Source organism: Acinonyx jubatus, chromosome C1 (genome assembly GCF_027475565.1).
Source record: "Acinonyx jubatus isolate Ajub_Pintada_27869175 chromosome C1, VMU_Ajub_asm_v1.0, whole genome shotgun sequence".
Classification (NCBI taxonomy): domain Eukaryota; kingdom Metazoa; phylum Chordata; class Mammalia; order Carnivora; family Felidae; genus Acinonyx; species Acinonyx jubatus.
Genome location: NC_069381.1, coordinates 118,172,423 through 118,316,172, shown reverse-complemented (window position 1 = coordinate 118,316,172; position 143,750 = coordinate 118,172,423). Strand labels below are relative to the sequence as shown.

General features: G+C 46.0%; 2 protein-coding genes and 1 long non-coding RNA gene across 6 annotated transcripts; 1 reads left to right on the top strand and 2 right to left on the bottom strand.

Annotated features, from left to right (window-relative positions):
• The first annotated feature begins 12,582 nt into the window (after nucleotides 1–12,582).
• LOC113598260 (5-hydroxytryptamine receptor 5B) lies at nucleotides 12,583–27,378 on the top strand. The gene is made up of 2 exons (XM_027055938.2): nucleotides 12,583–13,809; nucleotides 26,116–27,378. Exons 1-2 carry the CDS (start codon nucleotides 13,033–13,035, stop codon nucleotides 26,446–26,448), a joined length of 1,110 nt encoding a protein of 369 aa, XP_026911739.1. The 5' UTR covers nucleotides 12,583–13,032; the 3' UTR covers nucleotides 26,449–27,378.
• A 4,379-nt stretch (nucleotides 27,379–31,757) lies between these two features.
• Nucleotides 31,758–128,699, bottom strand: CCDC93 (coiled-coil domain containing 93). 4 transcript variants are annotated; one of them, XM_053214917.1, is made up of 25 exons: nucleotides 128,489–128,699; nucleotides 124,185–124,298; nucleotides 122,373–122,467; nucleotides 114,110–114,221; nucleotides 109,648–109,746; nucleotides 108,801–108,857; nucleotides 98,768–98,868; nucleotides 98,142–98,159; nucleotides 91,209–91,245; nucleotides 88,030–88,122; nucleotides 87,673–87,720; nucleotides 86,712–86,798; nucleotides 71,113–71,229; nucleotides 65,385–65,447; nucleotides 61,812–61,885; nucleotides 60,270–60,351; nucleotides 59,743–59,814; nucleotides 58,160–58,213; nucleotides 56,713–56,775; nucleotides 53,911–54,019; nucleotides 50,127–50,209; nucleotides 47,420–47,457; nucleotides 45,921–46,005; nucleotides 41,568–41,681; nucleotides 31,758–36,828 (listed from the first exon to the last, which is right to left on the bottom strand). In XM_053214917.1, the coding sequence occupies exons 1-25, from the start codon at nucleotides 128,528–128,530 to the stop codon at nucleotides 36,775–36,777; spliced, it is 1,911 nt and encodes a 636-aa protein (XP_053070892.1). In that variant the 5' UTR covers nucleotides 128,531–128,699; the 3' UTR covers nucleotides 31,758–36,774. The 4 variants fall into 4 exon arrangements, with proteins under 4 accessions (XP_053070892.1, XP_053070891.1, XP_053070894.1 ...); XM_053214916.1 differs by having other exon boundaries at nucleotides 87,673–87,723; nucleotides 128,489–128,697; XM_053214919.1 differs by lacking the exon at nucleotides 98,142–98,159 and having other exon boundaries at nucleotides 128,489–128,697.
• An 8,467-nt stretch (nucleotides 128,700–137,166) lies between these two features.
• On the bottom strand, nucleotides 137,167–138,279 carry LOC113595390 (uncharacterized). Its single transcript, XR_003415888.2, has 2 exons — nucleotides 138,061–138,279; nucleotides 137,167–137,455 (listed from the first exon to the last, which is right to left on the bottom strand). It is a non-coding gene; the product is annotated as an uncharacterized LOC113595390 (long non-coding RNA).
• Nucleotides 138,280–143,750: the final 5,471 nt, after the last annotated feature.

Sequence of the window (143,750 nt, the reverse complement as noted above, 5' to 3'; positions counted from 1 at the left end):
TGAGCCGCCCAGGTGCCCCACAAGGACTTTGATCCATTGCTGCAACACTCCCTCCCACCTCGGTCCCAGCTCCCTTCACTCCCCACTTGTACCAGTGGAAGTATCACCCACCTGGCTTCCTTCCTCCAAGTTCGTGCTAATGCTGACCCAGCAGATAAAGTGCTAGCAAAGCAACCCTCCTAAACACACACACCCAGAAGGGGGCAAGCACGGTGGCACATGCCCAGTGCCCTCTCCCAAACTCTCATCATAACGAGAGCTCAGGAGGGGGGAAAGTGTGCCTGCAATGGAACGGTCCAGAGCTCAAGCCCAGCTACACATGTGGTGAAATTTGGGTCACTGTTCTCCTTGACAACCACTCAAAAACAGTGGTTTTTTGCTCAAATAAGTCAAATCAGTGAATTGTCAAGGCAGTGAATTTTTGCTCAAATAAGTCAAATCAGGAGTGATTTTCAACTACTGGCATCGAGTCACCTAGATGCTTCATGTGTCCCTCTTCTCCAATGTGTCTACTTGTTCCTCACCACTTGTGAGTATTGGATGTCTCAGCCTGGCGGCCAAAGTTCTTCCAAATCTAGTCTCTAACTACAGTTGAGCTTATCCAAGCCGTATAGCTCACTCCCTCCCACCCCACAACAAAAGGGTGTCTGCTTTGCCCACCTATAACACCTATTTCAAAAACTAGGGATGTTTCTTCTCAAATCACTTGGGCAATTTCCTCTACCTAAAGCCTCCTGTATTGTTCCTGGCCCCTTTCAAATCCCACCCCTGGGCAAGTCACAGCTCTTTCAACACCTCCTCCTCTGCAGCCCTTGCACCCACCCCATGGTTTTCCTGTGAATGTGTTGTTTGAATGGTAGCTCATGACTCTTTATTAGTCATCGTCTTGTATTGCTACTAATCTATTTCATGTGTATTTCTTTTGTCCATCAAATCATGTCTTCTGTGTCCTACCTCCTCACGGCTGTTGCAGGTGGAGTTCCTTAGGACACAGATGCAGAGGTGATTAGTGTGCAGGAGGTTTATTAGGTGTGACTTAGGGGGAAACATCCCCTTGGGGGTGACTGAAGGTTTGGGCTGAGGAGCAGCTGAGCCTCAATCTCCACCGAATCACGGCTAAGCCCATTGGGAGGTTCGGAAGGTGTGATGCCCCTTCTGAGTCTCAAGTTGGGGAAAGGGGGACAGGACTCTATGGTCTGTGCTAATCATGGCTGAAGGCTGCTCCTGGAAGAGGCTGTGACTTTGGGCAAGAGACTCCCTTCAGTGGAGGCAACTCTAGGAGGAGCTGGGGGGAGAGGACTGTCTGTGGCAGTGCCTGGGGAACGTCCTTCAGTCCTCAGGGGGGACCTGGGTGTCAACTCTGATAGTTTAAAGAGGAAGTGAGGCAAGAAAGGGGAGATTGGAGGGAGAGAGGAAGGGAGAAAGAGTCCACCTTGCTGCCTTGTCAGGTGTCATTTGGAGCAGAAGATGACAAGGTAGCCACTCTCTTAACAGGGGGGCAGGAAGACTGCTGTGCAGAGCAGTGAAGTGTCCTGACCGAAGGGACACTACTGGCCAACGCCGAGCTGGGAATGGCATCCACATCTTCAGGCTCCAGAGATCCCACTTGCTCCTTCACTCAACTGGCAAATCTAGCCTTGGGCTGTGTCATCGGTCAAGAAGCATCTGGAGTTAGCGTGCCTGGATGGCTCCGTCGGTTAAGCATCTGACTCTCGATTTGGGCTCAGGTCATGATCTCACAGTTTGTGAGTTTAAGCCCCACATCAGTCTCCGCGCTCAGCATGGATTCTCTCTCTGCCTCTCTCCGCCCCTCCTCTGCTTGTGCTCTCTAAAAATAAATAAACTAAAAAAAAAAAAAAAAGTATCTGGAGAGGTGTAAGGAAAAGAGGGCGCAAAGCAAAGAAAGGGAATGTTTAGAATCCTCTGCTTTCTCTGTAATCCTGAGAGACTGAAAGAAAAATTTCATGGGAGCAAAATAATCCAGCGTGCAAATGGTGTCTTCAGAGGTACAAAGTTAAGTTTGCCTGAAGTGTAAGAGACCAGATTTTCTATAGAGGCCAGAAAAAAGATTCAGACTTACCGAGATAAAAGAGTGTGGGTCTGAAATGTGTTAGAATCACAAATTATAAACAAGAAAGAAGGTCCATGGAAGAGGCGTGGTACTGACTCTCCAACCACCCACACAGGAAATCAAACTCAAGCAAAGAGAAGATCACAGTGAGAGAGAGGCAGGGGGAGTCTGATTAGAGACGAGCCCCGTCAGTGTGGGTGTGATCAGGTCACTTGAAAGCATTATTCCCCGCTTCCCACTTCTGAGCTCTCTTAGAGGCTGCTCATCACAGCAGGGACATAAGAACCACTGCAGCAAGAATCTGAAGTCGTCTCGGAACCACCCCCCCGAATGAAAGTCTGGGGCTTCCAGAAATCGTAATGCCTCTGCCCCCAAGGATTGTGGGTAGAATTGGGGTTTCCACCCAGGAATGTGAGGCAGAACCGCAAGTGAGGTATTTCTCTTGGCATCTCTACTTAAACCCATGACTTTTTCGAATCCACCCACAAGCAACCAATCCGTACCATATGTCTTTATGGTTCTCCGTGTTCATCCTATAAATCTGTACATTAAACTTACTAAGTGTCATCTTGTCTTGACCTATGTTTCTAATCTATACTTGTAGCAATGAGGCATTTCCTAATTCACCTTTGCAAAGTAAGAGACTTGAAGTTCTTGGGTTCATTTTGTGTTTAGAGCACTCTTGTCTTTTGCTCCGGGGGGAGTTCCAAATTGCAATTATTGGTCATTCTAGAGCTGATAGTTCAGTTACAGGATCTGGGGCTGAATCACCTCGTCCTGGCCACTCAGAGCAGGGTGTGGGATGTAAATCAGTCTTTAAGGGGAAATGGAGGTACTTTCAGACTTCGCTATAGCCCCCCTTCTCAATTTTGCCTTCCTTTGAACTGCTTACCACTCTCTTTGATGCATGCTCTCTTTCCTCACCTTACTCTGCTTCTATCCCCACTTCTGATGAAGCCACTTACCCAACAAGTGGCAAGATGAGCCCGAGGGAGTAAGATTCGGGTGGGAACCGACCAACCAGCCCAGAGACTGCTGAATTGAGCAGAGTCTTCAGCTGCCTGCCTGCCATGGATCCACACTGAGATGAGACCTGTCCGTGCAGGGTCCCTGCACAGGGGGGTTCTTTGTTGTCGCCATGGACTCTGGAGAACTTTCAGCTCTGGACCAACAGTCTTTGCCAGAGGCTTTTGCTTTAGCAAGGAAGGTGGGGTTTTTAAGAAGGTAGGTTGGAATGCATAGAAATGTAAAAACAAAAAACAAACAGCTACCTTTGGTAGTGTAAAAGAAAGCAGCCATGTAAAAAAAAAAAAAAAAAAAAAAAAAAAGAGTCCATCTGCTAATTAAAACTCCAAGAGTAGTAGGAGGAACAATTACTCTAAGGCACTATCTCCCCACATTCCTGCAAACAAATTAGCTCCAACACCCACACAATGGAAAAACAAACACCAATTATGCCTAGATGTTTCCTGGAACATGTTTTCTCTTCCCCATCACCATCCCCATCTGATTATTAACATTACTTTGATAGTGAGCTGGAGAGAAGCCTATTGCTTATCTGGAGAAATTATTTTCGCCCACTTTCATTCAAAAGCAAAAGCCACAGTAGTGGGGAGGCTGGGACCAACACAGAAACCAGGGCAATTTCCTCCTGAGCGTGAGGTGGGAAAGACCACCGTCTGCAACCCCACGGAGAATGCACGTCTCTGGATGGCAGGGGACCAACGACAGTAGTTCATAGCAGAGAAGAGGAATGTGCTTTTTAAAAAGTATTAAATTTCAATGTAAGACCTAAATGAAGAAGTGTGGTTAAGAATAGTTTTATAAAGGCAGATAACACGGTGGCATATGTTAATGTGTAGAGGATATGTCTCCAGATTTATTTCCAACTCTAGATATAATGGGGTACCTGGCTGAGACTAGCCTACATGCTTTTTAAAACCTTGATAAAGGCAAGCAGTGGGTGTGAGGGGGAGAGAGGGCTATTTTAAAGTTTGCAGGCTGCTTTTTGGGTTTTCTGGAGGTGGAGGCTTGAATTTCACCTTTACTGGCAAGCAGCTTTTTTTGAGCGTTTTGGTTACGCCAAGGCAAAGGGGCAATCCTTTCTGGAACCGAGAGGTTCGGGAAGCACAAGGAGGGAAACCGGTTTGCGTGGCCCCATAAAAGAGTGTTTTTCCTCTGTGTGGAATTCTTCTCTGTTGATCATGTTCCCTTCAGGGAGGAAAAATACCTCCAAACGTGGATTTAGACTATACTGTGTTTAAAATGTTTTTGTTTATTTTACTTCTGAGGGGTGTGTGTGCATGCAGAAACATGCTTGTTCAAGAGCTTAACCCACCTGTGATAGGAGCAAAAATGACACTGGGACCTTAGCCGGAAGGATCCAGTGCATCCTTCGTATTTTCTTTTCTTTTCTTGTTTTATGTTTGTTTATTTTTGAGAGGGAGACAGAGAGTGAGTGGGGGAGGGGCAGAGAGAGAGAGGGAGACACAGAATCCGAAGCAGGCTCCAGGTTCTGAGCTGTCAGCACAGAGCCCGACGCGGGGCTCGAGCTCACAAACTGCGAGATCATGACCTGAGCTGAAGTCGGACGCTTAACCTACTGAGCCACCCAGGTGCCCCCATATTTCCATCTTGAAGCTTCCCATCAGACATCACAGCAGATTGAATAACTCTGATTTCAGGCAGTGTACCTTTTCTGGGCTTTTACCTGGTATTTGTCTAGATGAGGGAGGAATGAAGGCAAGGCCTGAGGAGGAACATTTATCCCTGATGGGAGTAGACATTCTGGGACCCCAGAAATGGGCTAAGGGGTGTAAAGACTGCTGGAACTCCAGAGAAGGGAGAAACCCTCAAGGACCCCCACATGGAGGGAGGTGGCTAACCTCGCAATACAGTGATACAGCCATATCCTGCAGCCAGTGGTTTTCTGTGCGATTCCTTGTAAATACAGGTGTCACGTGGGGACCATGCCAGCATTGAGGAGCTTTCTCTGGGAAACCGCAGGAGGGGAACCTAGAAGGACTAAGAATTCCCCAGGTCAAGCAGCTCACCAGAGGGGAGATGCCAGCTAGAGAGAGAGATCTGATCAGCCTAAGTCAGTGGTTCTCACCTGAGGCAACTTTGACCCCCAGGGGACATTTGGCAATGTCTGGAGACATTTTCAGTTGTCACAGCTGAGGGGTTGCTACTGGCATCTAGTGGGTAGAGGTCAGAGACACTGCTAGACATCCTACAACAGGGCCCTCCCCCAGCAGCCTCTCCCACCCCTGCCATACACAACAGTTATCTAACCCGAAATGTCAATAGTGCTTAGGGTGAGAAACTCTGACCTAGGTGGAGGTAGTGAAATGCATTTAGATGCGTTTATGCAGATATAAAAGCTGAATCTCCTTCCTTCTTCCTTCCTCCCCTCCCTCCCTCCTTCCCTCCCTCCCTCCTTTCCTTCCTTCCTTCCTTCCTTTCCTTCCTTCCTTCCTTCCTTCCCTCCCTCCCTCCCTCCTTCCTTCCTTCCTTCCTTCCTTCCTTCCTTCCTTCCCTCCCTCCCTCCTTTCCTTCTTCCCTTCCTTCCTTCTTTCCTTCTCTCCCTCCCTCGTTTCCTTCCTTCCTTCCTTCCTTCCTTCTCTCCCTCCCTCGTTTCCTTCCTTCCTTCCTTCCTTCCTTCCTTCCTTCCTTCCTTCCTTCCTTCTTCCTCCCCTCCCTCCCTCCTTCCCTCCCTCCCTCCTTCCCTCCCTCCCTCCTTTCCTTCCTTCCTTCCTTCCCTCCCTCCCTCCTTTCTTCTTTCCTTCCTTCCTTCCTCTCCCTCCCTCCTTTCTTCTTTCCTTCCTTCCCTCCCTCCCTCCTTTCCTTCTTCCCTTCCTTCTTCCTTCCTTCCCTCCCTCCCTCCTTTCCTTCTTCCCTTCCTTCCTTCCTTCCTTCTCTCCCTCCCTCGTTTCCTTCCTTCCTTCCTTCCTTCATTCCTTCCTTCCTTCCTCCCCTCCCTCCCTCCTTTCCTTTTTTCCTTCCTTCCTTCCTTTCCTCCCTCCCTCCCTCCCCGCTTCCTCCCTTCCTTCCTTCCCTCTTTCCCTCCCTCCCTCCTTTCCTTCCTTCCTTCCTCCCCTCGCTCCCTCCTTTCCTTGTTTCCTTCCTTCCTTCCCTCCTTTCCTCATTTCCTTCTTTCCTTCCTTCCTTCCTTCCTTCCTTCCTTCCTTCCCTCCCTCCCTCATTTCCCTCCTTCCTTCCTTCCTTCCTTCCTTCCTTCGCTCCTTTCCTCACTCCCTCCCTCCTTCCCTTCCTCCATGCAGGTTAAGGAGCCACACCAGGCACTGAGTAATGCCAGGAGGAAGAGCAGGGAGAGGCCCCAGCATATCCTCAAGGACCCAGTCAACTAGTAGAGAGACAGAAATGTTTCTCTCCTTCCTTCTTTCCTTCCTTCCTTCCTGTGTCTCTGTCCCAGGAGTGGCTTCCAGAGGGCTGGTCAGAGCAATGGCACCAGCAGAGTCTGGGGGTGCGGCAGAGGCGGAGATCAGAACAGCTTCTCAAGGGAGGTAACACTTTGGTTTGAGACTTAACGAACAACTAGAAAAAAAGCCCGATACAATGATATTAAAAAATCACCGGGAAGAACACAAGGGCAATAATATCAAAGAATGAATGCTTTTTAATAACAGCAAAACAGAAACAAAATCATGGGAGAGAAATGAAAGTAGTAAAGAGAAATGGAAGGATCCACTGACAAAAGATGACAGAAATGTTTTCCCTATGTTTTCTTTAAAAACAAAAACTGACAAGCCAAAATGGAAGGAACTATCATTTGGGCAACGTTGGGTGCTTCCTGATCAATTCTCTGCTCATGTGTTTGGTATGTCGTTGTTTTTTCTTTAGCCTCTAAGCCTTTGCTCACCCTCTTCCTAATGGGTAGTCCCTCCTCCTCTTCCCCCCACTTCTGTCAGTAAACCTCCTGCCTCTTAATGTCCAGGTCAAAGTCTGCCTCCTTTGGGGCGTCAGGGTGGCTCAGTCGGTTAAGCTTCCGACTTCAGCTCAGGTCATGATCTCGCGGTCCGTGAGTTCGAGCCCCACGTCAGGCTCTGTGTTGATAGCTCTGAGCCTGGAGCCTGCTTTGGATTCTGTGTCTCCCTCTCTCTCTGCCCCTCCCCTGCTCATGCTCTGTCTGTCTCTGTCTCAAAAATAAATAAAACATTAAAAAAAAAAAAAGTCTGCCTCCTTCAAGAGGCCTTTTCTGCTTCTCCTCACCGGAGGTGAGTTCTCTCCCAGCAAGACCAGAAAACTTTGTTTATACTTCTGATCAGCTGCTGGCACGTGTTGCTGTATTCTGGTTATCAGATAGATTTTGTTGTCTGGGGGATGAAAGGGATCCAGGATCAGGACAGCATCTGGCCTGCTTTTGTGACACCATGTCTTTCTCTCAGTAATCAGGGCTGGGCTTCCCTGGACGGGATTACGTCCAGCATGCGGATGGGAGGGTCCAAACACCATCGTCTTCTGTGTCACACACGACTCCAGAGGAATCAAAGAGAGACATTTCTAAATCTATTCATAAACTTTAATAGCAGCGAGAGAGGGCAGGAAAGCAATTTAAGATGACAGAATAAATTAAGGACATTGAGGGAGGCAGGATCGACGTGTCCTCTCCCATAAAAGAAAACTGTTTTCAACAAGACTTGATGGAATAAATGCAAAGAGAGGAATGATAGAGCAAAAGGTATGTGACAACGGCACTGATGAAAATCTGTTCCCCAATTACATTGCAATTGATCAATATTCCTAGGGTCAGTACCTGGATTCCTGTATAAAGTAGTTAAAATGGGGCGAACAGATCTACACAAGGATGTTTAGAAAATATATCACCATGTGGGAGAATGCAGGATGCTTAGCCATTAAGAAAGGCAAATTAAAACAAAATACATGATCATACACCAATTAAACAGTTTTCTTCTAGTGACATAAAAATTGGTTTTGGCGAGGTTGTCAGTCTCTCTCTCGTGTTTCTCCAAAGCTGAGGCGGAGAGAACAATGAATCCATTAAATCTCTCTAAGGTACGATTTGGAAATATGTAAAAAGAACAATCATACTGTTCCTACCTTTTGCCTCAGTTATTAAATTTGGAAGAACAATGTATCAAGGAAAATTCCCCGAGGGGCAAAATGATTTTGCTCCTTGTAATTTAAAAATCAGCAAGCAAAGTGCCTGTGGGGAACTGGTACGTGCAGGGTCCGGGACTTGACCTTACTTGCAAGCAACAAGCTACTGTGTAACTGTTCACAGATGTTGTCAGAAGACAGACACAGTGGGTCAGAGACAAAGGACTTTATTCCTCTGGGCAAAAGCTGCGGCCTGACCTCCGTGTTCATTTGTGCTGGTTCCCCACGCTCCCCAAATCCCACGGGGGTTATAGAAAGAGCCTGTGATGACACCCGGACGGGCAGGCGACTGTGTTACAGGAGAGGAACCCTGGGCTTGGGGGACCCCCTTTGCCCAGGGGGAGAGGCCACCTCATCTGTTACGGCCCCTTGCTGCAAACACAACTCTCTCAAGTGGCCTGGTCAGTGACGCAGGGCCCTGTCCTCGGCGTGTCCTACCGGAACAGGGTGGGGCGCTCAGGGCCCATGGATCACCTGTCCCAACAACGCCTCCTTCATTCGTTCAAGACATCCTTTCAAATGCATCCAATCACCTTCTACGTGCGTGCGCAGAACCACAAGTTAAGATACAGCAGTGAGACGCCGCCCTGCCTTGGAGGAACTTAACATTTTTCTGGGGAAGGCAGGTAACAAAACGCGCCGAAATACACAACGTGATGTCAATTCATGAAGTGTTGTGAGGACAAAGCAGAACAGTGAGCTAGAGAATGCTCTATTTTTTGATTTAGCTTTCCGTAAATTAGATTTATTCACTGCCAAGAAAAGGCCTCTGCTATTAACAACGCAACGTGTGAAGGCACTTAGTTTATTTTTTATATCTTTATTCAAAAGGTAAAATTAGGATATCTAGAATCTCTTTTTTAAATTATAAGGCTCGTTCCTGCCTGAAGTGATATTTTGATTCTTTGTGGCTCATTTCTTTCTCCTTTTGTTTATTTTCTTAATCAGAAAGGGTGTTCCTGTGTGTCGTTAAAGCTTTACATTCCTTAAACATATTTCTTTTTTTTTTAAGTTTCTTTTTTTATTATTATTTTAGAGAGAGAGAGAGAGAGAGAGAGAGAAAAGGTGTGTGAGAGAGGGAGAGAGAGAGAATCCTACGCAGGCTCTGTGCCCAGCTCAGAGCCTGAGGCGGGGCTCGATCTCACAACCTTGGGGTCATGACCCGAGCAGAAATCAACCGACTGAGCCACCCAGGTGCCCCTCAAACATATTTCTTCTCAGGGCTTTGGTGGGTGTGCTGTTCCCGCTCCCTGGGATGCTCTTCCCTTAGGCGAAGTTCATTCACTCACTCCATTCTGGTCTCTGCACCCATGTCACTCTCTGGCCTCCCCTGACCATCAGGTCTACAGTCTGTCCCTCTCTCGAAAGGCGTTCCCTCTGCTTGAAACCAAAGTGAGAAAGTAACTTTGAAATATGTTTGGGGGCACCTTTTCTAACACAGACTTTTTATATAAAACAATATTTAGGGGCGCCTGGGTGGCTCGTTCGGTGGAGCGTCAGATTCCTGATTTCGGCTCAGGTCATGATCTCGCAGTGACGGGATTGAGCCCAGAGTCTGGCTCTGCCCTGGTGCTGAGCGTGGAGGCTGCTTAAGATTCTCTCTCCCTCTGCCCCTGCCCGTCTCGTGCTCATGCGTTCTTTCTCTAAAACAAAAACAGGAATTTCATAAAAGAGTTAAAGGAAAATAATCAGACTGGACCCCAGGCCCGTGTACGGAGGGCAGCCTGGCGTCACGGACACGGGGGCAGGAGGGGCAGGGGGTCAGAAGAGCTGAGTCCCAGCTGGGAGGCAGTAGGTTAAGACCACAGACCTCTCTGTTCTCCAACTGCAGATGGGAATGAGGCCTAAAGGGGTGCGGGCAGGATCAAGTGAAATAAACTATGTGGACGAGTTTTCTTGTTGCAAATATTCAAGGGATCACAACTGTAAAAACACCGATCCACAGCAAAAGATCACAAGAGAAGGGAATGGAAGGTTCAACTCAGAGTGAAACAGTAGCAACAGTGACCCTGTATTGAACCCTGACTCAAGCCAGTGCTACCAGCGTCCTCTAACTGTAGTTCTTTTATTATTAGTAGTAGTAGTATTAGTATTATTATTTTTATTTGAAAAGTTTTTAAAGTTTATTAATCTGGAGAGAAAGGGAGGGAGAGAGAGAGGCAGAGAGAGAGAGAGAGAGAGAGAGAGCGAGAGAGGGACAGAGAGAGGGAGAGAGACTCTCAAGCAGGCTCCTCACTGTCAGTGTGGAGTCCGAACTGGGGACTCAAGAACCCTGAGACTGTGACCTGAGCGGGAACCCGGCTGAGCCACCCAGGCGCCCCTACCTGTAGTTCTTTAATACTCGCCTGACAGGCATAATTCGCCTTGGTTTGGAAATGAGGAAACAGAGCCTAAGTTGCTCAAAGTCTCTCAAGTAATAAACGGCACAGTATAAAAAGTACAGCTACGAAGAGAATATCTAGCAACATGAAGAGCGTTAAGCGAACTCTGCCAAATAAGAAATTGATTTTAGGTTTAATAAAACATGCATGCGGGTAGGTGCAAAGGTAAGAGAATAACAGCAAGTCAAGCATCTGACTGCTGCAATACGGATGCTTTTACATTTTTGATAGTCTTTGCTCTGGTTACACTCTTGTCCAATAGAAGGGGGAGACTATTGTGAAAGTATTTCAAAGGCCCGTCCCCGTTTTCTGCTCATCATGGGCACTGTCCCAAAACCGCCCAGCATCCAGCTTTTTCCATGGCCACATGCAAACCCTGCTCCTTGTCATTTACACCTGCATATCTGTCCCCTTGACCCCAGACTTTCACGCCCCTGCCAGGTCCAACCTTCCGTTCATCTTGTCCAATATCCACACCCCTTCCCTGCGCTTCAGTAAGTGCAAAGCCTTGTCTCTGACCCCAGCATCCTCTGTCTCTGCGGTCACTGAACAGCCCATTTCTGATCATTTTATCGATCACTTGACACTTATGCCTGTATTAAAAAAAATTTTTTTATGTTTATTTTTGAGAGAGAGAGAGAGAGAGAGAGAGAGAGAGAGAGAGAGAATGAGCAGGGAGAGACAGAGACATAGAATCCAAAGCAGGCTCCAGGTTCTGAGCTGTCAACACAGAGCCTGACGTGGGGCTTGAACTCACAAACCACCAGATCATGGCCCAAGCCGAAGTCGGACGCCCAACCGACTGAGCCACCCAGGTGCCCCTGCCTGTAAGTGTTTTTGACTTCCTTGCCTGTTGCTTTTTATGCCCTAGGAGTGTGCTATCAAGTATGAGTGTGTAAGCAAGAACCGCCAGGCAGGGTATGCAGACAGCAGAGAGCATCTACAAAGCGAATGGATGAAGAAGGGAGAGCAGAGGAAAAGGACGTTCTTGGGACGTCCTCCCTGCCGGGTCCGGATCCCCAAAGATTGCCCCAGGTGCCAGGAGCGGACCGCTCAGGGGAAGAAACCCCTTCCACCTGCTACGGTCTCAGGGGACTTTTCCAGAAAGTCTCTCTCTGGGAGCTGACTCAGTGCCGTGCCCACTCTGGCTGTTCTGAGCACCCTGCTTAGCCTGAGGCTGTTCCTCAGGTGTCAAAAAGAAGCCGGTGGGTGACTGTCCCTCTGCCGCGGTGAAAAGAAAAGGGGCCGTTTGGGCTCTGTGTTCCTGTTTTGATTCCCGGGCACAGAAGTAGTGCCGGCACTGGGTTGATTTAATTATTGTTGAACTATTATTCAAAAGCATGAGACTGAAAATGGGGAGCGGGGTGGGGTGGAAGGTTAGGGTGATTTCACCTTTCTAATTGGTGTCTACCTTTGCTCACAGGTCAACAAAAATAACCCCAGCCTTAGCCTGGAAGACATAGAGTATGGTCAGGGGTGTCAGCAACAGCAAAGGGCAGGGAGGGAAGGACAAACAGGGATATGGCGGCAGGGTTGGGGCCGGCGGACAGGTGTTGGTGGGCAGGGTTGGGGTCAGGGGACAGGTTGCAAACGCTCCCCGTTGGGGGCGCCTGCCAAACTGCCTGGAAGTAGCGTCCTTTCTTCCCGGAGTGAACTTCTCAAGGCACCGTGAAGCCCCTGCCGGTCAGAAGTGCTCCGAGTGGAGCCGGCTTTAGGGGCTTGCTGTTGTCTGTACCTCGGTACCTAGTTCGGGTATACGTAGGATCGTCATTGGAGGAAACCAGAACTCCTTCTCGCCAGGAGAGAGGGTGGGCGCCTCTGTCTCTCTGTCTCTCGGATCCCAGGGATCCGAGAAGGTGGTGGCTACGGCATTGCTGCGCGATCATGAACCTTCTCCGGAGACAACCGCAGTTAGGGTTCTCTCCGCCCGGCGGAGGCGTTGGGGGGGCGGTGGGGGTCGGTGGGGCTGCGTGAAGGCCTGGCTGGTGCTGGCGGGTCCTCAGGCCACCCCCACCCGCCCACCCGGTTGCAGCCAGGCTCCTGCCGCGGCCGGCTGCGGGAGGGGGCAACTCTCCAAACCCGCCCCTGCGCGCGGACACTCCGCGGCGCTCCCGGATTCCCAGCCCTGTGACAGCCCGTTGCCCCGGGGACGGCGCAGAGAGGTGGGAGGGACTGGCGCGCCGAGCTGAGCTGGACTCCAGAGGGGTCCCACTCTTTTTTCTTCCACTGGAAAAGAGGTCCACGAGGGCTCCCGGCAGAGGAGCCAAAGCGTGGGCTGCGGCCCAAAGAGGGACAGGGTGGGGCGACCTGGGCCCCGCTCTGTCCTCCCAGGTCACGCGGCGACCCCTTCCACGCCCCCACCCGCCCGGTCCACACCGAGCCCCGGGCCGCGCGCGTGTGTCCCCTGCCGGGAAACCAGGATCCCGCGCGCCGCGCGCCATGGAAGCAGCTAACCTCACGGTGGCCGCCACCGGCGTCTCCCTGCCCCTGGGATCCGAGGCCGGCAGCTTCAGCCCAAGCCCCGGCGGGGTCATCGGGTCGACCCCAGGCGGGGCCGCCCTGCCCGGCCGCGAGCCGCCTTTCTCCGTCTTCACGGTGCTGGTGGTGACGCTGCTGGTGCTGCTGATCGCGGCCACTTTCCTGTGGAACCTGCTGGTTCTGGTCACCATCCTGCGCGTCCGCGCCTTCCATCGTGTGCCTCATAACTTGGTGGCCTCGACGGCCGTGTCGGACGTACTCGTGGCCGCGCTGGTGATGCCCCTGAGCCTGGTGAGCGAGCTGTCGGCCGGGCGACGTTGGCTGCTGGGCCGGAGCCTGTGCCACGTGTGGATCTCCTTCGACGTGCTGTGCTGCACCGCCAGCATCTGGAACGTGGCGGCCATCGCCCTGGACCGCTACTGGACCATCACGCGCCACCTGCAGTACACGCTGCGCACCCGCCGCCGCGCCTCCGCGCTCATGATCGCGCTCACCTGGGCGCTCTCGGCGCTCATCGCCCTGGCGCCGCTGCTCTTTGGCTGGGGCGAGGCGTACGACCCACGGCGCCAGCGCTGTCAGGTGAGCCAGGAACCCTCCTACGCCGTCTTCTCCACGTGCGGTGCCTTCTACCTGCCGCTTGGCGTGGTGCTCTTCGTCTACTGGAAGATCTACAAGGCGGCCAAGTTCCGTTTCGGCCGCCGCCGCGGGGCTGTGCTGCCGCTGCCGGCCACGGTGCAGGTGAGGAGCGAGCGTGCTGCGGCACGGGGGGGCTGGAGGAGGGGGTCGCTGGGTGGGGAGGCAGCTCGGCTACGGGGAGAGTTGGCGGCGGAAGCTTGCACACTTGTGGCGCGCGCCGGAAGGCTGGCGGCAAGGCTGGCCGCCAGCGCACCTGGAGCGCACAGGGAGTTTGCCATCTGCTCTCCCGGAGCGGGTGCGGAGGGGCGCATCGCCTGCCCCAGGCGCGCACCCGCTGGCCACCTGCGGACCTGACGCGCGGGGGAAGGGGTTTCCCCATCCGCACACTGGGGCTGGCGGGGGCGCTCCCACCGCTAATCCACGAAGCTGAGGGGGGCTCACGGGGGCAGCGTGTCGGGGCAGTAGTGAGGGCACACCGATCGGCCGCGCCCTCGGGTGCTTTCCGGGGGAGTGACTGTGTCCGTGTGAATCGTGCAGCCGCCAGCTTCCCGGTCCCGACTAAACAGAGGGGGACTGCGGCGGGCTGGAAATCTGCGTCCCGCAAATGAGCACATTTCTGTATGTTTCGTCCCCACCACACCCTGGTCCGTGCTCTGCAGTCCACACACTAAACCTCCAACTCTATCAGCCAGCTCCCTGCCAAAGAGGGAAATGAGCGTAAAACAGAACCCAAGCGTCGCTTTCCTTTCACTACCCCAACCTCAGTGCTTTCCTCTAGTGACTTCGGAACGACATAGAACCGTGAGTTCAAACCCCAGCTGGGACACTGGGGGCGGTTCCTTAATGTCTGTGGGCCTCTTTCCCATACCTTTAAACAAGTTCATTCCTACTTCATGGTGAGAAAGGATCACATGAGATGAAGAACGTGAGGCGCCAGGCACACGGGGCGGCAGAATAGAGATCAACGACGCCCGGCCAGGCCGTGTGCACTGGGCAGGACCTGGAAATGAATGAGATGCAGGGCTGTGCGTTTGGCAGAACTTCTCTGCTTGTAGTTAAAGTTGGACCTTTCTGCCTTTGGGCCGGGATCTAGTAGAGTCAGCTCCCTCCTCACCCTGCAAGCCCCAGACTTTCCCTGTTAAGGGGTGGGGGGTGGGTCAGGCTCAAAGTCCTGGAGAATAAAAACAGGATTTATTGCCCCTTCCCAAATACAATAGAGTGGTTGCCCTTTGTCCACAGGGATACCTTCCAAGCCCTCCCCCCACCCCGCCCCGCTTGGATACCTTTCAGGCCCCCCATGGATGCCTGAAACCTTGGATAGCACTGAACCATGTATACTGGTCTTTTCCTATACATGCCTAAGATAGATTTTAATTTATAAACTAGGCACAGGGATAGCGACATACCTACATTTTTTTTAACATTTCTCAAAAGAGAGAGTGCATGCACACCCAAGCGAGTGGGGGTGGGGGGGGTGAGGGGGAGAGCAGAGAGAGAGACAGAGAGAGGGAGACACAGAATCCAAAGCAGGCTCCAGGATCTGAGCTGTCAGCACAGAACCCAACACCACGTTCGAACTCACAAACCATGAGATCATGACCTAAGCTGAAGTCGGACACTTAACCCACTGAGCCACCCAGGCACACCTAAAAAATTTTTTAATGTTGATTATCTTTTGAGAGAGAGAGAGAGAGAGAGAGAGAGCGCGCGCGCGCGCACGCGCATGAGCGGGGGAGGGGCAGAGAGAGAGGGAGACACAGAATCTGAAGCAGACTCCAGGCTCTGAGCTGTCAGCAGGGAGCCCGACCTGGGGCTTGAACTCACTGATCCCGAGATCATGACCTGAGCTTAAGTCTGATGCTTAATCGACTAGCCACCCAGGTGCCCCATAATATATATAATAATAAAATAGAACATCATAACATTATAACAATAAAAAGTTGTGTGAATGCCGCCTCTCTCTCCGAATATTTTACTGTACCCATCCTTCCTCTTGTGATGATGTGAGATGGTAAAATGGCTACCAGATGGGGTGAAGTGAAATGATGATGCAGGCATTGTGACATAGTGTTAGGCTACTGTTGACCCGGATAAATCAAGAGGGTCATCTGCTTCCAGACTGTGGTTGATCTCAGATAACTGAAACTTCAGAAAGCTGAAACCATGGATAGTGGAGGGGGCGGGTGGGGGGGGGGAGGGCTACTGCCTATGGCCAAGGAAGGACTGCCGATGGGGGTGGGGCAGAGGAAAGGGACAGTGAGTTTTCTATTGTTAGTTGTGTTTTAATTTTGGAAAGTTAACTCAGATACGTAGGCTACTCAAACATATGTGTTTTAAAAAGCAGGCTTTTTTTTTTCTCCCTCTTCATTAAATGGCAGAGAGATTTTGTAGCATAAAATAGGAATGTCAAGACTATAATTGGAAAGTGTTGGTAGGGGAGAGCTTTATTCAGAATTAATGATGTTCTTTGAAAGGTCCTTTGGAAATGCCTGGGGTGATTATAGCTTTTCTGTCTGATTGCGAGGTAGGGCTGACTTTTAATAGCTACATTAATCCAACGTGCACCTAGAGAAATCATGGTGAAATGGACGCCAGAAAGGCTTGCCAAGCCGGGGTTTGGTGTTTATTTTTGACAGACCCGGTTCCAGCAGGTGATACCGAGAAGAAGTGAGTGAACGGGAGCCTGGCCAATCCGGGGTGGCCTGTGGGTGGGGAAGAGGAGCTCTGGGGGGCAGGGCGAAGTATTGTGATTTTCCACTTGCAGTGGGCCCCCTGCCAACCCAGTTCCCTGCTTTGGGTGCTGCAAGTTCTCTGGTATCAGTCTAGGCCAGGCCTGGGGGTCTTGAGTCCCGTGATGCTGAGATTGTAGATGTGAGGGTGTTGGAGAGCGGCCTGCGTCTTTAGGCTTCAGCCAGCCCTCACGCAAATGCCTGGGAAATGCTGCTGAGCAAGCTTTCTAGTATTAAGACCCCCAAACAGAAATTTAAAATAATATGCCAGGAATACTCTCTCTCTACCTTCCCCACCCCCATCATCTGCCATTTCCTGCACTCCGGCATGTCGGTACTGATTTCTGTGGGTGATAGAGGCACTTAGGAAGGCGGAGGGCCTCTGGTAACAGGGCTGTGTACATCCCTCCTCTTCTTTGGAATTCTGTGGCCCGGTCCCAACATTGAAATATTATCAGAAAGGGCCAAGCCACAGTTCCTGGGCAGTGACTTAATTCTTTGAGGGAAAAAATGCAGTTTTTGACAGTAGAGACAGAAACCAGTGGTTATTAAGTCAGTCCCCTCTTCTGGACACTGTTTTGATGCTTTCTCTTCATCTTCTTATTTAAGCATCACGGCCCAGCCAGGTTGGCCTAAAGTCTCTGTCGGCGGCTTCCAAGGTGGCTGTGAGAGGGGAAGAGATATATGGAAATACAGCAGCTTTACTCGCCTTACCCTCAAGTGGACACGTGTGGGTTCTGTTCTCGGTCCACTGGCTGTGAAATCCAGGGGAGCCTAAGGATATTTGGTGAGAGCTGTCTTTGCCACCAGCCCTCAGCTTCCAGTTGATAAAACTCAGCTGCCACAAAGTTAGGTCATCTAAGACCACAGAGTTATGGAGTGGAGAAGCTGAGGCTGGTCGCAGACCTCAAGTCACCGTTCTTTACTTTGTCATTCCTCTGTGCCCCTCTGGGCACTTAACTGCCGAGCGCTGCCCCACTGCCCACGGCATCTAACCTTCATAGGAATGAGGCAGTCGTATCCCAGTCAAGGTGGGGTATGGGAGCAGCGTCTCAAAACTGCACGGGACTCTGTTCGTTCCAGAACAGCTGAGCATAGAGGCACTGCCGGCTTCTCTCAGGAGGCAGACTTCATTCCTACCCTGACATCCTTTCTTTCCGCTTTCTAGACTGAGCACCGCATACACAGTATATTCTGCTCCCCCACAGAGCAACCCCCATGCGTTGTGATCATTTCCTACTGCCCTGTGCCCTTTCTGTTTAGGAGAAAAAAAGCAGAATCAATGGGGATTATTTATCTGCCTTTCAACATGTGACATCAAAAAGTTTTTCTTTTTTTCAGGGAACCCGGGTGGCTCAGTCGGTTAGGCATCTGACTCTTGATCTCAGCTCAGGTCATGATCTCACAGCTTCTGGGTTTGAGCCTTGCATGGAGCTCTGTGCTGACAGAGTGGAACCTGCTTGAGATTCTCTCTCTCTCTCTCTCTCTCTCTGTCCCTCCTCCACTCTCGCTCTCAAAATAAATAAAATTCTATAAACAAATTCTATAAAAAGAAGTTATTTTCTTTTCAATTGTTTGATTGTTGTATACAAGTTGATACCAGGGTCTAATTATTCATTAGGCAAAGTAGGCACACCACCCGGAGGCACCATACTTTTCGGGGCCCACGGAACTGGTTTACTTTTAATTTCCTTTAAAATTACGGGGACAATGAATATCGCAGCAATGAATATATAATAATGTGTCCAGCCTTGATTATGTTAGTCTTTCTAATAATATAGTCATAAAATATAATTTTTAATACTTCTTAATGGGGGAAGGGCCCACAGAGGCAAAGATGCCTGAGGCTCAGGGATGTGATAACGCCACCCTGGGTGATACCTTTCACTCATTCACTCAGTCAATAAACACGCGGTGGGAGACAGTGCACAGTGGTTCAGAGCATGGGATTTGGAAGCAAGGAGACCTGATTTTCAGTTGTGTGCGACTTATTAGCACTTCAGCTGAGTGACTTAATCTAAGGCTGTATTTCCCCATAGGTAAAAAGGAAATACTGCTGCCTGCCTCATAATATTCTTGTGAAGAGTAAATGAGATAATGGTGTATATGGAGTATTGAAAATGGTAAACCGTCCATGACAGCTGCTGTATTATCTTTGTTATTATTTTTTAAAGTTCCCCCTGTAAGTTATAAACAATGAATTCTTATCTTAGTCCTCTTTACTTCTATTACTCACCATCCTAGGCAGAAGAGTTACTTTTTGCTGGAGTAACATAGCCCAACAAACATGTATTAGGAGTGTAAAACAACAAACATGTAATAACTCACCGTTTCTGTGGGTCAGGCTTGGGAATGGCTTCGACCTTCTGGACCGAAGGGCTCTTGTGGTTGTGGCCAAGATGTCAGACGGGGCAGAAGTCATTCGAAGGCTTGACGGGGGCTGGAGACTCTCCTTCCAAGATGGCTGACTCACATGGCTGTTAGCAGGAGGTGTCCATAAGGCTGCCTGAGTGTTGTCACAACATGGCGGCTGGCTTCCCCTATTCCAAGAAAGCTCAGCAAGGAAGATACTGCAATGCCTTTTATGAGCTAGTCTCAGAAGTTACAGGCAATCACTTCCCATATATTCTATTTACTAGAAGTGAGACGCCAACTCCAGCCCACACTCATCGGAAGGGGAATTAAGCTCTACCTTTGGAGAAGTGTCAGGAAACTTGTGGACAGATTTTAAAACCACCACCATCTGTGTAATTGAGCACCACACAGATGGTGCTCAAAATTACTTGATTGACTATTGCTGACCTATATATCTGGCAGTGCGGTAGCTTCCGAAGGTTCAAGGAATGCGCAAGCAAGACCTCTGTTCTCCAGGGGTTAATATTAGTAGACTACAACCACAGCATTAAAAAGTGAATAAACTCTTATAGGTGTTCTGCTAGAAGTCTGTCCAGAATACAATGGTCCTGAGAGACTGGATAATAAAGGGGAAAGCACTTTGTAAACAGCAAAGGGCGAAATAAATGTGTAGTGTTGAGCTGCGGGGTTTATGACAACTTGGATCTGAGTGTTAGCTAATGTTATATTATAAAATATTTGCCTCTCTAAGCTAATTGTCTATATTAATATAAGCAGGTCTGTGTGCTGTAAGCATACAGTACGTGAACCTTGAGTGACTGAAATCTGCACAGAGCCCCTTTTGTTTTTGTCCTTTGTCCAATGTTTAGTTGTCACCAGACCATCCCAAAGACTAAGCTGCTGGTGGGCTGTTGCTCTTGTCAGAGCTCGGGTCTGGGAAGAGGACATCGCCCTCGTTCTGACTCTGTCTATTAAAAGAACTTGTGGGCTCAAACACATTCCATTCCAGACTGCAAGATTATTTTAACTTTAGGAAAGTACATTTTATGAATCAAATCGTATCAGTGGTAATCAAAACTCTGGTTTATGGTTTGATTCCTTTAAGATGGGTACCTAATAGTCTGTTTTCAGAAATACTTGGAATTGCCAGGGAGCATTTTCTAGACCCCTTTAGAAATGTCCCTGGCCTTCCCCTTTCTATAAACTTCTCCTTTGTTCTCCTTACATCATCACGTTCATTCTATCTCTGCACCTCTACTTCCGTTTCTCTTTTCTCTCTGATTGGATCATTGAGGAAGAGTGCAGGGGGAGAAGGAGAAATGAAGGGGGCATAGGCGAATATGGTGCAGGCATCGTGTGTCTTCACCAATGACCTTGCAATGAGCTGCTTCTTAAATCCGTGTAGTTCCTGGAGAAGGTTGAGCTTCTCAGTGGAACACTGAGATCAGAACTCCATGGTTCTTAACCTTCTGGTAGGTCACAGATGACTTGAAAATTCAAGAAAGATTTGGACTTGCTGCCCAGAAAGGTACGTAGGTGCTTAGTCAGCCATTTCCATAGGGCGCTCCCTGAAGCCCATCTCTGAAGAGTGATACTGAGCTTTGCTCCCAGCTGGCCCTCTTGAGGGATGGAACCCACAGTGCAGTGGGAACTGTGACTCTCTGAAGCAGGGCTGTAGTCATCAGGGTGTGGCCCCCAGGGGGGTGCATCGGAACACTGAGGGTTGACAATACATGTGCAAAAGGCAAAACCTCCCTTCTCTCCATTTCTCCCTCTACCCCTTCCCTCCTCCCCACCCCACCATTCCAGGCCTCTCTGTCCTGGGGTCCCAAGGATTTCAGGGGTGAACTCTTGCCTCAACAGAGGCCCTTCCATTGGCATCCACTCGTAAAGGGAGGATGACTTCAGATCAGATGATATTAGAGCTGAAAACAGAGCTATATTCCTCTTCTCAGCATGAACTCCAGTGGATCCTTAGCCAAACCACAGTGACCAACCTCTCCACAAAAATCCATGTTCTCCAAAAACAAGAATGGTAGCAGTTGTACCTTCTGTTATGGTCACACCCAAGAGCTCAGCAAAACTATACTCCGTTACAAATAGAATTACACTGAAGGAAAAGTTATTTTTTTCAAGCCTAGCATGCTCTGCTTTTATTTATTTATTTTTAACAAGAAAACTTCCTTAATTTCTTTCTTTCTTTCTTTCTTTCTTTCTTTCTTTCTTTCTTTCTTTCTTTCTTCCTTTCTCTCTCTTTCCTTCCTTCCTTCCTTCCTCCTTTCTTTCTTTCTTCCTTCCTTCTTTTCTTTCTTTTTTTTTTCTTTCTCTCTCTCTTTCCTTCTTTCTTTCTTTCTTTCTTTCTTTCTTTCTTTCCTTCCTTCCTTCCTTCTTTTCTTTTCTTTCTTTCTTTTCTCTTTCTTCCTCCCTTCTTTTCTTTTCTTTCTTTCTTCCTTCTTTTTTCTTCCTTCCTTCCTTCCTTCCTTCCTTCCTTCCTTCCTTCTTTTTCTCTCTCCTTCCTTCTTTCTTTCTTTCTTTCTTTCTTTCTTTCTTTCTTTCTTTCTTTCTTTTCTTCTTTTTCTTTCTTTCTTCTTTTTTTCCACCAGAGAAGCAGCTGAGAACATTTGCTGCTCTATGTTGTCAGACAAGCTAGACAGTTTCTGTTCACGTTGAGGGGCTATTTTGGCTAGTCATGTCCTTGACGTACCTTTGGGAAATGCAGTGGGGAGCTTGGTGCGCCCCATGGACCCTGGGGCAGAGAGACTGGAGCCCCAGGCATTCTCGGTCCTTACCTGCCGAGCTCTGGTTAGAAACAGGGGGTTCCACTTACGATCCGGGGTGCCTTCAGCCCGAACCAGGAAACTCTCTATGCCCTCTCTCCTTGCTCAGAGGCCGTAGGCCTTGATTCACCACTGGGATTAGCATGGCCGCCCCGACACCTGCCTCATGGAGACTCTTGTCTAACCCGTGGGGTCACAGCACCAACTGGTGTTTGTTCCACAAGTGATTGGGACAATGCTTCTTTCTGCTTTCCTCTCCTGTTCCTTGTTAGGATGTTGAGTTAACAACATTAGAGGATGAAAAATGTTTGTGGGTTCTTTCTGTGGCAGCTGGAATATTTTTAAAAAATTTTAAAATTTGTTTTTGAGAGACAGAGAGACACAGAGCATGAGCAGGGGAGGGGCAGAGAGAGAGAGAGAGAGAGACAGAATCCAAAGCAGACTCCAGGCTCTGAGCTGTTAGCACTGAGCCTGATGCAGGGCTCGAACCCATGGACTGTGAGATCATGACCTGAGCCAGAGTCGGATGCTTAACCGACTGAGCCAACCAGGAGCCCCAGCAGCTGGAATTTTTAAAAATTTTTTAAAATTTATTTTTGAGAGAGAGGAGGGACAGAGAGAGAGGGAGACACAGAATCCAAAGTAGGCTCCAGGCTCTGAGCTGTCAGCACTGAGCCCAACGCGGGGCTCGAACCCATGGACCATGAGATCACGACCTGAGCCGAAGTCTCAGGATGTGAGTGGGGGATGGGAAGAGAGAGAGGGGACAGAGAATTGGAAGCAGGCTCAGAGCTGTCAGCACAAAGCCCGACTCGGGGCTCAATCCCATGAACTGTGAGATCATGCCCTGAGCTGGTCAGTCACTTAACCGACTGAGCCACCCAGGAGCCCCACTAGAATTTTTTTTTCTTTTTATTAGAGGAGAAGGAAGGAACAAGGGGACAGGAGGCTGACATTTATGAGGTCCTACTATGCACCGTGCCTCATTGTGATCCTCACACTAGGCCTACAGTACAGACAAGATTCTTCACGGTTACAGATGTAGAAGTGGGGGCTCGGATGGTAATCCTGTCTAATCACTAACTTGCTCTGAGCCTCGGTTTCCTCATCCCCTCCTTACTGGTCGCTGTCATTACTGAATAAGACAGTGTGTGGAACCGCCTAGCCACGTACCAGACAACCGTCAAGAGCCGGGAAGGTCTGGCATTTTGCCCTGCTTGCGTGGCCTTGGCCATGGCATTTGACGTGCCCAAACTTCTGTGTATTGAGAGCACCTTTCCTTTTTCAGCAGGACCCACTGACTGTATGCTGTCACCAGCCCGTATTCTTGTCTGCACGTGAGCGGATTTCTAACCAGAGGTCAGAGGCCTCTAAAGCCCAGATGGTCAGTTTTCAGACAGCGGTGTAGAGGGAAGTTGGGGTGAGGAGGCTGAGGAGAGAGAAGACCAAAGAGGAGAGATGGAGAAGCTCAGGGGTGGCCCCAGTGCTGGTGGCCAGAGAAATCACCAGGAAGCCCTTCATGTCCGTTCTGAAAACAGTTCCAGGCATAAATATCCTTAAGATAGGTTCTGTCGGAACCTATTCAGAGCAATCACGTTTACTAAACGCGCGGAACAACATATAGGGATTAAGAGTGTGGTCTCTGGGTCCAGATATTCAAGTCTGACTTCCAGCTCTTGTAAGAAGCAACTGGGTGACCTTGGACAAGGCATGTAACTTCTCAGAGTGTTTTCTCAACTCCAAAATGGAGATAATAATAGTAATGAATACCTCGAAAGTCTGATGTGAGAATGAATTAAAGTTATCCGTCACAAGCTTTTAGCATCGCGTCTTAGAGTAACTTCTCTAGAGTTGCCCTTAGCCCCTTTTGGATATCTCATTTCAAACGAGAAGAGCCAAGCTACCCAGTCCCCTCGCCAACCAGGATCATCCCAGGTTGACTCAGTTTCTTTGAAGCTGTTTCTGGAAAGATTCCAGGGTCTCCCAGCCTCTCGCTCTGTCTCTCTCTGCACAGAGTGCAGCAGGCTCAGGTGGAAAGCTGTGAGCTTACTTCTAGCGAACAGATGCTGAGGCGGGACAGACTCGGGTTCTGCCACGTCGTGCCGCAGTGCTGGAGGCCTGGTATTTTAAACCTCCTTGGTCAGTGAACCTGCCTTTTCTGTTTCTCTTCCCCCAGGAGCCCTTTGAACTGAATTCACCCCATTTCATTCCCTCAACAGCATAACAAGGACTTAGAACTTGCCTTACCCAGAGGAGGGACTCCAGTGCCTGGGAGGCCGGGTAGGTCAGCAGAGAAGTGGCTGGAAAAGTGCCCATTATGGATGGAGCCGGAGCGCCGTGGGAGAGAAACAAACGCATCATCTCTCACTTCCGCTCCTGCTCTGATAACATGATCCCCTCCCTAGCAGACTGTTAAATATTCATGAGGTGGTTTCAGAAAGGCACGTTTTGTGGCTCAGACTTGTCTGGTGACTTGATGGTCCATCAAGAGGCGATCAGCCGATCAGTACCGCCTCTTCTGAAGAGGAGTGGGGACATGGGGCTCATACCTGCCCATGGGGGGCTGGCAAACCTTGGAAAGGCTCATTAGAGGGGTTCTGGCTGGCCGCTCTGGGGGCGCAAGGGGGGAGGGGGAAATGCTGTTTGTTCCCATGCTGCCATCACTTTCCTTGTCATTGTCTCTCTCCAGGCAGCGGGCAGGAAGCCAGGTGGGCGCTGGCAAAGGCAAGGACTCTTTGTCCACGTCTTCGTGATCTCTTTCCAGGCCGGTGTAGTGATTTTCCCACGAAAGGAGCTGGGGGTGGTGGGGGAAGTAGCAGAAGACACTGAATTCGAAGGTGGTTCCCAGGGTGGAGTCCCAGGTTTGCATGGGTCAGGCCCCCCGGGGCGGGGGGGTCCTGCAGCACTTGGCTTTGGCCATCCTAAACCAGTGAGAGCAGACGGCGAATGGGCTGTGGGCCCTGTATTGTGCTCCACGGCCGTGATGCTGTCCCCACAGCTGCTTCCAGCGGTGTCCAAGCTAGATGCAACCCTTGCTCCCAAGCCTCCCGCCCCTGGGTGCCCCCAGTGTCGGTGGGCCATGGCTGGCAGCATCTGGGCAGGAAGGGAAATGCAGATGCGGACCCTCCTGTTGTCATGGTCACTCGTTAACGCAGCAGCTGTTTCCCGGAGCACCTGCCAGGCACGGCGGCTGCTGCCAGGCAGGTGGCACACAGTCCTAGAAGACACAGTCCCCGCCCTTGTTCAGCTTGGACTGGGGCGGGGGCGGGGCAGATGCAATAGCCACAGTCACACAAATTGCTACGGAAGAGGACAATGTGATTGAGTTTACAGGGTCACAAAGGCCACTCTGAGAGGGTTGGTGGCCTCTAAGCTGAGACCCAAGAAGTAAATAGGAGTTAGCCAAAGGATGGGGGTGACAGGGTGGACATTGTGCTGGGGACTCCTTAAAGAGTAGTGAATTATTACCACAAAGGCATTTACAGCTGTCTTTTTTTTTTAAATTTTTTTTTACATTTATTTATTTTTGAGAAACAGAGTGAGACAAAGCGTGAGCGGGGGAGGGGCAGAGAGAGAAGGAGACACAGAATCCGAAGCAGGCTCCAGGCTCTGAGGAAGCGGTCAGCACACGGCCTGATGCGGGGCTTGAACCCACGAACTGCGAGATCATGACCTAAGCCGAAGTCGGACGCTCAACCGACTGAGCCACCCAGGCCCCCCTGTCTTTTTTTTTAATTAAAAACTTTTTATGCTTATTTATTTATTTTTTGAGAGGGACAGAGAGAGACAGAGAGAGAGAGAGAGAGACACCAAGCTGGGGAGGGGCAGAGAGAGAGGGAGAGAAAAATCCCAAGCAGGAGCCCTGCTGTCAGTGCAGAGCCTGACGCGGGGCTGGAACCCACGAACTGTGAGATCATGACCTGAGCCGAAACCAAGAGTCGGACACTCACCCGACTGAGCCACCCAGGTGCCCCCAAAGCTAGGCAGTACAGAAGTACCCCCAAATCCGAATTGAATCCATTTAGCACATAGTTGTACAATTTCTTGCAGTGTTGAGGTTTATAGGCTGCCTCTCCAGCTGCGAACTTCGTGCCTGGCCTGGGTCAGGGCTGTTCTATTTGGGGTCCTAGTCCCCGACCCAGCCCACTCCATGAGCATTGAATGGCACACCCAGCACATTCCCAGTTCACCTCCATGATGTCCTTACCGGGGAGAGGACTTTCGTCACCCAGCTTCACACATGGCCCGTGGGGCTGGGACTCCAGCCAGAGTCTGACACAAGCCTCCAGCTCTTAACTGCCTCCCTCTCTTTTTATATCATATTGACATTGTGGGGACCGCCACTCTCACTCCCGGAAGAACCTTCGGGGCTTAGTTTAACCTACAGTCTCAGGAACCTTTTCACAGAACGTTTGTGACGGATTATGGATAAATGGGTCTTGAATGAGGCTGCGGGGGAGGTGTTGGCCGCATGGGAGCCACCCCACGTTGCTTTAGCATCCAGTGTTGGGTTTTCGGTGTTAACGGCACATTTCCTTTGTCCCAAGGTGAAGGAGGCCCCTCACGAGGCTGAGATGGTGTTCACGGCGCGTCGCCCAGTGGTGGCCTTTCAGATGAGCGGGGACTCGTGGCGGGAGCAGAAGGAGAAGCGGGCGGCCGTGATGGTGGGCATTCTCATTGGCGTGTTTGTGCTGTGCTGGATCCCCTTCTTCCTGGCGGAGCTCATCAGCCCCCTCTGTGCCTGCAGCCTGCCCCCCATCTGGAAAAGCATATTCTTGTGGCTCGGCTACTCCAATTCCTTCTTCAACCCCCTGATCTACACGGCATTTAACAAGAACTACAACAACGCCTTCAAGAGTCTCTTCAGCAGGCAGAGATGAACGCGGGGCCTGGAGAGACGTGCAGGTGGGGGGCTGTGGGCAGGTGGGCAGGGCCCCCGCCTCCCCCCCCACCACCCCAGTCATCTGGAAGCCTCTCCCCCCAGGCGGGGTGTTGACGTGTGAAAGCCGCACCGCTGGGCCTGGACCGGAGGAGCAGCAGCGCCAAGGGCTCTGCAGAAAGCGTCTGGCAAGCCTGTGGTGTGCCCTTTCCGGATGGGTGACAGACACTGCCAGTCGATCGCGGCAGTCTGTCCACTGAGCGGACCTCTGCCCCGGGATCCTTTTCAGACAGCGCTCCTGGCAGTGACTGCTGACCGGTGAAACTGACAGGGGAGTCCAAGCCGGCTTGCCTTTCCTTCGCATAAAACCCTATTTCTCCGGCGGGGCCGGTGGGGGGGGGGGGGGTCCCGCAGCACGGAGCCCAGGGGCCTGTTTGGGGGTCCACTCAGGAGACTGTCTCGTTTGTGAAACAGCCCTTCTCCCACCCTCTATCCACCCGATTCAACTTCTCTTCCCCACCCTCCAAGGTGGTGTATCCCAGTCTGGGAGACGGGAATCATCTGAACTTCGGTTTTTTTAAAAGAAGTGTCCCGTGCAGCCATATCCACTGACGGAGACTTTCAGAGAAGAGGGCTGGCAATTTATGTTATTGACTTCTCCAGATGATTTTCTTTTTCATCAGTGAGGGACACTGCTGGGTGCTTAGATTGTTCTTTGGACCAATTAAACAGGCATTTCAGGGGTGGGGGGGAGCATGGTGAATTGCAGGCACGAGTGCTTTTTAAATCTCCCCAAGTGATCTCACCGTGTCGCCAGTGTTGAGGACCCCGGTGGGGCCCTTTCTCTGCTTCTGTACAAGGGAGAGCAGCTGTGACAAATGTTCCCACCTTCTTCAGCATATGGATTTGTATGTGTAATAAAAATACTTTTGAAGCATTTATTTCTAGGCTCAGAATCATTCGTATGTATGATTGATCATACACACACACACACACACACACACTCACACATGCCTTTGAAAGAGGGACACCTACTGTAGAACTAAGTAAGATACAACAGCCCCCCAACTTCCATGGTGGATCTTGGCCTTCCTGAAAATACCAAATGCGGCCCAGGAATGGAGAGGTCCGAGGGCCTGGATGAGGGGGATTCCTGGACCAAGTCATGCTGGCCACAGTCCGTCTGATTTTGGAGAAGTGCTGGCTGCCTACCGATTATGCTTTTCAATGTACACAAAACAGACCCCTCCGCCATTGGCTCACTGGATGTCTGAGGTATGTAGATATTCTTTGGGATTTGGTACTTTGGGGTTGATCAGAGTATACAGGTCCACAGAGCCTTTTCCAAAATCGTTGGGTCCAGATAGGCTTTGGAGTTTAGAATTTTTTTTTTAAGTGTTAGAAAGGCAATATGGTGTGTGTTGCATAAATTAGATAACACCCCCAGCTGGGGTGGGGGCAGCAGTCTACTCAAACTGTGCAGTGAAATATATGAATATTTACACTGTGAGAAAAGGCTAAAAATAGCTCACACCGAGATCAGATCCTGTCATCGAATGAGTCAGAAACAACCTGTTCACCGAACTCAGTGTTTTTACGATAGAGGGCCCGTAAGACCTCAGACGATCCACAGTCCCAGCTTGCTGCATGTCAGCCCCGTTCAGGCGAGAGCTTCCAAAGGGGGTCTGGGAAGAGACTGTGGTCCCACTACTTCTTTGCCGCTGGAGAGTGGCCCATCACGCAGGTGCTACGCATGTCCCTACGACAGCCTTTTTGGAGTCATTTTGGAATGTTATTTTCATTGGAAGATGCTTCAAGAAATAGTCTTTTTAAATTTTTTAGAAGTTTATTTACTTATATTGAGAGAGAGACAGAGAGAGCGAGAAGGGGAGGGGCAGAGAGGGGGACAGAGAGAATCCCATGCAGGCTCCGTGCTGTCAGTGCGGACCCTGACGTGGGGCTTGAACTCACAAACCATGAGATCATGACCTGAGCGGAAATCAAGAGTCAGATGCTTAACTGACTGAGCCACCCCGGCGCCCCTCAAGAACTAGTCTTATGAAACCTGTTAATGCATTTCACATAAAAATGTAGTCATCTGCTCCATTCTTTGTGAAGGCCTTTTTTTTTTTTTTAATGATAATGAGGACTTTTCCTTGACTGTTTGCATTTTTCCCTTGATCAGGAAGAAGAACAGATCCAAATTTCTGGCCTAACTTTGGAATCTGTGTAGGAACTGGCAACCTACACAAACTAGACTTGTGTCTAATGTTTCTAGCCAGTCTGTAATTCCAGTGTTTACTTAGGGCTTCCCTATCCTGGTGTTTTCTGTTCTATTTGTATTTTCCTCTCATATTCTGTGCATTTCCTCAAAGCCACCTCAAATCCTCCGTGAACCAAGGCAGGGAAGAAAAGACTAGGCACATTGTTGTGTTTTACAAGGCTGGAGCTCAAGCTTGGGGCTACTGGGGATTTCCCCCTCTTGGCTGAATCACACTAGGCGGCATTAAAGAGCTTCTTCCCTGTCTCTCTCTTCATAAAACACACAATCGGGAATAATTTTAAGAGTACCACCTATTGGGCATCTGCCATGTGTTGCTGTTGTAGTAGGTTTCATATATAAATGCTCATTTAATCCTACATGTATCCTTCAAGGTAGGTATTGTTCTCATTTAACCACGTTCCGAGAGGGGAAGTAGCCCACATCTGGTCACACAGGAACACCTGGCAGAACTGGTGTGTGGACCCCGGGCTGCCTGCATCCAAGCACGGGGCAGTGAAGGGAAGCCAACAGAAGTCTGCCTGGACTCCATGTTTCCATGTTGGCTCCCATTTTGCAGCATGAGACCTGCACGCGCTTTAGTGGGTCTGCCTGCACCGTTCTAGTTGGATTCTAGGCAGGAGCCTTAGAGGAAGGATCTAGGGAGGGTTGTGGGAGGGGGGGTGCGGGAGCGGGGGACTTGTGGAATGTTTTGTTTACTCTTACGCCTGGGTGGGATGCTTTATGATTGTGTTCCATTGGCCTGGGCTTTGACTTAACGTAGGGTCATGATGGGAGCATCCCAGGCAGAAGGAATGATGTACGTTGAGCCCTTTGGAAACGGAGGTTGTTTCCTTGCTAATTTGGTGGCAACTTCTGTTGGACCTTTCAGACTTGAATCTTCTCTTCAGTTAGTGAGGCCTTCCCTGACCACTCACTGTAGTTACAAAATGCATAGATTTCTGAAACAGATCAGTTGATGACTGACTTCATGTAAGGATGCACTTGTAATTCCTTTTAAGAAGAGTATTAGAAATAAGTCTATTGGCAAAGTATCCGATTTAAAATGAACATTCCAGGAACTTCTTTAATAAGCATGTTTCTCTTCTGCTTCAAATCTGCCTGAGGAACACGACTAAGACAGGGGTAGGGGGGGTGTAGGAGGAATTAGTCTCTTCCCTGTCGGGATTCATTTCCTGATTAAGGTATCATACGGTGTCTTCACGTCAGAATCTGGTTTCACAAAGTTCTAGGCTTGTAGGAAGGCTGTGGCTAAACCAATCGTTTTATTTTATAATGTAGTCATATGTAATGGATAAAGTATGCTACTTTTCTCCCCTTTAACACGGCTGCTCCTACCCCAAGGCCTTTCCCCTCACGACTCCCTCTTCCTGGCATGTCCCTCACACGGGTGTCCATGCGGCTCCCTCCCTCCCTGGTCGTGCATTTGTTCGTTGATGTTTATCTAATGCTGAGAACACTGATACCCAAAAGAAGAGACAAACAACCGAGAAAGTTTTTTCCGGACGGGACGTTTTGATCATAAAAACAATAGCGATTCAAACTTCTGAAACCCAACAGCCCACAAATCTAGAAAATGCGAGACATGGTTTCTTCCCCGAATCAAGCCGAGACCACGTAAACCTTATCTTCCAAAGGTGCCAATATTCACGCAGAGCAGCGTAGCTGCCCATAGCGTTTAAGCCATAGAACCCACACCTGGCTTACACATGACAAAAATAAAACAGAAGCATACAAAATAACGTGCGGTTTATAGAATTAAAACAAAATTAGGGTGGCTAAGAGTCAGATGGAACAGGCAGTGAGGGACAGGAGGCATTTTGAAAGCAGGTGCTCTGGTGACATTTATGGTGAGCCTGGATGGCACCAGGACGCTGATGCTGGGCCGGCCCTGACAAGGTGTGGTGTCTCCAGTAGCCGGCAGATTAACTGGCACCCTGGGGAAGTTTCCAGAAAGAAAAGCCAGTAAAGAATGTAAGGGTGGTCCTTAACTCCTCGCAACACTGCAACCATCATGGCCGAGCCAGGCACTCCTGAGCCTTCGGCCGCAGTCAGCATGCTGAGGCAGTAATGCCGTACGGCCTACCCGGTTTGCCCTCCTTGCGCGGCTCCCCCACGGGAGGGTAGTGAAGGCACGTTCTTTCGTCTGCTCTGTCCACTGCTGCATTCCCAGGGCCTGACCCAGTCGAAGTTCAACTATTTGTTGGTTGAATGGGAGTTATTTTTCTCATGGAACCCAAAGTATGGGGGTGTGGGGTCCCCAGGTTGGTTCAGAGGCCTGCCGTGCCTTCAGGAAGTCCGGCTTGTTCCATCTGCCAAGCTCAGTCCGTGGGGGTTCTCTCTCCTCACGGTCTCAAGATGGCCCAGGTTGCTCCAGACACCTCGTCCTTCCCCGACAATGTGCAAGAACGCGAGCTCTCCGAATGCATCTGACCACCAAGCAGGAAGCTCCCCTCCTTAAGCATGATGGGGCCAAAATGGGCTTAGATGCCCATCGCCAACAAATTCTTGGCCAACAGAAACAGTCTATTTGAGAATGGCCATCATGACTCCTCCCCTGGGGCTGGACACAATCAGTTCTGCCAGAGAGAGGGGTGAGGAAAAGCCCACCCACAGCAGGTCTCCATGGGGGGCAGGCACGGCTCCCTTGGGCCATGACTCATGGGTGCTATCTCCATCTTTCGCACCCCAAGAGCCAGAGGAATGGGGCTGTGCCGTGACCCTCATGAGAGAGAAGCAATCCTCCAGCCACCCTGGCCTGTTCCCAGGGTACAGCCACTTCATGGTCCCATTTCCCTGTTCGTGTCCCCTCCCCATCACCCAACGCACACACACACCTGGAGTAGAACCATCTCCCTAGAGCTGTCCTACCTAGAAGGTAGCTCCCTTCTTGCTTCCCTATTTCCCCCAAGACCCAAGAACATGAGAGATTAATTACTTTGGGCTAGGGCTTTAAATTCCTAAGGAGAGCAGATTTACCCAACAAGAATCTTCTGTCATGTTGCTATTTTGTAGAAAATGAAATCAAATTAAAATTTAAAAACTTTATTTTTTTGAATAGATAATACATGTACATGGTACAAAATTCCAAAGGTACAAAAGGTATACAGTGAAAAGTCATTCCCACCCCTCTCCCCAGAGGCAAGCAAGGCTGACAGGTTCGCGTGCACCCTCCCAGAGATATTCGAGGCATATGCGAGCAGGTGTGCATGATATATGTGTGCGCGCGCACACACGCATATACACCCATCAACACACATTTTTCTCCATCCTCTTCCTCCTTCCAAAAACAAACACTAGCACACCAAGTGCCCCTTTTCCCCCACTTGACCAGGCACCTTAGGGATCATCCCATGGCAGTACATACAGAGCGACTCTGTTCTTATAAACCGAACACCCCACTGTGTGGATTCACCATACTTTATTTAACCATTGCCCTATGTTGGTGGCAGTTTCCAACTTTTTGCTATTCCAAACAATGCTGCGGTGAAAATCCTTGTACGTAGGAAACACTCCTAGAAGCAGCATCGCTGGCTCAAAGAGTGTGTGCGTTGGCACTTGCCATAGATACCGTCAGCTGCCCTCCACGAACGCTGTGCGGCTGCTACTTCTGCCAACATGGCATCCCAGCGCTGTGCCCCACTTGTTGGCTTCATGCGGTTGAGTCATTTCCACCAGTCAAGTTACCTTTAGGTTCATGACATACCGTGAGCCAAGCCTACTCGTGATCTGATCTCTCAAATTACTATGTTCCCTCTATTTCCCTCCCACCGTATGGGGGGAGAAAACATGTGAAAGGCAATTCCTCTGAAAGGTTTGAAACCCTGACACCCCTGTCATCCCCAGCTTCGAGGCTAGACTATGACAAACACACTCTGAGAGATCCTCTCAAGGTGCTGAATCAAATGGTCTCCCTGTACTCAAACTAAGCGTAAATCAGATGAAGTTTCCGTCTGAACGCTGCTAATACAGGGATGCAAAGTCACAATTTAGAGAAGCTCTTTTATCTGACCAGGATTTCCTGCCCATTCGCCCAAGCCAGGTTCTGGGGAGACTCCAAGGTCCCTGCTTTCACTGCTTTTCCACTCTGGGCGGAAGGCAACAGACTTGGCAAAGGACTGAGAGATCAAACAGTGCCACCACGACAGATGGCAGGGGAGAGGGCAGAACATGGTTAGGGCTGCAGGCCGACAATGAGCGGGTCTGCGGAGGATGGGGCCGTCAGGGAAAGCCACTGCCCGCGATCTTGGGTGGACGGCGGTCCAGGCAGAGGCAACAGCAAGGACAAGAGCCACGGGCAGGTTGTGAGCTTTGCGCCTTTGAGTAACTGATGTAAGGCTGATGTGGAAAACCCAGAGTATTCCCCACATTGTCAAACGAGCCACAGATCGGCTACTAGATCCCCCCAATGCTTTTACACATTTCTCATGAGAAGACTGGGGACCGTGACAACATGATTTTGTACACAGTGTTTTTGGCCTGCCGCCATGTGCTTTAGAAGAAATGCTCTGGACTTGGGGAAAAGGACTAAGACAAGGCCTGGGGGGCTCTGAAGACGCTTCACATAGGGCACCCCCCGACTTGTGCCCAGCCACACGGACAGAAGACGGGCACCTCACCCTGCTGGGGTTCTTCACTGTACTGCTGTGCCTTGAAGCCAACACCGGCCACAAGTAAATCATAAAGTGCTTCCTTAATGTTCTTCCTCAAAGCATATTCAAGCCAACTCTGCCTCTCAGGCCCAGTCAAAGTAACCCTTAAAGCTTACTGCTAGAACATCTACTTCCCTTGTGCACTGATTGTCAGTCACCTGCACAGAGGGCAGGACAAGGCCATGCCCAGGTGATGGGAATTGAGGCGGCACAGGTTTACAGGCCACTGCTTGCTGCCCAAAGTGCCTTTTCCAGCAGGTCTGCTTTGGTCCCTGCAGATGTGGTCGGGGCCATCAATATTCAGCCTGAGGTCCTGGGGACGGTGCTTGGTGAGGTAGTAGAGGGCTGCCTGAGGCCTTCCCTATCTTCTGCTCCTGGTTTCGGGAGGTCCCAGGAGCTACGCCGTTGGTCAGAGAGCGCTTCCTCGGCCTGAGAGGGGCCTGCTCTCGGTACCAGCCCCTCTGCCTTCCGGGCCTGCTGCCAGACTCCGGAGACAGTGGCAGGACCTGGGTACCTGCAGGATATGGGCAACGGACCAGGACCTAGTTACAAATGTACACCTGAGGCTCTATCAAGGACTTAGGCCGAACTTAGAATTTGCCCTCTCTGTTCAAAACGGAAACAGACCCTCCTGTGGAGTCTGGGCAGCATTCTCTAACATTCGGCACCTCCCTCTAAGTGTAATTAGTTGACCCCTGAGACCAAATCCGGGCCAGGGACAAGAGATATGATGCCTTGTGGTCCTCCAGTCTGGACTGCTCAGCAGCTCTGCTTGGGGTTTAAACCAAGGCAGCCCCATGCATTCCGTGTGATACATGTGGGAGAGGGCAGCCCCTGACCCAGAGGCTGGCGGAGAAGGTCGGGGCACCCGGGGGCCAGCCCCGGGAAGGCTGCCAGGTTAGCAAGCTCACTGCTCTGGCCGAACAGGGACAACTCAATGCTTCCTGGGGAAACCTCATTCCTCATTTCATAAAAGTAACTTAAGGATGTGTCCGTGCTGCTGCTTTTTTTTTTTTTTTAAATTCCAGAACAGTCTGTGGGCTTAGCTGAATACGCGGCCATACTCTGCACATAAGATGTCCTGGGAGGAACTCCCCTGAGTCGCTTCTGAAATGAAGGGGGCCTCGGGCATCACTTGAACCTGTAAGGCCTGGCTGTAAGGCACGCTTAAGTGTCCTAATTACTCACAAAGACAATTAGCACTTTGTGGGTCATCTGTGGCAAACATGGAGTTCTCGAGACTGGCTCCTGTGGTCTAACTCCAGAAGCATCCAAGGAATAGGAACTAACCTGTATTAGGTCTTGTAGAATTAAAAGGGGAAAACAGATCTTCTGATACCCCCCTATACCAAAACACAATCAAATGAAACTTTTTGGAAACATAGCCCAATACACACCCTCGCTTTTAAAAAGCATTATTAGTTGCTTTGGATTAGTCATGCCATACGTTCCCCAACAGCAGAGAGGCGGGCGAACGAACCCCAGAATACCACCCACTCCTCCTCCCATCACCTTTGCACACATCATCTCATAACTGCTCCTGCGTTGTCAGGGATGGGTCTACGAGCTTCTCGACAAGAAAACACGCATGTTTCCCTGAACCTAAAACAATGTGCAGTCAAACTGCCATCTCCCTCCCCTGTCCTCAGAGAGCCACCTGCTTTCTGGCTGTGTCACTTGCTTCAGCTTCACGGGGCCCTTGCAAAAATCAATCTGCAGATGACCATGGCCGAGGGAGCAGCCGGAGGGAGACAGACACGGCCTGGGAAGAGCACACTTGGCACAGGGCAGCTTCAGATCACACAGTGTTGCTCCAGTCTCATCACACAGGCCTCGCTGCCCTGGCGCAGACACCAACAGGTGTTGTTCACCCAGCGCGAGAGCGTTCAGGCTGTCCACATCACATCTGCTTAATGCATACATGAGGGAACTAAAACATGGTGTTCCTGAGGCTGCCCCGAATGCCCTACCTGCCTGACACGTGTAAGCTTTTCTGTTTCATGGTCCAAACCTGCTGATGAGTACGGGTGCAAGGTTTATGCGGAATGAAGCAAACCTCACACGGGGGTTAACGGAACATGACTGAGCTGCCAGACCCCGGGCAGCCAGGGCAGGCGGAGCTCCGTGTCTGGTTTGGACTGCTCGTTTTCAGAGGGTCCAGTCCACCACTCTGCCTTCCTTCAAGGGCCCCCAAAAGCTGATCCCAGCCTGCCTTTCCTGCAGAGACGGGCCTATCCACTCCTTTCCCAACAAACACACTTGTACTCCCCCTGCGCCCTCTCGTGTTTTTAACTATAGTTGTACTTTATCCAAATTGACCTTCCCACCTGTCTCTGCCTATTAACATGCAACTCTCCGTTCAGACCCAGCCCACGTCCTGCCTCCTCCACGAAGCCTCCCGGATCTCTGCACACCTCACTGCTCTGCCTCATCCAGCGCCCTCTGGTTTCTCTCCATGGCCAGTCGCTCTGGGATCTATCACATGCTGCCCTGGACTTCGGTGAATGGTGTGTCTGTGTCTCACCTCTGTGCTCCGCCCATGATCTGCCCAGATGTGGTGCACACGGAATGTGCTCTTAATGAGGGGGGTGCACAAGACCAGCCACATCTGGCCGTGACTCAAGAGAGAAACAGGGTCTGAAGGTGTCATACTTATTTAGGTGTCCTCAGTGTGAGGCCCCTGTTTGCAATTTTTGGTGAAGTAAACTTGAGTACTGTGTAAGAACAGAAGCAGCGGCGGCCACTGAGCTCTCGTTCTTGTTGCTACACCATTACGACCGCTGGCTGGCATCTGGGGGAGGGGGGCAGGAACAAAAGGCACACAGGTAAGTGAAGGGCCTACAAGACCACCACTCACATGGGCTGGTCGTTCAGCTAAAAGCCTTTGTTTACTAAAAAAAAAAAAATCTCAGCCGACCAAGCTCTGGGGTCCAGCGGGCTATGTTTGCTCCCCAGGCTCCTTGCTGGGGCCGGAGCTGCAGGGCCTGTGTTTTACACGTCTGTTTCCCTCAGGGTTTACTTCTCACTGCTTGCTCAATTAACATTTGCTGAACAAACGAATTCCTTTTTATTCAGAGAGTCCATACAGATACAGGTACCTTCATATGTGCAATGTTACTGGAGAAACAAAGTTGAACCGACACAGAACAAATACTGCCCACATTTCTTCATAGGACGACGGGCATTATCCAAGCCGTCAGGTGCACACTGTCTGATTCCATCGGCAACAGAGAGATGAAACGGAAGCAAATGGGAGGAAGGAAGTACCCAGAGTGTTGAGGTGCATCTCTCTACTGTAGTGTTTGGAACCACTTCACCAGCCTGTAGTTGATATATGCATTAAAAAAAACCCAAAAAACAAAAAACAATGACATACGATGACGTCTGGGAGTTTTCAGGAGGCCTTGGCTTTCACCTTGGACAGCAGCACCTCATTCTTGCGGCCCTCCTGGAAAGGAACAGAGAGATGGCATGCAGAGAGGTGGTGACCACATGAGCTCCCACGTGAACCTGACGGTCTCACTACCTTTCCCCCAGTCCCAGGAGAGACAGCTGCTGACTGACTAAACCGGCCCCCTTGCATGCTGCCACCAGCACGACGGAACTTCCTGGAGACGTGCACCTGATTCAGTGCCAAAACAACTATAATGACAATTGGCTTCTGGGCTGTCAGACTGAGAACTGGATGAGGATTAGGCACAGTCATCGCAAGACTTCGTGAAGTCACTGAAATGCTCAAGGGACAGCAGCAGAAAGCAGACACTTTTATGTTCCAATCTTGGACCACTACGATAAGAAAGGGGAGCCAGCCGCCGAAGGAGTGACCCAGCTCACACAGCAAGCAGAACACACAGCAAAGTTCTTACTCTGACAACAGTGAAGGTCAAGAATATCCTTGGCTTTAAGAAAGAAACTCACAGAACACAGGGTGAGAGAAATGCATCGAGGGACACCTCCCCTTTTAACACTGAGCTGTCTGAAATCCATTACTGCACGTCCTGAGGGAGATGACCGAGGGAGGTCACGGGTGCCATCCTGTGTGTGTGGAATCTGATGTCCAGTGGCGCAAGGTCACCTCTGCATCGCTTTGTATCCCCCCTTCCTTAAACACGTTCCAAAGCTTCTCACTAGGCATCCTCCTTCCCTCTTGTTCCCTCTGGACTTGACAGCTCAGGATATCCTTGACACCTCCATCTGCTGGCAAACAGTGTCCCCTCCTTCTTCTGGCCATGTCACCAGGAGCCCTGTTTAAACTGAGAGGTGCACATGGTAGTGGGAAGGGCCTGGACACACAAGCTGGAGGGCTGAGGCCTGAGGCCTGAGAGTGAGGCCAGGCCTGCAGTAGCCATGCTTCCTGGGGATTCTCCTAGTGGGGAAGAAATTCTTTCACCCTTCAACCTCCTGCATCCAAGAACCCAAGAGTCAATGTTTCCACCTTTCTGGGCCTGGCCATGTGCTCTCAGCTCTCCGGAGGCCCTTTGTTCTTTCCGGCAGTGTTGTGGCTCATGTCTGCAGTGGCCCTTTTTTTACTAAGTGCCAGTTCCCCTGTAGGTACTTATTTTTCTCCTCAGAGCTGGGGAATAGCTGGGCTCTGGGCCTGGGGTAAGGCTGAATTATTCTGTCAGAAGCAGAGTACTCTAACACTTTTTGAGCACATGTTTCTGGAGGGGGAGGCAGTTACTTTTTCCCGGGGGGTGGGTAGAGAAAGAAGTTGAGTCACATTTGTTGGACTAGGGAACGAAGTTTTCCTTTTTAAAACGGGTTACTGAGACTTGCTTGGGGAGGAAACCTCCAGCCAAAGACTGAGTGCGTGTGTGTGGCGGGGGTGGGGGGGGGGTGCGGGGGGGGGGGATGGAACAAGAACAGGCAGGTAGTCATATTATTTATTATTAAACTACTCTCTTTACTTCTGTGTATTTTTTGAAAATTTCCATAACAAAAAGATAAAACAACAAAACAATGACTAAATACATTCAGTTGTCACCCACTTCAACTTTCAAACGAGGCAAAAACAACTCAGAAGCATCCAAGTGCTCCTGTGGCAGGGTCCCCAGCAGGGATAATTCTGGGGACCACACAACGCTCAGACGGTGCCTGAACTCTCTGGCTGTACCTGGTATGTGTGAGCCCTGATTAAGTTTCATGCAAGCTACTGGAGGCCTTTTGGGAAACCACAGAATGACACCGTCTGTCTGTTCAAAGCAAATACAGAAAGGGTCCCTTAGGCATTTCTTTCTAGAAGAAAAGGGAAAATACCTCCCTTGATTCTGTTTCTTTCCTACTGAAGACCGTATGGGGCCCACTATGTGCTAGACATGGCACTTTAGCCCCCTCGAAATTATGCGCTCAAAGCCAGCTTCGTGAAAATGTATGGTTTGCATTCCTCAGTGCTGGGCTAGAATTGAAATGTTGGGTCGGTGACCTTAGGAGAGGCTGTGCTTCAGGGACGTAGTTAATTAATGCAATTTGGCCATTAAACTGATTTCAGAGTATGTGCTGTTTCCTGGCAGCCTTGCTGTTAACAAACCCTGCTGGGGCGAGCAAGCCCGTGGGAGTTTGGACACGGTCAGGGGTCTCGATACCAGGAGGCTGGGAGTCAGGACGAGGGGCACCACTGAGCTCGATGAATGTGGAGGAAACCAAATCCAATGAAGCGGAAGTAGTAATGTGGCCAAGGGCCATGCTCTGGACGATGATAACTGTGCTCTGCACGACGTGATGAGTGCCAGAGACCAGCATACGGTGGGAATCTAGAACCCAGGAGTAGATGACGAGGCAGGTTGGGGAGAGACAAAGAAAGAGGGCAGAACAGAGAGGGTTCATCATCCCAGACTCTGCCCTGGGATGAAAGTCTGCCTTCCCAAACTGTGCATCTATTGCCAATGAGATCTGACCGTTACCACAATACGTAACATAGCAGAATCAGCCTGGCTGAAGGGATGGGGTGGGAACTGGAGGGGAGTCGGCCTCCACTGTTGCTTCTCCCTCAACCTGTGGGGGCCCCAAGAGGGGCCAGGTTACCTCAGAGGAGCTTATGGAAAAGGTTCGAGATGTGGGGACACTGACATGCGAGGGCTAATTTTAAAGTTTTGCCAAGTAAAACATTAAAAAAAAAAAAAAAAGGAGTACATACTATCAGTTTTAATGTCGAAAAACAAGAAAGTATGTGTTTTTTTCCCCAAAAGGTAAGTCCTTTAAGTGAAATATATGTAGCTGTCTGAAGGACATATTATATTCTCCTTCCCCTTTATCTCTCCAGCTTGCTTTGGACCGAAGAAAATAGGCATGGGCAAGGAGATGGTCTAGGAGTCTCAGCCGGCTTGGAGAGACCCTCCCTTGCCCTCTGACATGCGAGTGTCTGTGCCTGAGGAGGCCAGGACAGAAATCTTGATGCTTAATGTATCTGAAGGAACTGTTTCCTTTGGAGGTCACCCTAAGCCTTTAGCCCTGAGCTTTTCCATTTCGCTTTTATTTGCTTTGATTTTGACAGCTTATACTCATCCTCCCCAACTTACCTGCTTTTTGTTTCTGCTGTCAAAAGGGCAGTGCTGACATGTGCAAACAATATTTGAAATGTAATTCCTCTCCACTGGGCCTTTTCTCTTCGTGAGTTATTTGCATTCAAGGGCAAAAAAGAGCTCTTCTAGGTCCTATTTGATCCTTGCCCACTAGCTCACTAGCCCTTCCAACCTCTGCTAACCACAAGGGGCTCCTACCAAGAGCACCTCACCACCCGGTCACTCTCCCATGCTGCCTGGCCTTAGGTCTCACTCCTGCTCTGCCCATGACCAAGTCTTCATCTGAGGGAGATCTTCCCTAACCACACCATCTCCATTAGTACCCCCAACCCCCTGGCAAAAAGTGAAATTACTTCTTATATGTTAATACTTGTTTACTAGGGTTTCTGTTTCCTAGCTTGTTATCTGTCCCCCCAACCACAAAATAAGCTCCTTGACATAGGGACTGGGTCTTGATATACCTCCAGGGGCCTGGTAGGAGCTGGAAGAACATTTATGGAAAGTATAAAGATTTCAAAATGTCTATGGGTTGTGGCTCCCAAAAGTTAAATTAAAAAAAAAAAAAGAAAAGGAAGGAGGGTTGCCTGGGTGGCTCAGTTAAGCGTCCAACTCTTGATTTAGGCTCAGGTCACGATCTCATGGTTCTGGGATCGAGTCCTGCATTGAGATTCTCTCTCTCCCTCTCTCTCTCTCTGCCCCTCCCCTGCTTACTCACATGTACTTTCTCTCTCTTAACATAAATAAATGAACATTAAAAAAAAAAAAAAAGGAAAGAGAAGTAGAAAAGGAAAAAGGGTAGAAAGGAAGGAAGAGAGAAAAGTCTAAAAATATATAGAACAAAATTATTGGTATGAATAGATTATATTTTTTATTCTGTAGACCAAACACCAGGATACAACTACACCTCTGGCTCCTCTATATTCAGCCATTTCCAAACTCACTGAAACCACATGGATTTGGGTTAGAAAGGGGGGAGGAATTCCTGAAAATGAAGTGGCTGATACCCTAGAAAGTGACAAAATGAAGTCTCTTTTCTGGAAAATCTCTTAAGCAAAGGGAAAACACTTTTCTGTCTGGACCCATGCAGAGAAACCCTGCCCAAATGCAGGCAGAAATGACAGAGACCAACAAAATTCAGTTGAGTGTTGGGCACGACAGGAGCCAGACAGAGTGCTAGATGCTTTCATCCCTTGCCTGACCCAACAGAATCCAGCAATGAGGAAATGGGTTTGGAGGGATTAAGTCACTGGCCAAGTGCACAGTTGGTAAGTGGTAAAGGTAGAGCTTGAATCCAAACCTGCCACGCTCAAAATTCATTCTTTCCACAGGCTTCTCAAGGTCTCTCCCCATCTTATTCCAGACCTGAATTTAGAACAACTGCTGTTTCCAAGTGACTCTGGATGCAGGCCAATAGTGCTTTTCCTTGTGAGTTTGATATGCTCATTAAATGTCAGAGGAATGAAAATAAAGACATCATTGTCTCTGGAACATTCAATTCGAGACTCAAGATGGGCCCCCGAACTACACAGTCCTGAACCACCTAGATGTCGTGCGTTACTGTTGGGATCACGCTGCCAAGCTGCTATTGCGGACCAGTGGAAAACCAGAGAATCCATTCCCAACGCCCCGCCCCCATAGCCTTACATGCCCTCCCCAACCCTCCTCTTACCTCCTTGAACTCTTTCACAGTCTTGAAGTACAGCCTTTGTTTTTCTAACAGTTCCAAGTACTGGTCATTCAACTGGTCTCTTCTCATTTTGTTCTCTTGCTTTTTCTTTTCCATCTGTTGAAACATTTCAGGAAACGGTGATGAAAAGGCCTATTGTGACCAAGGGCTGCTGGCAGCATCCAAAAGGTGAGTATTACCAACATTTCTGTGGACTTCAGGTACCTTCTATACATTACTTCTGGGATTTATTCTTTGCATGACATTACATAGAGGCTTGTCTACTTCAATTGGCAATTCTCCTGTCATTGGGCACTAACTGTTCCTGTGTGTGTGTGTGTGTGTGTGTGTGTGTGTGTGTGTGTGTGTGATTATAGTTTCACAACAAACAGGTTGGTGGTTCTCAACCATGGGCTATTTTGCCCCCCAAAGGGCATGAGGCGATGTCTGGGGACAGACACCTGTGAGGAAGGGGTGCTGCTAGGAGCCAGTGATGCTGCTAAACATTCTACAACGTACACAACAAGGAGTAGTCATTCCTGGTCCAAAATATTGATTGTGTTGAGCCCGAGAAACTCCTATTTAAATAACTGAGTTCCCTTTTCATTTAGCACAAGTATTTCTCACACTATTGTACAATTCCTACAATTAAAACTATACAATGTTCCTGATCACCCTGCTAACTTCACCCATCTTTCCAGTCACACACAATTAAGGTTGTTTCCAGGATGGTGACCTCATAAATAAAGGCTGGATTTGGGTTAGAGAGACTTTCCTAAGGTACCTAACAGCTTTGTCATTCAACAAATACTGTGTGGACACCCTGGGCACTAAATGCTGTGGTGACGAGGCAATGTCACTGCTCCCACGGAGGGTGCATGCTAGAGGGACTGACACTAACCGAGCACCTTACACAGAGCTCCGCGTGCAAATTCACACCCGTGATCAGTACTGTGAAGAGAATGACAGGGTTGGGAGACAGAGAGGAGCATGCGTGGCATCCTCAGACTGGATGGTCAGGGAGCGCTCTCTGAGGAAGTGACATTTGGGCAGAAAGTTATGGTGGTGAGCTGGTGCCTGGCTGGTGGCAGGTGGTCAAGAGCGCGCTGGATGAATTCACTGGTCTTCTGATGCCCGAACAGCGCTTCTGAGTGACGCGTTGGGAGGGATTACACAGTTGACACAGGGTAACGTCGAACTGGCTGCACCATATTCCGCACTCAGCCCCGTGCCATGCTATGGGCGGATCACGTGGGTGAAGTGTGACCCGGCGCACCCACCCAGCCCTTTCCAACCTTGCTCGGGGGAAGGCCCGCCCCACATGGGCATTCATCTGCCCGGTCTGCTCCTGATCATGTATACAGCTCCTAAGTCTCCTGGTGACCTAATCCTGACACCCTGCTCTCCTCTTTCTATAGGTCTGCACGTGGGCACCTGTCGCATGCCTGCGCCCAGGTCTGGAGTCTGGTAACCCGCCTTCCCCAGTGTGTCCCGTGCTCCCTTCTGGCAGGCTTCCTGATACCATCCAAATGAAAATGGTTCCTGCCACAATCCCCACTGCTCTTACTTGCTGGACCCCAGTTCTCACAGCTGCCAGATACTTTTTCCACTGGGTCCCTACCTCCTAACTAGCACAGCAGGCAGATCGACCCCAGGCCTTTCCTGCCTGCTCTGTCCTCCAGCAGAAAGTCTGGCCATGCCTGACCACGTCCCAGTGATATAAACATGGTCCTATAGGGGTGCCTGGGTGGCTCAGTTGGTTGAGTGTCTAATTTCAGTCAAGTCATGATCTCACAGCCCGTGAGTTCAAGCCCCGCACCAGGCTCTGTACTGACAGCTTAGAGCCTGGAGCCTCCTTCAGATTCTGCATCTCCCTCTCTCTCTGCCCCTCCCTCTCTCTCTGCCCCTCCCTTGCTCATGCTCTGTCTCTCTTTGTCTCAAAAATAAATAAAAACATTAAAAAAAAAAACATGGCCCTATAATCAATTTAATTTCAGTGTACCCAGGACCCCACATGGGAGGTGGTGTAGCAACCCTGAAATGAAATGAGCAATCCTACCCCTGTCACTTGTTGTGTTTCCCTGGGCAGGTTATTTAACCTTTTTGAAAGATAGGTCCCCTAGTTGCAAAATAAGGGTAATATCACCTAGATCACAGGTTTTGTTACCTGTGTATATAGGTATATGTGGGACTAAATATTATATGAATGGCACATCACTTGGTTTACAACAGACATTCAGCAAAGACTCTGTTTTGTCTTTACACTGGATGCCCTAGAGTGCTGGTGGTAAGAAGTGTAAGGGTCCTCTTTGCTCTCAGAATCAGGAGCTGGCTTAGGGCTGAGTTTTATTTTCACACTGTCCTAGCACCCCTAACCCAAACACATGGTTCTCATGCCCTGCTTATCCCCCTTCACACTCTAGGTCAGGAACCCCTTCTTACGCTGAGCACTTGCTCTCAGTATTCCAGAAATCCAGAGACTTCTCCTCAGGATCAGGTCAAAATGCCTGCCAGTATGTGACTATCTCTTTACTCAGGAACCCTTCGATGCACCATAAACACCTTCTCTATCATTTGTAGGCACTGCTGGTCTATGTTCTACTCTGTGTATATTCTGCACCTGCCAGTTCTGTGCCTGGGGACGTCCATGCTCTGGGAGGACACTGACTCCCCTGCCACATACACTCTGAGCAGGTACCGCCATGGATAGGGAGAGCGATGGTTTTTCAAACACATCAAAAGAAATGCATCTGAATGAATGTTGTTCTGCAAAGACAGACTTCTTGATTTGAAGTGCCAGTCAATATGCAAACTTGCCCCAAACCCTCTCTGAGAACTGCCTTTAGAGTCAACTGAATGAAATCATTCACTCAGCAAACAGTTCTTAAAAGCCCACCACGGTCAGGTGCTGTATTCGCCACTGGGGATGCAGACATGAAAAAGAGAGCCCTCTCTGCCCATGGTCCTGACCACCCATCCAGTACGCCACATCTTTACAACTTATCTCCTGGTAAACAGGAAGGGGAAGCCAAAGGAAAAAACCCAATAAATTCCTAGTGTCCTTTCCTACGGACAAGAGCAGCTCCCCAAGGAGGAGCATGGCAAGGGTGGAAAGGTCCACCACGCTGGGATCTGGGTTGTGAAAGGCTTGCACTTAGCTAGATTCTTTGTCCTCCTTCTACGTTACACCCTAGGTCATCAAGGGACTGTCTTGCCTTGGGTATGTGTACATTCTCATGACTGCTTTCATTTTTGTGGCTGAATAGTCTTGCCACTAAGTGATAATTTTATTTTTTGCTCCATTGACATCATTTTATTGAAGTCATTAATGGGGAGATTAATCCTTTCTCTAGGGAAAGGGATATAAAGATATTTTGCCCTTAGTTCATCTCTTGTGAGATGAGATTACAGGCAGCTTGAATGTCTGTTTTTTGTGAGTTCTTATGATGACAAGTCCTACCGGTATCCTTTCCTTCATGTGTTTACATTCTGGCATGGCTCACTGGACCACTTTGCCCCTTGCTCATGAGAGGAGATGACCTAAGTCCCCAGAAGGTTTTACTGCCATGCTTGAGGACCACTCTGGTGTGATCCATGTTTTAAGTGGACCAAAAGTAAGAGATTTGGAACTATTAGTAAGGATTCATCTGGTTATCACAGTAGAAAACTGTAACTACATCTGGTTTCCAGACAGTCATCAAATCTTCCTTACTACTATCAAAATGGCCCAAGTGCACAGCCACAAAGCGATGAAAACCCCATACTGGCCCCAGGCTGAATGATTCTCTGTAACTATCTCTAGAATTCCCACAACACCTATCAATTCCTCTTCTCTCTTCTGATTTCTGAGGCATAATATCCTCTCACTTTAGAATTCAGTTTGACAATTATATGCATTTTTTATAGAGGACTTCTGAAAACTAAAATGCTCTCAAGATCCTAAGAAATGAATCTCTAATGGTAGAATTTCAGGCCAAAGATCCAGTGAAGAAGAGATTCTGGGTAAGAGAGGAAGCCTGCTGGTGAAAGTGGGTTTCCTCATCTATAAAATGGGGGTAATTCTACTTGCTTAAGAAGGCTTTTAGGAGGAATAGCACCACGCTTAGCTCACAGTGGGTATTCAGTCCACAGGAGCCACTGTTAGGAGCTGCCTTGGAACACCAGCTGCCTTTGGAGCTGGCCCTGCCCACTGCAGGGTCAGAGGCATAGTGGGAACCCACTCTGTAGATACTGAAGATGTGTCTTCAGGATCGGGAGCACATCCCCAGGTCAACCAGAAGAGGCTTGCTCTTCCCAGGGCCTTCTCTAAAACCAGTATGAAATCCAGGTTGCATTATAGGAAAAAAGCCATCTGACCTTCATTCTACTTTGCTTAATTCCTTCTACGATCTGTTCCATCTGACGTAAAAACTGGTCCCGGGTAGCAGGGGAGGCCATGGCTCTGAAAGAAAAAATCAGCGGAGTTACGACTCGCACACAGGATGCTGAGGAAGGGGGCGGTGTCAGGGAGTCCTTCCCATACCCAGATGATTCCCCAAGAGGCACCCAGGTCCCCAGCAGTTAAAGATTCTAAACTCTGAGGAAGGCACAAAAATTAGCTTCATCTCTTAACTGAATATTAATCTTTTTTGTCACTTTCTCTACAATTTTCTTAAGTGATAATGTATTTTCTTAAAGTAAAAAAATATATCATTAAAATCAACAAAAACTTTTTTTTTTTTCCAACAAAAACATTTTTTACTTTGACAATGACATGCACTGCCTAGGAAATGGATTCCATTTTGTTTTTAGAAATCTGGGGATTTGCAGGCACTGCTCCAGACTGGCAGACATATTCTGAGATCTTCCTAAAACTGGGGTTGGGAAACCTGGTCCTGTTTCTAAAAGCAGCAGCTAAACCAGTGGCTTTCCTGGTGTCCTTCACTTCCTGTTGTGCACTGGGAATGGCACCAGAAGGGTCAGAGCACACGGACGCAAGGATTGAGAATTTTTCCAAAGGATGGGCTGACAGAGAGCAGAGCTCATCACAAACACACTCCAACACTGCAGCCTCTCCCAATTATCAGGAAATGATGATGAAGGCGCCATTTTTAGAAATGCCACAGGGTTATAACTCGTTAATTGAAGCTGAATCTTACCACCGAACTGTGGGTTTTTTTTTTTTTTTATTTGTTTTTAATTAGAAACGAAGCTTAAAATCTAGAGTTGGTAATTCATTAAGATCTTAGTCACTGGTCAGCTGCCAGGGGATAAGAGAGATTTGTGCTGGAAGCAAAGGAAGGGTGCTTACAGACAGCAAGCACTGGGGCTACCATTGGGCATGCTTAAGGGCTGGTATGACTTGGGTACAGGGAGGCCTTGCCACACAGTTTTTGGAGAAAAAAAATTCTTATCTGAATAAAGTAGTTTAGAAGATGCACATTGACTTAAAAACAAAATCTATCATAAGGTTTTAAAAATCTTTTTAAAAAATCAGATTAGTTCATTATCTAAAATCTTAAAGCATCTCTACGTGCCCCAGAACAAACGGGATCGATCTAATCTTAACAAGACGAAAGTAACATACAAAGAGATTACGGTAGTGAGGCGGTCAAGTTACTTGCAAGTTAGCTTTTTCCAAACCAAGATATTCCTTGGTGTCTTTCAAACTCACTCTAACATCACCGTAGTTCTGCAAGAACGCAGAGACCGCATGAACTGAGACACGCCTGGACTTGGCAGGAGGGGGAAAGTGTAAAAGCCACATGTCTAGCACGGTCTTACTCAGTCACACCCCTGTGAAATCGAAGGTGAGAGGAGTACAAAATGCAGGGGGCACCAAGGTCGTGACGGGAAGGAGGGGGGCTGGTACTTACTGGGAGAAGTTCTCATGAATTGAGTTCAGCAGGCTAATCTGAGGAAGAAAGTGGGGGGCGGGGGGGGGGACTGTAAGCAAAAGGTTGAAAGACCCTGCACCGCCCCCACCACCACAAACGGTTTTGTCTCTGGACACTGCTGCTGAGAGGAACACACCTTGTTTCCGGAAATAAAAGGACATGAGAGGGGTGCCTGAGTGGCTCAGTCGGTTAAGCGTCCGACTTCAGCTCAGGTCATGATCTCCCAGTTCGTGGGTTCGAGCCCCATGTCGGGCTCTGTGCTGACAGCTCGGAGCCTGGTGCCTGCTTCGGAGTCTGTGTCTCCCTCTCTCTCTGCCCCTCCCCCACTCATACTTTGTCTCTCTCTCTCAAAAAATTAAAAAAAAAAAAAAAAGGACATGAGAAAAAGAGCAACACGGTCTCAAGCCCCCCAGTTTTTCCCAGAGCATCTACCTTCCGACAGCCTAGGACTCCGGGAATGCAGGAAGACGGGCCACAGAAGGGCCTAAACTCCGACTGAGAAGACACTAAGCTAACATGAGGGCTCTTCGGGCAGCTACCGCCACAGTCCTTGCTCTCTTGCCAAACACTGTATTTTATTTTCAGGGCTACCAGCTTAGCGGAGGGTCAGTCAGGGTGCACAGCGAGGACACGCCCATCCTGCTGCTCCCCAATGCGGCCAGGTGCTGGGCGGCTCTGAGAGTCTCTGTGGGAATCCATCATTCAAGGCCCCCTTCCCGTGGAGAACACCTTAGCCCACACGCACAGGACCCTCTCTCTGCCCCAATACTGCAGTCCAGAGCAAGCCTCTGAGCTCGGGGTCTAGAACCCTAGATCTTCTTTCTGGCTGTGTTATTAACTCAACTTGTGATTTATTGTACTTGGACTTCAGTTAGTAACACGGAAATGATATTCCTGTCCCTGCGACTCCCCAGGGATGTTTGAAAGCTAAAATAGCACAGGCCTTAATGGATTTGGAATAAAAGGCACAATTTAACCAAATGCAAAGTTCTATGTGAATATGGCTTGAAATTAAAAAGCTTCCAGCCGCCGCATACTCCTAGTTTTTAAAAGAATGGACCAGGGGCACCTGGGTGGCTCAGTTGGGTGAGGGTCTGACTTCAGCTCAGGTCATGATCTCACGGTTCGTGAGTTCAAGCCCCGTATCAGGCTTGCTACTGTCAGCATGGAGCCTACTTCAGATCCTCTGTCTCCCTCTCTCTCTGCACCTCCCCCACTCATGCTCCCTCTCTCAAAAATAAACATGAAAAAAAAGAAAAAAAGAATGGACCAAGTTTAAACACTGCTGTTGGAGGAAGGTGATGGGCTTTCTAAGAAGGCTCTGGCCTGCCCCTCAGTTCGTTGGCAAGTCTTTCCCGCACTAGGTAGAAAGACCCCAAGGCCAAGGTGTGTGGCAGAACTATCTCCCGGGTCTGATGTAAAACCCATCAAATGCACTCTACTCGTACAGTCAAGCATTTCTCAAATGCCTGTTATGTGCCCATCACTATGTACGACCCCCGGACAGAGAAAAAGTGAACTCAATGCCCCTCCCTCAAGAAGCGTCCTCTAGGAAGAGAGAGATTGATCTGGTTTGATTGACAATAGCCAATGAAGGTGGCACTAATTACACATGCCTCCATCTGGGGACAGGAAAAAGACGCAGCTGTAGTATGGCTCTTATTAAAGAGGCAGGGCAGCTTGCAAGGTGACAATGAAATGGAAAAAAATTCTGTTGACCTCGAGGTGAGGCGGTAGGTGGGAACTAACATGCACTGGGACCCACCAGATGTAAGAACTTCAGAGTCATTTCCTGTTTTGTCTCCAACACGATCATATGAAGTGGGCAGCATGGCCCTCTTTATGGGTGAGGAAAATAAGGCCAGACTAAAACCGAAATCTGTTCGACTGGAAAGCGTATGTTCTTTCTGCTCCACTGTGCTGCCACTGCGAAGACCACATTGTTCCTTTTTTTTTTTTTTTTTAAACATAGCTGCACACCCTGCTCTAATCACTTGTCCACTGTGAGGGAGCCCTGAATCCTGAGTGTCAGAGTAATGTGGAGGGGGTGTCTGTGCCCATGGCGAGCCTTTTCACTCCTGTTGGCCCCTGATGATTAAAAAGCTAGATTCCTCGTGTATACTGTAATAAGCCCATCATCCCCATTTTATTTAGCTGATGCTTTTATCTAGCTTTCTTTTTTTTTTTAAAAAAAAAATTTGTTTTTAATGTTTATTTTTGAAAGAGAGAGACACAGAGCATACGTGGAGGAGGGGCAAAGGGAGAAAGGGAGACACAGAATCCCAAGCAGCCTCCAGGCTCTGAGTTGTCAGCACAGAGCCTGATGCAGGGCTCGAACCCACAAACTGTGACATCATGACCTGAGCCAGAGTCCGACGCTTAACCGACTGAGCCACTCAGGCGCCCCCTTTCCTTCCTTTAAAACTCAAATGAAAGTCTCACCGACCCAGGCCCCTCCATGTGAACCCCGTTTCTCACAGGGCACGACAAAACAGCTCGAGCAGTCCCAGGTTGGCACAGGCCACAGGAGCAACAGGTGTCTGTTACTAACTTTGTAACCCAGCACTGGGCATGCGGTGTGTGCCCCTTCTGCTCACACTGACTGCATCCTTCAAACTTCCTGGGGTTGACAGCCCTGGTCTTTGCTTATCTGATTAAGTTACTTTCTTTTTATACAGATTCTTACCTCTTTTTCCAAATAAACCTTTTTATCATCCAGGGTGTTATATAAAGTGAAGAACTGCTTGGTTTCTTTGTGCACAGCCGAAACTGTAGATGCAAAGACATCAGCACACATGTAAGAAAACGGATCAGAACAGCTGTGAGCACCCTCTCCTCCTGGAAGCCCACCCCCAGGACTGCAGCCTGTTGGGGCATCTGTGCGGAAGCCCCAGAGTCGAGCCCGTCCGGAGCTGCTGCAGGCGGATGGTAGCTGGCCGTTGTGACTGGCCCAGCCGGGACGAGGGGCCAGAGGAACCTGTCAGCATGTGGGGTAGGTAGTTTCTCAGGTCAGGGGTCCTGGGGGGACGGTGGCAAGGACGCTTGGTGTGCATGGTGTGGGAGGGCACGCCAGCTCTTCCTGTTTGTGTGGCTTCCTCCCTTCCCACACCCTCAGGAGCAGGAGGCACAGCCTGCTCACTTCTGTAGCCCCATGCTCGGTGCGGGCCCACAGCAGGTCCTCCAGAATACCTACTGGGTGAACGACGTGCCTGACCTAGGGCACAGTACGTGCCAGTAAGAGTGCCTTTTCTGCCCATTTGTGGGCTCATGACTAAGGGGTGGGGAGGTCTTATTTACCAGGCTCCCAACATCCTTTCCTACAAAATTCCTCTGCATCTCTGCCCACCTCTCCATCTTTACTCTTCCTGATAGAATGACTTAGGAGGCAAGCACCAAATTCCAGGACTAGGAGTGGGCCGTATTCACTAGAGGACGAGGTCACTGGGGAGGCTAGTGGGGTGGAGGGGGTGGGGACGGTTCCTGCCCCAGTTCCTCCTCCTGTTCGGTGGCTGAGTGCTTGGGCGGTCCCCCCATGTGGCTCTGAGCCTAAATGCCTTCCTCATTGCTCTGAGTTTTGTCTCTAGCAGGAGACAAAATCCCAAGACCTGGATTCACAATCAGCCTTTGGGCCTAAACTGAGCCCTGCAATTTAGCCATAGCCAAAGATTCTGATGTCTAAGATTCTGATCAGGTAACTGGCCAGATGACAGCAGGGTCTGGTTTCCCAGTTGCTCCCTGAACACAGGTTCCCTCTGGAGCAGCATGACTGGGGGAGGGGAGAGAGAGGCAGAGCAGGCTGGTGGGCACTTGTGGTTTCCTTGGGCAACTGCCACTAACACTGAAACCAGATTCTTTAAGCCACTCAGCCAACTTTTAACTTTATTACCCAGTGATAGCTGTCTCTCCCCCAAGCTGTGCAGCCCAAAGATGGGTGGGGGCTGGCTATATTGCCATACATAACTGGAAACAGAAGTTAATAATCTGATACAAGTATTTTGAGGCAGTAGTTAAAAATGTTTCCAACATAGAAATGTCTAATTTGCATAAAAATCATTACATGAACTACTCAGTATAAAGTAGCATTCCTGCTAAGAGCTTTAGAACAGGGGATTTTAAGCCTGGCTGAAACACAGAATAGCCTGGGGAGCTTTTAAAATCTCCTGACCAGGGGCGCCTGGGTGGCTCAGTCGGTTAAGCGTCCAACTTCGGCTCAGGTCATGATCTGGCAGTCTGTGAGTTCGAGCTGTGCTGACAGCTCAGAGCCTGGAGCCTGTTTCAGATTCTGTGTCTCCCTCTCTCTCTGACCCTCCCCCATTCATGCTCTATCTCTCCCTGTCTCAAAAATAAATAAACGTTAAAAAATAAATAAATAAATAAATAAATAAATAAATAAATAAATAAATAAAATCTTCTGACCAATTAAGTGAGATTTTTCTGGAGGCAGGGCCGGGTGATTAGAATGGATAGTCAAAGTTGAAAATCGCTGCCATCTATCAATCAATCAACTTTTAGCTTTGCTGCTCAGGGATGTGCCTGTCACCTTTCCTCTATTCAGATCAGAGACTGGGTTGAGGCTGTGGATATTTGACAATGATAAATACTAATGATGGAAATGATACAGATATTTTGATGCAACTGCTTGGAAATGTTTTTGGTGTAAAAATGTCCTATCAAAAGGGCTTTAACAAGTGTCAAATTTACTCTGAAATACACTGATGCAAGGTATTATTGAATATTATTATTGTTCAAAGCTGGAAAGTAGGCAGAGATAGAGAATTAAAGGGGAAAGATTTAACTATGAGTGTTGCTGTCTGCCTCTGACCAGCTGAAGCATGGTTGAGGACCACAGAAAACATCAGGATGGGGGCAGGTGTGAAAAAAAGCGTAACCCTCACTCAAGCAAAGACACTGCTTTGGCTGGGACCAGCACGGATGTTTGAAAGGCCAGGACCCCAAGGTGATGTCTGAGGTAGGTTTTGGAAGAAGAAATGGTGCCAGCCAAGTGGGAGCTGCAGGACAGTGGCGTTGTGGACTTGGGGACCAGCTCAGAGGCCAAAACGCAGACACCCTCGTGAGAGGGGTGAGACACTGAGGGGCTGCAGGGGAAGCTGGCTGGCAGCTGGCCCACCTGATGCAAGACTCTGACCAGTGCATTTAGGATTCTGAAGATCATCTGACAAGTTACGGGGAGCTGTTGGATATTACAGCCTTTAAAGTGAGAGCGTAAAATGGTCCAACTTCCGTTTGAGTTAAGACCTGTCACACAAGAGTGCAGACGCTGGGCAGTGCTGAGAAGGTGGCTATGGCAGTGGCTCAGAAGAAACAGACTTGACTGTTTCTTGGAAGCAGAACCAGAAGGGCAGCGGAGTCAGAGACTAAGGGGCTGGGGGTACAGGCTGGCTAGACAGTGATCCCAGTGAGCAGAAGGGGAAATGGGGTAGGGAGGCTGAATTCGGTTCTGTATCTGTTGAGCTGGAAGTATCCAGGGCATATGCATGACTGGGGACCTAGAAGAAGGGGTGATGGTCCAGGACCCATTTACAGACTAGATCTGAGTTGGGTCTGACAGAGCTGAGAAGGAGTCCCAGGCACAGGTAACAAGAGGAGTCAAGGCCCAAGATGTATGTCAAAGTGCATGGTGTGTTGAGGGGTAGTGTGTGGGCAATGGAAGCCAGAATGTGAACCTAGAGAAGGAAAAGGGGGCCTCCAGGCAGCCACTTAGACTGAGAAGGATCTGGAGATAATATGGAGAGATGCTGTCCTCAGTAGGCCGGCCTGGGGAGCTCCTGAAGACTGGTCAGCAGAGAGAGAAGTGACATGACAGACAGGTGGGTGAGGAACTCAAGGAAGGGTATACAGACCAGCTAGTGGTCGTTCAGCTGAGCTACGACACAAGTCAGAATGGCTATCGCAGTGGGAGAGAGGCAATGACAATTTGAGGGCCACCCTGGACCTGACGAGCTGTGCTCGCTGATTCAGGCTGAGGGACACCCAGTCCTAGATTACTGGGTGAACACAATGCTGTCAAAATCAAGGACCACATAGGCAAGAAAGTTTGTAGAGAAGAACAATGAGTGAGGATTCATCCAGAAATGCTATATTGTGGGGTGCTGATTGTCCCGTGTGAAGCTGGAAAGCGGATGGGGAGCTCAGTGGAGCCAGATGGCTGACCAGGAGGAGGGCAGGTTTGAAACATCATGCTAAGAGCTCAATTAGCTCAATCTGTCCACAGAGAGGGCAGCAGAGGGGGCACAGAGAGGGCAGCAGAGCCCCCCAGTGCTGCTCCCGGGGTTAAGGGTCACTCAGCAGTGAGCTTTGTGGAATGAGCGCCCAGTGGGCCTGGTGACGACACGGAGCCCCTTCTGGTGGTGGCTTTCACGGACTGCGCTGTGATGCACACTGCACCATGCTCCCGCAGGACAGGACCCTCGCCTCCTGAGCCTCCCACCACCAGGAGTGTTTGCACCTACTCTGGCGGTAGAGTTCAATAAATCTCTTCTGATACTGTATTAGCTCGGCTCGGCTGGGAACTTCATCAATCTTGCGATGCAAAATCGCTATTTCTCGATTTCTTCGAGCCTAAAGGCAAAAGGGAGGAGGAGACAGTACTATTTGGTAAAAGGTCTTACATGCTCTCTGCCCCCATCTCCTTCTGAGCACAGCCACACACCCGAAAATCTGCTGTGGCCTGAGGCCCCCATCTCAGATTCTGACGGACTCTCCTCCACTTTGCAACACACGGAGGTGTGCGTAGCTATGAACTAGAACCAGAGAAGGCACGATGTTAATGGGTTGGCAAGGAAAATCTTGAGTAGTTAAGGCTTTTGTGGAGAGCCCTCAGCCGTCCCTCCAGGCCCCAAAAGTCTCTAGAGTAGTGGATTCCACCACCACCAGGTGCGGAACAGGTACGGAAAGGAAGGCCTCCCAGGTGATGAGGAACTGCCTCCATATGGATGCCAAATTCCTCAGCCTGTTGATAAGCTCCTCCAATACCTTTCTAGAATTTTCTCCCTACCATGGATTCGGGGTACGTTAGCCAAACTGGCCGCTGACTGTACCTGGGGAGGCACAGCGGTGCTCTGTGGCTCAGGGAGGGTTTAGGCTCCCGAGGCCTGGCAGGCAGTACCAGCGGGAAGTGGCTGGGTTCCCACACTGCTCCCCACTCCCACTCATGGTCCAGTACTAACAGGCTCTTGGCACTGCCCTTCTTCTGTGCCACCCCATCTCTCCCTGGCCCACCCTGCTCACGACAGCACGTGTGTGTCTCAAAGAACTGGGGGAATACAAACCTCTGGGAGCGAAGCTCACCAGCAGCTCTGGAGACCACACCCAAAGTTGGGTCTCTGAGGCTCTGGTCAGAGGCAAAAATGTGCTTCTATTGGCCAAGGCTACCCTGCCCTCTGGGTGCTCAGGCTCTGACTCTTACGTCCCTAACCCCTTTCCCCCTTCTCCCCCGCCAGGAATCTTAAGATACAATTATTCACTGTTTTAATACATCTTTAACCTTTCCCTTTCTACTGGCTCCTTCTCACCAGCATTTAGACAGGCTACAGTCCCTCATCCCTCAAAAGCCCTTCCCTAAGCTCTGATCACCTTTCAGCCCTCAGCCTCCTTCTTCTGCAACAATAGCCCACCTTCCCTAGCCTCTCGGTGTCTCTTGCTGCCCCCACGCCCTGTGGTCATCCTCACGGCAGCTGGCTTCTCCAGACTCCCACTGTACTGCTCTCACCAAGGTCACCACAGGCCTCCTCTGGGAGACAGCTCATGGACAACCATCAGCTTCCAGCTTTCTTGATTTCTAGCAAAATTCACTATTCTCTCTGCCGAGCCCCCTGCTCAGCTTCTGCAAGCCCCTGCACTTGCCCATCTGGCTTCCCTCCCTCCTGGGTTCCTCCTTTCCCTCTGCCTGTCCCCACACAGGGTTTGCCCCATTTCCACAGCTTTGGTTATCACCTACACAGCGCCAACATCCAAATCTCCAGCCCAGACTATTCTGAGCATCAGACCTGACATCCAATCATTTCTTGGACATTTCTACTTGGTCCAGTGCCCCAACTTTTAAAGGTCGTTAACACTCCTATACACACACGCCCTGAAGCCTATTCCTTTTGTTAATGTTTTCACTCAGTGAATAACACAAGTATCCACCCTACAGCCTGAGTCAGAAATTCAAGTACCATCCATGACTCCTCTGTTTCTCTGACCCAATTGATGCTAGGTCCTATCAGATACAGCTCCTCAGTCTTTCCTGTGCCAGGTCATTTCTGCCCATCCCCATGGCCCCTGCTCTGGCTCAGCCCCTCAGCAGGACTATGGTAGCTTCCCTTTAGCCAGTTTGAAGCTGCCCACAATAGGCAGTTTGCATATAAACACCCTCGTACTTTGATGTATATGCACATATCTTGGTTCTCAAACAGCCAGCCAGCTCCCAGAAGACTGGGACCTGGCATCCCATTTACTATTCCTGGGACCTAAGGCAACCCTGAATATACTGTAAGCACACAGTCACAAATTTTCAAGTATGCAGCTGTGTTTTCCTGATTTTATTTAATTCTGTTTCTTTAAAGATTAGCAGTGTCCTTGTATCAAGGATGAATTTGACATATCCAAATTTCACCAAATAGCTCAGCAAAAGAAGCAACAGCCAGAGACAGGAGAAATGAGGGCTCACCAGCCCCGGCAGCCCTTTGGCCATTCCCATCAGAGCCTGGCTTTCTCTTCCCAGGGAACGGGAAGTAGGCCCAAGCCAAAGTACAACAGAAGTTAAGTCTTGGCTTCTGAGCTTCCGTGAGTCAGATCCTGGCAATGTAAGGGATTTTACCACGCAATTTTGACATTATGTCCATTTATCTTTGGGACCAACTCTAAAACCTACTTCCCCCATATTTAATGGCTTTCTTACAAACCTCCAAGGTTATCAAACAAGACAGCCAAAATGGGCACTGTACGAGAGCACTAGAACTTGAATGCCGGCTCTGGCACTCACCAGCTGCTTGACTCTGGACAAGCGCGGAATGGATCTGAGTCAGCTTCTTCATACAGAAAATGGGGCTAAAACCTACTCTCCACCCCGGGTCAGGATCAATGAACATGAAGGAAAGTAACACACTGACGTGAGGTGTTATTGTTATCTTAAACCACGTAGTTACCCTGCAGAAGGCAGCCTCAGTACCAACCTCGTTTTTAGATACTGACAATTCCTAGTTCTGCTACAGGACATTCATACCTAGTTAGGTATATTTATCTATCTTGTTGTTCGTGCTTTCACTTACCTGTAGTAAACGGATCTTGTAAAGTTTCTCTTTCTCCATATTATACCGTTTGTCTAGGTCTTCCTAAAAATTGGAAAAGGACACAACCATCTAAGAGCAGGAAACTTTGATTCTTCAATGAAGTCTTTTGAAAGTGAAATTTTTTTTTTTTTTTTTTTAGAGAGAGCGTGAGTAGGGGAAGGGGCAGAGGGGGAGAGGAGAGAGAGGGAGAGAGAGAGACAGAGAATCTTCAGCAGATCCACACTCAGTGCAGACCTTGATGCTGGGCTCGATCCCATGAGTCAGGTTAGGATCATGACCTGAGCCAAAATTAAGAGTCAGACGTCCAACAAAACCACCCAGATACCCCTGAAATTGAATATTTTTGTCACATCTTTCCATTCTGAGGCCCCAAATGTCTTTTCTCCAATGGCTGAGTTTAGGGTCTGGGTCCCTGTGTTATGTAAGACCCTTGAGGCTCTTTCACATCACTTTATTACAATTCTTCCTTCTTCTGGGGTCTAGGTGAAATCTAGTGTTCTTAAGTGGAGTATCCCCCAAATTTATGCCTGCCACCAAAATCTACAATGATAAGGAAGTAATTATTAAAGAATCTCTTGTTCTAGGTATCTGCGTTTACAGTGACGCTGGATTTGCTTTCTACGTTTCTACTTAGAGCTACACTATCCAACATGAGAGCCACTAGCTACATGTGGCTGTTTAAATTTACTTTAACTGAAATTTTAAAAATATTCAGTTTCTCAATTACGACAGCCACGCTTCCAGTGCTCAGGGGCCACACAAGGAGCTAGTGGCTGTCAGAGTGAACAGTGTGGACACAGAACATGGTCATCACTGCACAGCGTTCTTTTGGACAGCACTGAATTACAAGAAACTGGTTTAACTGGTTTAACAACCTGTGGGCCAAATTCACCTCTCTGCCTATTTTTGTAAATAAAGTTTTATAGGAACAAAGCCATGTCCTTTCATTTACATACGGACCGTGGCTTCGGATGGCTTCGGGTAGCGGAGTTGGCACACAAAGCTGAAGCTATTTCCTGTTGGGTCCCTTAGGGTGTGCTGACCTTGGAATGTAGTACCATAGGGACAGTTTCCTCGCTCTGCATCACCCCTACCCCTCCAAGCCTGTGGGTTGGGACCAGCAGGTGTGGCCAGGGCAGGCCTCTCGCCTTCTCAGCTGGGACACCAGAGCAAACACAGAACGCCTGAACAAAGTCTGGGAGAAAACCCCCCAGAATGGCGGCCTTCAGGGCGATCACTGGTTAGACCCTGCTTCCGTCTGAGGGGCCAGGTGTGTGAAATGGGGCAATGCCCCTGAGAGCCCACACACGAAGACGTGGTCATAGTGAAAATTAAAGCAGGTGTGAAAACTGTCAGGGGAAGGTACAATGCTGGCGGCCACTCCCGGGGAGGGCAATGGCAGTCCTGAGACTGGGTACGTACTTACATTATGAGTCATCACAGGGGTTAGGGCACCATGTGGATCTCCAGAAGACAGGGTCTGAAATGATGAAAAGTAATGAACAGCCTTCCTGAGTAAGAGGTATGGAACAGAAGCTGAGGGTCTAGATGTAGGAAGGGGTGGGGGACAGTTCATGGACCATGCCTATGGGCCCCAGATTTTAAATTGTTCTTACATGTGTGTCACAACAAACAAACTGCAACTGTCTTTGAATGTAATAATCCCTCCAACAAGATGTGATTGCTAAGAAGAGAAATATGATCTTGAAAGTCTGATTTATGCAAACTCAGTGGCTGAGCTGACGATTTGAGCCTCAAAGTTTTAGAAAAACCAGAGAGGCTGGCTGTGCGATGAAGGTTCCAGAACACTGCTGCACTGCACGGTCAGATTCTGCTACTCTCCCGTGCCAGTCCCATCCTGCCAGCATGGAGACACCTCCAAGACATACATCCTGCACAGCCAGGAGCACGGTCCCTGAGCTAGGGTACATGGACTGGTGCTGGGTGGCTTGAACCAGCCTCTTCTCCTCCTTGAGCTTTGAGCTGCCTGAACTGGATCTAAAGGGAGAGGGTGCAGTCAATGGGCTCTGAGACAACCAGCTCCTGTGTCTTGCATCGTAAGCACTTGGGGCCTCAGGGGAAGAGCTTAGAACGAAGTGTGACAAGGAAAAACAAAACCAGTAATCCCTAGTCTTACTTGGTGAGAGACACAAACTTTTTCTCTGGCCTGTGTTTTCACTTAAAAAAAAATTATTTTTTAAGTTTATTTATTTATTTTCTTTATTTTTGAGAGAGACTGAGAGCGAGCAGGGGAGGGGCAGAGAGAGAGGAAGACAGAATCCCAAGCAGGCTCCACGCTGACAACGCAGAGCCCGATGTGGGGCTCGGACTCACAAACTGTGAGATCTTGACCTGAGCCAACATTAAGAGTCAGACGCTTAACCAACTGAGCCACCCAGCTGCCCCTAACTTAACTTTCAGCGGAAATTCCCACTGGCTCCCCAGAAGAGCAAGTCCTGTGTCCTGAGAGCCAGCTACATCCAAACAAACATCACAGAATCCAGAATTAAAACGTCAACTGCGGAAACATCAATGACTTTCAAGAAGAGCAAGTCCTGTGTCCTGAGAGCCAGCTGGTGACATCCAGCAATGCTCCAGTCATGCTGGAGCTCTAACACTACGCCTTGTTCCTTGCTTACTGCTGCCTTTTAGGGGCAGGGCATGTCTCCAGGCAGCAGCGGAGGATGAAGTGAGTAAACTGGTACAAAATTTAGAGAACAGGTTGCTCTTTGAAGAAGGTTCCTAGAAACACCCCTTCCCTAAGTGGAGGGGGAGCCAGACCAGAGGGTAAATGAGAGGGATGGAAATCTAAGGAGAGGGATGGAAATCTAAGAAAATTCTGTGATGAAAACAGTGGAGAAGCATGTGTTCAGAGGACCAGGTTGAGGGAAACTGGTCAGTCCTTTTTAGCATCAGACTTTTTGCCGGTCAGTCCTCCAGAAATCCTCCCGCTGATAAGTCACAACAGCACCTAACAGTCTTGAGGACTCCCTCCGAGCCTGTATTTACCTTTTCATCTCCAGCTGGCACTCTCTCGGCTTTCAGGTTTTCGATTTCCTGCTGCAGCCGTGTCATCTCCTCCTTTAAAGGCGATATGAACATTTACAAAATGCAGACAAGCTGGCGAATGGACTTGTGCCCGCACCGCCCCTCTAGTGACCACCAGGAGTGAGGACTTATCACAGGACCCCCAGACATTCCAGGTTTACAGGACAGGCCTGGGTTCACGTGATGTTATTCTTTCACACTTTATAAGACTTCTAAATATACATATAAATTAGAACACAGTGTTTGTTAGGCTGTGCTCTCAGTTTGGGGGTTTGACACACACAGTGACCTATGTGACTCACTTCCAGTCTCCTCAGAGTGGCGGGTACCCACCATAGGGCCCCGTTCATCTTACACAACTGACACAGAACTGCTCCATGAATCTATGTTTTCGACTGCACTGGAGTCGGATGCCACAACAGCACAAGGGGTGGTGACATTTCACAAGAGTCCTGGTTCAAGATCTGCTCACATCAAGCAACACTTACTCGACAATGTGCTTTAAACTCCTGTTCCTGACTTTTCAGGTTTTCATTCATGGCTACAAGTGCTCTCAGGTTCTGCAGGATGCTGAAGAGAAAAGACCAAACAATGACATATGGAAAGCTATTATGATTTTATGAATCACACCTAAAACCAAGTCCCCAGCTAAAGAGAAACTCCCTTTTAAATTTCCTTTGTCTCTCTCCAGAGTGTCTAATGGGTTCTCCACAAATGATAATGACTCCCATTTAACTGACATTATCATTCATTTATATACTCAAGTCCATCAGGCCACATCCAAACAAACATCACAGAATCTAGAATTAAAATGTCAACTGCAGAAACATCAATGAGTTTCAAGAATACTGCATCTACTTGTACCAATTACTCAACAGTATTCAGAGCATAGACGCCATCACACAGTTTTTAATTTCCACGCAAAGGAGACAAATTACTTACGGTCATTAGAAGAATTAATTTGAAAATAAAAATGTCAAGTATCTGACAATACTTTGCTCCATATCATGAAAGAAGCGTTGCTAATTATAAAGCCAAGTAATCTGTGCCTTCTTTGCTAAAAATGTCCTTCAAATCTGGGACTGCTCAATCTGTGCCTGAAGCTTTTTATGATTTACAGTATCATTCAGGGAGATTTTACCTGGCACCTAAACACTTTGGTGCCAAAAAAGTCAAATGTCAGTGTGTCTTACACTTTATTTAAATTGTTTAAAGACAATTAAAAAAACTAATAAAAATGAAGGAAAAAAACCAGCATCTATTCTTTGAGTAAAAAAAAAAAAAAAAAAGACTGCACCTTGAATCCCAAGGATGCAGGGCTGGAATGCTGCCGGTAAAAAACTGGTAACAAGGGTTGACTCCAAGGAGAAGAACTGGGTGGCTGGGGACACGGGTGAGAGGGAGACTTTCACCACATGCCATTTTGTTCTGTGAACGGATTATTTGGTTTTTAAAACCAGAAAAACAAAGGTGGCGCTTGGTTGGCTCAGTCGGTTGAGCATCCAGCTCTTGATTTCAGCTCAGGTCATGATCCCAGGGTCCTGGGATCGAGCCCCAGGTAGGGTTCTGTGCTGAGTGTGAAGCCGGCTTAAGATTCTCTCTCCCCCACCACCGCCCCCCCCACCCCCGCCCATCTCTCCCGCTTGCACATGCTCTCTCTCTGAAATAAAAAACTGTATGAAAATTAAAAAACCAGAAAAACAAAAAAGCAAAAGCAAAACGAAAAGTGTGTTGCTTCTGCTCCCAACAGGAATTAGGAGAACGAGGTGGCCAACTCAGTACGGCCCAAGCCTCTCAGCTCGTGCCGGAGCAATGGGGAGTCACCACATTCTGCATGGGGCATGTGAACTGAACCGACCCGCATGGGGCCAGACCCTCAGCTCCTCAGTCCTGTGTTCAAACAAAATAAGCCACCAGGCACTGTGGCAGAGTCAGTTTCTTCAAAGGGAACACCAGGAAAAAGGGAAAGTAAACACCAGGCAGAGTCACTTTCTTCAAAGGGAAAGTAAACACACGTGGAAACGTCTTACTTTGGATCAGCTTTCGATTCTATCTTCTCCAGGGCTGCTTGCTCCTTGTCCAGTCTCTCACTGTAGCTCTTCAACTGTGAGACAGAAAAGAGGCGTGGCTGCTAGACACTTGGGGGGGACAGGAGAGTGAGCGCGTGCATCCTCCCCCCCCCCCGGGCTCACATCTGTCCCCCACTTCTGACAGCTGGCCAAGCCCAGTGGACCCAGATGTACACGGAAAAAACAGGTGCACAAGAGAAACAGGACGGGGGTGGAGAGGATAACATGGTCAAAACCAGACCCATTGGGACACATTCTGTTGGTGAAGGAAATCTTGGCAATAACTTTAAATCACAGCAGCACACGGATGGAAAGCCAGAGTAAGGCCGACGGCAGGTGCCTTTCAGTAGGTCGGTATGAAGAGGGAAGTAAAATAGGCTATGAGAGACAGACCTGGCTTAAATTCCACAACACCAATGTCATGGCTATCAGCAGGGGTAGGGTTAAATCTATCTTCTTGAGTAATTTCACTTTCTTTTTCTGAGTCAGAGTGAGGATTTAAAAAAAGAAATTTTAAAGAAACTCAGATTTCCATTTATGCGGTCTACACGTATACAATAGAATACAAAGGTGCTAAAAAGAGTAAGAAAAAAGCATCTCTTTTATGACGACCTCTAGCATCTACTGTTAGTTGGAAGAAAATGACGTACAAAATGTTGATTCCCATGTGTTTCCAATGTGTATAAAGGAATGTATATATCGAATGTGTACATGTATAAAAGGATATACGCATGAAGTATTTGTAAAAAGATTCACAAGAAACTGGTGATCCTCTGGAGAGGGTAACTATATGGCTGGGTTACAGTGATACAACTATTATACTTTTTGAATTTTGAACTGTGTGAATGTGTTACCTACTCAAAACAACAAGATAAAAAGTTCTAAGGATACTAGTTGAAAACGGAAGACCAAGCACAAGTTGCAAAAAGCCCTTCTTGCCAAAGTCCTAAGAAAAACAGACGATTATGTTTAAACATGCGAGCAGGTACTGCAGGGACAAGAAGACGGCTGCTGGAAAGGTGGGGCTGAGGAGGCCTGCTGGGTGGGATCAGCAGACACAGGAAGGATGGTCTGCAGGGCTGGCATCGCAGTAGGAGAGCCAGCTGCGCTAAGCAGTGAAGCCTGGCTCCCCTAACGATGAGCTGGAGCTCAAGCCTCAGAGGCAGGCGGGCTCCCAGAATCCGTAATGCCCAGGAGAAAGGTGGAGTGCCCCCCCAAATCACATACTACCGGCTGATCTCACCCAGCAGTAGGACCCACCCTTCTAGAACAATCACGGAAAGCAAAGCAGGCTTCATAAAATGGATACAGAATCCACACAGCCGGTAATAGGAAGTTTCAGAACCAAAGATAAGCATACCACCAAGAATTACCCAACATGTAAGACAGAACCACAAATGAGAAAAATAAAACTGAACAAATCAATTTTGATCTGAAGAAATTGTTTATAGATCAAGAAAAACTTTCGACATGATGGATGCCCTTAGAGAGGTGGGAGAGAATACTGCACATACTACAAAGAAGAAACCTCACACGTAGGAAATTAAAGCTGCGACTGCTGAAATTAAAACATGGACAGGCCAGAACCCGGCGGCCTGGTGATGCAGGAGCACGTAGCCTCCCCACAGGTGTCATGGGCTGTTGTCTGTCCTTGACCTTCCCTGCCATCTCTACTTTACTAAATTTACTGGAAAGACAGGTCTCCCCAGGTTTTCAGTGCCACCAGGTTATCCTGGAAGGGCAGGTTTTGCTGAAAAGGTGAGAGGGGTCAGAATGCTCGTTTTGCCCAATCCTTGACTTGAACAGATAAGGAGGCAGAGGCCCAAAGGTGAAGTTCATTGCTTGCTCAGGGGTCTGGTCTTCAGGACTCTGACCAGCCAGGCTTCTTCAGAAGTTGCTGAATGCTAGGTTTTATACGGCTTCCCATTTTCCTAGACGGGACTTAGTTTGACCGCCCCACGAGAGAGCGAGCTCTCAGCAAGGTCTTTGGTGCCCGACAGCCAGCACTGGAATCCCGGCACCCTCGGTGTAGCTGTAAAGTCCCCAGCTACACGACAGGGATGAAAACAGTGCTGCTAGTGTTGTTACAGACAGTCCACGGACTGATACAGGTGAGGGGCCCAGAGCACAGCCAGCACATCCTGATGGTGGCTGCTATTATTACCTGAGGATAAGAGGCGATCTCCTATCACTGACTTAAATCACTTCCTCTACGTCCCAGCACATGGAGCTCAGCAAATACCTGATTTAGTGTTTAGTACAAAGAAATGCCTTTAGAGCCACTTGGGATTGATACCCTAAGACATACAAGTGTCTTAGGAAATTGATATCAAGATCCTTTGCCTTTAATCTCTCCCAGATGGTTATACAAAAACTGATCCATGACTTGGCAAACTTCACGCCAGAGACTCTGTGGCAGTAACATTTAGACAGCAGCAGGGGCTCTGCCCCAGGAGTCTGCCATCCAGCCCATAGGAAGGTAGTCGCAGAGCAGTGTGAAGAAAGCGCATCTGTCCAAATGCGACACAGGCTTCTCTGGGAAGCATGACAAAAAACCTCATTCTGCCGTTCTTTTGCCTGCCCTTTTCAAACGTTCTGACAATAACTGAAAAGACTGGCCCAGGTCAGAATTAAAAAGTTTTGTCAGGTTGACAGCAAGGCAGTGAGCTGAGTGCTACATATAGCTATAGAAATAAGAATTTGAAATGGGCACGTTTCGTGTGAAATTACAAAAAAGGGAGGGGGGCACTGCCTTAGTGTCAGAGAGGTTGTTAAGACCAGTCCTGCTTCCATGTGGTTCGGAAAGTACTAGGTGGGGCCCCTGTAGGAGGCCCCTGTAGAGTGTGGCTATCGCTCTGGCACCAAAATCACCATGAGGAGAGCTTTTCCGATCCAGAGGAGGATAGCTCTCTATGGAAACACGAGGGACAGAAATATGTAAACTCCTCTCGTGACAGGGCTGGCATCAGAAGCATTTGTTTTCCTGGCCTAGTCTCCCAGGCCATCACAAGTAGTAGGTGAGCCACACTGTAAACGCCCATGTGAGATGGCAGACTCCAAACCTGGGGTAGAAAACGCATCATGTGCTTCGAAATATACCCACCGCCCCCCTGCCCCCCCATTCGGCCCGGAAGATAACCAGCAATGCTGAACAACAAATTACAGCCTTCTGTAGTTCTCTCATCTTATGAAAAGAAGCCTTCTTGTTCTTAAGGAATTCAGTACTTTGAAGCTATTCTACAATCTGTGGGCCTGTAGAGGAGCCGGGCCCACTTACTGGGCACGGCCCCCCCAAATTCTACGTGGCCTGTGCCCTGCTGACTGGGCTGGCCTTCCTCGGGAAGCCTTTCCCGATGCTTCACAGCCCATGACAGTGTGGATAAACTGGCTGCAGGGGTCATACTGTGAGCTGGTCCCATGTCCCCAGACGGCCCTGAGCCCTGAGAAGTGGACAGTGATGCCTCCCCACAGACTGATGATACAAGGCATTCCATTAGGGGTGCAGGCCAAAAGCAGCTCTGCAGATCTACTCACCTCTGTCAGAGTTTTCTTGGTTTCATCATATCTGGCTTGTAGGCTGGTGTGACTTGCCTGCAGCTATAAAACAAAGAGGAGATACCTGATCTCATTCGATCCTTACAGCAGCACAGCTATGGGTGGATCCCTGTCTCACACACGGGAAAATGGAAACTCAGAAGACACTTAAACTGAGCGAATGTGGGAATTTTAGAATGGCTGTCAACAAGTGAAGAAAAAAATTCATATAATTAGCACCAACTACATGTCAGGTGATATGCTAGATATTCTGCGTAAGTTCTATCATTGAATCCTTAAATTCAACGGAAGAAGACATTATTCTTACTTTATTTTTTTAATGTTTACTTATTTATTTTGAGAGGGCAGAGAGAGAGACACAGACAGACGGAGAGAGAGGGAAAGACAGAGGGAGAGAGAATCCCAAGCAAGCTCTGTGCTGTCAGTGCAGAGCCTGGCAAGGGGCTTGATCTAAGGAACTGTGAAATAACGACCCGAGCCTAAATCAAGAGTTGGAGGCTTAACCAACAGAGCCACCCAGGCGCTCTGACATTATTCTTATTTTACAGATGAGGAAATAAAGGCTCAGAGGGGTTAAGTTACTTGATGGCAAGTTTCACAGCTATTAACTGATAAGGCCAGGATTCAAATTCAGGTCTGATGTTTGTTTGTCTACACTCAGTTTGGTTAACCAACCAGCGTGCCCATTCACAGAATACAAACTGCATTTCAGCACTCAGGATTCTAGCACAGACTATGACAGGCTGGCAAACAATCTCAGATAGAAGAAAGAATTCAGGACTTCCAACGCTAAGAGAAAGAAAATGAATTACCTTTACTGTTCAAAGTTACATAATTGTAAACGTACATCTGCAAAATGTCATGTCGCTTTTCCTCACTAAAAGGTATATCTTGTGCTGTCTGTGAACTTTCAGAAATCTGAAAACGTTCACCAAAAGTCCAGAGCCACTCTGAAAAGGGGAAGTGGCAGAAAATGATATCGGGCTCTTTGGCTGTTACCTGAGTACATATTAACAATGAGAAATTTTACTCTGAGTCTCAATGACTGCTTCAAAATAATGTGCCCCATCCTTGAACCTGTAAGCAACCTATTAACAGTTATGTCGCCTTCAGAATCATGACTCCTAAATCATGCTTCTAGTCTCCATGACTGATGGATGGTTACACTTCCACGAGGCCTATCAAGAAGCCAACTCAAGCAGAGAGCAAAAGTGACAAAGGAGGGAAGCAGGTGGGCTCTGGCTTCTCCCTTTTCAAAGGAGCCATCTGTGCAATGAGAACTTCCATTGGCCTGGTTGTATAACTGGTAGAGAAGAGTATTTCTGGAGAAAGTTTTTCTCTTGAAACACTAGTGGTTGAACTCTTGAAGCTCTTTTGTGGCTCCAGGAAGGGCTCCTGGCATTTCCCACCTGCCTCACCCACCTTGCTGCCCACCTCTCAACCATGTGCCTGACCAGCTGCCATTTGACATTTACCTCATGCTCCGCTCACATGAGGTGTGTGGGAGGAGATGATGAACAGGGAACAGTCCCTGCACTCAAGGCGCTGGACCAGGAAACTGGGGATTAGAGTATGAGAATAGCTGGGGCAGGGCCAGACCTGGGGGAGGCCCAAGGAAAGAGCCTGGCTCACGGGGAGTCTAAGGAAGGCATCACAACAAAGACTCAAGCAGGCTGGGTCTTGGCAGAGATGTAGCCTTCTAATTAGAGAAGACTCATCTCTCCTCTTTAACTGATTTCATAAGAGGTCTTTTCATCTGCTCATCTGACCATCTTTTCTCCAACAGGATGTCCCAGTAGCTTAGCTGAGCTCTTCATCTTACTGGAATCCTTCATGATTCTCCTACCCCTATTTTCTTCTTCATCATTAAACCCTAGACTCACCTCTAAATTCAGTAGCTGGCTACCACTCCATTTCTGGGTTCCTCTTTCCTTCCTCAGTCTCAGGTTTCTTCTCAGTTACGTACTAGCTGCGTCCCAGCTCTATGCCTCTGCAGCACACTCCCTTGTACCCAGAGAAGCTCTTTATTCCTTCTCTTGCTTTTGCCCCTCCTCCCATTGGTCTATTGGGCTAGAACCCTCCCCAGGGTTATCATCAAGGCCACGAGAGTATATCTGGGTTGCCTTCCACCTGCATGACCTTGGATGAGGAGTTCTTGGATTTAAGGAGTTTGGATTCTCTCATATACTACTGGTGGAAATATAAACTGGCAAAATAACTGGTGAATAATTTGATGGCTTCTAGCAAAATAAAAAATGCATTTATTTTTTGACCCAGCAATTCTACTTCCTAAAATCTATCTTACAGGAATACTTACATATTTGCACAAAGATGACTGTACAAAGAGATACATAAATTTGCAGTGGAGAGGGGGAACCTGAAACAATCTACATACCCATGAATGGGGGCAGGTACAATAAATTATATTACACATGCGCTACATCACACTATGCAGTCAATTAGAAAGAATGAGGTATATTTATATGTCAAAGTTTTGGTTTCACCATTAGAAAGATGTGTGATCACAGGCCGAACTACCTCACTTCTCTGTTTCCTTCTTTGTAAAATGAGGAAAATAATAGTACCCCTTCCACAAGGATGTTGTGTGAGAAGAATGAATGAGTTTGAAAAGCACTTTGTAAGTACTCAGTAAAAAAGTCCTTATTAGCCATTATCACTACTGACGGAGAGACATCTGTCTTAGAATAAGTGAAAAATGAACTGAATATTGTAGTCAGACAACCCGTTCTCCCCAGGTAAATGGGCATATACAAGTGTTTGCAAAGTTCTCAAAAACAGTGGCCTTTTCAAAGAGTAGAGGGGACTGTCATATTTTGGGGGAGGGCGGACCTTCATTTCATGATATAGTTCCATACTATTTGGTTTATTTACAGTGAGCTTGTACTATAACCTGTAATTTTTAAAAGTGGTTAAAGCTATTAAAAATGGATAGGGACAAAAAATGTGTGTAGCAGACCTTCACACACAGGTGTGTGGAGTATATGGTCTCTCATTATGACTCGCTGTTCAGTGCTCACCAAGAAGTGAGTGAAGGCGGGGTGAGGTGGCCAGGGAGGCAGTCCAGGAGGGTGACAGAGGAAGGAGCTGGGGCTGCCGCTCCAGAGACCTGGATTCTCACACAAGAGGCTTGTTGCCGACGCTGTGACTTCTGGTGGACAGAATCAGAGACTACTAGGAGGTGAAGGAACTCTGCAGACCTGCAAGTCCAGAGGTGGACACTTTTTGCAGAAGGGCAAATTTAGGAAGAGCAACCTTTTGTCAAAGAGCAAAGTCAAATTTAAACTTTGGCAACAATGTTTGTTTGTTTGTTTGTTTGTTTATTTTGATAGGACATTCCAAATTAAAATGGGTGCAGCAAATTATCTAGAAATGAAAAAGGCATATTATTATAGCTCAAAACATTTTGAGAAAAAAATGTTTATGAAAGTGTTGATGTTGGTTTTCAATCTTTACATTCATTTCTATACTTGAGAAGATTTCTAATCTTTTATTCCTTATGTCTGCATAAGGCTTTGGTTCATATAAGTGCATTCCTGTTTATATTTTCATTTCATCCTTGGAACTCTCTTTTTATCATCTGAGACCCCTAACTCATACGTGATAAGTGACCTTGGCAAATATTTCCCTCCCTTCATCATTTTCCTTGTCCAGCTGACTAGCTACGTGGCTAGGGACTACTGCACGTGCTGGTCATCATTAAGAGCACTACTTGCAGTAATAATTACCGCTGTCCTTTACAGAGCCTGCCACATACGGGCAGTGTGCCTGAAAAATAACAGGTGCATGGTACCCATAGGTTCTGGACCAACTGCAAAACAGACCTGAGTCAGCGAGGACTGCCCCTTCAGCTGAGTATGCTCCGGGACTGCCACTGCAATGACACTTAGCACCCCTTATCCCCAAGTTTAGATGGGAGAGAAAAAGCAAACATTCATGCTGAGATACTCTGCCTCATGGGGTCTGCGGTATCTTCAAAACGATCTCCCTCCTGAGGGTAAAGACATTATGATAAAGAAGCATCATCCCTAATTCAGGCTTATCTTGATTCTGTGATGAGTTCTTTTTGAACCGATCACTTTCAGGTTCTTATCATAATGGCAAGGGTCAGGAGTAGAGAGGATACTCTCTGAGCTATGAGTTAAAATGTCTAAATAATAAAACAGAAATCAAATCACAATCTTTGTATCCTTGTTTGCTTATTATCCAAGGCATTTTGGCAAACCCAACCTACTATTTGTTCAGCTGTGGTAGAACAAATTCCAACAGAACAAATTCAAACAAAAAATGATCGAGCAAGCCCATTTGATGTATTAATATCTTTTGAATACGTGAGACTTGAAAGGATAAAAAATGTACAAGTTCAAAATGCCAAATGGCACCCATTTTTGGAAATCAATTATTATAGGAACTACTGGTGAACGGTTCTTTACGAAGCTGTATTCATTCCCATAATCTTCTGCTACACATGCTTTTCTAATTAATTAAAGCGTACTGCCAATGCAACTGAAGCATGTAACAACTTTTTATCCTCTATTGATTGTTCCTGAGTCAAACTCTACTTTCTAGAATGAATATGTGAAGGTCTTTCCAAAATAGTCCCATCCATCACCAAGTATACAGAATACCATGTCCTAAAGCTCCCTTGAAAATAAACTTGTTTCCTCCATTTCCCCTACCTCACCAAAACCATCAACAGCTCATGCCTGGACTACTAGATCAGCAACCTAACAGTCAGTCCAATGAACTCATGCTCCCACAACAAATAGAATGGTCTCTGAAACATGAAAGCTGATAATGCCACTCCCTTCCTTAAACCTTCCAATGGCTTCCATTCACCTTATCATGCCCTGGGAAGTCCTGTCTGATCAGCTTCTGCTAACTAACTGCCCCACTTAAGACTCTCCAGCCACAAAACAGAAACTGGCCAGGACCCTTCCTCTTCCAGGTCCTAGCTCATGTTGTTCCATAAATTCCCAGCCAAGCCCCCACCTACTTCCCATGCAGCCTTACAGCCCAGCAAACACCTATTCATCTTTTCAGTAGGAGTCCTCTGTGACTGAGGCTAGGTCAAGTCTCCCTGTCTTATCACTCTAGAAGTCTCCTTCAAGCACTTATCACAGCTGTAATTAAATGGTGTTGTGTGTGTGATGTATTTGTTTAGAATATGTTCCCTCATTGCTATCTTAAGATCCTTAAAAGCAGAGATAACTTGTTCTTCATTCATCCCCACGGCCTAGCAGAGTAGTGCTCAGTTAACATTTGTGAGCCAATAAATGCTCTTCTTGTCATGTGACCTTCTTCTAGAACAGACGTTGGCAAACTTTTCAGTTCGGGTCAGAGGATAAATATTTTAAGCTCTATGAACCACATCTGGAAAAGGCCAGAAAGTAAACTATCTTGGGCTTTCTGGGACACGTGATCTCTGCAGCAACTACTCAGTTCTGCCCCTGGAGCTTGAAAGTGGGCACAGAAAGTATGTAAACAAATAGATGTGCATGTATTCCAATAAAACCTGACTTACAAACACAGGTGGTAGCTGAACTGGCCTAAGGGCTGTAGTAGGCTAATTCCTATTCTAGAACTTCTATTCTAACATGAAGATCTTCACTCCCTCCCCAGTTTCTCCCTTCTTGAAGAATAGCTTCATTTTACTTGAATGTAATTATAAAAAAAAAAAGCCACCAACCTCTTCCAGATGTTTGGTCTTCTGCAGAATCTGCTTGTTCAAGGAAATGACTTTCCGACGATGTAGCTGGGAGGTTCCTAATTTTTCTGGACTTTCTTCTGCTGACAACTCAGACTGCTGTGGGAAACACGGAGGGCAAGCCCAAAGGATTTAGTTAGCCCATCTCAGTTTATGTGAGACGGATCCATCCCTGCTCACCCTGGGAAGAGCGCTACGAGCAGCCTGTCAAAACCAAGCCAGGGCAGCCATGGGGTCCCAGGCAAAACCCCGGTCCAGAGAAGACTCTGACACAATGATCAGGTTCCTCACCAACAGAGTCTGCATTCCTGGCAGAGGAGCAGCATGTGCAGAAGCACAGGAATACATAACTGTGGTTATGTTGGTATCATGTAGGTCATATACGCAACAGGGTACCATCAAAAGGTTTTAAATAGAGGAATAACACAGTCATATCAATATCTTCATGAGACTACAATGGAGTTATCAAGAATGGCAAACTAATTCACTTTCACTGAAGTATTATAAGTATATGGTCAAAAAGTTTAACTGTTTGCAAGTATTTATAATGAAAAGCCACAGCCTATCACTTTATTTCTCTCCATCCTATGGATCCACTCCCTTTCTATTCTTTTGGTGTTCACAGAGGATAAATTTGAAAGGGATGAAAGTTGGTGAGGGGCCAGCAGGAGATTCCTAAAATTGTATGTGAGGAGGGAAGGGAGAAAAAGGTTGTATAGGAAGTAGAGACCTGTCAGGACTTGAAATGGGTAAGGGAGAGACTTCTGGGTGAATGCAGCAACGGCACTGAGAAACCACACAGAGGAGGAGGCAGCTGGGTAGAGACACTGAATACAACCAGCAGCCTCACCCTAGTGAGAAGCCTTAGGACAAACAAATTAAAAGGTTGATCCTGTTGCAACAGGAGTCCTTCCCATACTTTGTAGATAATCATAAAAAGCTTAGATAAGCTTTATTAAACAAATGTCCATTTCAACCACATTTCCTTCTTTACTGGAAGTATCCCAGTTCCAAACTAAGCAGTGACTTTAAGCCCAAGTGCAACACAACTACTTGGGTATTTGATTTTCTCTGCATGTTTTCACAGTGATCATAAGCTTGAAAGTCTGGAAGATTTGCCCACGGGGAAAAGAGATGGGGAAGTGAGGAGGAGGAGAAATTGGACGGAACAGTCACCATTTATTTTGGTTAAGGACTTCCCTGAATAATTCAGCAGCACTACTAACAGATGATGAGTTTTTGCCGCTTAACGGTTCCGGAGGTGGGGAACAACCAGCAGGATATGGCTGTGTAAAACAGTAAGGAATATCCATCACTTTCCATCTCGTGGGCTGGTGGGCCATAAAAGAAAGAGAAAAACTAAGCACTCAGTAATGCAACATATCTAGCCTTGAAACCAGGGATTTAAAAAAAAATGTCAACTAACATACTCTAGCTTATCTGGATCTCTGGGAATTAGAGTTAACTTTCAAATAAAAAAAAATTATTTACTTTTGAGAGAGAGAGAAAGAGAAAGAGAGTGGGGGAGGGGCAGAGAGAGACGGAGACACAGAATCTGAAGCAGGCTCCACACTCTGGGCTGTTAGCACAGAGCCCTATGTGGGGCTCAAACCCATGGACCACAAGAGCATGATCTGGGCCAAACTTGGAGGCTTAAGGATGCTTAAACCACCCAGGCGCCCCTAGAGTTAACTTTTGCAAATACAACTAATTTGGTCACATCAAGAGATTCGCAACCTATAGTCTAGAGACGGGGAAATGTTTCTGAAAATTATCTGAGTATAAAAAACGGGGGAGGAGGAAGGATGACTCCCTCTCAATTTTTAAATCATTTGTCAGAAACAGATTTATTATGAACCAATTATATCTCCTCTACACTGATGAACAATGTTACTTATTTGCCCACTTTTGTTTGCTATATATATTTAATAGCTTTTTCTTTTTCATAGTTAATTTTCAGATTTGGGTTTTACCATCCAACTTAGATTCCTTGACACTGATTTCCAGTATGTCTCTGGCATATCCTGAGAGCTTTTAACTCTACTAGTAGAATTACATAAGCCTTCTAGCTAATGATTTATTGACATTTGAAACAGAATGGGTTCCCTGTTCCCTGGAACTACCCCACAGATATGTCCCCATGTTTGACATCAGGATTATCTGGAGTATCCTGACCTCCTCCAGTGGCCTATGCAGGCAGGCTCCAGGGGATCAGTGTCTCACTTATCCCCCAGACTTCTTCCAGTCTGTGGGAGCGAGCACATACTCATTCAGGGCTCTTCTGCACCTTGGCATGGCTTGGATGGTGTTTCCAACTTTTAGCAAGTTTTCCTGCTGATGAACTGCTTTTATGGCTAAGGTCCTAAGGTAATGAAAAGTGTATCTCCAACCTGGCTTCTTTACCCTCTTACCCGTGTACCTGCATACGTACAGCTTTGTTTTAAAATCAAGACCTTTGACTTCACTTCAGAGAAGGGTTCTTGCAGGAAAACCAGTGGCTACCTCGATATCTGGAAAGATATCTAGGCTGGTTTATTATCTCCTTCTCTATTTTACAATCTTTCTACCTAGATTTATTTTACTATTTTATTTCATTTGAGAGAGAGAGAGAGAGAGAGAGAGAGAGAGAGAGAGGCAGAGGGGGAAGGGCAGAGGGAGAGGGGGAAGGAGGGAGAGAGGGAGAGAGGGAGAAAGAGGGAGAGAGAGGGGGAGAGAGAGAGAGAGAGAGAGAGAGAGAGAATCTTAAGCAGGCTCCATGCTCAGCATAGCTTGACCCCACGACCCTGGGATCATGACCTGAGCTGAAATCAAGAGTTGCACACTCAACTGACTGAGCCACCCAAGTGCCCCTTTCTATCTAGATTTAAATTTTTAGCCACATGGTCTGACTCTCCCAGGGGTCTTCAAGGTCAATGTCTTTTTCACAATAATACTAAAATGTCATCTTGTTCATTCTCATTCTCATGATTATACTGTGAAGTTTCTCAGATGTTACATGTCATGTAGTACCATTGCTTTGATGTTAATATGTAATGCATTTATTACTATTATTTGTAAATGCATTAATATGTGAGCTATTGAGACCTCGGTAGTTTTTAAGAGTTCTTAAAAGGTCCTGAAACTGAAAATTTTGAGAACCACTACTTTAATCTAAGGGGCCTGGCCCACTTGGGAATCCTGTATTGGTCCCAATCACTGATTGGGGCCCCCTTATTAGCAATGAGCTCCAATCAGTGGAGTGGGCCCACCTATAACTTATATAACCTAGAGAGAGGAAAGTTCCTTCTGATTCCACTATGTGCAGCCCCTTAAATTTGAATCTTCAAAGCATTAATGTACATTAATATCAGGATATTATATGCCAATTCCATATCTGACATTTCTCCATCCCAATTAAAATGGGTAATATATGCACATGAATAGGCTCAGAGCACATATGAATTGTGGGTTCCTCCGTTTGCCTTTGAGTCTAGTGATGGTGCTATGCAAAGTGCTTTGTTTAATGGGAAGTTATTTTTGTGTAGATATAATCATTTATTCTTAAGCTGAATTAAAGAGTCTTAACCTAGTCAATGGAAAGCCTATTTTTTAAACATATTTTTTATTAAGCAATCTAGAGACTGATAAAGGCAGAAGCAGTTCTTTAGAGCATTATGGCCCATGTGGCATTCTGGTCACTGAGAGTCACAGTGAGAAGTAAATTGAAGATGACGACGTTGGATCTGGAAGGATGAGACAAAGTTGGACCGATGGAGAGGAAACTTTATAGTAAATCTTTCACAGAAAAAATTAAATCCTTGGGGCATCTTAACTGATTTCTACTTGAAAAGTGCAATATCTCTCAAAGAATGCCAATCATCTACAAATATTCCATTTGTGTTTACACTGGAGGGAGGACTAAAGAACCAATCTAATTTTGTTCAACAATTTCAGATTAAGAACGTGCTTTTAAAACCACAGTGTGGATTAAGATGACTTCTAGTACAGATTCAATGTTTTCTAATAAATTATAGATATTCATAACTTCCACTCTTAGGGGAACCAGATTTAAATGTCATTCAATAATATTAGTCTGGTTCAAAATAGTAAATTCCTAAGAGAAACAAAAAATGATTACTTTAGCTAAAACTATATACTTTTATAATGAAAGAGACCCCAAAGGTTATCTACATAGAAACCTTCTTCCTAAAATAGAAATCTCTCCTATGTTACCTCCTTCCCCTACTAAAATATGGCCACAAAGCTGTCAGCAATAAAGATCCCTATCTCATGATATAGTTCTCTATACTGAAGAGATGGGCTTCAGTTTCTGGCACGTTGATGAACCCTTCTACTGAGGACAAATAAACAGATAATATAAAATACTTAATTTTTTAATCTTTTAAAAAAGCTACGAGCTAGCAAGAATGTAAGAAACCTGTCAAGCCGAAAGTTAGTGAAAGTGGAACTCTAGGAAGGTATGTATACCCACTGCAGTTGGCTGTTTTCTTGAAAGTATTTGTCAACACCAGGTGAACTCAAACTTTGATTTTTACACTTCAATAATTGCTTTGCATAAACCTTGAAATAGGTGAAAGAAGAAAGAAAAGTCTGCAGCCAGATTTTTGTGATAGATTGGCCCTTATGCAATGTGTGTCTAAATCCACACACTGCCTGTATGGTCCAAAAAACCCTCAAGTCAAGACTATGTTTGTTTTTTTTTTTAATTTTTTTTTTAATGTTTTATTTATTTTTGAGGCAGAAAGCGACAGAGCATGAGCAGGGGAGGGGCAGAGAGAGAGGGAGACACAGAATCCAAAGAAGGCTCCAGGCTCTGAGCTGTCAGCACAGAGCCCGATGTGGGGCTCGAACTCACAAACTGTGAGATCATGACCTGAGCCGAAGTTGGACGCTTAACCGACTGAGCCACCCAGGCGCCCCAAGACTATGTATACAATGGACTTGGGCTGGGGTGTCTCCGGGTGCTTGCCAATACGAAAAGGCAAATCTCCTCTGAAAGAATAGAGATTCAACTCTAGGCTTCAAAGAATTTCTGTAGGTAAATTTGCAAGGAATATGAACTCACAATCAAAATTTGAAAGCACGTACAAAACACAAGCAAAAATCCAGCAGAAAACAGACAGAATCAGATCTGCAGAGACACAAACACATACATGTCCATTCTTCCCTGAAGTAACAGAGATTAAGTGTAATCACTCTTTCGCATAGTATTTAGATTTACTGACAAGGAAGTCTCCATCGCTCTTTCCTCTCCCCTTCCTGTAATGGTGCGTCAATACCCTTCTCCATCTTGGCTATGGTCCTCTAGACATTCTCCAGCTTACAAGTGACCTTTTCACTGGAGTCTGAGCACTGCAGATGGGATGGGACTATTCGCTCATCCCCCTCTGCTTCTATTAATAGGACTAGATACATAGATTCTTTTCAGTATTTCTGACTCCCACTAATGAAATTGCGTGAATTTCAAAGACCCATATTCATGTAACACTGCTGAGTCTAATGCACAGTTCTGGGTTGCAGGGCGGGCAGTATCTGCCTGGAATGCGCTTAGCATTTAGTATGCATGAGCAGAATCCTATACCTCTCACTTTTATCCCCATGAACTACCGTCAGGTCGCCTGATCCTGAATTGGTATGACTGATTTTGCTGAAATTCAATCAAAGTTCACATTTATCCTCTTTAAAAAATGAATTTGTTTGGGCTCATCATTTCAACCTAAGGTAGTTTTGAATGTTGATTCTATTCTCCAGAGTGCTAGCCATCTCTTCTTTTCTAGCTTTCAATGATGTTCAAATCTGACAAAACAAATTCTATGCTTTATCCAAATTGATACAGATCCTGAGACTGTGGGCTGCACTGTGCAGCTTGAGACCATCCTACCAGGTCAACAATTCATTAGCTGATACCATTTTTTTCTTCTTTAGTTGCTGTTAGTTACTATCTATTGCTTTAAGTCATGCAGATTTCAGGAGACTGTGGAACACTTTAGAAATCCCATGTATTTAACATTATTCTTTCCGGATTCACAGGATTCCTTAATCTCCAGATTCTGATTACCGTTCTAAATCTCTCCATCCCAACTTCCTTTGCTTAGTTGAAGTAACCTTCATTCAGACCCTGTTATGTATGAGGCACAGTGGTAGGCACCGGGGACATGGAAAAAGACATAGACCTTACCCCTGGACCTTCACAGTCCAGTCAGGTAAAGCCTTATCCACAAATAAAGGGGTTATCCTCCACATACTCCTCAAGTCTAAATTGTGCCACAGAGGAAGAGAGAGTTTTGAAAGCTCTTCTTGTTCCTTCTTCTCCCTCCCTTCCATTTTTTCTTCCACAAACGTTCATGAAAACCCTATTACGTTAGGCACTGGGGATATTCAATGAGCCCAGCCATCACTTACAACAGACATCCTAGTCCTGGGAGGCAGGTAGAGACACGCAACACAGGGAACTGTCAGCAGCACTAGGAAGGAAACTACAAGGAACTGATCCACGCAACATCTCAGAAGAGTCTGTCTTAGGAGGGAAAGTCACCCTGAATGGCCCCTGGGCGAGTCTCGGCAGAATCTCGTCAGAGTCACTTGTCAGCCTCAACTGAGCATTTATTATGTGTTACGCAACTGAGATACAGGGATCAAAGATGAAATCTTGCCCCTCCAGAAGTTTACAGATGTAGGATGTGATTTGTGAAACACTCGTGACCTTGTGTGAAGAAATGGAGTCCAGAAGGAAGGGGTATAAAAATTCACCCCTAGAAAAAAACTCTTTTTTCTGTCTGTGGTCACAGCAGGAGCTTCCCAAGAGGGCAGGCAACTCTTTCCTTATACCATACTTGTTCCCTAACTCTACATGCCAGTGCTGCTAGAAGATGGTAAAAAATGCTGTTCTGTGGAGGGGCCAGATGACGGGATTAGAAACATTTGAATCTACACTTACCAGAAACCATGGTAGTTCTAGTTCAGGCCTGACTCTTCAACAAGTAGTCAGGGTCGCCTGGTTGCTAAGGTCCCCATGACCTGCTAATCTTGGCAAGGCCCCTGGGGCGTGCTATCTGTCCTCAGTCCCCAGCCCCCTTAGTCTATTCTTTTCCATTTTGTCTCAACTGGGTATAGTTTTAAAAAGTCACTCATTCTGTCTATTTATTACCAGGAAAAAAAAGTTCAGTATCAACTATACCAACAACCAATTTGCTTCGAGTGTGTACTGATGTTTCAAATGGCAACACAAACCAAGCAACAACTGGCATCCACTTGAGATCACCAGGCTATATTCTTCTGCAATTTCTCTCTTTATGGGTTGGTTGACTGCTAACTAGGAGCTTCTCAAGGCAGCATCCACATCTTCTCATAACTCTGTCCTTGCCCCCATACCTGACACTGCCTGGGACACAGTACACGCACAACAGGTGTTTGCTGCAAGAAGAGATCATCCTATGTAGGGGCTCAATTCTGTCAGTTCTCGACAGAAAAGAAATCAAGCTGAAGACTTAAAATATCCCCCAAATGATACCACTTTTCTTTGTAAATGTTTTAAAAAGCTAAGTGGAATAGCACTAACTGAAAATATAAAACCAGTGTAGAGAAATAACAACATGAAGGCAGCTACCTCAACAAGGCAGATGACATATTAACAATGGGTTCTTCTGGGTCAATCCCATCCAATTTAGTTACACAAATTCTCTGCGGTCCTACCGGGAGCGAAGGCTTAGGAGGCGCCGGCCACTGCGTGTGCCCAGCATCCTTTGGTTCATAACAGTTCCTGTGGGGATTCACAATCACCATTCTTCTTCATTCCAGACGGCTGCCAATCAAGGCCAGAACCATGTTGAACACAGGTCATCCTTAGGACTTTACACACAGAAGTGCGGTGGGTGTGAGAAGACTGACAGTCTGTGGTGAAGCCACCAGGTGACAATGCAGAGAGAGACAGAGTGAAACAAAGGCAGAAAGATGAGACAAGGCTGTTTGAGTCTCTAGGAGCCCTGCATTCATGGACCTCCCAGTTATGACAGCTGATAAATGCTCCCTTTTGTTTATACCATTCTGGACACAGTTCCTATCACTTGCAAACAAAAGGCTCCCACACAGCGTACTGTTCAGGTTAGTGAGTGGCAGAACTTAAGAGACAAGTTTTCTTTGCTTGTTGCATCACAAGTGGCATAAAAATTATCACGGTAGACAAAACTCAAATGGGAGGAAATAGAAAATTTGAACAGACCCACAACTAGTGAAGAAATTGAATCAGTTATCAAAAATCTCCCAACAAATAAGAGTCCTGGGCCAGATGGCTTCCCAGGAGAATTCTACCAGACATTTAAAGCAGAGTTAATATCTATTCTTCTCAAGCTGTTCCAAAAAATCGAAATGGAAGGAAAACTACTGGACTCATTCTATGAAGCCAGTGTCACCTTGATTCCTAAACCAGACAGAGACGCCACAAAAAAGGAGAACTATAGGCCAATATCCCTGATGAACATAGATGCAAAAATTCTCAACAAGATACTAGCAAATCAAATTCAACAGCATATAAAAAGAATTATTCACCATGATCAAGTGGGATTCATTCCTTGGCTGCAGGGCTGGTTCAATATTTGCAAATCAATCAACGTGGTACATAAGAACCATATGATCCTGTCAATGGATGCAGAAAAAGCATTTGACAAAATACAACATCCTTTCTTAATAAAAAAAAAACCCTTAAGAAAGTCAGGATAGAAGGAACATACATAAACATCATAAAAGCCATGTATGAAAAGCCCACAGCTGGGGTCCCTGGGTGGCTCAGTTGGTTAAGCAGCCGACTTTGGCTCAGGTCATGATCTCGCGGTCCGTGAGTTCGAGCCCCACATCGGGCTCTGTGCTGACAGCTCAGAGCCTAGAGCCTGGAGCCTGTTTCGGATTCTGTGTCTCCCTCTCTCTGACCCTCCCCTGTTCAGGCTCTGTCTCTCCCTGTCTCAGAAATAAATAAAAGAATGTTAAAAAAAAAAAAAAGAAAAGCCCACAGCTATTATCATCCTCAATGGGGAAAAACTGAGAGTTTCCCCCCTAAGGTCAGGAACACGACAGGGATGTCCACTCTCACTGCTGTTGTTTAACATAGTGTTGGAAGTCCTAGCATCAGCAGAAAACAAAATGAAATAAAAGGCATCAAAATTGGCAAAGAAGAAGTCAAACTTTCACGTCTTGCGGATGACGTGATCCTTTACATGGAAAACCCAAAAGACTCCACCAAAAGACTGCTAGAACTGATACATGAATTCAGCAAAGTCTCAGGGTACAAAATCAATGTGCAGAAATAGGTTGCATTTTTATACACCAATAATGAAAGAACAGAAAGAGAAATAAAGAAACTGATCCCATTTACAATTATACCAAGAACCATAAAATACCTAGGAATAAACCTAACCAAAGATGTAAAAGATCTATATGCTGAAAACTATAGAAAGCTTATGAAGGAAATTGAAGAAGACACGAAGAAAAGGAAAAACATTCCAAGTTCATGGATTGGAAGAATAAACATTGTTAAAATGTCAATACTACCCAAAGCAATCTACACATTCACTGCAATCCCAATCAAAATTGTACTGGCATTCTTCTCAAAGCTAGAACAAACAATCCTCAAATTTGTATGGAACCACAAAAAGACCCTGAAGAGCCAAAGTAATATTGAAGAAGAAAACCAAAGCGGGAAGCATCACAATCCCAGACTTTAGCCTCTACAGAGCTGTAATCATCAAGACAGTATGGTACTGGCACAAAAACAGATGCATAGACCAATGGAATAGAACAGAGAACCTAAAACTGGACCCACAACATATGGCCAACTAATCTTTGACAGAGCAGGAAAGAACATCCAATGGAAAAAAGTCTCTTTAGCAAATGGTGGGGGGATACCTGGACTACAACATGCAGAAGAATGAAATTAGACCACCTTCTTACACCATACACAAAAATAAACTCAAAATGGATGACAGACCTAAATGTGAGACAGGAAACCATCAAAAACCTAGAAGAGAAAGCAGGAAAAAAACCTCTCTGACCTCAGCCGCAGCAATTTCTTCCTCGACACGTCTCCAAAGGCAAGGGAATTAAAAGCAAAAATGAACTATTGGGACATCATCAAGATAAAAAGCTTCTGCACTGCAAAGGAAACAATCAACAAAACTAAAAGCCAATTGATGGAATGGGAAAAAATATTTGCAAATGACATATCAGATAAAGGGCTATTATCCAAAAAACTTACAAACTCAACGCCCAAAAAAAAATAATCCAGTGAAGAAATGGGCAGAAGACACGAACAGACACTTTTCCAAAGAAGACATCGCCAAATGGCCAACAGACACATGAAAAGAGGCTCAACGTCACTCATCAGGGCAATACAAATCAAAGCCACCCTGAGATAACACCTCACACTGGTCAGAGTGGCTAAACTGAACAAATCAGGAAACAACAGATGCTGGCGAGGATGTGGAGAAATGGGAACCCTCTTGCACTGTTGGTGGGAATGCAAACTGGTGCAGCTGCTCTGGAAAACAGTGTGGAGGTTCCTCAAAAAATTAAAATAGAGCCACCCTATGACCCAGTAACAGCACTACTAGGAATTTATCCAAGGGATACAGGAGTGCTGATTCATAGGGGCATACGTACCCCAATGTTTATAGCAGCACTTTCAACAATAGCCAAATTATGGAAAGAGCCTAAATGTCCATCAGCTGATGAATGGATAAAGAAGATGTGGTTTATATATTCAATGGAATACTACTTGGCAATGAGAAAGAATGAAATCCTGCCATTTGCAGCAACGTGGATAGAACTGGAAGGTATTATGCTGAGTGAGATAAGTCAGTCAGAGAAAGATATTGTATGTCTTCAAATCATATGTGGATCTTGAGAAACTGAACAGAATACCATGGGGGAAGGGAAGGGGAAAAAATAGTTACAAACAGAGAGGGAGGGAGGCAAACCACAAGAGACTCCTAAATACAGAGAACAAACTAAGGGCGGATGAAGGGGTGGGGGAGAGGGGAAAATGGGTGATGGGCATTGAGGAGGGCACCTTTTGGGATGAGTACTGGGTATTGTATGTCGGCCAATTTGACAATAAATTCTATTTATAAAAAATACATAGCCCAATGTACCAGTAAAAAAAATAATAAAAAAAAATGAAACAATGACCACAAGCCTCCAAAAAAAATTAAAATTAAAAAAAAAACTGTTTAAAAAATTGTCATAGTAGAAAGGGACAAAATTTAATCAAATGTGATTGTCTGCATTCTCTAGAGACTTTCTTTCCTTTCTGTTTTTATACGTGCATCCCTGACCATACTCTGGCCATTACCTCTTTTTGGCTACAACCAGCTCTAATTACCTGAGCTCCCCAAAGTGCTCCTGAAAGATATCATTTCAAGACAGCCTAGGCTTTGGATTAAGTGCAAGATAGAGAATGGTCCTCATAATCAACAGGTCAGAAGCAATGGTGCCAGAACTTCTTTTTTTTTTTTTTTAAGTTTATTTATTTATTTTTGAGAGGGAGACAGAGAAAACGAGCAGGGGAGGGGCAGAGAGAGAGAGAGAGAGAGAGAGAGAGAGAGAGAATATCCCAAGCAGGCTCTGTGCTGACAGTGATGTGGGGCTCAAACTCACAAACCGTGAGATCATGACCTGAGTCGAAACGAATAGTCGGACGCTTAACCGGACTGAGCCACCCAGGTGTCCTGGTGTCAGAACTTCTTAATTGTCGGAAAGGAAAATTTCCAAAACCTATTAAGGAAAAAAAAATCCTTCCACAAATAAGTCCTTCGGTGGTCCAAAATTCATCGAGAAGTTGACAGTCTTCTGGCTAGGATGTTATTTTCCAATGACATGAAAAACAATGCACACATACACACCATTTTCAGTTTACCTCTTTCTGTGGCTAGTTCCCAACATGATCTGGCCTCTTCTCTCTACTTAGCTCCAGGTAGGCAGTTGGATGAGGAAAGACGCTAAAGAGGCTGTCATTGCAAAGCCTGGAAGGCAGACACTAAGGATGATGGCAAAGGAGGCCTTCCCCGCTTTCCCGTATGAACACGTCACCTTGCCAAGGAGACAGGTTTCAAAGTCAGATGGTCCTGTATGCAAATCTGGAACTTACCAGCTGCAAGATGCTGGACAAGTTACTTAAGACCTCTGATCTTTAGTATCTTCATCTGCAAAATGGATATATCATATGTTTATGTATTGAGCACCAACACTGCCAGGCTCTTGGCAAGGCCCCAAAGTTACAGAGGGAGTAAAAGGTGGTCCACATACACATAAACAGATAGTTTCGACTGCATGTGAATGAGTGTAATGATGAAGGAAGGCAGACGATTTGCTGCAAATTAAATGAGATAATGGTATGCAAGGTACCTGGCACACTCAGGAAAGATTCTTCTGATTCCCCAAGACAGATCTGTGCATCTAGATTTACAAAATGTGCTAAGATTCTGGCTCAGGGAGATGCTGACCAAGGAATGATTCAGCTGGCTGTCAAGTATTAAAGTGGTTGAAACGGTATATAGGTTGGTAGGTATGTGGCATTAGGGAGAGTCCCTTCCCACCCTTTCAGGGACCAGGCACCTCCCCTGGCCCAGCCTTGCCTGGCTCAGCTTCCTTCCCTTTCTTCTGGCTCAGGTTAGTGGGGGACAGTGGAATGGGAGTGGTTTTTGGATAGTCAGGCTTCTTAGTTGCCTGCAAATCACAGTCACAGACTCTCCTTCCTTATAAAAGTGAATGCTAAGATGCAGGGAACAGATTAGACATCTGCACCAAAAAGAACACTGGTGTCTCATCTAGCGCCTTCTGAGAAGAGTGTTACCCTTTGGATAAAGAGGGGGATGGTGCTCCTTGGCCAAGAGCCTATGTGAACTCATGAATTATATATCTGGGAGCTTTTTTACATTCCTCTTCCCTGCTGCTCTACAGGAACCATATTAAATCCAGTTACATACCTCAGGGAATTGCTTTGAAACACATGGGTTATTTATCACGTTACACTGTTATAAGAATTTGTGAACCTTACAACGAGAAGCCTGCACATGTGTTTTACCACATTTTTATATCCCAATGCCTGTCAACTTTCCAACTTGTCCCAGGCAGGCTGTTTGATTCATCCCCTGGTCACAAAATCATTTTCACTCTTCCTTCCTCCCCAAACTATCTTGTCCCCTTTCCTCACTAAGCAAAAATCCATCCTGTTCACAGCCTAATTTGGGTTTCTTTCAAGTACCTCTTGATGGCTTCCCTTTTGGGCATCCCTCAACCCTATCTCCAGTTCCGAGGGGTTCATTACTGAAACCCTGAAGGGAAGGGAAGGCTATGGATTTTAGATAAATTGCCAGTGCCTGGTGTCAGCCCAATTTATGGCAGTAAGATTACAGTGAAGAACAAACATACTGCGGTGGACAACCTGACAGCAGCCCCATGGTGTCTGCCTCCTGGTGTTCAGGCCTTTGTGTCATCTCCTCCCTTGGGTGGGGGTGGGACCTGTGACTTGTTCTAACCAAGAGAACACAGCAAAGGTGATGGGATGTATGTGAGTGCATATAGATAGCTATGCTACATAAAGCTGTATTGTCTATCCCATGAGGAGCTGCTGCCCCTCGCTGGCTTTGATGAAACAAGGGGCAATGTTGGGGAAGGCCACGTGGCAAGGAATGGAGGGAAGTCTCCAGCTGACAGCCAGCACGAGCTGTGGACCTCAGCCAACAGGTGGCAAGAAACTGAATGTTGCCAACAACCACATGAGCTGAGAAGCAGATCCTGCCCCAGTTGAGCTTTGGATGAGACAGCAACCCCGGGAAGCACCTTCACTGCAATCTTGTGAGAGTCTGAAACAAAGAACCCTGCTAAGCTGTGCCCAACTGCTAGCCCACAGTGACTGTGAGATAATGAATGTGTGTTGTTTTAAGCTACAACCTTTGTAGTAATACTGCTATGCTGGAATAGATAACTGAATATACACACAAAGGAAGAGAAAAGCAGCCTCTGGCATCTGTGAGCCCAGCTGGCACTCTCAGCAAAGCCTGGATGTGCGCGAGCCGGCCTGTGCATACTAGGTCTTCGTGTTAAACATAAACAATTCCAAAGAGTGTCAACATCACACAAGGTCTTACAGATACAGGTAAAAACACGACCACTCTGTAATCACGTCTGAGCATGGACAAAACCTGATCACTGTTCAAACCACAAACATGACCAAACATCCCCCTATACAGCTAATAGGAGCATACAGCTTTAACCTTGATTCGTTCCCACCTTTCTAGAATTTTTTTCATCCCTCCCATCTTACTGATACAATTTATTTAGACACTCCTTTATAGAACTGCCCTTCCTTAAAACATCCAACACAGAGCAAAGTCCTACTTTCTTGGTCCTTCCTCAAATCAGCTAAAGTGAGCCCGAATTCCACAGTAAGTTTTTCCTAATGCCTCCTTACTGAGATGCCATTTGGTTCCCCACTGGTGAGCAGTCTCCCTCACTACCACCAGCAATAAACCTAACTGTTCAGTGACAGTTGTGTTCCTGATGGTCTCTGGTAGGAGGACATTGACAAAACAAGAGCAAACAAGCGAACAACATCTACAACAAAGTCTTTCTATGAAAGTTGCATTAAAAACCCATGCAAAGAAGCACTGACTTGGGGGGGTGGGGGAAACAGGAGAATCCCACCCCCAGACATTCTAAGCCATTGTATTGGCTGTCCTGCTCAGAAGACCCCTCACTTGGTGGGAGGTGGCCACCTGCTGTGTTTACAGTAGGTCATAACTCCCAGTTTCGGGAGACATCCCTTCCCCAACTACATCATCTGTGCACAATCACTTGAGAAGAATATTGCACGGCGGGTCAGAGCAGAACTAATTTGTCGTCAAGGCTCCTGAGACAGGGAAAGCAAAGCTGGATGCTTCAACAGACATCAACGGTTTAGGGGGATAGACGGAGTACGGCTGGGGAAGGAAGGATGTGAAACAATGCCCTGTAAATCTGATTTTACCGATACTACATCTCCGCCAGACCAGAATCAGTTATGTGCAAAATGATTAATCACTGTCTCCCTGAAATAGTCAAGGTCCTGCTGCCCATTCTTAGGAGAGGGAAAAAAATCTAACACTGAAATATGACTTTCAGGCTTTAGTTCATTCTATACACTTTTAATAAAGTGGAACAAAAAATTTTGCCTTGGGCTTGGTTGAGTTATGGGGTTTGTCTCCTAAGCGGCAAAGCTTATTCCTCGACCCAATCACCAAACTGGGCCCAAGTTATAAGAAGCTTGGTAGAGGAGAAATGCCTGTGCTATACCTCCGGCATCGATTTATCAGATGCAATAATCGCTCTGAGAGACAGGTTTTCTCTTTATATGTATAGAAAAATAGGCACTGCAGAGGAAAATTTACTGAGCTAACGGGCAGATGCTGTTGGCTTTGCGTGGCATGCATGTTTTTGACAAATGTTGCTGATGAATTACAACTTGACTCCATCAATGCTGCGAAAGGGTGTAGGGGCAGAGAACAAATCCTTGAGGCATCACCTGAGGCAAAGATGCCAGCCAGGCCCCCACGTACCTTCTCCGCGTACTCGGACACAATCTGCTTGATCTCTGCGGAGCAGAGTCCCACGATCTGGCCCACGGAGCTCGCGGTGAGACGGCTCTGCAATCACAGGGAAGGGGGGTGTGTAAGGCCATGCCTTGTCTTTCACAGAACTGGAAAATGCTCTGAGTAGTATACCAAAACAGATAATATTCCCTGGGGGAAAAGTACTCTGGCTTTTGTCTAGGCATTCATCAACAAGGAAGGGAGAAAACAATCCTCGGGACAAATGTTAAGCCCTCTCTCTACCTCCTGAGTCATTCAACTATGCCAGATTCTCCCTGGTCCCCGGGTGCCTCTGGAAAATCATTCCTTACCTCACACACCCCATCTCAAGGTCTCTTCCTATGGGTCACTGACAGAGCCTACAGGGAACTTGGAGGGCTTAGGACTCAGGGAAAAAAGAAGTACAAATGGGAGAGATAGAGGAATCTCGGAACTCCCCAAATATCTCTTTACTGCCATAGGCCTTCCCTGGCCTAAAAAGGAAGGATCCTTTCAAAGCCCTTGGTTAAACCTTTTGGACAGGCCTTGAGGTCTGGGCAGACCAACTATAAATGCAGTATTCTATTTTCTACCTAGATGGTGTGGGAAGGAAACAGAAAGTAAGGGCTCTTCTGGAATGGTTGGTTATGGAGAGGCAGGGCTGAACCACGGCTCTTCTACAGAAGCCCTTGGGATGCTGTCTCAGCAGGGACATTCCACTCTCACAAGGGTCCTTCAAGCCCCACAGAGGTTCCCATGGACAGCGACACTATGTATTGGTAAAAAGCTTCCTAAAAGAAAGATCTCAAGGAAACAGGAAGCACTGAGTGCTGAAAACACAGGGTTCTCTTAAAGGTGGTCCCTCTGTAAGGAGGCCCCACAGAACAGCGCAGGGCAGTTCCAAGTTCCCACCTCCACACTGCGCCCTCCCCACACAGTCTCCCCTCACCTCTTCATTCGCCATGGCGGTCATCTTGGTCATCAGTGACTGAATTCGCTGCTGAAAGAGGAGTGGGAGAAGTAGCAGTGAGTGGACCCGACTGCATAAGACTTCCACAACATGTCTAAACAGATCTCTGCGCCACAATCCAAGGCTTGTTTTACGTGATCTGTTATAGTGAGCCTTACGGGGCAGGGGCAGGAGAGGAGGGGGGTGAGAAAAGGAAACTGGAAAGGGTGTGACAGGCCAGCTAACAGCAGGTGACTGAGGGAGGCAGCTGGCCATTTTGCAAAGCTGGGGATGAAAGGGAAATTTCTCCCCAGATGATTTAAACAGAAGCCTCAGGGGCTCACGTGGGCCGCACACCTCTTCCGCAGCTTGAAGCTCATCTTCTTCCTGAGCATCGGCTCTTTCTGCAGCCGAGAGCCCCGCAGGGAGTGTCGTTTTCTTGTCCTCGGCCTGGAAGGGAAGATGCAAAAGTAGCTGAGCACTCGAGATGAAGACTCAGCAGAGAAAGGACAACAATGCAAGGCACGAGTCTGGGAAAGAAAGCACACGCATCCGGAAAGGTGTAGCAGTCCCTGACAAGTGGAAAATCCACAGACCTGAGCTTCCATTTCAAATACAGACCGAGCAGGCTGAGCTCCAGGCCTTGGCCAATGCCTATATCCATTTCTGAACTGCTTGCTGATTAAATTCCTATCAGGTTGTACACATTTGCCAGCCTTATACTTTGACAGGGTCTCTCCCCTACTTTAATGCCTTCGAGAGTAAATCACTGCCGAACAGAGTGTTTTCAAACTGCCAGTTGAGACCCATCAGTGGGATATGAAAGTAATTTAGCAGGTATGACCAGCATCTATATAAATTGAACAAAAATAATAGAACAGGACATATCAGAGTGTTTTACATGTAGTGAAGGGTTAACTTTTGTTAACAAAAGGGAAGCTTTTGTTTTTGAGGTGTCTGCGCGTGGGTACTGAAATCACGATGAAAGACAGGATTCTTACTGCCAAGAAGCAGTCAACGAAGTTTAAAAACCTCTTGTGTGAAGGATAAAAATCTAAACTGCTTTGCTTGGTGATTAAGCTTCATGCTCCGGACCCAGCCTCAGGCTCTAAATGTACCTCACCACACTCAAGACACCCGGATTAGATGCTGTTCCTCAAACATGGGCTGGAAGTCTAGAGTGCCCTGTTTTAATACCATCTCTGCCACCCATCAGCTGGGTGACCTCAGGCTTACCTTCTCTGGATATCAGGGTCTTCTAGGGTGGAAAAAGAGAACTGGTCTCAGACACCCTTCTCAGACCATCCCAGTGCTAGGATGCTTTTCTACGACATGTCCATAATTGACCCCAGGGAGCACCGTGAGCTCCTATACAGGTATATCTACACACGTATCCCCTGCTTTTCAAAGTTCACATCAGGCCACTTTGCTTTCACAGAAGACCTACGTGAGTACCTGTTGTTGCTAACCAAAAGAAATCTGAAAAGGATTTTCACTTTTACAAAAAAAGGTGGAAGTGAAACCAGTTTTCGGGGCTGGTTTAGCAGTGAGCCATTCATTATGGAGGCAGCGCGTGCCCTGGGCAGTGAGTGCGGCCCACCGAGCTCCCGCCCTGGGACTGACTCTCGGCATCGCAGCGTCAAGCTGCCAGAGCTCAGAACTGTATCTGAACATCTGTGCTTCATCTCAATTTATTTTGTGTACCTGTTAGCGAGGTGTGTTCCACAGTATCAGGGAAGCCTACGAGAGGTTATTTTTTTTAGGTGTAGGAACACTCAAATTTTTTTTTCATATAAATGAATGGCAACTGCTTCTTTGCTTTACTCCATTTTAGCTTATAAAAGGCTTCATACATATGCTCTGCTTTATGATACTGGAAGAAACCTGTATCTATAGGGGACAAGACAAGCCCAAAGTGAATACTATTTAACGGGCATTGCATGATTTTTCCAATCATAATTAATACATCCAATACCCATACGCATAGACAATTTTTTCAGACTGAATTACATATCATATCGAATGTACACATCAAATTCTTATTCTATATCAGACACTACCTGAGATTACTCAACTCCAGAAAACACCTAGCGTCGGCGGAAACGACTGTTGAGTTGAATAAAAACACAAATGTGAAAAAAAATAAATAATGAGAAAACAAACAAAAAGGCATCATAATCAGTCCATGACTGATTACTAATGAACTACTGCTACAGATAAAATAGCCATTGCTTATAGATATCTCTGTGATGGGTGATTTTATATCCTTTACATTTCAGCCTTCACAACAATGCTGTGAGGCAATACGATTACCGCCCTTATTTTGTAGATGCTGTGAACTAAGGCACGACAATTAAGTACATTGTCCAAAGTCACACAGTGGAGGGATTTGAAACCAGCCAGTTTGGCTTCAGAACACATGCTCCTGGTCACTATTCAGGCCCCCTGCTGACTGAGACAACAATTCCTACATAAAGCAGAGCGAGGCTGGGAGCCAGGGAAGGCTTCCTGGAAGGACTGAGGGATGGGGTTCTGGACAGAGGCAGGGGTGGCAGGAGAACAGAGCTGAGGGAGTAAGTGTCCCATGCAAGACTATCTGGGTGTCTGATGGGGAATGAGGAAAAAAATGGTATCAGTAGATCTTGAACTACAGGACTCTGCTTTTTAAGAGGCCACTGACAACATTAGTTAGTGCTTTATTTAAAAGAGTGATTAAGGGCAGAGACTTTGATGTCACACAGACCTGGGTTCAGATTCTTATCATGGCAAATTAGGAGCTTGCGTGATCCTGGACAAATCAGGGAGCCTCTCTGGGCCTCAGCTTTCTGACCTCAGCTTTTCTGAAAAAAGGTAGCAAGCATCTTCCTCATAGAGATGTTCAGGGAAGTAAGTGAAACAAATACACGCAGGGCCCTGAACAAAGGGCCTGAAACACAGTAAAGGTTTGGCACTGTAAGACTGACATGACAGCCCTGCAGCCAACAACTGAAGATCATCAGGAAATATCTGAATTAAGAGAAAGTTTTGAGACTGCTTTGTGAAGTTAGAAATCCCCTCTTGACTTACCTGATTTCTCCACGTTAGGTACTAGGTTGTCTTAGGGCAGGCCTGTAATATGTGGCTGTGTTCTAGCTCACTGCGAACATCCTGTTCACATCTGTCTAGGGTCTCTCTCATCAGATGGGGAGTGCTCAGGGCCCTGGGAATGGACTTCATCGTCACACTTTTGGAGTTATCAGAGTGCACGGAATTGCCCCCGGGGCCATGACTTCCAGTCATCTCTCACTTTGAGCCCTGCGATGAGGCTGCTGCCTCAGCTCCCCGACTTGCCAAGGTGGCTGGCTGCAGATACAAGGGAGGTGCGGTGGCCAAAGGCAGCTGGTACATCCCTCGTGCGCCAGGCTGCCCAGCGACCAGAGCACGGACATCCCACTCTTGCTAGGCGGGCAGCCTGTCAGTGTCAGACAGACAAGGGTGGGGGTGGGGGGCACTTCCATCTCTCCAATGTTCTCTCCCATTCTCTATGCTTGTCTTACCTTCTCTGTTTTGCTCTGGCGGCTAAATCCATATCTCCTGCAGGCCACAAAAAAGGGGAGTTCAATTACTATTCAAAAGTCACACAAATTTGGTCAAATGCATTTTGGTTGGAGTTTTATACGCAAAGTACCAAAGAAAATTTAGGCCATATAATAACTGGAGAAAATGTTTTAAGTGCCTGAACCAGAAACATGTTCCACTGTTCTTGAACAAAGGGCCAGCCATTCTGTTTGTCATATGAATACTACCAATGGCAACTCTCAGAGGGTGCAGAGTACAGTATTTTCTTTAAGTGCAACCATTACTCTTTGAACCAGGAGCTGCATTTCAGATCCACGGTTTAAACTAAAAGCCTTAAAACTTTCTGTACAAACAAACGGGAGTGTGTTTGCTTGGGCTAAGCATGCTCTCTAATGGCTACATTCAGAATCTGGGGTCCAGCCCATTTTTCATTCTCAAACATAGTCCAAGCAGGATGTCAACAGTGTTATGCGTTCACTTCAGGCAACCTTAAATTCAAAGAAACTCAAAAATGCAATTTAGTTTAAATTAGTTTATTTTTAGGCTCTTTTTTTTTTTTTTCTGTTAAGCAACACTGCAAAATCCATTCAACCTAAGACAAAAAGCATTATGCAAAACACCCTACCTCACTTACCTTCCGAATAGGTTAAAAGGAAATAAAGTTACACGCAGCCATTTAAGAGAAACCAATCAGACTCCTGCTCTACCTTTACTGACACCATGCTGACGCCACGTGTTGGTCACTGGGTCGGTACGCTGGCCTCCAGCCCCACTGTGTTCCTGCTCTTCCTCCCACCTCCTATCTGGCTTCCAGTGGCCTCATCCACACGAGTCAATGGCAGGCCTCTTCCCTCCTGGGCATCCACTGCCTGACACAGAGCTCTGCACATCCTGGGCTGTTCTCTTCCTTTCCTATTCACACCCCGCACCTCAGCTCTCGAGCTACCTCCTCCCCAAAGCATCCCCCATGCGTGGACACTCTGCCTGGGCCAATCCATCCCACACCTGTACATGTTCCTCCACCTCCCAGAGACAATCAAGTCCAACTGCCTGTATGCACGTGTGCATCCATTTCCCAGAGGGCATGGGAGCCACTTTTACATTTAGTATGTCTAATGTAGAACAAATAAACTAAAGATAAGTCGAAGAAAAATGCAGAAATCAAGAAGCCAAAGCATCACCTGGTCTTGCAGTAGGTTGTCATGTAACTGGAGAGACCAAAGAAAGAGTCCAGGCCGGGCACAGTGTGCCCACTCATTAGGCATAACTCTGTAGGCCCAAAGTGCAGCAGACTGAGGCTAAATTCTGAGTATCCACACACACTCTCTACAGGACCTTATGGCAAATCCTGTGAATTGGTTTCACGATATCTATGCACCCTCCCATACTGCAGAGGCTGGAAAACAAGACTCTATTTTCTACACTCCTGTGCACCTAGGGCCTGGAGTGCTATGTAGGCTCCACCTGTCAGGTGCACTTACTGGAGATCTGAACGTGCAGCAGCTACGTGAGGAGAGAGGGAGGGTATGAAGGGTGTGTTGTATGACTGTGGGTCACACCGATACCCTGGTTGGGGGCCAGCAGCTGTCACAGTGGTGTTCTGATTTTGGCGGAAGTGTTGTGGTCTCTCTGTCAGCAGCTGTCGTATCGGCTTCCTAACCCCACAGGCCACTAGCTAGCTTCCTGGTGGTGGAGGCAAGAAGCAGCATCCTTGGAGGCCCAGTTCTGATGTGCTACTTGGGGAGTGACCCTGGCTTGGCCTAGGTCCCACCTCTCAAACCTTCCCAAGGATCCATGTAGTCAACCTCTTCTGCTGAAACTGGCCAGAGGGTTCAGGTTCTCACCCAGTGAACCCCGGCCAACAGAGGGTCTCACCAAAGTTTCCCCCTCCTAGAAGTAATCCTGCACCATGGGTGTTCCTTCGTTTTCCAGGCCTTTAGTTCATGCAGACCCTTAGGGCAGAAGACATGCTCTTAGGCAGTCAGCCTTCATCTAAGGCCCCTGAAAACTATGGATTTTCCAAATGAAGCAGTAAACAACTAAATGTGGGAGACTGGATTTCTAGGCTCCTTCTACTCCTTCATAAAGACAGAGGCTGTGGGAAGGCCTTTCTGACCACCCAAAGGCCTAGGTTAGGCCCCACAGGTATGCACTTCTGTGTTTACACCATCAACGTGCTCATCTCACAGTGTGCGATAGTTATGTCTAATCCTATAACTGTTGAATTCCTTCAACAAGAGTGCTTCACTCATTTTTTTAAAATAATTTTTTAAATTGAGATATGACTTGTATAACATAAAATTTATCATTTGATACTATATACTTCAGTGATTTTCAGTAGATTCACTCTTTGTACAACCATCACCACTATCAAATTCCAGAACAGTCCCATCACTTCAAAAAGAAACTCTGTATCTATTAGCAGTTAGTCCCAATTCCCCTCTCCAGCCCCTGGCTACCACTTACCGATTTTCCATCTCTACGGATTTGCCTATTCTGGACATATCCTATAAACTGAATTTTATGCGGCCCTTTGTGACTGGCTTCTTCACTTAGTATGTTTTCAAAGTCCATCCATACTACAGTATGAATCAGTACTTCACTGCTTTTTATGACTAGGTAATATCCCTTTATATGGATAAACCACACTTTGCTTATCTATTCCTCAGCTGATGGACAATTGGGTTGTTTCCACTTTTTCGTGAACAGTGCTGCTATGAATGTTCACAGACAGCTCCATCAGCTTTTGTATCCTCAGCACCTAGGACAGCTCCTGGCACACAGTAGGTACTCAAGAAATGTATGCCGAATGAAGAGTCTGGCTGATTTTTCTAAAGCCCTCCTTCTCCGTGTGACATGGTGACACTGCTTCCATGACAAAAGCTGTCCCCAGATGCCTATTAATTCCTATCTCATTATGTTCACTGGTTGAGAGGTCTCTGGGAGACTTCCATGTTGCTTGAGCTTCACCAAGAGAACATGGTATCCCTTTATGGCCTATCACCCCTCAAAAAGAACAACGGGATGCTTCAACTTATTTCTACAAAGCATTTACTTCTCTTTTATCTTTCATAGGTATGCTGCTCTCTCCTCCCACCTCCCTCTCCTCTTACCCTGTCTGCCCTGCCCTTGCCTCACAAGTGTCAGTCTGATCTGTGCTGCCACATGCTTCAATTTGTTTCTGCCTTTCCCTCTGTTAGCTCTGACCAACCAGCCCTGCTGATGTCTTACACTGTCAGCACCAACAGAGCTCTGGTCTCTTTTCACCCACTTGACTTCCTCACACCCTACACCTTACACTTGATCTTTAACATCAAGGATGTACACCTTCTAGAACAGCATAGTCTGAAAAAAATATAATGAGAGCTAAATATATAACTTTAAATAAGTAGGTTCACACATTCAGGTTATTCCAAACAAACTTGAACTTTTTCCAATAACTAAATCAAGCCTGAGTCTTTCAGTGCTACTTAATTAAAATTAAAATTCTGTTCTTGAATCACATTAGTCATATTTCAAGTACACAATAGCCACATATGGCTAATAGCTACCATACTGGACATCACAGTTCTAGAAAACAAACTAACCTTCAAAAACAACTGCCCCAGGGCAAATTAAGACAGGTACCAAACTATGTGAAATAAAACAAGGGCATAAAAAAGCTCTAAATACTAAGGGCTGTGGGCCCTGTTCTTTGTTCATTTCACAGGTATCTGCTCAACTACGAGCGGTCACAGGCCTTACCATCACAGAGGATCCAAACAGGTTGGGAGAGACATGCCATATTTCCTTTACTAAGTACAGAATAATTCAAAGCAACTAAAATTAGGCCTCAAATGGTGTGGAATAAGCCAACACCAGTATTCTAGTGGTAGTGCTTCCAAATTCCACTTGCAAGTTGTTAAAAAGAGAGCCATGGGCCCAAGGTGGAATCCCTCACCCCTGTGAACAAACCAAGACTTAACTGCAGCTTCAACCTCTCTAGGAGTGGAATTTTAACCCAATCAGCCTGGAATCTTCGGGTCAGCACCAAAGAGGTAATCTGTCATATGGACTCTCCCCATCTTCCAGAAGAAGATGAGGTAATCCACTTAATAAGATTCCCTCCTTTCCCCCTAAAGGAAGGTGACCTTGCCTGAAACAATCCTTTCTTTCTAAGGATTAATAATAACTTCTTGCCTTACCTTCCTTCCTATAAAAACCTTCCATTTTGTACAGCTCTTTGGAGCTCATCTCTACTTGCTAGATGGGAGGCTGCCGGATTCATGAGTCACTTAATAAAGCCAATTAGATCTTCAAATGTACTCCGCTGAATTTTGTTTTTTTTTTTTTAAACAAAGTCAAATATACCGCACATAAAATGCATTTCCCCACAGTGGCAGTTTTAAAGCATGGTTAGGTGTTTTAATTTAGCTCCTAAAAGCTGATTGGACCCATAATAAAATTGAAATATTATAGACTTACAATTTTAAGTGTAAAGTCAAAACCACGAGTCTTGTTTTTCCAAAGCCATAACATTTAAACAAACATATCCAAACATGTTTTTAACAGGCACACACCATCCTTAAGGCCTTCAGCATGGGTGACCAGGCTCAAAGTTCAACTTCATTTTAGTGACTGAGAGTTAAAAAAAGGTGGAAGCAGCTGGAATGTTGACCTCCAAGCCACTGTGGGCCCAAGCTAATGAGTAATCTTCAACCCCAAAGAGTTTCAGACCTTCTAACTCCAGGAGTCAAAATACTTTCCCTCTTTTCAAAAGGTGAGATAATGAGGAAACTAGAGGCACTGACAAGAGATGGGGGTTCGGATTCCCAGGTGGGGATGAGCAATTAAGGGGTGCCACGATGTTGATACTCAAGGGAGAGACAGGATAGAGGTGAGTGAGTCCCAGGACCAGTGAAGGCCCGGCCTTGCCTGACTGGGAAAGGGAAGGGAGAGTGTGCAAGACTTCTCAGGCTTGGGTGAGGGCTCGTGGTGGGGTACAGAGCACACAGGAACAAGGAAAGCTGAAAGGAGAGCCGCGTTTGGATCTACGGGTCATATTTAAGGGCATCTGAGAACTGAAAACTGCTGCTGTTAACGATGATTATGGTGATGAGGATGATGAGGGCAGAGCCTAACAACCGACATTTACTGTTTCCCACACAGGACAAACTATCCAAAGCTCTTCACATTTATATTGTTAACGTAATCCTCATTTAATGGGCCAGACCTCCATGGAGGGGATGGTACTGACAGAACCCCCGAGGAAAAAGTCTCATAGCCAGAAAGGAGGGGAGGGCCTTCCCAAGGAGGGGGCATGAAATGCACACTTGCTGGGGCTTTAAGTTTTTTCCAGTTTGCCCCATCAGTTTTAATAAGCACCCTCTTTGTTCAGTGTCAGACCAAACAACAAAGACTGGGCTTGTCTTTCTAAAACCAGGAGCCAAACTTCCCCTGGAGGTTCAAACAGTATTTGTAGATAACGACAATGGCACGCTTTTGGAGTCCCAACAACACCTGAGTTCAAGTCCCAGTGTGAGGCTCTTAATAGTTCTTAATAGTAGTTAACAGTGGACTTTGGGCAAGTTATTGTTTAAATTTCTGAATGCTGTCTTTACCATTCTCAAAAGAGAAAACTGAGCTAACTAAACCATCAAAATGTCCTAAGTACCCACTTCCCCACCTCTCACGAACTCACCCTCTCCTCATCAGGAAAGCTAAAAAGAAAGCAAAACCATCCTTCTCCTAAAAAAAAAAAAATAAAATAAAATAAAAATCCTTCATCAAATACCTACCCTAAGCTTAGAACACAGAAGTCAGTCTAACTCCACCGACAGGAATTAAGATTGATAGGGACACACTCTGCACTTTCTTACTCCAAGTTTGAAGAGAGTCACAAAGAAAACCTGTGGATTGCTCCTTTCCCTAAAGAAAGCCCCACCAGACTCTGGGCAGGGATGTCCTGAAGTTGCCCAGCCATCATATGATAAGAATGACTACCCTCTACAACACATGCAAAAGAGCCAGTTTAAAACTGGGATTTTCAAAACAAAATGGTGAAATGTCGTCAGCCTGGTCGCGGTGAGGTGGACAGTTTACTGAATCCCTGACTCCTTTACACGCCCAGGAACGTTTGGAGCATCCATGACAATGGAAAACATGAAGGTATCAACAACAGAAACCATGAAAACCACAACATTCTTCTGAGTATTCTTTGGCTCTGGAACATGTGATACCCAGGGAGGTGGTCTCTCCAGCTCTGGCTCCCCCAGACTCACATGCCTACCTACACTGGGGCGTGGCTGCAAAACCCCATCACAGTGCCCGGGGCCTGCAACCTGCCAGTTGCTTAGGGCCCAAAACTCTGAAAGGGCCCCACACCTGGTTGTTGCTGCTGTCTTGAAATTCTTAATAATTAAGCCTTATCAATAATGATTAATTAACAAGGGGCCTTGCATTTTCATTTTATACTGGGCCCTACAAACTATGTGGATGGTCTGGTGGTGCCTGACTCAGAAGAGGAATTCAATTCACAGCAGCAACTGGTGAGCCGTGGAGCGGCCGGCACACCCGGCGTAGGGCCAGAACAACACCTTCCTTGGAATGGAAGGGACCGGCTTCCATCCTTAGGAAGAGGGACCGGACACCACACCACCCCCTCAACAACAAAGAGGGAAAGAAGCGTGGCAAGTTTTTCTGAAGTGTTTTTCCACTTGGAAGGTGGAGTGTCTATAAACCAACGAAGCCTACTTTCCTTCTCATTCTCTCCAGCACTAGTACTGGAGCACTGCCCCTCCAGAGGGGGTGGCCATGAGACCGATGTTGACTCAGAGAGGTGCTCGAGGCAGAGCCGGCTGGGTTAGCAGGCAGAGCAGCACACGGCAACCACTCCCAGGGCAAAGAAAGGAAGCACAAGGCGACATACTCACATCAAGGAGTCAGCTACCCTAAGTAGAAAACGCAGGACATAAATGAAGGTTAATACCCAAGGTCAACCAAGAAACTCACCGAGGAGAGCGCTTCTTTGTGAGTTTTTAAGTAAAAAAATGAGGACACAAGATAACTGGTTTTGTAAAATATTAGATTATTAAGAAGTGACAAAATACTTCTAAATTCTTCATCTTCCTGCTCAGGACAATTCCTCACAGGAAACCAAAACTATTATTCTAACCCTTCGAGTAAAACCACTGTAACCGTTCGATTCTTTAGCTTACCTAAAGATTGTAACAAATGGCAGGGGTATGACGGGTGACCCACCCCCAGCCTCTGCAAATACTGCCAGCCCCCCAACTCTGAGGACGGCAGAGACAGGGCACACAGTTACACGCAAATTTCCGGAGGGGCACTGCAAAGAAAAGGCCTCCACCACCATCGTCAGGAAGCTACCCACAGAAGCGTGGGAAAAAAGTCCCCGGTGATGGAAATCTCGGACCCAAACCGGTAAACTCAATCAGGTAAAAGCCAACCAAATTAATCTCAATGAAGCAATCCAAATCAGCTTTTCTTTTCAATGGTTTTATAAAATAGACACTTCAGATTGGGTCCCCTTTATTACCTGCCATATTCCAAAAGCGTAGCATGGACTCGAGATTCTTCATCCAGCAGCTCTCCTGCTCCCTGTTGGCGTCTGTATTTCCGACGGGGCTTGTAAACATCCTAAGGAGTGGGTGAGACAGAGGACTTACTGAGTGTGAGAGGGCCCTCCTCCTGAACTGGCTGCTGGGTGCATCCCGGCTGGTCAGGGAGGCCAGTCTTTCCCCATCGTGGCGAGTATACCCCTCTCCTGCAGGAGAGCCGGGGGCGCTCAGGGAGGCCGCCCTCAAGGAGTCTGCTCCTTTGATGTGCACATAGGTAGCAAGTATTTCCACTCAATATATTGCCCCTCAACTTTGTTTTCACTTGGTGGGTTTCTTTTGTCCTATGGCATTTTAATACTTTATGTGGTCAAACGTAATCATTTTATATCTTACTTCTTATACCAGGGATTGTCAAAAAAAAAAAAAAGTTCTTGTATGTTACTTGTATGGGTTATATTTAGCCTTTTAAACTACTCAGAAGTCTTTTTCCTGAATGGAAAATTAAGAATGCCAACATCATCAGTTTAATAGTCTAGCCTTCCCCTGATCTGAATGGCATGCATATGTATACCATGTACCTGTGTTCCCCTCTTCTATTCCTCCTGCTTTAGGAACCTTTATCCTGTCTCCACTGTTCTTTTGCAAATTTCCTGGCTATTCTTACACTTTTTCTCTTCCAAATGAATTCTAGTAACAACTTGTCAAGTTTGTAATAAAAAGCAGTTGAGTTTTGATCAGAATCACAACAAATCTACAGATTATTTTGGAAAGAACTGACATATTTATAATATTGAATCTTGCCTTGAGAAGCAAGGTTTATCTCTCTATTCAGCTCTATTTTATTCCTTAACAAAATTTTCCAGAAACAAAACAAAACAAAACAAAAACACAAATTTTCTAGTCACTGCGTATCCAGACCTTTTCACCACCCGAGCCACAAACCAGTTCAACAATCACAGGTGTGTATGTTAACCCAGAATCCTTTAAACAAATTCCTCAAGTGGTCAAGGAGATTTCAATTCTTAGACTCTAAAATAGCAGAGGAGTAGATATAAACCCTTCAGCAATACATATCTTCTTTACAAACGTGTTGAGGTTTATCCTCAAAAAGTGTCCAAAAAAAAATAAAATGCTCTATCAACTTTCACTGACTTGTACAAATGTGGAAGCAAACATAGATCTATTTTGTGTAGGACACATCCTGAAACTACACATATGTACATATATGCCTCTTAAGCAAAGTACATGGTATGTAGTAGGTGCTCAATTAATGCAGGTCTTTACCTCCACCTGATTTAGTGTTTTGCCCCAGGTGAATGTACTCTTTGACTGCCAAGCTGGCAGCCAAATCATATCTTAAAATATGCTCAGGCCTCTGAACGCAAGCAGGTGAATATTTATGCCAAGGAAGGTATTCCAGTCGTTTGTCCCTGGATTTTTTCTCCTCCACCACCAGACCTCATCATCACTATCCTCGACCTGGACATCACTAGGACAAGCATTACTAGCAGGCTGCTCCATAGAGTGGCATTTTTATTCCAATTAGAGTCGTTCCTCCCTTGATATTTCTGGTTAACTTTAGTACTGTACTTTTTATTATGAGAAGTTTCAAACACACAGAGAAACATTCTTTTGTAAGACATACTATATAATCTTAACAGTTTTGTAAAAAAGGAACAAAATAGGGTCTGGGATGATGCTGGAGTGGTTTTCTTATAACTTGCTGCCAGAAATAATCCCTAGTTTGCTCCTGCTGTCGACATGAATAGGAAGCTATGAATAATGTAAAACAGATTTATGGGGAAATGCAAAATATAATGAACCCACATGACGTCAGTTACTGCCCATGATTTAATTCTCACTGAGCTCTACTATTATAGCAGTACTATATAATTGAGCTTAACTGCTATCTTCCTTAGTTACCACTGATAGAGTCAATGACCCAAGGCAGGAAATTGGATTCTTCTAAAAAAAGGGCTGACTCCAAAACAATAGCATACCGAAACCAACAGCTACAAGGACCTTTTATTCTGCCAAACAGTGACAATGTTGGCCTTTGCATAATTATTCCTTCTACTTAAAAGCACCATGTCATATACCGCTCACCTCTTGCATTTCATAACTACACTAAGAGGTGGAGGCAAGGCACATGCCATTACCCTCACTTTCCTACTGAAGAAGCAGAGATTAGATAATTTGTCCAGGATCTCTGAGACAGTACTAGGTCCCCTGGCTGCTGGTCCCAGGAATTTTCCAGTGCACTGACTTGCTTCTGGTGGGCATTCCTGCCACCCTCCAGCCATCTCAAATGAGTCCTCTCACGACACCATCATACACCTGAGGCTGCCACACAGGTCATTACGTGGTTTGCTTAAGTGACAACGACCTAAATTTCAGGGCAACTATAGAGAGCTATTGCTAAGTCACCCTTTAAAGCAACAGGGAGTCAGGAACACTGATGTCTAGCGTGGTCTCTGCCACTAACTGGCTCTGTGACCTTGGGGATTTCCTTCAATGGGCCTGTTTCCATATCTGCAAAATGAGGACTGAACTAATAGCTCTTGGACAGTCCCTTGTTCTCTGTGCTAAAGGACACATGAGCCGGGTTAAAATATTAAAGTGACTCTTTTGTAAAGCAGAGAACTCTTGTCCTGTGAGAGTCACATATTTCTACCTTACGGGTTTGGCTGTAAGTCACTGGGTGAAGTAACTCCAGAGTCATCTCCAAAAGGCCGGGAAGGGAAGTGGAAAAGCACAACGCCGGGGCAGTGTCTGGAGCAAAGGCCTGATCACTGCCCCCTCAGTTACGGCAGGTACCTCCTTTATGGAATACCGAGCAGGCAGCGAGACACCCCCACCAACGTCTATGGTCAACAGTTCCAGTGGGGGCCACACCCAGGCCAGTAGGAAGTGACATCCTCCTGTCTTGGGTCTATTGACCTGAACACATCATCTCAGGGCTCACCAGCCCAGACCAACTCTCACAGATACACCTCAGCCCAGGAGCCCCACAGACTAACTCTGGTTCCGCCTAACGGGGCCCCACAGAGGTCTCCACCATCAAGGGCAATGTCCTGAAAGATCTTGTAAGAAAAAGTTATTGTAACTGGGACAAATATTTTTTTTTTCATTCTCATGTTAATAAAATAACAGACAGAACAAAACCCCTGGGTACTGGGTGAAGGAAATGGGAGACAAATGGATGGCGACCATTTCTGGAGAGAAACATGTCTGCAGGGGGGAAAGTTAGCTGGGGAGGTGGAGTCTTCTCCAGACTCTGTTCCTTTTCTATTCTCTTTCACTTGAGCTCTGCTCTGCTCCTTGGGGACCAGCACACATCCCACCTCAGGGCTCCTTGAATCAAACAATATAATTTGCTGGGTAAGACTAAGGTCACTGCACTAAATAAAGGAGCCAAACGCAGCTTCTGCATGTTGGTTCTTAGGTTCGTGTTCCTCACAGCAGGCCGAGACCGACTGGATCAGGAGTGTGCCAGTGCCAAAATGAAATTTTCACACATCCCGTTCTTTTAAACACGGCCCAGACGAGCAGATTTTTAGCCACTGACAGCCTATGTTGCATACTCCATAAAACTGCATTTGCTAACCACAGATTGGATAGGCCCTGGAACTGTAAAGACCCCAAATCACTGCTGCCCTTCAGAGATCTCTGATGCAGATATTCCCTGTGCTGAGTGACATCGCCAAGGCACACAGACAATCTCCAGGATCCCCCGGGGAGTTCCCTTGCTCACTTCCCCTTCTAGATGCAGCCCTGGAGCCTAAAACTCTGGACAGTGGCTCGCTGTGAGGGACTGCCCTCTCCTACAAGCAAACCTGTCAAAGCATCACTCAAATAAAGCTTATTTGTGCTGCTGCCCCCTTACGGTCATATCTTTTTCCTCGATGAGACCCCAAATTCCCTTAAACCCTTTCCTGGTGGAACATCACTGCTTTTACCTCTTCTCCTACGGTGTGGTCTGGCACACAGTGAGTGAATACATGCACAAGCAAGGTTTTAGCCCTAACCCCATAACTTACCACCCGTCTGACTTGGGGCAAGTTACTTTAACCTATGTAATTTTTCATCTGTAAAAAAGGTATAAGTAGAGTTATTGGGAGGTTTAATTATTTAATAGTATCTGACACACAGTAAGGGCTAAGATATACATTTGTAACCTACGTATGAATATATATTAATAAAATGTACTAATACTGTTTTACGTATGTTGCCACATTTATATTGTACATGCTGAATGGAAAGGCCTTCCTCACAGCATCTCCTGTGGTAGAACACAACACGTGGGAGTAGTTACTTCAAATGACATGGTCTCTTAGGTGATCCGATAAGTTCTGCAAAGCATTTTCTTTCAACTAGACTGGAAACTCTTGGAGTCTTCTCCCCCACCCGCCCCCGTTCCCTCTATTCTCAAAAAAAATTCTAAACATTACCAAAACATGTTCAGTGAATAGTAAACATTTCTTGGAACTTCAGGTAAAAATTCACGGTACTCTTTACTCAGGGTTAAGAGAGAGGGACAGACCTCACTGCACAGAGCAGGTACTTCAGGAATACGAAGGCTGACAGCACAGAAAAGGAGGAAGCAAGCCACACATGAGCACAAGAAGTGAGACAAATGAGCGATTATGTTATGACACGACAAAGAGAAGGTGGTAAGGGGTAACCTGTCCTGGGTGGCAATTGTTTTGTTTTTTTACGTGCTTTGAAAATATTACCATCAGCAGGCCTTCTAGAAAGCAGCTAGTTAAAGGAGGAATGGAGAAGCCAAAAAGGAACACATCTCAAAGAGGAAAGCCAAAGAACTGGGAACAATCCCCAGGAAGAAGAACAATGAGGCCAAGACAAAGGGAGAGAACCACAAAGTGATGAGCTCAGAAATTCAAGTTCACAGCAGTCTTTCTGCCTGACAATCTGCCAAGAGGTACAATAGCCTTAGGCATAAACTTTGACCCAATTCCACTTCGTGAAATGTATCCTAGGTTAATAAAGATAAAAGAAAAAAGTTAGCTATGAGAATGTCCTATATAATGGCCAAAAGAAAAAAAAAGATACAAACTAAGCTAGTTAAATCAGTACCACACAATGAATAATCTACAGCCAGTAAAAATGATGTGGAGGTATATTTATTGGCATGCAAACATATTCTTAAGCAAAATTATACATTCTTGAGCAAAAACCAAAACAGAACGTGAAATATAATGCCATTTTTAGAGAACTCTAATTCTCTCCATTGATATACATATTTTATATTTCCTACTTGGAATATAGGTCAGTAATTATCCCTGGATGGTGATATCATGGTGACTTAGTCTTTGTATTTTTTCCCATTTCTTAATTTTCTATTATTATTATGAAGGTACCAGTACAAAATATAAATAAGCTATTTTAAAACAAAAAATCATGCACAAAAAAATGGCTGGGCTACATAACCAAGGACAATTGCAAAAGATTTGGGCTACATAACCAAGGACAAATGCATCCTATAAGGATGGCTAAGGATAAAAATAAGCTAAACATTTTGAAAAATATTAAAATATATTTTAATAGTTATTTTTTTATTTTTTTAATGTTTATTTATTTTTGAGACAGAGAGAGACAGAGTGTGAGTAGGGAGGGGCCGAGAGAGAGGGAGACACAGAATCTGAAACAGGCCCCAGGCTCTGAGCTGTCAGCACAGAACCTGATGTGGGGCTTGAACCCAGGAACTGCAAAATCATGACCTGAGCCAAAGTCAGAAGATCAACCGACTGAGCCACCCAGGCCCTTTAATAGTTATTTATTAAAAAGAGGTTATAGCTAAGTACGAATACGTCAAAGCCTGCTGGTTGAGGGAATATGGTATTATGTTAGTAGATGACGAAAAAAACCAACATGATAGTCTCCACTTGGCAGACATTCTCTAGCTGGACACAGGCTCTTCTAGTGGAAAAGTCATAGTAAATGCCCCCATAGGGGACTGAAGAGGTGACGGGAAAGCACCCAGTCAATCTGGATACATTTGAGTCTTTGGGACTTAGATGAATAATATCCCAGAGCCCTGAAATAAGTCAGGAACATTGCTGTAAAATTGGTGCCAAAAATATGTGGGAAGTCAGAGTCCAGGTGAAGAGAGGAAGCTGGAGAAGCACCATGCCTGTCGTGTTTGAGGAGTCAGATGTGAAATCAAAATGTGGCTGCCTCTTCCTATTTTGCAAATATGTAGGGAATTTGTTAACTCTTTTGGCTTTGAATTTCTGATTTTTAAAATCAAATCAATGATAGGGGTGTCTGGGGGCTTGGTTGAGCAACTGACTTTGGCTCAGGTCATAATCTCATGGTTCGTGGGTTCGAGCCCCACATCGGGCTTAGCACTGACAGCGCAGAGCCTGCTTCAGATCCTCTCCCTCTTTCTCTGCTCCTCCCCTGCTCATGCTCTCTCTCTCTCTCTCTCTCTCTCAAAATTAAACATTAAAAATAATTTTTTTTAATGTTTATTTATTTTTGAGACAGAGAGAGACAGAGCGCGAGTGGGGGAGGGGCAGAGAGAGAGGGAGACACAGAATCGGAAACAGGCTCCAGGCTCTGAGCTGTCAGCACAGAGCCCGACTCAGGGCTCGAACCCACGAACCGTGAGATCATGACCTGAGCCGAAGTCGGACGCTTAACTGACTGAGCCACCCAGGCGCCCCAACATTAAAAATAATTTTAAAAATATAGAAATAATAATATGTAACTCCCTGACTGTTGGTGAGGAGTTAATGACACAATGCTTGTAAGATACCTAGTTAGGTGCCAAATACACAGAAGGCCCTCAATCAGTACAGGGTGGCTAGGGACATATTTTATAAAAGCCTGGGTCCAGAAATTAGGCACCCATTGTTTGACCTTATTTGAATCCTTAATTTACTATTCACAATTCAAATTTGGGATTCCAGATTCGTCAATAAGTAGTAGGTAAGAAAAACTGAGGAGGCATGTGAAGGGCAGTGCCGGGAAAAAGGTGGGCAGGGAAGGAAACACAGGTCAGAACCCAAGACCTGCAAAGAGCCACACCCCTGGTAGTCTAGGAAAGACTTCATTCCCTTCGCGAAGGGAGACATTTCCCTTAGAGAGAGTGACAGTGAATGAAAAACAGCAAGCGACTTCATTTCTTATGTGACTCACAAGGATAAGCCAGGGACAGACACTGCAGCCCTGGAGTCTCTTGTAAGCTTCTGGAACTCTCATTTCAAGGCAAGGAAGTGAAGAAGCACTTACAGAAGTGGTGGGTGGAAGGGATGGAAGTTAATGGCAATGGAGCTCAGCTAAGAAACCTACGAAGACAGCTTCCAGAAGTGAGAGGTATTTTCAATAGACAGGCGAAGAAGCAAACCAACAAAACCCAAAGTTCAGCTCTGGCCATCCATCAAACTTCCCAAACAAATGTATGGACAGTCAACTGAGGAGCAAATTCACACATAAAAAAGGAAATAAACTGAGTATTATCAAAGAGACTTGCAAATTTTTCCCATTTTCCTTTATCTTGATATTATTTTGTAATTAGCTGCAAACAGCACTGTATCTAGAGGCCCACAGTTACAAGACTGGGTTTGCATCCTGGCTCCATCATCACCAATGTGACCTTGCGCAACTTGTAACCTATCTGTGCCTGAGCTTCCTCGCCTGTTAAAAACAAGAAAAAATACTACTACCTCAGAGGACTGTTGTCAGGACTGCGTAGGTTATATATAAATGCTTATAACAATGTCTGGGTACCATGTATTTGTCATTATCATTACCTCCTTCAATTCTATGCAGTCCTATTACCAAGCAGAAGACGATTTTCTTTAAAAATTCCACTACAAATGAGAGGAGGGGAGAATGTGTCCCCAGAGGCCTGAAATGTTTAGTGGGCATGATGATGACAGGCCCAACTTCGTGGGTAGGACGCCAGACAGCTATGCTGGCCTTTCCTTCACGGTGATAAGGCCGAATGAAAACTGTACTGTTTCTCACTCTCTACCCAGGGCTCAGAGTGAGATTTACATAAGAAGATATTCAATTAAGCATTTCAGAAATTTTACTTTTATTTACTGTTTTTGAATAAGTAACGCACAGACTTGATATTAAATCCAGATAGTACAGGCTTTCCAAGGAGAAGAGCATTTCCCCTCCTCTCCTGCTCCTGGTTCCCCATTCCCTGTATGGGAACCATCACTTGGTTCTTGTACCTCTCCAGAAATGAAGCATAATATAAAACAAGAAAAAACAACAGCATATCCAACAAATTGATTATTAGTTTTCATGACAAATGCAGTCAGGGAAATCTTTAATCGCCTACAAAACTCTATATTGGTAAGCTAAAAAAAAAAAAAAAGCCCACAAAATTGTATTTAAAATAGGACTCCAATTCAGTATAAAAATGCACATTAAAAACATGGAAGAAATATGTCTAAGCTCCAAAAGAAGCTGCTTCTGTGTTGTGAGATTAAGGTTCTCTTCGTCTGTATCTAGCAACCTTTATTTAATTTATTTAATTTTTTTTTAATGTTTATTTATTTTTGAGACAGACAGAGACAGAGCTTGAGCAGGGGAGGGGCAGAGAGAGAGGGAGACACAGAATCCGAAGCAGGCTCCAGGCTCTGAGCTGTCAGCACAGAGCCCAATGTGGGGCTCGAACCCACAGACCATGAGATCATGACCCAAGCCAAAGTCAGACGCCCAACTGACTGAGCCACCCAGGCGCCCCTCTATCAACCTTTAAAAAAAAACAACAAAAAAACTTTGAAGGATGTTCTAAACTGAATGACTATTTCATAACCAGGAAAAAATTTACTCTGATGTCATATCATATCCTCTTATTATTTTTAATACTGCCACTGAAACCGGAAATAGTACCTGGCTTTAGTGTATAACTATCTTGATGGTATTCTACTCCTCCCATTTCCAAAATAGAATCGTGAAAAAGATACAAATTACAACTATAAAGTGACAAAGACTTTCTTTTTTCTTTTTTTTTTAAAGTTTATTTTTGGGAGAGACAGAGACAGCGCAAGTGCGGGAGAGGCAGAGAGAGAGAGAGAGAGAGAGAGAGAGAGAGAGAGAATCCAAGCAGGCTCCATGCCATCAGTGCAGAGCCTGATCCGGGGCTTGAACTCACAAAGCTGTGAGATCATGACCTGAGCTGAAACCAAGAGCCAGACGTTTAACCAACTGGACCACCCAGGTGCCCCAAGGCTTTCTTGTTTTAAAGGAGCACTTCATGTCACCAAATGATTGTTACTCTTTTTAGAGAGATCACCTTGGAAGACCACACATTTACTCTTAAAGACTCTTAAAGTAGAAAAAATAAGTAAAAAAACGCTACACGTTATTTTTGGAAGAAAGCAAACAAACCCCCAGGCATTGTGGCTTCATTCCCAGCAGCTCAGGTAGGAAGGCTGGGGCTGGGGTGGGGTGGTGGCACTGATGAGGTTCTACTGGGCTCTGGCCCAGAGTATTCTGAAAAGCTCTTCTCAGCCCTTGCAAGCAGAGATCCCATGGTTCTCTGGGCATGCAAGCACAGAGTGGGCATGTGAGTGCAGATCCCACGGTTAAGATACAATGTGTGTTGACCAAGGATATCCCCGTGTGTCCCACACAAAGCTCAGGAGTAGCTCCTCTCCAAAGCCATCACGGGGTGCTAATCTCAATTTGCCACCTCCAGCTCATCATCTACTCTTTGGAGCTATTCAAAGTTTACACCTGCCACTGGCACAAGTAAGGAAAGGCTTTGGATCTGGAAAGTTTCTCCCGTAAAACTGGAAGTAAGGAGGACACAGGACGTGGTTGTGGCACTTTCTACCCATGAATGCTGGCATCCAGATATGGGCATGGGGGCAGGCAGGGCTTCCTTCACACTCACACCTGAGGTCCAATCCTAGGCAATCCCAGGAAGACCTTGGCAAGGGTTTTGGGATTTGAATCACAGAGCTATTGGGAGGCCATGAACCTGTCCTTCCCTCATAGAAGAATACAGGCAGGGGAACTTACTGAAAGGTCAACAACTGTCTTGATGGCCTTTTCTTTTCTTTTTACAAAGTCGTCATCCTGTAAGACAAAACACAGCAATTAAACAAATCCTGTGTGAAGACTGGAACTCAACTGGACTTTTCAGAACCCTGTCTTACAAACTGACTTCTCGTCACAGCTTTGCCTGCAGATGCCTCTATCGTCTAACAGACTGGAATATATTCTGCGTGGGAAGAAGCTAGGGCCTCTGCAGGTGGCTGTGAAACAGAGCCCCACAGCTGGTGACAGTGAGGGGGCCCACAGAGTGTGCTGGTGAAGAGAACCACTCTCACCCAAATCCTTACGAGCTCTGAAACCCTGGCAAGCTGCCTCGCCTCTAAGCCTCAGCTTCACCATGTGTAAACGGGGCCGCCTATGCCAGGGCGGCTGTGAAGACTAAAGAGGGGTAGGCATGCAAGGGGCTGGGAATTCATGCAGTAGACATTCAATAGTTACCAGTTATTACTACTGTGGTGGTGCTGGTGGCTGCTATTAAACTATTATGATAGGAACGCCCTTGGCAATGACCTAGGTGATCTCTCAAAAAGCTTTATATGGCTATAAAAAAATACTCATTCTTATAATTTAATAAACATTCTGAATCAAGTATCAAAGTTGAGAGAAAGAGACAAAACCACAGGGCTTTACACCCAGTGCCTGCTTAAAGAGGCAGTTCTTATGAAGCAGGAGGCCCCCTTTCAAAGCTGACCGGGTAGGGGCAGAGATGCCACATGGAGGGTTGGGGAGCCTGAGCTTCCCCTGCTCTTTCCCAGGGAGCCTCTGAGCAGGTGCACTGTTCTCAGTTGGACAAGAGAAGGAGAATACTGACCTCGGGGAGACTGTAGGTTTTTTGGAACTGGGAAATGGAGTAGGAGCGGATGTAGTCACCCATTTCTTCCTTTGTTTCTATAGCTCGCTTCACCAGCCACTGGGAAAGAGAGGTAGGACATGTGAGGACAGGGGTGAAACACCACTGCGGTCGAGGCCAACTCAGAGACGGCACGACTCATCAACCCGAATCACCACACCTGAACTGACTAGGTGACGAGAAACTACCCACGTACACATGCTGTCCCATGTGAAAAGCAGCCGGCCGGGTGTCTGAGAGGCTAAGAGCCAAGGGCATCTGGAGCAGAGTGGCCGTGTAGGAGCTCTAAAGCCTCACTTCGGATCCTCAGTTTCGCTCTGTGCAAAGTAGAGGTGAGAGTATCAGTTTCTTTCACCTCACAGAGCTACCGGGGGAGCAAAGGAAATCACAAGGACCAGGATACTTTGCGACTAAAGCACAGCAAAAATATAGTTATTCCCCACAACCCCCCGGTTCCAGTGGCAGATCTTAACATAACTCTCCCTGTGCTGCCTGTACCACAGACCAGGGAAAGGGAAGAGAGCCTCAGAGAACATCTAGTACAACCCCCTCTTTCATCGATGGAAAAATCCCTCAAATACTCGCATTTGAGTACAGGTTTGCCGAATACCCGGCCCTAGACTTCAGGTGAGTGAGGCAGTCACAGCATTTGCTCTCTTACACCACACATTATATGGCAATTGGCACTGGCCATGTTGTACTGAACCTGAAGTTCAGAGCCACTACAGAATTTGTCTGTTCTTGTTCCATAGGTAGCAAGCACAAAGCTGTCACAACTCACAGGCTTTTCCACATGGGAAGACCGGACAGAATGTAAAATACAAAAACAGCCTTTGCTTCTCTTCCCTGGCTCTTTATTCAGTCCCTATATGACTGAAGAACATTATGGAGGGAGGATGCCATCTGTCAGTCACCGTTCTCTTTCCAGAAAGAGCTACTACATCCCCAAAGCAGCTTGTGGACAGTAGTAGTATTTCTTCTGGAGCATAGCACACTTGGCAAGGTTTAGCTACTTAGGACAGCAGACGCATAGCATATGGGCTGGTGCTCCTGCAGGGATAGGCAGAATGCTTGCTCACAGAGGGCAGCCATCTCGAGGAAAGGACGTATTTAGGAAGTACTTGCCCAAGATAGGAGTGGCTGCAAATAACTCTGGGGGATATTCTTTTGTTGTTAGTATCTTCCATTTATTTCCATCACTCCAAACAACAGCCTCAGGCACTGACTAAAACCCAGAAGCAGGGGCAGAAGCTCACACAGCCTTCAGAGCTTCTCCAGACCCTCTCCCGCACCCCCACCCAGCACCATGGCCCAGGACAACTATGGAGGCTGACTCCTTGCTCAACTCAGTTTCTCTCTATTTCCCTTTGGATGGGAAGATCCAGTTTCTGGACTTTCAAAGTCGTCTCTTTCTCAGATGCTCCTCCATACATTAGATCTACACTGAGCTGTTAATTTGGCTGGATCCTAGCAAGTGTCATCAGATAAGGAAGGTAAGAGAGTCTTAGGATTCAGAGAATCGATCGCTGTAGTGGACTTCCTAGAGTGAAGGGCTGTGGAGGGAACCTCTTGGACAGCCAAGCTCTGCCCCAAGTCCCTAGCATTTGAGAAAAATACCTACCCTCACAGGATTCACATGTCTGGCCTGGGAGAAGAAGATGTGACCTAGAAGTACTGGGGCCTGAAGTCAGATCCCTTCTCTAGGCTGGCATTCAGCGCGTTACTACTAAACAGTGCAAACCTGGAGGTGAGCCTCAAGAATCACACAAGACAACTAACTTGATGACTGCTCTTTCACCGATCTCCGGCAAAACAGGCACAAACTACAAGCTGTGGTTACTTTTTCATAATACTTTCATGTATTTAAGGGACTGTCCATTCAAAGGACTGTCCTTTATTCCAAGACTGGGGGTTAAAACGTCTTTCTTTTAGGAAATGATAAAGCAAGATAGTTGTCACTTAAAAAAATGGCTTTTTTATTAAAGTATAAATGATATACAACATTATATTAGTTTCAGGTGTACAACATAGTGATTCAGCAATTCTGTACACTACTCAGTGCTCACCACAGTAAGTACAGCCGCCCTCTGTCAGCACGCAATGTTATTACAATGGTATCGACTGTATTCCCACTGCTGTACTTTTCATGTCCATGACTATTTTATAACTGGAAGTCTTTACCTCTTTATCCCCTTCACTTATTCTGCCCATCCCCCACCCACTTCCCCTTTGGCAACCACCGGTTTGTTCCCTGTATTTAAGAGTCTGTTTGGTTTGACAGTTGTTACTTTGAAAGACGTTCTTGCTCGACAAATTACAGGTGACAACCATAGGCCAACCTCCATGTGTGCTTTAATTAAGAAATCTGGTAACCACTAACCTAGGTTCTCACATCCAGAGAGGAAGCCTTTCAGCATTCCACGTACAACAGGGAACATTCAGATGCTCAAAATGCCTAAGCTAGAGAAAGAAGATCACTTCCCTTTCATTGCCTTTTCCTCTCTGGATCAGATTTGTTGCTCTCAGAGTTCTAGCATAGGGCTGAGTAAGGCCTAATCACTAGAGATTTCGGCTTTGGGGGGAAAGGCAACAACTTCACATTATGGTGGTAGTGGAAGTTTCAGTAATACCCAACACAGGGTCGCTAGCTCCTGTTTTCACAAAAGGAATCAGGTATCATCCTCCTGCGTCAGAAAGTCTAATGAGCCTACAGATCAAATTCTGAGTTAAAGTTTTAACTTCCAATTCACAAATTTCATGGTATTTGATTGAAAGTCTAGTTTGGGGGAAGTCCCCAATAACAGTAACAAAAATAGAAACAACTATATGATACTTACAAAGCACTTACTAAGATGTGCTGGTCCTTCAGCTAAGTGCTTTATACATACTAAAGTACTTAATTCTCATCCTATCAGGTAAGTACTATTATTGCTTCTATTTAACAGATGAGAAGTTAAGTCATTTGCCCAAGGTCACACAGCTAAGTGGCAGAGGCAAGATTTGAACCCAGGAAGTCACTGGAGACCATGCTCTCAACGCCTGTACTATTATAATCTTTTTTTTAGTTTTTTAATGTTCATTTACTTATGAGAGAGACAGAACACAAGCGGGGAAGGGGCAGAGAGAGAGGGAGACAGAATCCAAAGCAGGCTGCAGGCTCCAGGTTCTGAGCTGTCAGCACAGAGCCCGATGCAGGGCTCGAACCCACCAACTGTGAGATCACTGACCTGAGCTGATATCAGATGCTTAGCTGACTGAGTCACCCAGGTGCCCCCATACTGTTATAATCTTAACACAGGCTTAGAAGACTTCTGAATCAAGGACCGCATGAATGGCAGAATGGGAAAGCACAAGGTTTAGTGACAAGGAGTTTAGACTGGAATCCTGCTTGACAGCTCACCAGTTCTCTGCCCTTAGGTAATCAGTTACTTGCTCTGAGTCTTACTTTCCTCAGACATAAGACTGGGATTATTGATGCTTCCAACAACTCTATCAGGATCATTTGCAAAGCGCTGTTCACACAGCAGGCCCTTTCCTTTGCTCCTCCTCTTCTCGAAGTGCCTGAAGGGGAGGGTGAGACACAAGACTGCAAGAATATAGGTGGCTGTACAGCATATGCCACTTACTCACAGAAGCTTGGGAAATAGCCACGGCGGAAATTAGCCTCCCATTAGACATCTAGTCATCAAATAAAGACTAATTACCTACACAGTCCCAGACATTCCACCAGGTGCTGAAAACACAACAGTGAGCAGGACGGCCATGGCACCTGCCCCCAAGAAGCTTAGTCTGACAGGAGGGACAGAAATAACCAGACAGATATACATGGTTACAAACAATAGTAAGGAAGGATTCCTACAAAGGAAAGGAATATGGCTGGTATGAATGGATATAGCAAAGGAACCTGTTCTAGATTAGGGGCTCATGGGAAGCTTTCTTGAGGAGGTTGGGTGGAACTGAGATCAGAAAGATGAATATGAATTAAGCAGGTAGGGAGAGAACGGTAAGAGCTTTCCAGCTTGAGGGAAAGGCCTTGTGACAGGAGGAAGCATAAGATGGATGAGGAAATCTGAAAGTCAGAGGAGCTAGAACAGAAAGAATAAAGAAAAGCAAGGAATAAAGTTAGGCTGGATAAGTGGGACAGGACCAGAACATGGAGGGCTCTGGAGTTCTACCTTTACCAAAAGGGCAATGAAAAGCAATTAATGGGAACATTCAAAGGTCACAACAGGTGACAGTGTGAACCTAGGGAAGAACACTGGCGAACTTCTGAGGATGACGTCAGGAAGTCCCATCATGTCTTGCTCCACCAACTCCACGCCACACCCGTTAAATCCAGGATCTAGGCCAGATGGCCCAAGAGCCAGACCCGTTATAGGAATTCTGGTGTTCAGAGGACAAGAAACCACACAGAGGCTCTCACCTGAACAACAGGAAATATGTGAATAAAATCCATGCCCTGGATCTGGTGGGGCTCCAGCTGGTGTGGACACTTCATCCTTGGCAGGACTGAGACGATTTTTTCTGATAGTGCTCTGTTTGGAAAAAACAACAGCAAAGAGTGAGAACACACTAAGTGGCTCTTAAGACATCTCTCAAGTCTGGGCAGTATTCCAGAAGAATCTGGGGCTTCTCAACGCCAGACCGTGACCAAGCTTCTCCCGACTGACTGCAAAATGAGAAAAATAGGCACAATTCAGATGTGTCTGTGTGCACGCGCCTAAGGCCACAAAACGGCTTTCTTTCTTTATTCTACGGTTTTGTTCTTCCCACGTTTTTTATATTAAAACATATCGTTTACTTACGACATTATGGTGATGTTTGAGGTAATAATTATTATTTTTTAACATACTTACATTGTAAAATACAAAGTTATCAGTGCCCCAAGTTCTTTTACATTTCATTTTACTGACCTACTTTTTCCAAAAATCTGGGAACCACTAGGTTACACATTAAAAAAATTGTTCTCTCTCTCCTTCTCCCCCGTGCGCATGCTTGTTCTCTCTCTCTCTCTCTCTCTCTCTCAAAAAAAAAAAAAAATTGTTCTAAATATCATTCAGGAAACAAATAATTACCAGACCCTGTGCTGGGTGCCTACAATAGTAAGACAAAACATGGGGCCTGACACTAAAACAAAAAATTTAGAGTTCTCCACTCTGGTATAAAAGTATTTTTAAAATAAAAAATAGCCTTTAATTATTATTTTTTTTTTTTACTACTTTCAAATTAATCCTAAATTTGGGGGAACCACGTCCTTGTTCTTTTTTTCCAGAGAGGAGAACGCTTCTGCTTCTCATCAAGAGCATTCTGAACGCTCTCCAACACCTTGCTTCAGTCCTGTGAAATGTCCGGGAATAAGGGGAAGAATGGGGCTTCCCGAGGCCTGAGAGCATTCTTGTAGCCCAGTCAGGAGGCAAGCATCCTCCGCTTGCTGCGAGTTTCCACAGCTCCTGCCCAGGCCTGGGTGGGACAGTTTTAAGGCAGGCACGACAGCAGGGTCTGTGTACAAGTCTACCCCACCACAGACGTAAGCCTCCTTCTCTACTTGGCTGGTATTTGATCTCCAACTGTCTGCTTCCTGTTTCTTACACTTCAATTGGATTTGGTTCAAGAGGGGAGAGCAGAGGTTACCAAGTGGGTCTACCTTGAGAAAAGTCACCAGGCATGACCTTGTGGGGCCATATGGAGAAATGGGGGCTTCTGGCTCAGCTTACGTGGATAGGCTAGGTTATAGTCCTATTCTAAAACCCTTAAAAAAGTCTTGGCCCCTTACAGCAGCTACTGTGGCCTTGTCTGCAAGTGAGAACTATTTTCTGATAGATGAAAGCCCTAGTGAACAAGGTCCCCAGTTCTTACTAGACACTTCAAATTCAGCAAGTGGGTCTACTCACGGTGTTCCTTGTTCAAAGAAATCTTGTATGCTTTTATCTCTCTGCAGTCCCATAATCCTTCCCAAGAGACAGACACCCTTAAGACTGACATCTAACAAAGGCCTGGGTCAGAGCAATTATTGTCTTACCTACGTTGCCCTTAGTAGGTTTTATCCTCTTGGTCTTGGTAGGAACTAAGTGAAATCCAGGGAGAAAAGCTAAATGGCTTCCCAGGGAGTGGTCCCTGGAGAACACACTACAAAACTTTGTTCATTCCCAGGAAGAAGCTTTACAAGGTGGCACCAATGTTAGAACTACTGAGGAAATATGGATCATAATATCAATGTCAAGTCTGATAGGTCAATCATAATATCAATGTCAAGTCTGATAGGTTTAAGAGACAAAAATATGGAGAGGAGAAGACTGATACCCTACTGCACACATTTACAAAAGGAGGGAACATCTACCTCCCAGGAGGGAAGCCTCTGGGAGAACATTTTCACCCCTAACAGAGTGGGCACGTGTGTGACTCATCCAAAAGGTCTGAGACATGGAAGGAAAATGTCACATGCCTCTCAGTCACTACTGCAGTCCCTCCTTTCTGAGCAGCCTGTCTTCAGGATACACGTGTCTTTTTTGTCACAAGGTATGTGGCTGTCCCACTGGGGAACCCTATGGTTGTCCAGTTGTTTCTGGGGCTCAAATGGGATAGTTTGGTAGGCAAGTATTAATGAACCCATTTGGTAGCATATCTAAGGCTCTCTCTATAATACAGTTTATCTTTTATTTTAATCTCCATCAGACTCTCATGCCTTTCTTCATTTGCTTGAAACTTGTGAGGGGAAGAGACTGGTGCTTAATTGACACTGCTCCCTAAACTCCAAGCTTAGCAAATACAGATGATCCTCACTTGGCATCCTCATTTAGGGCAAGTCTTAACTGTTGATATCCATGGGGCCTTTCTTCTCAGTCACATTCTGGTTCAGCGGGAGGAAAGCTCCCCCTAGTGGCTACAGATCTGAGTCTGCATAGGGTTACTGGTCCGTAACAACCAGTCAGTAGCTTGAAAACAAGAGGCTGAGACCCCCAGTACCATCTAGCTCAAACTTCTACCTTCAGACCAAGTTGTGTCTGGCCACTGCTCAGAGACTGCCTCCTTTCCCAGTTCATAAAGGCCCTGAGGGAAGGATGCTGTGGGTCATCTCAGGGTTTACAAGCCTCTTAACCCTCCTCCCAGAAATCACTGCCAAGACTGAGGTCTCACTCAACAGCATATGGAAGCAACTGGAGGCAGAACCACTGCTGGGCCAAGGGAGGGATGTGCGGGACATACAGGCAGCCTGGAGTAGGGGACAAAAATCAGGAGGACTTCTTGAAACCCACCAGCCCCTCTCTCTTTTTCCCTGGAGGTCAGGGTAGACCCTCTGACTTTCTGAAAATCTGGGTAAGTGACCACTGCAGAGGTCCCCCGTGAGGTTTCTTAGTCTAAGATTTTAACAATGCCCACTTGCCACTACAGGTGATTGGTTTGATTTCTGCAGTTTTTAAGAGTGTTCAGTACATGGTTTCCTCCTCCACTGCCAACAGTTTGAAAGAGAGTGAATTAACCAGGGTCTAAACTCCAGCTCCATCACCTGCTCTGGGACTTTTGGCAAGTCATTTGGTCCCTCTTGTCCAACACTCCCATCATACACGAGGAATAATGCCTGTCCTACTTACTCAAACTTGTTGCGATGTTTAGGTAGTCATAGGCAAGTACAAGTGCTCTGCACACAGGCGCCTCCTACTCGTGTGTTGTTGAACTCAATTATAAGCCTGAAATCTCATTTATGGACCTCTGAGCATAGGAATCTGCAGTCATGGGGCTTTACAACAGGCTAGGAGGGTAGAAGGAGGATGTAGACAGAGGGTAGGAGCTCATGAAACCCTCAAGAAAAAGGGATCAACAAGAAGAAAAAGGCCCCAACTGGGCATGTACAGAAAACAGCCTGAAAGATAATCATGCCCTCCTCAGACAGTGCTACCTGGCCACCCACCACACAGTTTCAGCTGGGACATACTGAAACACTGCAAACATAAGCCAGTTTTAGTCTAAATTGCACCTAACCAAGAAACTCTGTGGAGAGGAACCTCAAACACAGAACACATTCCAAAACCAAACAGAAAAGATGTTTGAGTAATTCGGTGCCCTGTGGCTATGGCATTTCCCTTACAGGTAAGAGAGACCCCACCCTCTGAAGCATTGCTAAGAGTCTGCTGAGTCTTCAGTCATGCAAACCCCCGGCCCCGGTTTCACCTACAATTACAGTTCATGGCTCTGCACTTAAAAAGCTACACATCAAGTGTTTACCAGAGAACATAATACTGTACATCCTCAGCCCCTTATCCAAACCCTTTGGGGCCATAGGTGTTTCAGAATTCAGAACTTTTTAAATGTTTGCACTTTAGTGGACATAAGAGGCATATACTACATATTATGTAGAGCCCAAGTGAAATCTAGAGGAAACTGTACACTTGAAGAAATTATTATTTCTGCAGCAAAACTTATGAAAATTCCTGTAAGTGGGATCAATAAAGACTAAAAATAGTCTTAAGTAGGTTCAGGTCATGTTTTGTTTCCAAATGAGTTTTGTATCCACACTTAGAAAGAACAGACCTGTTTTCAGTGGTTTTTTGTAGATTCGAGAAACATGGACAAGGGATTAAGAATCCATATAAAACCCACCATGCTCCAATATCTCCTAAGAGTACTGCCAGTGACAGGAAAGTATCATAATTCCCAAGGACACCAAGGTGAAAAGGGGCTAAGAACCACTGTAAAACTCTAAGGGAATTTGCAAAGAAGGGATACACAGAATCTAGGAGATGGTAAAAGTGGTGTAGAAAGAATGCAGTTGAAATCGAAAGAATGCAAAAGACATCCCAGCATAGCAGGGGTGCCACAGGCGTAAAAAGCAATCACTCAAACTGGAACAGAAAGAGGCCTCAATCAAGAGTGTCCTCGAGAAGATAGTAAATTTATGTTAGTAAACAGCTAAAGAATCTGGGTGATCGTAGCTACAGGTAAAGCTATGTGCTTCTTGGTCAAAAAGGAAAAAAAAAGGCAATCAGAAACTCAAGAAAAGTAAGCTGTATACAGACAAGGCAAATTACAAAGTGCCTGATGTTCAGTGACTTTTCATAGAGACCACTCCACTGGCTCAGGCCAAACACCTCAGAATCATTCTTGAGTCCCCTCTTTCTCACACCCAAATCCAATCTGTCATGACATCCGGTTGGTTCTACCTCCAAAAATAGAGGAAGGATCCCACCAACTGCTAGCCACCCGTCATGGCCACCATCCTTCTGTGAGCATGGCTACAGTGTGCTAAAGAATCTCCCTGCTGCCAACTTCACCCCTTTGATCAGTAATCAGAGAGTTCCTTCTAAAACCGATTATGAACAGAACAGATTATGTTCCTCATCTGCTCAAAACCCTTCAAGAATTTCTATCTCAGTCAGAGTAAACTCAAAGTCTTTATTCTGACCTACAAAGCTCTACTCAATCTGGCCCCCCTAACTTGTCTCCACCTCTGCTATTGCCCCTCTCCCCCACCTCACTGCACTCCCGGCAGGCTTCTGTTTGGAGCCTTCACGCTCGCGGTCCCCTTGGCTTGGAACCCTCTTCTCTCAAGTCTTAGCTCCCATATTCCCTTCTCAATGAGGCCACACTGACTTAAAGTTACAACTGCCTCCAAACCATGTCCCTCTTCATATACCTTTTCAGCTTTCATTTTTTTCAGAGTGCATATTACTTCCATAAATAACTCAATTTTTTATTAAATTAGTTGTTTATTGTCTATCTTCCCCCAAAAGACTCTAAGCTCTGTGAGGGAACGATATTTTTCATGAATATATCCAAAGTACCCAGAACAATGCCTGACCCATAATATGGACTCAATAAATATTTGGTGAGTCAATGAATAAATGAAGTTATTCCATTTGACTGTAATATTTTTAATATTTCCCATCAAACGGCACCATTATGGTCGAGGAGATCACATTTTCTTTTCTTTGACACCATCACAACTCTTAGTTCTTATTGTAAACACTCTTTATAGATTTACTTTTACAATTTACCTGTAGATAAAGCATGGACAATTTAATTGCTATTATTATTGAACAGATTGTAAATATTATGCCCTGAACATTGTAAAAGTGATGATATGATGGTAGGTGGAGGCTGAAAGGAAGAAGGAAAAACAGATACCAAAACATTTACCCTAAGTAGCTAGGAACCAGGAGAAACTATCTTATATTAATGAGTCAAAAAATAGAAGCTTATGTAGATTACAGCTATACAAGTGATCACAGGACAACAGATAATAATTATAAGACTGGATAATGGGAGACAAAGGGGATGTGGTGAGTAGTATAGTGAGCTAAATTCCTCCTCTTATTAGACTTGAATGAAACATACATAGTTGGAGATGCACAAGTGACCTCTCTGAAAAATCTAAAACCTAAATAGGCAAAGATGATCCTTTCCAGGGAATAAAACCAGGGTATACAATGGGAACAGGGAGAGACATCAGCTGTATATTTTGTGCTCTTTGGCAATATCTGAATTTTTTTTTTTTTAATTTTAATTTTTTACTTCATGGATGTAGCACCTATATAAGAAAAACAAACAAATAAAGACGCAGGAATAAAATTCTACCCCTGGAGTTAGCCTGACCAGCAGAGAGCAGAGCCACATGCCTAGACTCTACCACACTGTCCCCAGTGAAGGACTTTTCCCGATAGGTCACTGGATGCGATGTCACAGTCCCAGAATGACAGATGCTGGAAATGTAGAGCTCCTCTATTCATGGCTGAGCACTGATGAGCACAGTGTCACAGAGAACAATACGTCCTCTTTAATGAGGAGCCAAAAGATGTCCTTTGGTCTTATTATTAAGAATTTCGGTGATTCTGTGGGACCGATTTTTCTTCTGTGTGGAAACAGAATTGGGTAATTCATCATGTTTTTCTCTTTTTTGTTGGCTGCCAGAAAGCTTAGAGCCAAATCTGTGGCCCACCCTTAGAAAAACAAGGCATTTTGTGGCCTATGACAAATGTTGTAGCCTTATCCCCAAGTCCCATTTCTTTTTCCTTTTGCTTCGCTTCCCCTTTTCTCTATCACTGCTTCATATGCATATTTGTAAACTAGCTTTAATCCATTTGGAATAGTTTTTTCCTGGAGGAGGATAAGGCTTCAGAAAAATGATGAAATAAGTCACAAATACACACAGATCTGAAATCACAAATCCCTCTCCTGACAAATAAGGGAACTGTGACTTGCCCAAGGTCACACAGCTGCCCATTGGCAGGGCTGGGCAGAAGTGGGGATCCCAAGTGGTCTAATGAAATCACCAAGCTCCTAGTGAGCTATGGAAGACTGGGTGGGACGCTCAGGTGAAATCTCTAGCAAGGAGTCCATGCTTCCTCCTCTCGATGGCAGGCATGATCACAGAGGCAATGGGGAAGGGCGGGGGGGAGGGGGGAAGATTCTCTTCCTCACTCTATTCAATATTCAACTTCAATTTAATACATTTGTCCCAGCTGCCCCTGGAAAGAGATAAACTAAGAAGTAACTGGAAACTGTTAGAGAGTATTAGAAAAAGTATTAGAGTTGCTGAACATCAGTAATCATCAGAGAAATGCAAATCGAAAGAAGGGCTATCATCAAAAAGATAAGAGATAACTAATATTGGCAAAGCTATGGAGAAAAGGGAATCTCGTGCACTGCTGGTGAGATTGTAAATTGGTACAGCCACTATGGAAAACAGTATGGAGGTTCCTCAAAAAATTAAAAATTAAAAAAATTTAAATCAGAACTACCGTATGATCCAGCAATTTCATTTCTGGGTATTAATCAGAAGGAAATTAAATCAGTATCTCAAAGAGGGTATCTGAACCCCCATCTTCACTGCAGCATTACTCACAATAACCAAGATATGGAAATAATCTAAGTGTCCATCCTTGGATAAATAAGATGTGGTGTACATGTAAACACACACACACACCCAGGAATATTATTCAGGCATAAAAGAAAAGAGGAAATCCTATAATTTGCAGCACCATGGATGGACCTTGAAGATAAGATTTATGCTAAGTGAAATAAATCAGAGAAAAACAAATGCTGTGTTATTTCACTTGTAAGCGGAGTCCAAAACAACTGAATTCAGAGAACAGATTGGTGGTTGCCGGAGGTGAAGGTGGGGGGTGAGGGAAATGGGTGAAGAGGAACAAAAAAGTAGAAAAGGTACTTGCAGTTATAAGATAGTTAGGTCCTGGGGATATAATGAAGAACACAGTGACTACAGTTAGCAATGCTGTAGCATATATTTGACAGTTGCTAAGAGAGTAGGTGATAAAAGTTCGTATCACAAGAAAAAAAATTGTAACTGTGTGGTGATGGATGTTAACTAAACTTACTGTGATGAACATTTTGCCATGTATATATACACATACATACATCAAATCATTTTGTTGTACACCTTGAAACAATAGTGTTACATGAAAATTATATCTCAATGAAACTAGGAACAAAAAAGAGAGAGATAATGTTAGAAACAGCCTGAGCATTAAATGACTTATATGCTAGCTGTGTGACTGTGGCTTCTAACAACCTCAGTTTTATAATCTATAAAACTATGATAATATCTGTTGTAATGAAAACTAAAATAAAATATGTAAAGTGTCTTAGCACAACTTTTGGCACATAGCAGACACTCAAAAGTTAGCTCCCTTCTCCCCCTTTAGCCTCTTCCATGGCAAACCCTGGTAACTTACATTTTTTGACCTATTGTAGAGTTTTCCTGAAAGAGCAAATCAACGTCTATGTCAAAGTTGCAAGTGGTGATGCACCAAGTCATTCCTCCTACTACCTGCAAGACACAAAGAAAATACCTGTTTTCTCTTCCTGGTTTGGGGAGAGGGGAAGTGGAAGGTAGGAAAAAATATAAGTAGTTTTTATACAATCAGTGACCCTACAAAAATTATTTATCTTTAGAGAGAGAGTATATGTGCCCTTCTGACTTCATCCACTACAATTCATCTAAAATAGCACCACTCGATAAAACTTTCTGCAGTGATGGAAAATGTGTCTGTACTGTCCAATACAGTAGCTACCAGCCACATGTGGCTACTGAGCACTTGAAACGTGGCTAGTGTGACTGAGAAGCTGACTTATATTACGAAATGGACGTATCATTCATAGGGCCTCTTTATACTGAGGGAGACGGACATTAATTCTCAGCCAAGAGAAGTCTTACTCGAGTTTCAGGTAAGTGCCAGATTCCAGAGGAATTATGTGTTTTACAGACCAGACAGGTGAGTAGCAAGGCTGAAATTTGTGGTTCATTACTTAATTTCCATATATATATTTTTCACATATCTAAAGGAGAGGAGAATCTCTGGTCTACTTCTCTCATAGGATTTCTCAGAGATGCAAATGAGACTAAGCCTAAAAAAACACTTTGAAACAAAACAAAATCCTTTTCAGACATGCCTTGATGTTAGAAAAAACAATAGTGACTCTCATCTCTGGCTGTATTTTAGACACATGTAAGATGCCTATTAAATACAGATTCCAGGGGTGCCTGGGTGGCTCAGTTGGTTAAGTGTCTGACTTCAGCTCAGGTAATGATCTCGCGGTTTGTGAGTTCAAGCCCTGCATTGGGCTCTGTGCTAACATCAGGGCTTGGAGCCTGCTTCAGATTCTGTCTCCCTTTCTCTCTGCTCCTCCACTGCTCATGCTCTGTCTCTCTCTCTCTCCTTCAAAAATAAATAAAAACATTTAAAAAAATACAGATTCCAAGCCCCAGATCAGATCTAAGCAAAATATCAAAGGGTGAGGCCTCAACGTCTGTATTATGAAACAGTCCACAGTGATTGTTATGTAGAGCCGGGCCTGTGGCCCACTGAAGCACTCAACACTTTCTTCCATCAGGAAACTGTCCTGTCCTGCTCTGGCTGATCTGCAAGCTTCATTTCTGTGCACAGTTGGTTGCTGCCTTTGCTGCAACATGCCACTTATTCTATGTATGTTGCTTTACTTGTCTCCCTTTCCTATTCTATAGAAGCTGGGCTCTCTGAGTACAGGGCCTTGGTCTTATCTCTGTGCCCTCAACACTCATTACTAGGCCTTGTGCATAATAATTCTTCTAGGTTCTGCTGAATTAACACACTTCATCCCACAGTGACTTCTCCCTCCTCCAAACTCAGAATTGACCATCTTTAGAAAAGCTGGCAATTGTCTGTGAGCACACTGACCTAGGACAGCTCCTTACTAGCTCAGATTATTTTATCTTATGTAAGCTTTATCTCTTCACTCAAACTGTAAGTTCTTTAAAAGGAGGAACTATTTCTGATGCCTCTTTGCACTTCCCAAAGGTCTGTACACAGAAAAGGAATTCAAGGCATACCTACTGATACATTTGTGTTTTCTTTTAATAGGAAATTGGAACACTTCCATTAATGAACCTGAATGAGAAAGAAGCACTGGAGAAAGTAAAAACACAATCTCTTCCTCTTTTCCCTGTGCTGGTAAACCATGCCATCCCAACAAAAATCAGCCTAAGGGTCAGGAAGCTTTCCTCTTACCTTGTCAAAAGGTGACAAGCCTTTAATTCTTGCCCTGAAATACCCAGCTGCAACCAAGAGCTCCAGAATTTCAGTTAGCTTGACATTTTGTTCTTCATCTTCTCTTGTTTCTACCTAAAACAAAAGGTAAAAGACAGGTTCGTAAAAGCTACCTTAGGATAAAGGAACACCAGGCATATCCCCCGATGCCACAATTTAATTGCCAAGGTGCAAGTGACATTGCCTGTATCACTGTGTTCATGCAGAAGCATGGCTGCATGAGTCACAAAGAACAGAGTCCTTGGGCCTCAGTGAGCTGTGTTGACCGTCACAGGTGGGGGGAGAAGACACACACAGGCAGTACAGATTATTCATCGGATGGGGAAGGAATCCAGGGAAAGGAAGATGATAGCACGGTACCTCCCGGTTCAGTAACACAAGGTTTACTTCACAGGCTCCCAAGTAAATTATAAACTCCTTACAGACAAAACAAGGTTTTGTTTTGTTTGTTTGTTTGTTTGTTTTAACTTTTTGTGCATCTTGGTCCCAGAAGCAACTGACAAATGGGGCTAGAACCAAGAAGGGAGTTTAAACACGTTATCTCTCTCTTCAATCGTCTTTTTGATCTCTAAGGTAAATTAAGAAAAGCTTTCAACTTGGATACATGAAAGGATGCTGACTACTGCATAACGGGATTGCCTTAAAAATAATAAATTCACCAATATATTTAAAGAGGGAACTGATTTAAATTTTTTAAATTATAGCCTACTTTCACTCCTAGGTGTTGATCCATAACTAAAAAGCATCTAAATATTCTAGTAGTACTGCCTCCATCTACTTCTATGAACCGTACCTTCCCTCTCTTCCATGACTGCGGAACATAAAAAACCACTTCTGTACATAAAACATGAGCAACATATAGCTGGTTCAAATTCTGGCACCCACCTCTGACTCCTCCCTCACCCAACAATGTCTGTGTAACCTTCCTTTACCCTGCGTGTCATAGCCATCCTCCCCTCCCTTTTATTTACACTTCATGCCAGGACTACTGCAGCTGCCTCAACTGTCTCAATCTTTCTGCTCTTAATCTGTTTTCCTCACTCCTTCCTAAATCACAGCTGTCACATCACCCCTTCTTAGCTCATCCCCCAGCCCTTATCATTAATGCATCACACACTGTCTGTAAGATAAACTCCAAAGTTCCTGGTTGGCTATTCAGATCTTTGGCTGCAACCTATCGTTTTAGCTTCATCCTTTACCTCCCTCCAAAACAATCCAGTCATGGCTCTGGCCAAGCTCAAGCATGGCTCATTCCCATTTCTTCACTGTTCCACCCCTTTCCTTCTCCTGATACTCTCTAACCACCCAGAAACCATCTTCAAATTCCAGCTCTTATTCGACGCCAACCCTGACAAATGCAGCCTGAAATGGTCACTCCTCTGCATTTCTATTTCATTTATAGTTCATGCCACTCATACAATTAAGTATCAACCTCTTCTGAGTAAAACGTCTGGTGTTAATGTACAAGCCTGTCTTTCGAAATGGGCTATTAGCTGGATTAGGAGAGGACCCATATATTATTCAGTCATGTTCACACCTCTTCTGAAGTAGCATTAGGCTCAAAGGACAATTAAATATGGAATGACGTGCTCGATCATTACACAAAGTGCATGACCTATGCCAGCCACGGATTAACGAAATGTTTTCATAGTCATGACACCGATAATGGAAATTCAAGTTTATTTTGAAGTACAAATTGCCAGGAGAGAGAGCTCACATATTAACATATAGTTGAACAAAGAATTATTAAAGTGATTGACAATCTCTTGCAATATGGGGTGTGACAGTGACAGCCTCGTGCCACTGCTCATTTTACTTCTTAATCTCAAACCACCCTGGCCCAGCCTATTCAAGCGTTACCCTAATTCTTAGTGGACACGCAAAAATAAAGTAATATTAATTATTCACTCAGTCTCTTCCTTTGCAAAACATCTGGGATAGTTAAGCAACATCTATAAATAGGGAGACTCCAAGAAAAGAGAAGAGCAATATGGTTTACAAAGATGGAGTAGAAAAGAAAAATGGGATGACAGAAGTATTTTCTTATAGCTTCTAGGATGTAAAACAGGAACCCTTCATTTGTTCAATCTTCACTTATCATGAAAACACTTCCAAGAAGAGGACAATTCATCCCAGGAGGATCATTCCTTCCTCAACTTGTACCTAACGAGAATCTGCTGGCCAACCCCATCGCAGATGCATGGCCCATGCCTTTTATCTACTCACCCCCAGAATGGAGAAGTATATACATTTTTGCGAAATAACCTATGCAATAATTTCTGGCACAAGACCCTGAATGGAGAATGTTAATTAAGACTCCCCATTCAATTCACAGATCAACACTGAAACAATATGGAAAAGGGCCACTGACTAACCCACAGCGACTCAAAGAATACCCTCTTTTGAGGGTGTAAAAAGCCATTAGATTGGTTGGTACACTCACCATTAAAAAACTAAAATTCTGATAAAGATGAATGACTGTGAGCTCTTAAACCAGGCACACTAAATTTTCAATTGCCCTGTACTATAGTTCATGTAAGGTGGAAGGCAAGCCCAAGTCTAGCTATCTTCCCATCCTTCACAAACCTACAGTAAAAGGTTTAGAAAATTGAATTTAAGGAATTAACTGGATTAGTGACAGTTTAATGACACAGACTATCCATATTCATATGGACTGGTCTTTGAACTAAATGATAATAATTTGATTATATTTACCCTGCATGCCTCCTAATTGCCAAGAGCTGTCTTAGGCTCCCGGAAAACTGACAAGTCAGACCCAGCCTCTTGGCAGTCAGAGAAGGGTTAAACAAAGGACACAGAGGACTAGGTTGCTTTTTATTTTAGAAAGACCCCCATTTGTAGTACTGCAGGACACTGAAACGGAGGGATTCAAGGTAGAACCTGAGAAACCAGAAAGGAGTCTACAGCAAAAGACCAGGCAAAAACTTGATGAGAGCCTAGAATAAAGAAGTAACAAAAAAGAAACATCAAATATCACAAGACAGTTCTCATCTTGGCAATCCCCTCCCCCTTCCATCAATGTAATTTGCACGTAAGGTTTTACCTAATACAGTTCTGACAACATGACATTTCTTAGGTTTTCCTAAGATTACAACAAAATGGACTTATCCACTGGGAGCACACACTGCCAGGTAAGTCTGTCCTTCCAGCACTATATTATATCCCCAGCTTTTACCCATGGAACAGCGATCCCTCAATTAGTGGGTACCGTACATATGAGATGAAAGAACTGAGGATTGGCAGGGAGTAGGGTGGGTGGGGGGACACGCAGAGAAGCAAGATTGGCCACAGGCAGCTGTGATGTCCTCCTGTCAAGTGCCTGCTTCAGAACCTTAGGAGGGGGACAGAGGTTCAGTGTGGATTTCATTTCTTGAGTCTCGTAAACTAGACTAGCTTTGGAGGAAATCAGCTGGAAGAGAAGACACTGGCAAACCGCCTCGCTAAATGACACTTGCAGCCTAAAGGAAATGCACGTTCCTTTTATTCGCAGACAACGTGGAAATCCGGAAACCACTGACTGCCCTGTCCCTCAGGAGCGACTGAGTATTTAATAACAAACACCACTGTAAGGAAAGGTGCCCGCTATGCTCTGGAGAAGCAGTCACGCTTCCGCCAGGCGCTCGGCCCGGCCCCACGGCCCCACTGGACAGCGCGTCGCCTCCCGCACACCGCCCAGCGCGCGCACTGCTTCCAAACTTCTGTTGCCCGGGTCTGGCGCGGGGTGGGTAGGGCGGCATTCCCTGCACACACCAAGGCGGGTGAGGCAGGCCGTGGGGACCCCGCGGGCCCCGTGAGGCGGCGGCAGGCGCCACAAGGTCACCGCCCTTTGCACAACCCGAGCCCGGACGGTCCCAGCGCGCGTCTCGTGACTCCAGGGCGCAGCAGCCCCGGGCCTCGAGGCGAGCCCTGCAGCGCCAGGGGTCGGGGCACACCGCCCGGGAGAGAGGGAGAGGCGGGACCCCGAGCCCCACGGCGCCTGGGGCTGCGTGGAGCTAGGTACTGGGCTGGGAAAGACCGCCTCCGTCCCGGGGGACCCAGGAGCGGCTGAAGTTTGTCCCCGCCTCTGCCCAGGCTGGGGGACCTGCTCGGCCCCCCGGCGCACAGGGCCAGCGCTCCCCGCCGGGGACACACCTGAGGAAGGGGGCGGGGCGCCCCAAACACTGCCCGGGCCCACTCAGCCGGCCGCTCGGTGGGCTCGGCCCTCTCCCACGAACCCGGACTGTCAGGGAGAGGGGGGTCCTTACCTCCGGGAGACCCTGGCCCTCCGGCCCCTTCGGCAACCCCATGGTCCTGTGACAGACGTGCGGCGGCAGCAGAGCCCGCAGAGCGTCCGGAGGAAGCTGTCCCCGACCGCCAAGCTGCTACCGGGGTGGAGGCAAAGCGGGAACTTCCTCTGCCGCCGCCACCGCCGCTGCCGCCGCCGCCGCCGGCCGGGAGCGCGGCGGCCCCGCGGAGCATGCGCACTGGGACGCGAGCACATCGCGACTGCGCCTGCGTGAGGGCCACCCCTGGCAAGGCCGAACCGCGGGGCGGAGGGGGCGGAGGGGGCGGAGGGGGCGGGGGGGGCGGGGGGGGGGCGGCGGCGCTGGAGCTGCTGTCCTGCCGGGCTTCGGGACCGGTGTTCCGCAGGTGCTTCGCGCCGGGCTCCGCAGTTTTCTCCGAGGTGCATTACAGGGTCGATTCCTCCATCTCGGGGAATTTTTGCACTGGGCTCCCTCTCTGCTTTTCACATGCGTTGGATGCCCCAAATCGGGGTTCTGTCGGCTCGCTCCGCGAGCGGGACTTCGGAAGCCCACTCATTCTCGTGTGGAATTCCAGCATGAATGCGTTTGGGAATTCCAGACACCGGACCAGTTCTAGCTGAATCGGGGTGTCCCCTGATTTAAGCGCACTCGGGCAAACTTCTCGCTATATATATACGGACGAGGGAACGGAGCCCCCAAGGAAGGCTTCTGCATGCCCGCTGACTCCCAGGGTTCCAGCTAGTGCATCTTGTTTTCCAGGAAACCTGGTTTGGGATAATATCCCTACACTCCCAACATACCCAGTTCTGGGTCTCCCTTGGGGAAAAGTCATCTCAAAGTGTAACTCCGGTTTTGATGTCTATTTAGCTGCCACATCACTTACATGATGCACCCTTTTTGTGTCCCAGAAGATGGCAGTTATATAAAAGGGTTGTCTCCTGGGCCACAAGCCGCGCCCCCCCCCACCCCTCCGCACTTTACGCACTTGCTTCATGATGGCTTCTCCAGCATTTATTTACTTACTTACTTACTTTACTTACTTACTTACTTACTTACTTATTTATTTATTTATTTATTTATTTATCGGGGATGAAGAAGGTGACATGTGAAAACTTGCTGTAGAAGAGATCATTCCTTCTGGGGGAGGAGGGAAGAGTGGGAGATGTGAAACTAGATCCTTGAGATTAAGAGTTTTGTGTGTGTGTTTCCTCTCCGCATACCTAACATCTTAAAAAGTAGAAACAGTACTCAGTAAATGTTTTTCCTTGAAGAAATTCTGTGGGCTTTTTATACTTTTTCCTTGATGTTTGTCCTGACAGAATAAACATACCATCTGAAAGGCCCTAAGAAGGGCCATTTCCTTCTTAAATGCAGTTGGCAAATACTTGTAACAAAACTGTGTGCCACGCCCTGCCCCCCCAAGTATGAGAAATTTGAATGTGCAAATTAAGGCGTTGAGATGGGAACTCTCTTAGAGTTATGTGACATCTTGCACTTATCCATTGGGAAGCCAATGAAACTCAGTCTTTAGGCCTCCCATTCTCAACTTACCAAATGTATTTAGTTTTATAATTTAAAAATCATCCTTCCTCCAGATGGTATAGGATGAAGGGGAATGATGGGTAATTTGTGGCCACTGTTAAATGACTAGAAAGTACTGATGCCTAGGGACAAGTAGCAGAATCTCATATAGCAGGCAAGCCTAAATAGCTGTATATAAAGTAGTTCAGGGAATAGGGTCTGGAGAATAATAGAACTCAGGTAGGCCACACACAAGTTCCCTGTTGGAAATGCTTTTGCAATGTTTAAATAAACATGAGCAGCTAACTTTCCCAGTTTTACTGTCTGTGTAGGGTGACAGTAGCAGAGTTGGGCTGGCATTATGCCTTTTTTTTTTCTTTTTTTTAAAGATCCCAGGAAAACAGCCATGGCAGCAGTCAAGAAAGCTTGGGCTTCCCATGTTTGAGAGAGGAACCCCAGCGCAGCTTTGGAGCGGACCTTGAACAGACAATGTCAGAGAAGGAGTTTTGTGAGTACTTGCTCCGGTAAATGTATCTCTCTCCCTCCCCTGGCTCAGGATACCCATACACATATTTTGTCTCTCTAGTGGGATCTTTGGGGATTAGGAATCATTCTCTCTTCTGCACATCCAGTACAGAGCTGTGTGACGTTTTGTAAGTGCAGGATTCTCAGGAACCTCAAAATACCTTCCTTTTTTGAGTAAAAGGGTGCCATAGCAAAAGAGTTTTCTGTTAGGCTCACCTTTATCCTAAATGAAGTTTTCTGTAAAGCCTGAATCATCCTGTTCTCATTTCTCCCAGCCCTTCCAACTCTGGGCACTTGCTGTGACCAAGAAGGAGAATCATGAAGTCTTGAAACAGGAAGGGATCTTAAAGGCATCTAGTGACACTATGGGTGTTGAGGTCACACAGACGTTAGTGGCAATGCTGAGACCAGTGCCCCAAATTCCTGATTCACAATGTATTTTTATTCATCTATCAAGCATTCATCCATCCAACAAACAGTACTGAGTTCCTTCTATGTCAATGGCTCTCAAATTTGGCTGCACATTGGAATTATGTGGGGAATTTTATTTTTTTAAATTATTTATTTATGGTTAAAAAACATTAAAAAAAATGGGGCACCTGGGTGGCTTGGTCGGTTAAGTGTCCGACTTTGGTTCAGGTCATGATCTCACGGTCCGTGAGTTTGAGCCCTGCGTCGGGCTCTGTGCTGACAGCTCAGAGCCTGGAGCCTGTTTCAGATTCTGTATCTCCCTCTCTCTCTGCCCCTCCCCTGTTCATGCTCTGTCTCTCTCTGTCTCAAAAATAAGTAAACGTTAAAAAAATAAAAAAATTATTTATTTATGTAATATAATTTGTCAAGTTAGCTAACATACAGTGTAGACAGTGTGTTCTTGGCTTCGGGAATAGATTTCATGTGGAGAGTTTTAAAAGTTCCTGGGTTCCACCCCAAGAGATTCTGATTTAACTGGTCTGGGGAGACACAGGAATATTGGCATTTTTTCCCTTGGAGTATATTGTTTTACATGCAGTGCGGTAGTGAACAGTGACTTCATTATTGTTGTTTCTTTGTAGATCACAAAATTTAAGATGAACTAAGAGTCTTTAAGTTAAATGAGTTCTCTCTGAAAGTTCTTAATCGTATGCCGATCTGTTCTCAAGCAGTAAAATTTTTACAACATGCCATCCTATATTTAGCATATCGAGGCAAGACTGGTGCAGACAAAACTAACCCCCCTCTGTGTCTGGACGCAACCCAGCGCGCGCACACACACACACACACACACACACACACAGGAATGAGTTTTAGCGCATTTCCCCCAACAAATGATAGTTTTATTAATGGATCCCAACAATCCCCATAATTTTCACAACCATACTCCCTTAGCGACATTAGAAGGCTTTGACAAGGATCCAGCTACCCAATAACGAATAAGCCTGCCAGAGAACACCTGCCATAGTCTGTATCTCCTGTAGAAAATGATCTCTCACATTTCCTCGGAAAAGTGATTTAACAAACATTTTTTATTGAGGAGGGGCAGACTTTTTAAAATGTTTAAATGTTTAAAATTTCACAGGGGATCCCAGTGAGCCTCCAGTTTGAGAGCCAGTCTTCTCCGTGCCAGAGAACAGTTCCTGGTGCTGGAGACACTGCCGTCAGCGAGCCGGACAAGGCAGTTACAACCAGAAATGAAACGTGTCACTTAATATGTTAATATTGGCTACATAAGTGCTCTTCAGGGAAAAAAAAAAGCAAAAGACAAAAAGACACCCAAAACAGACAAACAAAAAACCTAGCATAATGAATGTGATTGGGAGTAGCTGGAGTCGGAGGCTCTCCTAGACAGAGGGGTCAGGATAGGACTCTCAGGCACCCTTTGAAGGGAGATCTGAATCTCAAGAAGGCGCCATGGAAAGATCTCAGGGAAAAACATTCCAGGCGGAAGGAGCATCTGGGGTCCCCCAGTCCAAGACCCACTGTCACCCCTCTCACCTTGCTTGCTGCCAGACAAGCTGGCTGGTAAGGGCTTCTTCAGCAGAGCCTTGTATGTGGGCACCTATGGTGTGAGGGTCCACGGTGTGGGTCCTGGAGGGTAGAGTCTCAGGAGTCATTTGGCAAAATGTACCAAGAACTTAAAAAATATCCTTGGATGGGATGCTTCCACTTTTAGGGCTTATGTACAAAGACCTTCATGACAGTGTCACTGATGAGAGGAAACCCTGGAAACCATGTCAGTAGCCCATGAAAAGGAATGGTTAGATACATTTCAATGTGCCCATTTTGTGTAACATCATGTTGCCGGGCGGGGGGGGGGGATGTTCACTGTAGCAGGCCGTGCAAGAAGGGGGTGAGAGACGAAGCTATGTAAATATGAACAATGTCTGGCCTGGCCTGTCAAAAAATCCATAAAACATGTAAAAGGCAAACTGAAAAATATTCATTACCTGTGACAAGAGTTCTTACAAATGAGGAAGGAAAATTTAATACAAAAATGAGCAAAAGAGGGGCACCTGGGTGGCTTAATCGGTTAAGCGTCTGACTTCAAAAAATAGTATAACGTAACATAAAATAAAATAAATTTTTTAAATGAGCAAAAGACTTGAAGAGAGAATTTTTTAAAAATTTATTTTAAATAAAAATTATTTATTTTGAGAGACAGAGAGCAGGAGAGGGGCAGAGAGAGAGAGGGAGAGAGAGAATCCCAAAGAGCCTCTGCAATGTCCGTGCAGAGCCTGATGCAGGGCTTGATCTCACGAACTGTGAGATCATGAGCTGAGCCAAAATCAGGAGTTGGATGCTTATCCGACGGAGCCACCCAGGCGCCCACAAGGAGAGAATTTCTAAAAGAAATTGTCCCTAAATGTACGAAAAAAAATTCTCAGCCTCACATTAAAAAGTTAAAATGAGGTACCTTTGCGTGGAAGTAATAATTACTGTTTAAAGGACATCAATGCCATAGCACTCCTTAGTTGTTAAGTACGTTTTTACAAAGGTGCTAGAGGGTGATCTGGCAAAGTTAATTTTCCCCCAAATCTCCATTGAGCGCATACTGTGTGCCAGGCACTGGGAAGCAATATCAATGGGGGTGGCAGGAGTGACTGGGCACCCAGGGGGCATTTGGAATTTTCACAGTGAGTGGAAAGTATCACCAACATTTAGCACCCAGCTGTTAGGGATGTCACGTGTCCTGCACTGACTTTGAGTCATAAGAATTGCTTTGGCCACAGGAATATGGGAAGCTTTGAGATTGTGTCAGTTCCGGGCTGAGGTGCTAAGAACCTTTCCATATTTCCATCACTCTCTTATCTCCTTCCACCCATCATGAGAACGTATCCAGGCAGCCATTGCTTCCTCTGCCCGGGCCCCCGACTGAGAAATAGACAGGAGAGAAAGGAGGGGACCTGGAACCCCAGCCCAACTAAGTCCATGAGCGGGATATTAATGTTTGTTCTGAGCACTGAGATTTGGAGGCTGTTTGCTAACTATGGTCATTATGGCATAACCTGACTAGTATACCATAAGAGGAAGAATCGTCCCCCCAAATGCCGTGCGCCCTCCCTCTGCTCCCCTGCAACTGTCTGCCTGGCAAACACTGAATACAGAAAATGAACCAAGAGGAGTTGTGGAGTGAACATGCATCGTCAACAAATAATCAGATCAATAATTATATGCTTGCATATTGAAGTGAGTGCTCTTAAGGGCAAGTTGAAAGGTGGGATGAAAAAGGGGAGTAGGAGGTATGATTTTGAGTGAGAAGTCAGTGAAAGTTTCTCCAAGGACAGATGGTAGAGACCTGGAGTTGTGTAAGAGTTAGATACGGAGTAGGGAAAGGCATTTCAGGCTGAGGGAACCTGAACGGCCCAGCAGAGGAGCTCCACATACCTGAGGGGCTGGAGCACAGATGGCTTAAGGCAATTGATGATGCTGTGCGGCCCAGACCAGGCAGGACCTGCTGGACCATCAGAAGGGGTTTGGATCTCACTGAAGCACCATGAGAGCAATCAGATGGCTTAAAGAAAATTGTTTGGTAAACATGTTAGCCCTAACTCTGGAATCAATTCAGCCCTTGGCCTATAGAAAGGGACTTTGAGTTTCAAATGTCCCCAGTGGCAAGATTGCTCATGTAAAACTCCTACTACCCTTCCTGTTATGAGGACTTAGTAAACAGCCACAACCAAAAATCCAACACTTACACTGTCTGGAAATGGAAGAAAAGGAAACCATTCACTCAGGAAATTAACTGCTAAATAAACTACATTTATATAACATTACCCTAGGAATTACAGTTTAGTCAAGCTTCCTTGGGAAACTAAATGAGAAAAAATCCAAAATTACTTTAGAAGAGAGAACTGAGAATGCTCTTTTTCTGGATCAATAGGAGAGACTTCTTAAGTAGCAATGAACACACATTATGCTTTCATTATCTTGAAATCAAATAAGATGAAAATAATTTACTCAAAAGATTCACACATATATTGTAGAGTTCTAAAATCTACAATTTCTAAGACCCTTCATGCGTCTTGATAAAGACAAAAATTACTGTCATGTTTCTGGATTATTTTACTGGACTTGTTAACAACACCAAAAATACTCTAATTACTCTACCTACAAATAGACGAACACAGAAGTCATTAATGTATAAGATTGCAGTGAAATAATCTGAAATTGTAAAACATCACCCTAAAAATTATAATTCTAACAAGTGTTTATTTGAACCATTATATCATCACTTTATAGCTAGGAAAGAGAAAAAGAAATCTGAATTACATTGATAGAGAAAAAAAAGCTTGTGGCCGTTCATTGTAAGTGGGATCAACTTGGAAGGTGACTCACTTCTGGTTTGGGGTTGTGTGGACAGAGGATCAAATCCAGTGCTTGGAATAGTAATGTTTCTTGTTGCTAGCAGAGGATGTGATGGGCCAGCAAAGACCCTCAGTTGAGAGGACTCCTGAGAGATTCTTCTTACTTTCCAGAACGGGGGGAAGGATAGAGGGTCATCTTCGCAAGAATTGCACATGAGATCAAGGAGATGTGCACGAAACTGCCCGTAGCAAGCATGGTTTAAGATAGAAAAGTACTTAATATGACCTAAATATTCATCAGAAGAATGGATATATGATTTGTGATATCTCCATGCAGTGGATTAGTATATAGTAGTGAAAATCATCTAGAGTTACATGTTTGAATATAACATAACTATGAAAAATGTAAAGTTAAGTTTTTAAGAAAACAACATTCATAATGATTTGCTAAGTTTACAAACACTCAAAATAATATTATTCAATGCTTATATATACAGAAATGTGTGAGAAAAGTATGAAGGTATGCATGAGAATTATACTCATGATTGTGGTTTTCACTAGGGAGGATGGAAAGGGAGCAGGAGCAGAAAGGAGGACCAAAGAGCATCGATTCTATCTGTAATGTTTTATTTCTTGGGGAAAGGAGATATGAGGCACATGTGGTATAATGCCAATATTTGATAAAGCATATGATAAATAGATGGGTAGTTATTACATTATTCTTATTTTCTGCGTATTTAAATTCATTATAATCAAAACATACTAAAAATGACCTAAATAAAAACAGCCATTAAAGTGAATTAGAGGCAAGAGAGAGGGGACAGAGGACGTAGACTCCTCTTTTTTTTTAAAATTTTTTAACGTTTATTTACTTTTGAGATAGAAAGAGACAGAGCATGAACAGGGGAGGGGCAGAGAGAGAGGGAGACACAGAATCGGAAGCAGGCTCCAGGCTCCGAGCCATCAGCCCAGAGCCCGACATGGGACTCGAACCCACGGACCGCGAGATCGTGACCTGAGCCGAAGTCGGACGCCCAACCGACTGAGCCACCCAGGCACCCCCGTAGACTCCTCTTTGGAGAAGTTCGATGATGATAGGAAGATGGGTTAGTGGTAGCATGATTGATGGAGGATTTGTTTATTTAGCTTTCTTTCAAGATGGCAAAGACTTAAGTATCATTCATTACATTACAAGGAAGAATCCAGTCAAGGGGGGAAAAAGAAGTAGAAAACATAGACTTGAGCCTTAGAACCTTAGCTCTTAAAATTCTCCATCAAAAAAAAAAAATTTTCCCCCACAGATTGTCATCTCCTCAAGGAAGAGCTGTGTGTGTTCTACTTATCTGTATGCTTAGAGCTTTCTTCGAACAAATGCACCATAAACGGATGAGTGAATGGATGGATGGATGCATGGATGGACGGATGATGGATGGATGGGTGAATGAATGAAAAGGTGTAGTGTGGTGATATTAGCATAATGTGTTTATCAGAGTGGCCACCAGGTGGCAGATGTGACAGGCAATGATTATCCTTTCAGAGAAAGGAGTTCAAATGGCAGCCACAAGTTATAATTTTTTTAAATTAACTTACATAAAGTGGAATATACTCAATATTTAAGTGAAAATTTGAGATTGTCCTGCTATTTGTTGACTTCTCACTTTGGATATCAGCAGGTCCTTAGTCTTTCCTGGAAAAGGAGCTCTTGGTGCAAAAAACCTATGTTGTATTGACTTGTGGTTAAAACAGAGACTGAACACATGTGCTCATCTTTTCTTTCTTTTGAAAACCAAGTAAAATGATGGCAAAATTATGATTCTACAAGGACCAAGAGAATAGAAAGGGAGACAAAAATGCTATTGTAATCAGTTTATTAAATGGGTTATACTTGATAAGGTGCAAGCAGGGAACAACCTGGTTTTCTTCCCATTCATCTTCTTTAAAGTCGTTCTGCTAGATTTCCTTTCACCCACACCTGGATGATATCTTGTGCAGATTCTAAGCCTCTTATGGATACTTCTGTAGATTAAAAGAGTCTCCTATTTTAGGAGATTTTATTAAAGAGTCCTGCCAAATCTAATCTTCAATCTTTCATGCAGTTGACGTCTTCTCCCCTTTCCTAGCTTGGATCTGACCTTGAATTCTGCAAAATGTAAGTAGAGGTTCATGGTCTATACTTTTATCTTTCACCCCTGTTCTTCCCCCAGTTACTAACTGATGCCTCTGTCCCTCCCATTAGGAGAGACAAGGAAAACTGTATTTGACTGGGCTGTTTGTATTTGGCATTGATGCCTCTGTGTGGCAGGTTCCCCAAGACTGACCCTTTATCGGGGGGTGCTCTTACGAGATTTTTTGCCCACTGCCTTGGGGGCCTTTGGCCTTGCTCTGTTCTTCCCACACGTCACTGGGTGAACCACCATGTACCTGGCATCTCATGATGTTCCCTTAATTGTCCTTCCACATCCCCCCAGTACAAGCTCATTCTATTGGTGTAGAACTCTTGGGTGGGATCTTTTCAAGGTCAGTCTTTCTTTGCTGATTTCTTACTTAGTTCTGGGGAAAACTCATGAATCTCTGTCTAATCTAATTATGGAAGTTTAGGTCATTCCCACTCTGGTCCCTTCTTTGTTCTATACAGACATCTCCAGGCAGCCTCAGGTGAGTAGAAGGCACTAATCTCCCTGCCCCCACCCACCTGGCTCCCCAAGGGTATGGGTCTAATTCTCTCAAGGACGCTGTTTTCCCCACCCTTTGTTCAGGTTGCAACATAGAGTAGGTCCACAGGCTTCTGCAACTCAGCAGAAGCTGGCTGGGGGGGGGGGGGGGGCAGTGAGACGTTGGTCTCTATCCATGACAGGTTATTCCGGGATCTTGAATATGTTCATGACCCTTGCTTGGCCTAAGGGGTGAAAAGAAACACCTACCTTAAATGTTCACACCTCCACATGTAACTCTTCAAAAAAAAGAAAATCCCCACTCCAAAGAGTCTCCAGCCTTATTTGTTTGTTTGCTCATTTATTTATTTGTTTGTTTATTTATTTATTATTTTCACATCTGGGATACAGACAGGAGGTGGGCTAATGGACTTGTTTTATTGTAATATAGCAAATCCTATATGAATGGTCTGGTATCTTCCTTTGGAGTGCGTTTCATACTAGACTTTAAGCCTCTGCCAAAACTCCAAATTTATTTTTACAAATCTCATTTAACAGCCTTGTGTACAATGATTACATAATTATCATTATAGACAATTCCAGATTATAACTAGATAACTAGTAATCACTAGAATCATTAGAGCTCTTGGAAATTTAAGAAAAGTGATAGCTGAAATTAAAAATCCAATAGAAGAACTGGAAGACAAAGCCCAGGAAATACCCAGGAGGTCAGACATCTCAACAGAAGGCAGCAGGAGAGAATTTTCAAAGAAATATTAAAGAAGTATCCAGATTGAAAAGACCCTCCAAGTGCCATGTATAATAATGGAAAATTGATCTATACTCATGCACAGTGTAGTGACATTTCAGAACACTAGAGATAAAGAGAAGATGCCAAGAACTTACCCAGAGAAAGACCAGGCCACACAACAAAGAAATGAAGATCAGGCTGGCATGATTCCTCCAAAGTAACATGGGAAGCCAGAACACAAATGGAGTGATGCAGCCAAAATTCTAAAGAAAATATTATTGCTCCCCTAGAATTCTGTCCTCTGATAAGACTTAATCATCCAGGAGGATAGAAGAAAAACACATTTAAACATGCAAAATGTACTTGTGAGTCATCTATGCCATGTTCATTCTCTCTTGCACCCTTTCTAGAATCTATTGGGTATAAAAATGTGCTCAGTTGATTTCTACATTTCCCAGCCTTTCGTGCAGATTGGTAGACAGGTGATCTACTTCTGAGAAATCAAATGTCAGTGGATCTATCCTAGGAAAAATACTACCGAGAGGTTAAGCCAGAGCATGCACACCGTTAACCCTTTTCCTTTCTTGTCTTCCTGCCTGGAAAAATGACGTGAAGCTGGAGTTAGAGCAGCATTTCCCCCCATGTCTTTACACAATCTTCTTGGCCTGTACATCCACATTTTCCTCCATTCCATGGCTTCCCACTTTCCAGGTCTGTTAACTAACCTTGAATTCTTCTGCCCAAAGACGATTAAGTCCCCCTTTGATCAAAGCTGCTGACTTCATTGTCTTACTGGTGTCTGTGTTCCCAGTGCCCAGTAGAGTAGGTTTTCAATGACAGGGTTTTGAATGAACAAATGAACCAATGACAGAAGGAACATCCTCCTCCTCTATCACCTTCCAAGATACTCCCACCCTCTTTAAGACTTTAGCACTTAATTCATAGTTTATTTTCCTCACCCTCTCTTGCTCACAACTTCCATGACCTCAGCACCCATGAGACCCTTCTAGCCTCTGACTGCAACGTGCCGTGATTCCAAGGGGGTGAATAAATGATTCCAAAGCTCCTTGCATTCCTATTTTCTTCTTCTGCAAGTCTTTATTGTGTCTCATCAGCACGATTACAGTAACTTCCATCGCTCCTTCATCCTATGACACTGCCCTCGGATGTCTCATTTGAACCCCACAGCCCCTGATATTAAAAACCAACTTAGTACAAGTAGCCTGTGTCCTTTGTTTCCCTGTCACGATCTGATCTCAGCGTGTCTTCCTCTCCTCACCTCTCACAACCACCCTAGATTTCTTACTTTTTCTCAATCCCACCTGCAACTGTCCTAGTGCCTTGCAATTGTTTATACTCTTCTCTCTGCCTGGTATTGCTCTTGTATTCCCTCCAGCCACAGCCCCTCATCTCATGCAACTGAAAGTGTACCTATTATCCTAGGACAAGTCTCAGTGCCACTTTCTCCCATGCAGCATTCCCCAGTGATGGGAGCAGAGTTAATCCCTGGAGGCTTGCAAAAGCTCTTTGCTATTATGTCTATTATAAGTATCGATTAGGACCCTTCATACCGTACATGGTTACCCGCCCACGTGCAGTCATTGAGGATGCTCCGTTTCTGTAACACTCACAGACTCAGCACACAGGGCCTGGCCTGCAGGGCACACTAAAAAATTGTTAGATGAACTGAATTGAGATTCAAGGAGCTCATCCCTGACAGTGATTCAAGTCTAGTGACTTGTGGAAATAGGCAAGGGCAAGGCATATCTGCTCCCCTGGGGACACTGCCTCATAATTATTTTAAAAGTTTTCTATTTTATCAAAGAGCCTTAGAAACTGCTCCTTTTCAAAGCTCCACCAAACTATTATTTTCCTAATTAATTATTGCAGTGGGATAACTATTGCATAAATCAATCCTCAACTTAGTTTGATCGTGATCACTAATGAAATAGATTGGAGATCTGGAGCCCCAAAGAGAATGTTTTCAGATGAATAATATATTTTATTTGTCAGCAGTCCTCAGGCTCAATTTATGGTGAAATTAACTGAAAGTGGATTGCAAATAATTGTCAGCTCATTGTCAGTCTGCATTTCCAAGGCCCTGAATAGATAGAATGACGAAAGGTAATTTCGTTTTTCTTCGTAATTGCTTCTGGATAATACCAGAGCCTTTGAAAGAGAGTGTGAGGCTGTGCATTTTGAAAATGGCAAAGAAAATGCAAAGCTTGGGTTGAATACCAAAAATTCTCAGTATGTCAGATGCAGCAGAATTAACATTTCTAGGGATCTTTGCCGTCGGTTCCACTAAAATTGTCTACAACAGATAACATGATTTTGGACTTGAGATATGAAAAGCATTATTTCACGTGCCAACAGTGATGCTTAGGATGGGGATCTGAGCCCAGGTAGCTTTATGATAATTTTTGAAAGGGGTTAAAAAGCAATAAAGCTTCTTTCAAGTGATTTATAAGGAGTTAGTGTAAGTTTTGGGGTTTGTTTTTGTTTTTGTTTTGGTACCTAAAATTGCCAGAAAAGAGAATAATCTACAGCCAATGAAGATGAATGAGCTTCCAAAGAACAAATACAGAAGACGAGCAGGTATTGGTGAAGGAAGAAATAAAACTTGGTGAAAGACAAGAATAAAACAACAACCTCAGCTTTCTGTCATGTATGCTAGGAATTAATTAAGATAAAGGAGGTTATTGCTTGTCATAATGCCATAAGTCCCTAACTAGTAAAAAGTGCCTGACCACCGTGCTGTCAGACTTCAGATCACTACTTCCCACAGTGTGTTTCACTGAGTAATTCCTTGAATTGCTAATATAGTTTACCCCACGAAAGGGCTGTGTGGCTCAAGCAAGTTTGGAAATGTTGCACATTGCTTTCTGCTCTTAGAGGATCGTAATGCACATTAACGTAGGAAACCCCCTGAGAGACATCCTGCGATAGAAAAACTGTCCCAACTTTGACCAACTATTTCACAGGCATTTTTTAAAGTGTGACCAGTTGACTTTGTTTTTTATATGTACAAACTAACATCTTTATTACATCTCTCGGTTAAAAAAAAATCCTGTATTATAAGCATTCAGTGTTACATTAGTCTCAGGTGTACGATATAGTGACTTCACAATTCTATACATGGTTCAGTGCTCATCATGCTAAGTGTCCTCACTAACCCCCGTCACCTATTTCACCCACCCCCTTGCCCACTTCATGCCTGGGAACCATCAGTGTGTTCTTTATAGTGAAGAGTGTGTTTTTTTGGTTTGTCTCTTTTTATTCTTTGTTCGTTTGTTTCTTAAATTCCACATATGAATGAAATCATGTGGCATCTGTCTTGCCCTGACGGACTTATTTCACTTAGCATTATATCATCTAATTCCACCCATGTTGTTGCAAACGGCGAGATTTCATTCTCTTTTATGGCTGAGTAATATTCCATTATGTATATATACCACTTCTTTATACATTCATCTATTGATAGACACTTGGGCTCCTTCTATAATTGGCTTTTGTAAATAATGCTGCTATAAACATAGGAGTGCACGTATCTTTTTGATTTAGCGTTTTTATATTCTTTGGTAAATACCCGGTAGTAGAATTACTGGCTCATATGGAATTACTGGCTATTTTAATTTTTTTGAAGAACCTCCGTACTGTTTTCCACAGTGGCTGTCCCAGTTTCCATTCCCACCAACAGTGCCTGAGCGTTCCTTTTCTTCCACACCAACACTCGGTTCTTAAGCGTAGTTAACTACAGATAGCAATTTGTGCTCCACGGAGCCCTGGTGTTCCCATGGAAGCCTGTTTGAGCAATAGTACATTAGCAAACCATGCTGGCTGGTGATGCAAAAAGGTCTTGGTCTGTGTATTTAGACGTAGTCCATCTCCAGAGGTTACGTCTGAGTGTCCGTGCTTAATCCTGTGTGTATAGCAGAGACTGACTTAGTGGCACTGCTGTCTTGGCCAGGATGGGCAGTAAGGAGAAGAGTTAGGATCTTTATTCAATGAGTGGTTTCCCTAAGTGCAAATTGGAGAGTCAAGTATTGCTACAGAGAGACCCTCAGTCATCAACCCAGCCAGTAGAAAAAGTACCTGAATTGAATATCCACTCTTTTTTTTTAAGTTTATTTATTTATCCTGAGAGAAAGAGAGAGGGAGAGAGAGCACAAGCAGGGGAGGCGCACAGAGAGAGAGAAACAGAGCGGGGTGGGGGTGGGATCCCAAGCAGGTTCAACACTGTCAGTGCAGAGCCCGACATGGGGCTTAAGCTCATGAACCTTGAGATCATGACCTGAGCAGAAATCAAGAGTCAGAGGCTTAAATGACTGAGCCCCCCAGGCGCCCCGAAAATCTACTCTTTTCTAAGTAATCTGTGATATGTTTCCTCCTTGAAAGCCTCTCCATTGGTCTCAGAGCTCAGTGTCACGTCCTTAACACGGGTTCCAAGTGGCTGCCAATTCAAGCCCAGGCTCACCTCTGCATGCTTGTCCCACACCCCTCCCTCTTGTAGCTCCCTGTGCCAGGCCTTCTGTCACCCTTTCAGATCTCCCAGAGGTCCAGCTGTTCTCAACCCAGCACCTACCACAGGCTCTTTTCTGTGAACTCCTCTTTGAAGCTTCTTCTGACTTTCCCGCAGAGGCCATCCTAGACCCCCCAGATCAGATAGGGTCCCCTGTGGAACACTGTGATTTTTCTTGCTGGCACTTATTGCAAATGATTAATTATATGTGGGGATATTTGTTAACGTTGTATTGGGGTATGACATACACCCAGCAAAGCACCTAATCTTGAAGAATGTTTACATGTGCATAAATCCGAGGAACCACCGCAATGGATTGAGCTATAAAACATTGCCAACATCCCAGAAGGCGGTGCCTTCCCATAAATGATGCTCTTCTCTAACTTTTATCACCATAGGTTAGTTTTTTTGTTTTTGAACGTCTTACACATGCTCAACATTGTGGCTGTGAGATAGACCCAGACTGTCGTGTTTAGTGGTAATTTACTTTTTTTAAGAAAATGTTTATTTT

Excerpts from the sequence above, each read along its gene's own strand:
- LOC113598260 (XM_027055938.2), top strand. The coding sequence starts at position 13,033 with ATGGAAGCAGCTAACCTCACGGTGGCCGCCACCGGCGTCTCCCTGCCC. Across the intron at positions 13,810-26,115 it reads CGCTGCCGGCCACGGTGCAG|GTGAAGGAGGCCCCTCACGA; the intron begins GTGAGGAGCGAG and ends CTTTGTCCCAAG.
- CCDC93 (XM_053214916.1), bottom strand. The coding sequence starts at position 128,530 with ATGGGGTTGCCGAAGGGGCCGGAGGGCCAGGGTCTCCCGGAG. Across the intron at positions 108,858-109,647 it reads AAACCTACAGTCTCCCCGAG|GATGACGACTTTGTAAAAAG; the intron begins GTCAGTATTCTC and ends TTTGTCTTACAG. Across the intron at positions 60,352-61,811 it reads GAATCGAAAGCTGATCCAAA|CATCCTGCAGAACCTGAGAG; the intron begins GTAAGACGTTTC and ends TTTTCTCTTCAG.